The 144179-nt window shown below is 36.6% G+C and overlaps 1 protein-coding gene and 1 long non-coding RNA gene across 10 annotated transcripts; both read left to right on the top strand.

The window, feature by feature from the left end:
- The first annotated feature begins 24701 nt into the window (after nucleotides 1–24701).
- Nucleotides 24702–40747, top strand: LOC113614214 (uncharacterized). 4 transcript variants are annotated; one of them, XR_003430523.1, is made up of 4 exons: nucleotides 24702–25056; nucleotides 27225–27405; nucleotides 39772–39874; nucleotides 40547–40747. It is a non-coding gene; the product is annotated as an uncharacterized LOC113614214 (long non-coding RNA). The 4 variants fall into 4 exon arrangements; XR_003430521.1 differs by having other exon boundaries at nucleotides 24702–26028; XR_003430522.1 differs by having other exon boundaries at nucleotides 24702–27405; nucleotides 39777–39874.
- A 66-nt stretch (nucleotides 40748–40813) lies between these two features.
- LOC113614213 (charged multivesicular body protein 1b-2-like) lies at nucleotides 40814–94117 on the top strand. 6 transcript variants are annotated; one of them, XM_027095586.1, is made up of 8 exons: nucleotides 40814–40863; nucleotides 42045–42241; nucleotides 47228–47371; nucleotides 47758–47826; nucleotides 47913–48020; nucleotides 51256–51299; nucleotides 92881–93009; nucleotides 93319–94117. In XM_027095586.1, exons 2-8 carry the CDS (start codon nucleotides 42221–42223, stop codon nucleotides 93320–93322), a joined length of 519 nt encoding a protein of 172 aa, XP_026951387.1. In that variant the 5' UTR covers nucleotides 40814–40863; nucleotides 42045–42220; the 3' UTR covers nucleotides 93323–94117. The 6 variants fall into 6 exon arrangements, with proteins under 6 accessions (XP_026951387.1, XP_026951386.1, XP_026951390.1 ...); XM_027095585.1 differs by having other exon boundaries at nucleotides 92881–93018; XM_027095589.1 differs by lacking the exon at nucleotides 93319–94117 and adding an exon at nucleotides 83357–83426 and having other exon boundaries at nucleotides 92881–92996.
- The last annotated feature ends 50062 nt before the right edge of the window (nucleotides 94118–144179 follow it).

Raw genomic sequence — 144179 nt, 5'->3', positions numbered from 1 at the left:
AGAAACGTGGTGTCTGGGAGGGATAAATCAGGAGTTTGGGATTAACATACACACACTACTATATATAAGATAGATAACCAACAAGCACTTACTGTATAGCACAGGGGACTCTAATACTCTGTAATACCTATATGGTAAAATAATCTGGAAAAGAATGAATACATTTGTACATGTATAGTTGAATCACTATGCTGTACACCTGAAAGTAACACAACATTGTAAATCAACTATACTCCAATAAAATTTTTTAAAAAGTTAAACAAGAATCTTAAAGACCCATGTTTTCCTTCACATTGCCAATGGTTTAATACTTTTTAACACCTCCAAAATTCCTGATCATAATTACCTGGCTTTTATTAAATAACAGCTGAAGCAAAATGAAAATCTTACTGCATAACTAAACTGGTTCACATAGCAATATATGTTTATCCATATGTTATCCATCTTGAGACAGGTTTGGAATTTTCATTCAATCTTACCTTTTTGTATTTACCTTTACCTAGAAATGCTGTCATTCTTTTTTCTGATAATGAAGATAATATATGAGGGTACTGACACTGATTAACTGCATATTAAGGATTGTCTAAGGCATTTGGCTGATTCATGTTTTACTTCATAATCCCATAACAAATGCTGTGGGAATTTCCTGAATGAAAGGAAGAGAAAAGGAGCTCTTGGACCAAAAATAGCTGTATTATTATTTTTAGTCTTTTAAGGTAGAGGTTCTAAGAAGGACAGGCTCAGTTGACAAAGAGCTAGTTAGATGTAGAAAACTGGCACAAGAGAGCTAAAGTGAGGGAATCAAGAAGGCCAAGGGCAAAACTCTTGGAATGCTGAAAGTCCACTACTAGGAAGGGAGTAGAAGAGAACAAAAATGTTTACTTTAAAAATATGATTGACCTTTTTGACTGCTGTAGACACATGCTCAAAGGTGTATTTATACTATATGACATGAAATATTTAAAACATCTGACACAAGTCAGCTTACATACATGGTCACATAACATTATAAATTTAAATCTTTTTGGATAATTTGTATTTAATTCCACGACAAAGACATACTGAATAAAATGATCTTCAAAAATATTTTTTTTTTATCCTGAGAAGACAAAATATAAAATGAAGAAATAACTCCACAGATGTACTAAAGATTCAGAGAAACTATACGTCATCAATTGGCCAGGAGATAATTAAAAAGCATACAGAAGACCCATTTCCCATTGAAAGCACTACAAACACATTAAGAATACATACAGAATCAACTGTATATTGATTCTGTATGTATTCTTACTGTATTCTGTATGTATTCGAAAGCACTACAAAGTAAGAATACATATAGTTGATTCTCATTATTTGCAGTAATTATGTTACATAAAGTCACCACAAACACTTAATTAGCAAATAATGAACCATTATTCCTAGGGAAAATAAAGGATTAGATTTCTGCAAGCCTCTGGTCACAACATTTTGCTCAACCAATTAATACATAACCTTGTTTGCATGTTTTTCTGTCTTACCAAACCTTTATATATGTATGTGTATATATATACACATACATATATGGTTGATTAATTAGTATTGACTCACAGCCAACAGCACCATAACTCTTGCCTGAATGAAGCTTATTTAACAAATGTATTCTCTCTATAACGTATATCAGTTTTCTTGTGCTTAGAAACATGAGACGACACTTTAGCACTACACTTGGGGGCATTTTAAACAACAAAATCTCAAAAAAATGTGGCACTAAATAGATGATGAAAAGAACACTTGAGAGCTGAAATAAGGCCTTATTTGACCTCATCCAGAAACCTGCATTTCGGGCAAATCAAACTTTTCACTGCTTTATTCATGTCAGCAATGTATGAAAACAAACAAACAAACAAAACACTGCAAGCATTGATTTGAGGTTGCAAATAGATTTTAACGAGTAGGCGAATCTTCAAATATGGAATCCATTGAATAAGGAAGATCTACTATACCTGGAAGTCATCACTCTATTTCACTAAGGACATGTGGGGTCATATGCTATACCTAAACCTGGGATCTCAGGATAGTAGCGGGTTTACGAAAAAAATTCTGGCTTAGGACCTATACCCAGTTAATTAGTCCACATAAGTAATGCCTAGTGTCATATTTAAGGCCTTCTACAGAGGGCACACACTATAAATACAGCCACTTACCAATAACTTCATCAATTAAAAAATAGCAGACAAGACTGAATTTTTTTCATTTTTCAATTATTACAGAAATCAACACTGTAATTAAAAGTAGATAGGGCTTCCCTGGTGCTGCAGTGGGTGAGAGTCCGCCTGCCGATGCAGGGGGCACGGGTTTGTTCCCTGGTCCGGGAAGATCCCACATGCCGCAGAGCGGCTGGGCCCGTGAGCCATGGCCACTGAGCCTGCGCGTCCGGAGCCTGTGCTCCGCAACGGAAGAGGCCACAACAGTGAGAGGCCCGCGTACCGAAAAAAAAAAAAGAAAAAAAAAAAAAAGAAAAAGGTAGATAACTTGATTTTGTAAAACGAAATAAATTTTTGATTATATATAGCATGCCCTGACAACTCATTGTACTTATGTCAGAGCCAAGGGAAAAGAATAGGAGAACCAAACTATTTCTTTTTTGCTCATTCATTTAGCTAATACCATTCAGTTATATACCATGCCATAAGATTTTATTTTCAAATTATATTATTCTATAAAAACTATATATGAAGACCCACACGGTTAAAATATAAGGCAATCTATTCCAGCCAGGAAATGGATTTCTTAAACTTAGACCACATATTCTCTTTAAAATAAAGGAAACAAAGGCAGCATATCTGAGACCCATTTTGCTAGAGAGAACTGAAATTCAGTATTCTTAGTCATTTCTATGAAACTCTGTTGTAGAAAACACTTTCTTTCATTACTTTGCTTATGCCATTAGTTTTCTCCTTCACTTTTAGGAGCACAATAACATATTATTTTTTTCCCTTTTTGGAAACAAACTTTTAATTTTTTTTATAAGAAAAGGGGTTATGTAACATAATATCATGGTGAGTGGAAGGGGAGTTAGGTAAAAAAAAAAAAGTTCAGTTGTTCATTCCTTTGTAACATCCAAGTAAAAAAATATGTATAAAAATACAAAATACAACTACGGGCTCTTTAATAACAAGCACCCATTCCAAATATACGTTCAATCTAAAATTTGGAACTTGCCCTTTTTGCTGTTTGGGTAGTTCTTTTTTTTCCATTAAGCCCTGTATAGTTGTCTCATTCACTTCTATTAATTGAAAAAAAAGTCATTCATATATTGTTATATAATTCTATGTATAGCATTCCTGTTCTTTTCCCTAAACCTACTGCCACACAGCTTGTCCAAACCAACAGGCTATATTTGAGACAGTGCTTGTAATAAAAACTTTGGTTGTGCAAATGGTTTTGCTTTTTTTTAATTTTTATTTTTCTCTTAAACCCTTACTTATCTCCTCTCTCATTTGTGAAGGAAATGAACTTTGTGTTAAGTGCAATACCACTCCCACTTCCCATTTCCACATACTACCCTCTTTCAATGCTCCACTCCTATCCTACTCCTAAGGAGATACCAAGGTGTAATTTCCCACCCAGGCCTGCCCTTTCTGGACACCATTACATCTTCCAGACCTTTTTCCTTTCTGTACTGAAACTTACCTGTGCTTTATCGCCTCTAGATTTTGAAGCACTTAGCCCTTAACAAACTAATTCATGCTAAATAGTTGCTGGCTATAATGTGTTATTCTCTTTAGGGAATATTAAAACAGGATTACATAAGAATCACTGATATTGAAAATTTCTGGTGTATGAGTGGATGGTGATAAGATTTACTTTAACAACAACCTTCCAATCATACTATGTCTCATATAGGCAATATGTTATAGGAAAAACTAAAAGGACTAGATTAGAAGGGAGGATATCTATATTTTAATATTGATTCTAATATTGTGTGTGGGACTTGGCAGTCACCTCACCACTTTGCACCTCAGTTTTCTCCTCTGTAAAATGAAAGGGTTGGACTAGATCACTACAAGCCTTAGAATCTCTAACTTTATATAATTCTATTCTACATCTACAGAAGGTTAGCTATACCAAAGACACTGCATAAAACTACTTTGCTTAATTTGGATCTACTAAAATTTTCAAAATTTTTTCAATATGTAGGATTATCAATGGTTCTTCTAATGTACATATCTTTGTCTCAAATATCCAGAGAAGTTGAGCTACTGCTCTGTAACCTTTCTGAACACAAACTATCAAATGTCACACACCGTTCTCCCATGTCATGAGCAAACAACAATCTGCAATCTTCCTAGGTAACTTCCAAAGACCAAGAAATTGTGTTGAACTTTATTCTGTACTTAAAGGAAAACAATCATGATTTACTAAAACCTGTTTTCTAGTTCTAGTTTATACCAAATCTAAAATTAATTTTGTTTACACCAAAATTCTGCTTTAAATCACATACAGTTAACCAGTCTGAACAGGAACCAATGCTATCAATTTCTAAAATGAATGATTCAAACAATCAAAATATTCTCCAAATATATCTGAACGAAAATGGTATTTCTTTTGGTTCAAATGCCTAAATTGGGTTCACCTTCACTCTTCTATTAGAATTGTGTGGTAGTTGATATCCCATCTAATAAGATGGTATTAGTTTAAAATTTATTCAAGAGAACAAATGAAAAGAATACACCTTTCAATACTAACAACCTCAGTTTTATTCACAACTTGCAAATTGTCTCATTATTCACATGCCACTGAGTTCTTTAGTAATAATGAGACCTTACTGTGGCATCATTGTTTTTGTGTTATATTAAGTGCAAAGTGATAAAAATGTTGATGTAACTATACATAATACAGTAAAATATCTAATGATTTATGTTTGCTTACGTGTAAAATAGTGCAATGATGCCATAAATGTCAACTGATAAACAAGGGACAACTGATTTCTCAGCCTCACTCATCTGGTTCTGAAACCTGTAAAACTATTTTAATATCATACAGCGCTGAACTATACTTTAAAGATTGCCATCTTTAACCTCTACTACTTAGGACAGAGTTAACTGGGGAAGTGGTACTAAGATATTATCCTTGCTATGCTTCTTTGATTGGTAGTGTTTTCAGTCAGTGAATATATGCCATGGAATAAACAAGAAATATAGTACCTAATCATATAAAAACTAGAGTTTTATAGTGTCCCAGTTAGGATTTAAGGTGGAGTTATTGACTAAACCAGCACAGGCATACCCCTGAAGTGGAAATAGGTATTAATCCTTACCCCTGTATCTTCAATATTGTCATTCTACCAATCTGGAATTACTTTCCTTTTCCCCTTGGCCTATCCTAATCTTTTAAGTTTAATGTCTTCCATAAAACCTTGAGCATTCTAATCAACAATGATCTCTTCTATACCAGTCCTGCAAAGTTAACACTTAATGTTATCTAATTGTTTAATATATGCTGGTTTGATTCCTACAACTGAGTTGTAACTTCCTTGAGGACAGGATTCATGTCTTACATTTCTTTTTCATACAGAGTGTGAGGAAATAGAAGGTATCAATAAATGTGTGATAACTGATTAATTAGATTCAACAAAGATATCCCCTATTATGCCATTAGTACAAAGACATTATGGGGAGAACCTATCTACAAAGAAAAATTCTCCAAAAGTAATTAAAACCATGGGTCTGGGCTTCCCTGGTGGCGCAGTGGTTGAGAGTCCGCCTGCCGATGCAGGAGACACGGGTTTGTGCCCCGGTCCAGGAAGATCCCACATGCCGCAGAGCCACTGGGCCCGTGAGCCATGGCCACTGAGCCTGCGCGTCCGGAGCCTGTGCTCCGCAATGGCAGAGGCCACAGCAGTGAGAGGCCCGCGTACCTCAAAAAAAACAAAACAAACAAAAAAACAAAACAAAACAAAAAACATAGGTCTGCTTCATGAAGAAAAGGAAACTGTTGGTTGCAATAAAATTGGTGTGTTCTCTCTGGTAACTGACTATACTGCTGAACTGAATGAATAAGCATTTTCAGAACTCTAATGGAAAACTGATGAATTTATAAAAGTGATAACAAAAGATCAAGATAAAAAAATTAATTACATGGGACTGAGTGAACTGATGAGGATGATTATAATTTTTGTGACTTTCTGTTTGAATAATAAAAAAAAAATTGGTGTGCTCTCTGTGAAGTTTCTGATCGCAACTTTTCCTATGATTACAAGCTTGAAGATAGTTCTTTGTCTATTCCATTTTATAGAGGGCCAGTATTTAAAAGTTCTTACTATATTTCTTTCTATCACTAAAATGCTTCATATATAGTTAAAAAATAATAATAAAACAGGACTTGCTTGCTGTAACACTTAATAACATGGTATTTTGACATGGTCTTCTTTTTAGCAATTCATAATGAAAATTGTCTTGTGTTGTCAGGGAGGACACACTTCTCTTGAAAGGTATTCTAACCAGAAGGGCACTTTACTTTTTCTAATTTATTTATTTATTTATTTATTTTTGGCTGTGTTGGGTCTTCGTTGTTGTGTGGGGGCTTTCTCTAGTTGCCATAGCAGGGGCTACTCTCTGTTGTGGTGCATGGGCTTCTCATTGTGGTGGCTTCCGTTGTTGCGGAGCACAGGCTCTAGGCACGTGGGCTTCAGTAGTTGTGGTACGCGGGCTCAATAGTTGTGGCTCGTGGGCTCTAGAGCACAGGCTCAGTAATTGTGGCACAAGGGCTTAGTTGCTTCGCGGCATGTGGGACCTTCCCGGACCAGGGCTCAAACCCGTGTCCCCTGCATTGGCAGGCAGATTCTTAACCACTGTGCCACCCAGGAAATCCTAGAAGGGCACTTTAATATATGATATTTAATAACTGCAAAATTGCAGGATCATCAATTAAGTTGTAATTATATCATTCGTAAAATCAGGAACAATCTTGCTAGCACCACAATTGATAATTTTTTTTATCACTATCAGCCCAAAGACATCTAAGGTTCATAAGAGAGTATTTTCCACTGCTAATTCTGTGGGATGTTGATTCAAGCTCAGTTTCTGACTGGTATCAAAAGTATCTAATATGTTAAGATCTAAAGAATCTGATATTTGTATTAAACAGGGAGTTCTCAACTTTAGATATACTATTCACTTAAGGAGGAACATGATTTTAACAGACATTTTTGGCTATTGAAAATAGCGTAAGAGTTTCTCTTTTCTTTTCAGCCATTAATCTGTTCTAAATTTCTTACTCCTCAAACATTTGCATATCTCTTTCAATAAAAGATATGTAGGGTGAGCGGGCACCACTGAGAAACTGTGAGGGCGCAGAAGTGGCTGACATGTGGTGGCTTGAGGACCAGAAGACGAGGGCCAAAAAAGAGCCTGAAACTGCTTCTGACAGAGGAACCAAGATGGTGGAGTAGAAGGACATGCTCTCACTCCCTCCTGTGAGAACACCAGAATCACAACTAGCTGCTGGACAATCATCGACAGGAAGACACTGGAACCCACCAAAAAAGATACCCCACATCCAAAGACAAAGGAGAAGCCACAGTAGGAGGGGTGCAATCACAGTAAAATCAAATCCCTTAACTGCTGGGTGTGTGACTCACAGACTGGAGAACACCAATACCACAGAAGTCCACCCACTGGAGTGAAGGTTCTGAGCCCCACGTCAGGCTTCCCAACCTGGGGGTCCAACAACGGGAGGAGGAATTCCTAGAGAAACAGACTTTGAAGCCTAGTGGGAGTTGATTGCAGGACTTCTACAGGACTGGGGGAAACAGAGACTCTACTCCTTGAGGGCACACACAAAGTAGTGTGTGCATTGGAACACAGGGGAAGGAGCAGTGACCCCAGGGGAGACTAAACCAGACCTACCTGCTAGTGTTGGAGAATCTCCTGCAGAGGCGGGGGGTGTCTGTGGCTCACCGTGGGGAAAGAGACACTGGCAGCAGAAGTTCTGGGAAGTTCTCCTTGGCGTGAGCCCTCCCAGAGTCTGTCATTATCCCCACCAAAGAGCCTAGGTAGGCTCCAGTGTTGGGTTGCCTCAGGCCAAACAACCAACAGGGAGGGAACCCAGCCACACCCATTAACAGTCAAGCAGATTAAAGTTTTACTGAGCTCTGCCAACCAGAGCAACAGTCAGCTCTACCCACCACCAGTCCCTCCCATCAAGAAACTTACATAGGCCTCTTAGATAGCCTCATCCACCAGAGGGCAGACAGCAGAATCAAGAAGAACTACAATCCTGCAGCCTGTGGAACAAACCACATTCACAGAAAGATAGACAAGATGAAAAGGCAGAGGGCTATGTACCAGATGAAGGAACAAGATAAAACCCCAGAAAAACAACTAAATGAAGTGGAGATAGGCAACCTTCCAGAAAAAGAATTCATAATAATGATAGTGAAGGTGATCCAGGACCTCAGAAAATGAATGGAGGCAAAGATCGAGAAGATGCAAGAAATGTTTAACAAAGACCTAGAAGAATTAAAGAACAAACAAACAGAGATGAACAATACAATAACTGAAAGGAAAACTACACTAGAGGGAATCAATAGCAGAATAACTGAGGCAGAAGAACAGATAAGTGACCTGGAAGACAGAATGGTGGAATTCACCGCTGTGGAACAGATTAAAGAAAAAAGAATGAAAAGAAATGAAGACAGCCTAAAAGACCTCTGGGACAACATTAAACACAACAACATTCGCATTATAGGGGTCCCAGAAGGAGAAGCGAGAGAGAAAGGACCAGAGGAAATATTTGAAGAGATTATAGTCGAAAACTTCCCTAACATGGGAAAGGAAATAGCCATCCAAGTCCCGGAAGTGCAGCGAGTCCCATACAGGATAAACCTAAGGAGAAACACGCCGAGACACATAGTAATCACAGTGGCAAAAATGAAAGACAAAGAAAAATTACTGAAAGCAACAAGGGAAAAATGACAAATAATATACAAGGGAACTCCCATAAGGTTAACAGCTGATTTTTCAGCAGAAACTCTACAAGCCAGAAGGGAGTGGCATGATATACTTAAAGTGATGAAAGGGAAGAACCTACAACCAAAATTACTCTACACAGCAAGGATTTCATTCAGATTTGATAGAGAAATCAAAAGCTTTACAGACAAGCAAAAGGTAAGAGAACTCAGCACCACCAAACCAGCTCTACAACAAATGCTAAAGGAACTTCTCTAAGTGGGAAACACAAGAGAAGAAAAGGACCTACAAAAACTAACCCAAAAAATTAAGAAAATGGTCATAGGAACATACATATTGATAATTACCTTAAACGTGAATGGATTAAATGCTCCAACCAAAAGACACAGGCTTGCTGAATGGATACAAAAACAAGGCCCATATATATGCTGTCTACAAGAGACCCACTTCAGACCTAGGGACACATACAGACTGAAAGTGAGGGGATGGAAAAAGATATTCTATGCAAATGGAAATCAAAAGACAGCTGGAGTAGCTATACTCGTATCAGATGAAATAGACTTTAAAATAAAGAATGTTACAAGAGACAAGGAAGGACACTACATAATGATCAAGGGATCAATCCAAGAAGAAGATAGAACAATTATAAATATATATGCACCCAACATAGGAACACCTCAATACATGAGGCAACTGCTAACAGCTCTAAAAGAGGAAATCAACAGTAACACAAAAATAGTGGGGGACTTTAGCACCTCACTTACACCAATGAACAGATCATCCAAAATGAAAATAAATAAGGAACAGAAGCTTTAAATGACACAATAGACCAGATAGATTTAATTGACATTTATAGGACATTCCATCCAGGAACAGCAGATTACATTTTCTTCTCAAATGCACATGGAACTTTCTCCAGGATAGATCACATCTTTGGCCACAAATCAAGCCTCAGTAAATTTAAGAAAATTGAAATCATATCAAGCATCTTTTCTGACCACAATGCTATGAGATTAGAAATGAATTACAGGGAAAAAAACGTAAAAAATACAAACACGTGGAGGCTAACCAATACGTTACTAAACAACCAAGAGATCACTGAGGAAATCAAAGAGGAAATCAAAAAATACTTAGAGACAAATGACAATGAAAACACGACGATCCAAATCCTATGGGATGCAGCAAAAGCAGTTCTAAGAGGGAAGTTTATAGCTATACAAGCCTACCTCAAGAAACAAGAAATATCTCAAGTAAAAAATCTAACCTTACAGCTAAATGAACTAGAGAAAGAAGAACAAACAAAACCCAAATTTAGCAGAAGGAAAGAAATCATAAAGATAAGAGCAGGAATAAATGAAACAGAAACAAAGGAAACAATAGCAAAGATCAGTAAAACTAAAAGCTGGTTCTTTGAGAAGATAAACAAAATTGATAAACCATTAGCCAGACTCATCAAGAAAAAGACAGAGAGGACTCAAATCAATAAAATTAGAAATGAAAAAGGAGAAGTTACAACAGACACTGCAGAAATACAAAGCATCCTAAGAGACTACTGCAAGCAACTCTATGCCAATAAAATGGACAGCCTGGAAGAAATGGACAAATTCTTAGAAAGATATAACCTTCTAAGGCTGAACCAGGAAGAAATAGAAAATATGAACAGACCTATCACAAGTAATGAAATTGAAACTGTGATTAAAAATCTTTCAACAAACAAAAGTCCAGGACCAGAAGGCTTCACAGGTGAATTCTATCAAACATTTAGAGAAGAGCTAACACCCATCCTTCTCAAACTCTTCCAAAAAATTGCAGAGCAAAGAACACTCCTAAACTCATTCTATGAGGCCACCATCACCCTGATACCAAAACAAGACAATGATACTACAAAAAAAGGAAATTACAGACCAATAACATTGATGAATATAGATGCAAAAATCCTCAACAAAATACTAGCAAAAACTGAATCCAACAACACATTAAAAGGATCATACACCATGATCAAGTGGGATTTATCCCAGGGATGCAAGGATTCTTTAATATATGCAAATTAATCAATTTGATACACCATATTAAAAAAATTGAAGAATAAAAACCATATGACCATCTCAATAGATGCAGGAAAAGCTTTTGACAAAATTCAACACCCATTTATGATAAAAACTCTCCAGAAAGTGGGCATAGAGGGAACCTACCTCAACATAATAAAGGCCATATACGACAAACCCACAGCAAACATCATTCTCAATGGTGAAAAACTGAAAGCATTTCCTCTAAGATCAGGAACAAGACAAGGATGTCCACTCTCACCACTATTATTCAAGATAGCCTTGGAAGTCCTAGCCATGCCAATCAGAGAAGAAAAGGAAATAAAAAGTATACAAATTGGAAAAGAAGTAAAACTGTTACTGTTTGCAGATGACATGATACTATACGTAGAGAATCCTAAAAATGCCACCAGAAAACTACTAGAGCTAATCAATGTATTTGGTAAAGTTGCAGGATACAAAATTAATACATAGAAATCTCTTGCATTCCTATACACTAATGATGAAAAATCTGAAAGAGAAATTAAGGAAACACTCCCATTTACCATTGCAGCAAAATGAATAAAATACCTAGGAATAAACCTAGCTAGGGAGACAAAAGACCTGTATGCAGAAAACTATAAGACACTGATGAAAGAAATTAAAGATGATACCAAGAGATAGAGAGATATACCATGTTCTTGGATTGGAATAATCAATACTGTGAAAATGACTATACTACCCAAGCAACGTACAGATTCAATGCAATTCCTATCAAATTACCAATCACATTTTTTACGGAACTAGGAAAAATAATCTTAAAATTTGTATGGAGACACAAAAGACGCCGGATAGCCAAAGCAGTCTTGAGGGAAATAAACTGAGCTGGAGGAATCAGACTCCCTGACTTCAGACTACACTACAAAGCTACAGTAATCATGCCAATATGGTACTGGCACAAAAACAGAAACATAGATCAATGGAACAAGGTAGAAAGCCCAGAGATAAACCCACGCACCTATGGTCAACTAATGTATGCTAAAGGAGGCAAAGATATACAATGGAGAAAAGAAAGTCTCTTCAATAAGTGGTGCTGGGAAAACTGGACAGCTACATGTAAAAGAATGAAATTAGAACACTCTCTAACACCATACACAAAAATAAACTCAAAATGGATTTGAGTCCTAAATGTAAGACCAGACACTATAAAACTCTTAGAGGAAAACATAGGAAGAACACTCTTTGACATAAATCACAGCAAGATCTTTTTTGATCCACCTCCTAGTGTACTGGAAATAAAAACAAAAATAAACAAATGGGACATAATGAAACTTAAAAGCTTTTGCATAGCAAAGGAAACCATAAACAAGACGAAAAGACAACCATCAGAGTGGCAGGAATATTTGCAAAAAAATCAACAAAGTATTAATCTCCAAAATATATAAAGAGCTCATGCAGCTCAATATTAAAGAAACAAACAACCCAGTCCAAAAACGGGCAGAAGCCCTAAATAGACATTTCTCCAAAAAAGATATACAGATGGCCAAGAAGCACATGAAAAGCTGCTCAATATCACTAATTATTAGAGAAATGCAAGTCAAAACTACAATGAGGTATCACCTCACACCAGTTAGAATGGGCATCATCAGAAAATCTACAAACAACAAATGCTGGAGAGGGTGTGGAGAAAAGGGAACCCTCTTGCACTGTTGGTGGGAATGTGAATTGGTTCAGCCACTATGGAGAACAGTATGGAGGTTCCTTAAAAAACTAAAAATATAATTACCATATGACCCAGCAACCCCACTACTGGGCATATACCCAGAGAAAACCATAATTCAAAATGATACATGCCCCCCCACTGTTCATTGCAGCACTATTTACAATAGCCACGTCATGGAAACAACCTAAATGCCCATCGACAGACGAATGGATAAAGAAGTTGTGGTACATATATTCAATGGAATATTACTCAGTCATAAGGAGGAATTAAATTGAGTCATTTTTTGAGATATGGATGGATCTAGAGACTGTCATACAGAGTGAAGTAAGTCAGAAAGAGAAAAACAAATATCATATATTAACGCATGTATGTGGAACCTAGAAAAATGGTATAGATGATCCGGTTTGCAGGGCAGAAGTTGAGACACAGATATAGAGAACAAACTTATGGACACCAAGCGGGAAAACCGCAGGGGGTGGGGTGGGGATGGTGGTGTGCTGAATTGGGTGATTGGGACTGACATGTATACACTGATATGTATAAAATTGATGACTAATAAGAACCTGCTGTCTAAAAAATAATAAGAAAGAAAGAAAGAAAGAAAGAAAATGTAACTGGATATGAAGACAGCTCTCTGAATGAAACGAATAATTCTATTTTTAAAAGTAATAATAAAACTTCATCAACATTAAAAGTGTACCAAGTTTCAAATATATGCAAGTAAATCAGTTGGTTCCAGGGGTCAAAATCATATAAGGAATAAAATAACCTGGTCCTAAAGAAGATTATAAATTAATAGATGAGGTAAGGCATACATAAAAGAAGATAATAACAATTTATGTAAGTAACCAAAGTTGTTTACCAGTGTAATTACCACAGTGATTGTATCATTCTGAATATATGATACCAAATTTTAAGGGGCATCTTTTTAGAAGTTGCTGGGCTTCTAGGACACGTATACACTCATGCACCTGGCATAAGACTATTAACTAAATCTTCATCTTAACTGCAATGCATCCTATGAATTCCAGTAGACCTCTTTGGATCTAAAGTATAGAAATCTAGGATGAGCTTGAGATTCCTTGGTCAAGCATAATTTTTAAATTAACCAAAAGAGTTGTACTGAGGATGAATATGAGAATTAGTAAAAAAAAGTAAAAAAAATTAGTAATTTTTTTTAAAAATTAGTAAAATTACTAATTTTTAAAAAAATTAGTAAAAAAAACCCAAAAAAACAAAATTAGAGAAAGGTTAATAACAAAGGAGAGAGGAACACTAATAGAGTAATACAACTTCAAACAAAAGAAATGTAGAAGAATAATATATTGGAGCATAGGCTTGTCAAATGTATATCTATAATCTTTTTTCTTTTATCCAAAGCTGAACAACTATTTATGCAAATCATACTTTATTTATTAATATAATTATCAAAGGGAATTTTCAAGATGATCCTTTCTACCCTGTTCATAAGTGCACCTTAAATGATGGGTTATCTGAAGGCTGAAATAAAGAATGAAAGGCATAATTCACACCAAACTGATAAATGGTTTTTATCAAGTTATATAACCCCTCTTTTTTCCTCTAATTTATAAATTTGTTTCTCTTTAAACTTTATCTCTTACCTCCAAATAGTGAACTTCAGTTAGATAGATGTGAAATATTGGATGATTTCTTTTTGACAAAGAATTAAATCTGAAAAACAGAAATAGAAGGTTATTACTTTTTCTGTCTGGATAATTGCCTAGTTCTGATTAAGCTTCAGCTTAGGACCTGACTTAAAAATAAATTCTTATTTTTCTTTACATTCTTATCAGAATTTGTCTTTTAACTGGTTGCCTCTTTTATTCTAGTTTTATCATGGATCAAGTGATACATAAGTATATTTCCCTCTATATGTTCACATGCCTTACCCAATACCCATCTTAGGAAAGTACTATATACATGGAAGTGTTAAGTTTTAGTATACCTCAGCTACAACTGACTAACAATTGTCTTTAAAACCGTGAGGTTCAGAGATGATGGAAGTATATGACAAACCTTCTAGACCAGAGCTATGCAAATCAAATAGGCACTTAACCTGATATATTTATCCTTTGTAGACTTTTGCCTGATACATTCATCTTGTCCTATAGATAGTCTTTCCTTCTGACTGAATAAGAGCATAATAAAAGCCATTCTGGATCAGACTCAGAGTCCATCCAGCTCAGTATTCTGCTACTGATAATGTCAGCTGTGCAGTGCTGAGCACACAGGAGGCAATCTATTTCATTGAATGGTTCTTGAAATAAGCAGGCATGTCTGGCTTCTAAGGCACCAGTTCCCAAATAAAAGCCAGCTCTTCCACAAAATGCATGCAAATTTAACTCCTTTTTGAATCTTCATTTCTCAGTACATAAAACCTTTTAACATATAAAATAGTACTTCTTTTATTTTAAAATAGCTATTTCTATCCTATGTCCCAGTAATTCCACTTCCAGTATATACCTTAGAGAACTCTTGCAAATGTGTACAGTGAGACACAGTGAGTCACAGCAGCATTGCCTATAATTGAAAGAAAAATGAAAGCAGTCTATTAATGTCCATCAAGAGGGGAATAGATAAATAAAATGTGGCATATTAATATGATGGGTTATTATATATATAAATGTAGATACATCAACACAGATAGATCTCAAAAACAATGCTGAGTAAAAAGTATGGAACCTGGGGGCTTCCCTGGTGTCGCAGTGGTTGAGAGTCCGCCTGCTGATGCAGGGGTCACGGGTTCGTGCCCCGGTCCAGGAAGATCCCACATGCTGTGGAGCAGCTAGGCCCATGAGCCATGGCCGCTGGGCCTGCGCGTGCGGAGCCTGTGCTCCGCAACGGGAGAGGCCACAACAGTGAGAGGCCCGTGTACCGCAAAAAAAAAAGTATGGAACCTGGACATATACTATATGTAATATTTATGTAAATTTTAAAAACATATACAAAATATTGTATATTATACATGAATGTATATTTATGCATGTAAAAGGATACACAATACCTCATAAAATAGTTGTCTTCAAGAGGGAGTATAAAGTATAAGATTAGTAAGTGTGGTAAAGGGAGAATTCAACTTCATCTATATTGTTTATTTTATTTTAAAAAGGACTTGAAAGAATTGTGACAAAATCTTGACTGCTGTACATTCTTGGAGGAGGTGGAAACACAGGTGTTTACTATATTATTCTTTATATTTTTTAATTAAAAAATTTCTCATAAAAATAAAATTTCTAAAACTATAAAAAGAATCATTTAATATTAGAAGCATGTTTACTGTTATTTAACTTATTAAAAATAAAAAACAATGACTACTTCCTTCTAACATTGAGTTGGATGAGTCATAGAAAGATCACCTCTTCTTAGTTGCTCAAGATTCTAGAAGCAAATTCATATTCACTCTACCCATACACTCTATGATTGTACACACTGACTCAATCAACATTTACCCATTGTTTCTATACAGAAGAATATTAAAAAGTATATTCTGATCAAAGCCCCTCTGGCACTTGTAACTGTCTTTCTCTAGCCCTTCTCTTGACATTAATTCTTTCTCAAGGAATGGTTAACATAAATGCCTAAATTTTTCCAAGCACCAAAGGCATGCTTTTAAATCAGTCAGTATGGTTTTCTCTTTTGTTTCAGATACTTTCCTTGATGATGTTTACTCTTTGTTGGGGGGGGGGTTGTTTTGTTTTGTTTTTGTTTTCTGGTTTTTGTTTGTTTTTTGGCTAGAGAGGACATTACTTAGTTACTATGTCTAACTGTCTGAGAGCCTCTATTCTAACTATTCCAACATTCAAGATAATCTCACAATAAACCTAGGAAATAAATACTATTATCCCTGTTTTTGCAACTGAGGAAATTGACACATAAAGAGGTTAAATAACTTGTCCAAGATAAGCAGCTATTCAGTATAAGATCCAGAAAGTCAAACCCAGCTCTGAATGATTCCAAATGCCTTGCTCTTTCCGCTGCCTCCAAAGTGAAAAATTTTGCAATGATTTAAAAATCCTTTCCTGGGTATAAATTTTACTAATTATAGTAAAATGGTTTGAAACTTAGAGATGTTATGTTGCTTTGATCTTGCTATGGTTATTCCTGAAAAAGAGTAAGCGTAAAGATGTTTTTGTTGCTGTCATTGTGTGTCTATCAGTTTAATATAAAGGCAGTACTAGATCATTCTAGAGCTAGAGCAGTGGTTCTTAACTGGAGGTGATTTTTATTCTCTAGAGGATATTTGGCAATCTCTGGAGACATTTTTGGTTGTCACAGGTTGAGGGGCAGGGGCTTACTGGCATCTAAGGGGTAGAGGCCAGGGATACTACTAAACATCCTACAACATGTAGGACAGCCCCTAAAACCAAATAATTGACCAGACCAAAATGTTTATAGTGCTGGTTGAGAAACCTTGATCTAGAGGTAAGAACAGTGGACCACACTATAGCTGATTTTGAAGAAAATAAAATTCAAAAATCAAAGAATATAAGTACTAAAATATAGAGGACTTGAAAAATGTACAAAGCATGCTAACTCTGTTTTAAACAATCACTAGATAAATTTCTAAAACCAGGGGAAGGACTTTGACAGAATTTTGACTTGAGATTCCAAAATTGATCTGGGATGAAAAGTAGTAAGAAAGTAATACTAAATAAAAGTAGTATCTGGAGCTAAGTGTATAGGTTCTGTGGCCAGTAAAATGGGGTACAGGAGTAGAGGATAGTCTTTTAAGAGAGCTAGTATTTTGTTTGTTTGCTTTTTACCTTGCATTCACCTGCTCTTCTGATAAAAGTCTCTTATTTTTGCTTTCTCTTCTTTTAAGAGTTTTTTTCAAACAGCTCCTGGATGGTAAAATAATAGAGATAAGGAAAAGCTTTATTAAAAATGAGTTTCTAAGCTTTTCTTCTAAAATCAGGAACAAGACAAGGATGCCCACTCTCTCCCCTTCTAGTTAACATAGTACTGGAAGTCCTAGTCATAGCAATCAGAAAAGAAAAAGAAATGAAAGGCATCCAAAATGGAAGGGAATAAGTAAAACTGTCACTATTTGCAGATGACATAATACTATATATAGAAAACCCTAAAATCTCCACCAAGAAACTACTAGAACTAATAAGTGAATTCAGTAAAGTTGCAGGATACAAGATTATTATACAGAAATCTGTTGCTTTTGTATACACTAATAATGAACTATCAGAAAGAGGAAGCAAGAAAACAATCCCATTTAAAATTGCATCAAAAAGAAAAAAAAACCTAGGAATAAACTTAACCAAGGAGGTGAAAGACCTACACTCTAAACACTATAAGACATTGAAGGAACTTGAAGATGATACAAAGAAATGGAAAGATATCCTGTGTTCATGGACTGGAAGAATTATTATTATTAAAAGGTCCATACTACCCAAAGCAATTTACAGATTTAAGGCAAGTCCTTTCAAAATACCCATGACATTTTTTCACAGAATTAGAACAGATAATCCTAAAATTCATATAGAACCACAAAGGACCCTGAATAGCCAAAGCAATCTTGAGAAAAAAGCACAAAACTGGAAGTATTACGCCCCTGAATTCATTCTATACAACAAATCTACAGTAGTCAAAACAGCATGGTACTGGCACGAAAGCAAACACATAGATCAATGGAACAAAACAGACAGCCCAGAAATAAACCCAGGCACTTTTGGTCAATTATTTACAACAAAGGAGGCAAGAATATACAATGGAGAAAAGACAGTCTCTTCAATAAGTGGTGCTGGGAGAAGTGGACAGCTATATGTAAAACAATGAAATTAGAAAATTTTCTCAAACCATATAAAAGTAAACTCAAAATGGATTTAAGACCTAAACGTAAGACCAGAAACCATAAAATTCCTAGAAGAAAACATAGGCAGTACACTCTTTGACATAATTCTTGGGAATATTTTTTTGGATCTGTCACCTAAGGAAAGGGACACAAAAGCAAAAATAAACAAATGGGACCTAATTAAACTTAAAGTCTATTGCACAGCAAAGGAAACCATCAAGAAAATGAAATGACAGCTTACTGAATGGGAGAAAATATTTGCAATTGATATGTCTGATAAAGGATTTATATCCAAAATATATAAACAGCTCATACAACTCAACATCAAAAAATAATTAAAAATAGGCAGAAGAGCTAAATAGACATTTTTCCCAAAAAACTCATACAGATGTCCAATAGGCACAAGAAAAGATATTCAACAACTCTAATCATCAGGGAAATGCAAATCAAAAAAAACAATGAAATATCACCTCACACCTGTCAGAATGACTGTCATCAAAAAGATAACAAATAACAAACGTTTGAGAGGATGTGGAGAAAAGAGAACATTAATACACTGTTGATGGGAATGTAAATTGCTTATAGCCACTATGGAAAACAGTATGGATGCTCCTCAAACAACTAAAAATAGAACTACCATATGATCCAGCAATTCCACTCCAGAGTAAATATTTGAAGAAAAGGAAAACAGTAATTCAAAAAGGTATATGTACACCAATGTTCACAGCAGCATTATTTACAATAGCCATGATATGGAAGCAACCTAAGTGTCCATCAACAAATGGATGAAGAAGATATATATATATATATATATATATATATATATATATATATATATGCAGTGGAATCTTCAAAACATAAAAAGACTCACAGATACACAGAACAAAGTAGTGGTTAACACTGGGTAGAGGGATGGAGGAAGGGGATTAAGAGGTACAAACTACTATGCATGAAATAAATAAGCTACAAGGGTGTAATGTATAGAACAGGGAATATAGCCAATATTTTATAGTAACATTAATGGAGTATAATATATAAAATGTTGAATCACTTATGTTGTATTTCTGAAACTAATATAAATCAACTATACTTCAATTAAAAAAGAAAAATAAAAAGTTAATTTCTCTGTGAACAGTTACACCTATATTAAAGAATTTCTGAATCATTCAACTCTCAAAACTATTTTGGAATCATCTTAAGTGGAAAGATCTCTAATAACAGCAAATGCTTTGTTCTTTCTCACAATATCACCCTTTAAGAATCAACTCACTGATTATTCAAGTTTAAAAAGATTTCCTGGCAAAGAGAAATTTTAGTGTTGAGTGCTCTGTTACAATAAAAGTTTCTATAGAAATGTTCTTTCTGATAACTATACATTGCAATCACCAAATATTACCATTTCTTATTAAAATAACAATGAAATAATAGAAATTATCACATATAGAAATGGTAAATATGTGGAGGGATTTTTCCTAATTACCCAAGACTATTTTTTCATTATTTTTCTGTTCACTTAAACCTTACATTCAGATTCTCATCTTGTCTCCTTTTGCTCATCTCTCACTTCCTAATTATAAACTGGATAATTTTTCAGGTCACCTATGGCAGCCACTCAAACCAATTCCTCTTGTCTTTAAACTTCTATTTCCACCTCGTCTTCTATTTGCCTCAGCTAAAAGAGCTTTACCTCGTCTATAGCTCTAATCTCTTTCACCTGCCACTTAAAGAGTGCTAGACCATGAAATTTTGAAAGTCAAATAAAACACAGGAGAACAATGAAACCAGCAAGGTGTTCTTTGTCTGCCTAGGAAAATAGTTTTTCCATTATGAACAGGAAAGACCCTCGTTTATACCTTGCTAGGATTTCCAAGAAACTGAATACTCTGCTTATAGAAATTATAAAGACTGCCAGCCAGCTGGAATAATTCTTCATTTTACTCTTATGCTAAATGGGTACTTGAGCTATAGAAAGCAAGGAGAAGTGGTCTTATTCATGATTCTTCCTTGCCAATCTGCTACGTACATTCAGAAGTACTGGATTAGGAATCAAAGGGTCCTGAATTGAATACAGACTCCATTTGCTCAAAACTTGCTCAGGCTGGAGCTTCCCTAGTGGCGCAGTGGTTGGGGGTCCGCCTGCCGATGCGGAAGACGCGGGTTCGTGCCCCGGTTCGGGGAATTCCCGCGTGCCACGGAGCGGCTGAGCCTACGCGTCCGGAGCCTGCGCGTCCGGAACCTGTGTTCCGCGGCGGGAAAGGCCGCAGCGGTGAGAGGCCCGCGTACAGGAAAAAACAAACAAACAAACAATTGCTTAGGCAAATCATATAATCTCTCTGAGCTTTGTTTTTCTTTTTTTTTTTTAATTGGTAAAAAGGATAATAATGCCTGACAGTTTGCCTCCGGTTACTTTAAGTATCAAACGAAATGATGTATAAGAAGCACTTTGTAAACCATGAAGTTCCATCCAAATTGAGTTATTTTAGGCAGAATAATAAGATTTATATTTCTCTATATTAGAATTTTCATTTCCAGTACACAAACAGACGCAAAATATAGACTTCTGAGCCCTGCTACAAACTTATTCTATCAGAATCTATAGAGGTGAGGCCCAACCATCTGTATTTTTAACAAGAACACTAAAGTTTGAGAGGTACTATATAATGCACCATTCTCTTTTCTGATGTATTCCTTTCTTTCTACTTCAAGGAAAGTTTAACTGTCATGTACCATTTAATTTTCTAATCATCTTGAAATTGTTTGCTAAAATATAACAAAAACGTTGTTGAGTTGTCACAAAACAACCTAAATTAAATTTTAAAAATTAAGTAATTTAGATTTCAACTGCAATTGTTTTATAAATGTTTTTAACTTTAAAAAGGAAAGCTTGTTCTTTGTAATACAATGGATTGCAAAATATTTAGAGAACTAAGAATGAAGAATCATGAAAATAACTCAATTTCCTGGGAGAATTATAATTACCACATTAGCTTCATTCATGCTGAAGTTTAACACATTCAATAGCTGCTGAGTTAAGACACTATATTGGTTCTTTACATCTCAATTATCCCAGTAAAAATTCAAGATCTCTTAAAACACACCTAAGTTTCAATAGGTGAATTTTACCATATCTGAGTTTATCAATATGTGACTTATTTTGTTTCAGTTAAACCTTCTTATTTAGAGTTAACTAAGTCCCAAAAGAACAGTTTGGGAGGTCCTATACCTATCATCTTTATCACTATAGCCCTGTTCTAAGAGTGAAAGAAGAAAAAGGTAGTTGCCTATCTAGGTTAGACAGGGTAGGTGGTATTACTAAATCTGGTAGAGTGGAAGAAACAAAGCCAATATCTAAGATAACCCAAAACAACAGGAAATATGACTAAATGCAATGAACAATGAATGAATAATTGTGCCTAGGGTGAGAGAGTAAAATTATATTTTAAAGACTACATCTGGCTTTAAAAACACTAACCTTAATCATCACTATGATAAACTAAACATTTCCATATTTCATACTAACATGTTTAGGAGACTAAAATAAGTTATTGATCTTAGTGTTTAATCAGAGTATGTATTAATATAACACCAATATATTCTTAGAGGCTATATTAATGTGGAAACAACCCAAATAACCACCATCAGGAGAATAGATGAATAAATTATGATATATTCATACAGTAGAATACTCTATTTCAGTGAAAATGAATGAACTATGGTTACATGTAGCAACACAAATAAGGAACATTATGATGAGTTACAAAAGCAAGTCAAAGAAGAAAGAAAAAGTTATGATTTCATTTACACAAAGTTCAAAAACATGCAACACTAAAGAACATATTGTTTAGGGATGCAAATACTATTGGTAAAACTATTAAAAAAACAGAGAAAATATATATAAATTTGAGACAGTAGTTGCCTCGAAAGAGGGAAGGAAAGGAATGTGATTAGGAAAGGAGTACATAAGGGAATTTATAGGGAATGGTAATTTTCTTTTCTCATAATGGGTGATAAGTCACAGGAGGTTGTTGTATTGCTTTTGTTTATTCTGTACTCATGTTTTACAAATATTGTTTTATAGGCATTCAATGTTTAATAAAACAATTAAAATTTGATGTATTTCCTTTCTCTGTAATATATTTGCTCTGTCATAAAACAAGTTTATGATTTTAACAGATTTCAATTCTTTGCTTTCAACAGCAGCAGTTACAACTGAATATGCATATACATTCAATAGTTCTATTACTGTGCCTAAGATCAAAAGAATTATTAAATCTAACTTTAAGAAATAAGATGTCCAAGGAATAATATGAGGGCAATTTTTGGAGTAAAAATTAGTTTAGAACTCATAAAAATAAAAACAACTTCTTAATCTTCTAAGTGGTTAGTAAATCAAAGATATAGGCTATGTATTTTTTTTTTTTACTTTAGATGGACAGCAATAACAAATTCCTAACTGGACAAATCTCTTCAGATTTTAACTTTACTAAAAACCTGATCCCAACCTAAGAAGTTCTACAATTTGCAAAAATACTTTAAAAACACTTTTTAAAAAAGGCTTATTCTTTTAAAAAAGAATATAACTAAAATACATAAAACTTGGAAATGCTTAAGCTTTAGTGGATTGTTCTGTCAACATGTGGATTTATTGAAAGAGCTGTGTTAACACATATTAAAAACCTAGGGACGAACTTTTTAAAACACTTTTTTTTTAACTTTTTACCAAAAAAAGAATTCTCAAACTGTGAAATACAGTTAGTTGTTTACCTAGTATGGAAAGTGATGAAACAATAATGAAATCTGTCAACTTTTGTCTGTCTCCATAAAAGTAAATCTTGCATCCCAAATATATACATATGGAGAGATATAAATAAAAATCTTTATACAGTTTCATCTATGGATGTGGTTTACAGATTGTTCTTCCCCAGAACTATACTCAAAAAGGTTTTTCCAGCATTAAGGGTTTTATAATTCGATAAGTCTGAAGCCTACCAATAGTCAACACAAAAGAGTGAAACACTAGCTTTTTGAACCATTTTAGTTTTCAACAGGAAATGATCCTAAAGGTAAAAAGAGGCTTAGCCAATTATTTACTCATTCTTTTCCCCATATATTTAAATATTAACGATAAGAAAAATTTAAACGCCAAGCTTATAAAATTCCTCCATAAGGGGATAATTATTCTAGCTATTTTTCCCCCCAAAGTAGTATCTCTGAGCTCTTTCTTGGAATGTCTAAGAGTTTTGAATTGAAATGCAGCGACACCAACGCCAAAGATTCCCTTCCTTCCCATAAATCTAGAGATTCAGCGTCTAATTAATTACCTTTGGATATATTAATAACTCACATATAAATGCTAACCGCTATTTAGCATTTCTATTAACCTCCAGTCCATTAAAGATTTGGTAGTAATTTTCATATTTTACACCATCTATTATAAAATAATAATAAACTATTTATTACGAATATATATTTCACAGCAACTTCACCTCTTAAACCTAGGCTTAACTTTTTTCGTCCTCCCCATCTAACCAAAAACTTTAGGATCATATCCTTTTTAACACTTTAATTGAACCTCACAACTCAAAACTACCAACCCCGCTAATCCCTTATTTCATACGATTATAACTTTTTTTTAAAGTACTTTAAAAGCCCTATACCTTTTTCCTTCATCCGTAAGACAAGCTCTGAGAACAAAAGTGAGGGGTCAAGGATAGTGTGAAATCTGAGGGAAGAGGTGGGGCAGAAGGTTAAAGAGAGTTTGGAGTAGGACAAAAGAAAGAACTAGAAAAGTAAGCTGGGTGACGAAAACCGTTAGGCGCTGGTTAGGCTTGGGTGCAGCTAAGGACACGAAGGGGAGGGGCTTAACCTCTTGCGCTCTAACCCCCAACGCACGGAAGCGACTGCCACACACCCTATCCGCCTCTCAGAGCAGCAGCCATTTTGGCTTTGCCCCAGCTCCGCCCCTCGGACGCGGACGGCTCCATGCCCCCCACGCGCACCCCACCCCCGCCTTCTTCGCGCAGAAACAGGAAGTGGGATTGCGGACCTAGGAGCCAGGCCGGCAGCAGCTCAGGACTAGAGTCGCGCTCCGAACGCACTGCAGTCAAATCCTTGCCGCTGCCCCTGGCTGTCGCCTCCCAAGAAAAGTCGTGGGACCATGTTGAATATGGAGAGTATCCTTTCCTTTCTTAAAAGTTGCTGCTAGGGCTTAAAGAGGTGGGAGAGAGGAGGGCCTGGGGCCCTGGAAGGTGCCTGGTGGTGACCTTTTAGGTCTAGTTGAGGAGGGGTGAGGGTTCTGACTCCGATTGGTAGGCTTTGGCAGCTTATTTTGTTTTGTTTGTTGTTGTTTTCCTGGTAGCCGCAAGCATCCTGAATCAGGGGACGTGGGGCTGCTTTGAGAAGATTACTGAACACGAACCCTCCCTTGTTGAAGGCTACTGTCACCTGTTCTTTCAGGGAATTTATCCATTTCTGAAAAATCGAAGGAGAGTGGTGTGGAAGCAGGCGACAGTTTGCCAGAGGTTTGGGGCAGAGGTATAGGTTTTGAATGGGTAACGAGGGCAAATAGTTTTTGTGGAACTTCTTCCTTTTTCTGGATGGAGGTGACTGGTAATGAGTTCTTAATACCAGCCCTCCGAACTAAGTTGATTGCTTGCTTGTTAATAATCTGATTTAGCACGTGAGGAAACTCATAGTTTCCTAAAGCCACAAAAATCCATCAGTTGCACCTGTGTTACCACTTAAGCAATGTGTTCAAGGTTAGGAACCAAGCTGTGTGAAGCTCTGAATTGAAGAAGGATGAGGTGGTTTTTTGCAAGTGAAATACCATCACAGAATTTTCATGTCGCTGTCCTTCTTCCAGAAATTGGCATTACAGAAATAGAGTACTTTGATATCTTGCTATTGAATGAAACTTGGCAAAATAACAAAATTGGGTCATAGAAATTCTCTGATAGCTCATATTGAAACTATTTTCATTCATTAATTTGTAAGTCTGAAATATAGAAAGACATTTGGTGAGAGTATTAAATTATGTAAACTGTACTGAGAATATTGGTAACATATTTGGTGCTGAACTTGCCAAGATAAACCAAGAATAAAATGTGAACCTTTGTGGAGGTGCAGAAATAGGTCATTTCATGAACACAGTAGATGACTAAAAGGCCCAGTTTAAAGGATATAATTTATAGAAGTGTAGTTGTGTTAGATGATTTTTATTAAAGCACCATCATAAAAGAGCACTGGATTATGAGTCAGAAGATCAATTTCCAATCCCAGTTCTGCCTTTTAAGAAACATGTGAGTTAGAACAACTCATATAGCCTCTGTTATGCAATGTTTACTCATCTGTAAACATACTAACTGACCTGTCAGCCTTATAAAGCTCTTGTGAAGGTAAAATGAAATGTAAGGGCTTACTAAATTACGAAGTTTTGAACATGTTAAGTATTAAGAAGTGGAGTACAATTTGCTATCTTTTTCGCCAGATCTTTTGGAAGGGTTTGAGGTAATAGCTCTAAAACTGCTTTTATTTCCTACTTTAATAATGCAAATTACTTTTGCTCACCTAAAAACCTACTCTATGTGATTTCCAATAATAAGATAGTTACTAATTTTCTTTCACTGAAAAGTGTGTATGCCTGACTATAATTAAAATTAATGGTACTATTATCAGTAGTTTAATACATAACAAAAATGAACTGTAACTACTCTTAAGTCCATCAAAGGAAGTGAGGACTTCATTCATACCGTCTGGCAGTGGTTAGTTCTCTTGGTCCTTTTTTTAGAATCCAGACCTTTTCCTTTGAGTATAGAGGAAGAAAATGACATATGGGCTCAGACCTGTCTTTCATAAATAAATAACTTGAACTGAAACTTGAGTAACATTTATTTGTCACCTATTTGAAATGCAGAAATCTCATTGTTACAGTATGTAAGAAGAATAAATGTGCTAACACAATTGAATTAGCATGGTAATTGTGACTTCTGTCCTTGGGCAGATAGATACACTGAAGTTATGTTGGATTAGATCCAATATCATTTTAAACAACTTGATGGAATAGCCAAATTTATTTATTTTTTAAAATTTTTATTACAGTATGTTTGCTTTACAATATCATGTTAGTTTATGCTGTATGGCAATGTGCCTTTTCCTGGGGAAAATATTTGTCGCTGACATCTCTTTCTCTAGGGGATTCTAACCTGAAAAAGGTTGAGAAGCAACGAAGTAGATAATAGGTACTGTAGACATAAGAGTAAAGAAAGGGATGTTGTGAACTGGACTGGTATCATTGTCTCCTTTTGTAGTCACCTAGACAGATGAGACTGTGTTATAGGCAAAAATTGCCAGCTACCTTAAAAATGCTCTCCATTGTGAATGGCTTTACATCCTAAAGCAGAATTACAGATCAGAGTCTCTGAGGCTTTGCTAGTGTTGACAAATGTATTGTGATTTTTTAACCAAGATATTAATAATAGTTCAAATTTTGTTTTTTAAATATCACCTGACAGTAGTCTTGTATGTCCTGGCTTGCTAGTAGAATGTTGTCTTACAAGAAGTATTTTATGTAAGGAATGCTTATCGTTCATCATTTGATGCTATTTGAGGATCAGTTCTGAGCAATTCACTATGAAAGTTAAAATGCAAAAAGAGAAATAAGAGTTGAGCTGGCTTTGAATTCCTTCTTGTTCTTCTATTCACAGTTAATTACCCATCTCTAGGCTTCAGTTTTCACATCTGTACAGTGAGGGAAGTTGACAAGCGATCTCTAAGGTTTCTTTCAATTCTGAAGATCTCCCTGAGTTTCTGTGTTCCCAAACTCTACCTCCCAGACATACACAAGGGATGATGAAGATGCTGGGAGCTGAAAAAGAGGAAAGTTGGGTATATAATGCCACTTTTTCTCATCAAATGTATGAATAACCATCTATGGTATGGCACCACTGCTTTATTCTGGAGCAGGCAGGTGCTAGTAGAACATTCTTATTCCTTCCTCTTACCTCCTTTGTTTTCAACCTTTACTTCTATGTAAAGGATTGTAAAATCCTACTGTTGGCACTTGGAATCAAATAGCTTTCTGCCCTACTATGTTGGGATAACTTACTTTCCCTTGGAGTTGCTCCACCGACTTCAGAGAGGTAGGCAGGACGTAAGAGTTCTACTATGAATTTCTGCTAGTAAACTGACTATAACCGTTTTTCTTGAGGAAGCAGATTGAAATCTTAGAGCAAGGTTTCCTTCTGTATGCATATTAAATATGTGGAACCCTAATGATTGTTATTTAAATTTTAAAGCAATAATCTATTAAGGCATAGGTGATTTCTCCCCTTTGCCTGTCAGCAGTGTGATTGCTATTAAATGAAATCACACAGAATGTTTTTTTTTTTCCTTTTTAAATTTATTTATTTTTGGCTGTGTTGGGTCTTCGTTGCTGCGTGTGGGCTTTCCCTAGTTGTGGAGAGAGGGGGCTACTCTTTGTTACGGTGCGCGGGCTTCTCATTGCAGTAGCTTCTCGTTGCAGAGCACGGGCTCTAGGCGTGTGGGCTTCAGTAGCTGTGATGTGTGGGCTCAGTAGTTGTGGCTCGCGGGCTCTAGAGCGCAGTCTCAGTAGTTGTGGTGCTCCGCAGCATGTGGGATATTCCTAGACCAGGGCTCAAACCCGTGTCCCGTGCATTGGCAGGCAGATTCGTAACCACTGCACCACCAGGGAAGCCCAACATAGAATGTTTTAAAGACACATTGGGATTTTTTTATTCCCTGACTAGCTGTATTGCCCAGTTAAGATAGGTGACTTATCTAAATCATGAGGTGGTAATGACAATTTATTGAACATCTACTATGTACCAAACTTTGTGCTGGGGATTTTATATATCATCTCAAAACCTCAAAACAACCCTGGAAGACGGGTGGTAGTGTCCTCATTTTATAGAACAGGCAATTAAAGCTAAGAAAACTACAGAGCTTGTAAGTGTAAAGGATATGAGCTCGGCTCCAAAGTCTCTGGTGTGTTCACGTTTCCATAGTGCCTCCAGAACTTACAGTGCACTTCAGTTATATTTGATCAAGTCCTAGGGTTATGCAGAGCTACTCTTTCTATATATTGACATTCCATTTGAGATTTTTGCTTTAAAAAGAGTTTGGAAAACCATGAATCAACACAATCACTTTAGGGAGGACCTAGCTTAGATTTTCTCGAAGGCAAGTCTATTCATAGATATATTTCCTATTAAGAGGTACACCTGGGCTTCCCTGGTGGCACAGTGGTTGAGAGTCCGCCTGCCGATGCAGGGGACACGGGTTCATGCCCCGGTCCGGGAAGATCCCACATGCCGCAGAGCGGCTGGGCCCGTGAGCCATGGCCGCTGAGCCTGCGCGTGCGGAGCCTGTGCTCCGCAACGGGAGAGGCCACAGCAGTGAGAGGCCCGCGTTCTGCAAAAAAAAAAAAAAAAGAAAGAGGTACACCTGTATGATGTAATGTTTTAAATTTTAATTTTATAGAGTTAGAAGGTAGGGAATACTACTTTCTGAAAATTTGAAATAATTGTTCAGATGATTCATTGATTTTACTTATTTATCAATCCCAAGGGCTAAGTGAGTTAGTGTTTTCCTTTTGCATGGATTTTGGCAGGAGGAGGGAAATCTACTGCCATTAATGGAGATCTTTGAGACCAGTTTTTCAGAGTCAGTGTTTATGTTAGCAAAAAAGCAAGCATGGTGGTGTATAATAAACCTCATAGTGGTTAAGAGGAAGATGGTAGGGAGGGGAGGAAGAAGGTACACTGGGCAAAGGAGCTGTATGTGAAGACACAGAGTCAGGTAACTGGTGGAGGCCATCATCACTGAAGCACAAGTTGCTGGAGCCTGGGATTACCCAAGATCTAGTTTAGGGCCTTATGCATTATTCTATACATGTTAATATGTATTACTGTTCAGCCTTCTAAACCTTCAATCCATCAAAAATAAAGTATTTCAGTCATTGTCTTTTCAGTTGGCAAAGAAAAATAAATACTGTCTTAATAGCAACCACTTTGCCAAATTGAGTTTATGATTAGTCAGTGAAGGAGATTATTCTGCCAGTTTTATTTTTTCCAAATAGAAAAATACTCCAAGGATTTACAGCTAACTAAAATATCTAAAATATTTCATAGTATATCAACTCTGGTTCATAGTTCAATTTAGTGGTTGAATCAACGCCATTATTTTCCACATTAGCAATAGAGGATATTCACTTATTGTAGTGTATACAGAAGGTGATTATTTGAATAGCAGGCACCTGAATTTAAGAATCGCCTACCCTGGTTGTAGAAGGTACCCGAGAGTTAGAGGCAAGGTTTTAGACGGAGGAGTGTTTTGATTTCTGGCCTAGGACAAAAGATACATCATCAGAAAAACACTGGTTTTACAGGTTGCCTGGGATACATAGACACATATGAATATATTTGGCAGGGGTGGTAGTCTAAGATATGTAGTCCACCTCTATGGAATCATGTGCTTTACACTACATTTATGAGTCAAAATGGGAAAAATAAGAAGAGACCATGTAAAAAGTATTTTCCAAAACCAAATATCTTCAATTTTAAAAGCCGTCCTTTATTGTGAGACTCTCCTTCCTACATTTTTGGTGCTGCTCTATTCTTTCTGTTAATTATACCAGTCCAAGGATTTTTAAAAAAGTCTGGGATCTGCTATGACATTGGTTTTCTCACTCTTAGCCACAGAGCCCTTTTTTTTTCCTGAATGGAATCATGTAGAATCCTAATATACTACAGAAATAAACATCATTGTATTAGTGTAAACTTATTCATAAGCTTATATGTGTAATTGAGTCCTCTTGCCCAACATCAGTGATGCTTTTTCCCCAGTATATCAGGTACCATTGCAAAACATTTTTTCTACTATTCATTTACTTAAAACTATTGAGTACTTCTGTTAATCACTGTACTAAGCTGATGGTATAAGGATAATTAGGGTTCATCCATATTCTCAGGGTGTCCATAGTCTAGTTAAAGAAGTAGACATGTAAACAAAGAATTATAATGAAATACAGAAAAGTACATCATATATAAAGTAACATGGGAATACAGAGTAAGTAGCTACTGACACTGTAAATTTCAAATTAGTGTTTCCACAGAGTATACTTAAAATTTAGGACCAGAATGTTTGAAGACAGCCTTGGAGAAGAGCTATTTTATATTAAATTTATATCAAGCACAAACAGGTTCAGTGTATCCAAGTTATAATACTACTACACATTCCTAACAGTGTTGTCCATATACCAGTATTATTTAATACATGCTTTTGGGTTTTTTTCTTTTAATTTTCAAGCAACCCTCTTTTTTAAATTGCAAGGATACCATCTCATGGAATAGGACTATAGACTCTTAATCTAACCTTTTATTTGAAATGAATTTTTTACAAAAATCATGTAACTTTAATCCTCATCTCCCCAAGAGCAAGTACAAAAAAGAATAAAAGACCAGTTACCTGCCACTGGGCTTAAGAAATAAAACATTACCAACTCATCTCTTATTTCCCCACCAAAGGCAACCACTGTCTAAAAGTTCATATTTATCATTTCCATGCATTTGTTTATATTTGACCACATACGTATACATTCTTAGGATATAATTAATGCCTTGCATATTTTCCAATTTTATGTGTGTGGTATAATGTTTTCTTTTTTATTCAAGATGGTTCTTCAGATTCATTCATTATGTCATTTTCACTTTCACCTCTATGTAGTTTTTTTTTTAACATCTGTACCTTTTTTTTTTAAACATCTTTATTGGAGTATAATTGCTTTATTGTAGAAATATCATACAATTTATCCATTCTATTTAGTGATGAACATTTAGGTTGTTTCCATGGTTTTCTGTCATTATAAACAATACTGCTATGATCACTTGTACATATTTGCTGTGTCAGCTGGGGACAGTTTCTCTATGGTATATACCTAGGAGTGGGATTGCTGGGTTGGAGGCTATGGGTATTTTCAAGTAATGATTTTTTGATGATTTCCATTGTAATCTATATACCTTTTATTTTTCTTATCATGCTTGGTAGGACTCCAGAACAATGCTTAATTTAAAAAAATATGTGTGTGTGTGTATGTATGTGTGTATGTATATATATATATATATATATATATATATATATATATATCATGATCACTTTCTTGTTACAGTCATCTCTGGGTATCTGCAGGGGATTGGTTCCAACACCCCCCTCCCCTCACAGATACCCAGATCTGCAGATATGCAGATCTCTTAGTTGGGCCTCTATTTGCAGATGCAAACCCATGGATACAGAGGGATGACTGTACTGATTTTAAAAGGAATTCTAATTATTCACTGTTAAGGATGATGATTGCTCGAGGTTTTGTTTTTGTTTTCATGTGAAATTTTTTTTAACATCTTTATCGGAGCATAATTGCTTTACAGTGGTGTGTTAGTTTCCACTTTATAACAAAGTGAATCAGTTATACATATACATATGTTCCCATATCTCTTCCCTCTTGCGTCTCCATCCCTCCCACCCTCCCTATCCCACCCCTCAAGGTGGTCACAAACCACCTAGCTGATCTCCCTGTGCTATGCGGCTGCTTCCCACTAGCTATCTATTTTACGTTTGGTAGTGTATATATGTCCATGCCACTCTCTCACTTTGTCACAGCTTACCCTTCCCCCTCCCCATATCCTCAAGTCCATGCTCTAGTAGGTCTGTGTCTTTATTCCCGTCTTACCCCTAGGTTCTTCATGACATTTTTTTTTCTTAGATTCTATATATATATATGTGTTAGCATACGGTATTTGTTTTTCTCTTTCTGACTTACTTCACTCTGTATGACAGACTCTAGGTCCATCCACCTCACCACAAATAACTCAATTTCGTTTCTTTTTATGGCTAAGTAATATTCCATTGTGTATGTGCCACATCTTTATCCATTCATTTGTTGATGGACACTTAGGTTGCTTCCATGTCCTGGCTATTGTAAATAGAGCTGCAATGAACATTTTGGTACATGACTCTGTTTGAATTATGGTTTGCTCAGCGTATATGCCCAGTAGTGGGATTGCTGGGTCGTATGGTAGTTCTATTTGTAGTTTTTTAAGGAACCTCCATAGTGTTCTCCATAGTGGCTGTATCAATTTACATTCCCACCAACAGTGCAAGAGTGTTCCCTTTTCTCCACAGCCTCTCCAGCATTTATTGTTTGTAGATTTTTTGATGATGGCCATTCTGACCAGTGTGAGATGATATCTCATTGTAGTTTTGATTTGCATTTCTCTAATGATTAATGATGTTGAGCATTCTTTCATGTGTTTGTTGGCAATCTGTATATCTTCTTTGGAGAAATGTCTGTTTAGGTCTTCTGCCCATTTTTGGATTGGGTTGTTTGTTTTTTTGATATTGAGCTACATGAGCTGCTTGTAAAGTTTGAAGATTAATCCTTTGTCAGTTGCTTCATTTGCAAATATTTTCTCCCATTCTGAAGGTTGTCTTTTGGTCTTGTTTATGGTTTCCTTTGCTGTGCAAAAGCTCTTAACTTTCATTAGGTCCCATTTGTTTATTTTTGTTTTTATTTCCATTTCTCTAGGAGGTGGGTCAAAAAGTATCTTGCTGTGATTTATGTCATAGAGTGTTCTGCCTATGTTTTCCTCTAAGAGTTTGATAGTGTCTGGCCTTACATTTAGGTCTTTAATCCATTTTGAGTTTATTTTTATGTATGGAGTTAGGGAGTGTTCTAAGTTCATTATTCTTTTACATATAGCTGTCCTGTTTTCCCAGCACCACTTATTGAAGAGGCTGTCTTTTCTCCTTTGTATATTCTTGCCTCCTTTATCAAAGATAAGGTGACCATATGTGTGTGGGTTAATCTCTGGGCTTTCTATCCTGTTCCATTGATCTATATTTCTGTTTTTGTGCCAGTACCATACTGTCTTGATTACTGTAGCTTTGTAGTATAGTCAGAAATCCAGGAGCCTGATTCCTCTGACTCTGTTTTTCTTTCTCAAGATTGCTTTGGCTATTCAGGTTCTTTTGTGTTTCCATATGAATTGTAAGATATTTTATTCTAATTCTGTGAAGAATGCCATAAGTAGTTTGATAGGTATTGCATTGAATCTGTAGATTGCTTTGTGTAGTATAGTCATTTTCAAAATATTGATTCTTCCAATCCAAGAACATGGTATATGTCTCCATCTGTTTATGTCATCTTTGATTACTTTCATCAGTGCTTTATAGTTTTCTGAGTACCAGTCTTTCACCTCCTTAGGCAGGTTTGTTCCTAGGTATTTTATTCTTTTTGTTACAGTGATAAATGGGAGTGTTTCCTTAATTTCTCTATGTGTTTTTTTCATTGTTGGTGTATAGGAATGCCAGAGACTTCTGTGCATTAATTTTGTATCCTGCAATCTTACCAAATGCATTCATTAGATCTAGTAGTTTTCTGGTGACATCTTTAGGATTTTCTATGCATATTATCATGTCATTGGCAAACAGTGACAGTTGTACTTCTTCTTTTCCAATTTGTATTCCTTTTATTTCTTTTTCTTCTCTGATTGCTGTGCCAGGACTTCCAAAACTATGAATAAGAGTGGTGAGAGTGGACATCTTTGTCTTTTTCCTGATCTTAGTGGAAATGCTTTCAATTTTTCACCATTGTGTTTGATGCTTGCTGTGGGTTTGTCATATATGGCCTTTATTATGTTGAGGTATGTTCCCTCTATGCCCATTTTCTGGAGAATTTCTATCATGAATGGGTGTTGAATTTTGTCAAAAGCTGTTTTGCATCTATTGAGAAGATCCTATGGTTTTTTTCCCTTAATTTATCAATGTGGTGTATCACATTGTTTGATTTGTATATATTGAAGAATCCTTGCATCCCTGGGTTAAATCCCACTTGATCATGGTTTTTGATCCTTTTTATGTGCTGTTTGATTCTGTTTGCTAGTGTTATGTTGAGGATTTTTGCATCTATATTCATCAGTGATATTGGTCTATAATTTTCTTTTTTTGTGGTATCTTTTTCTGCTTTGGTATCAGGGTGACGGGGGCTTTGTAGAATGAATTTGGGAGTGTTTCTCCCTCTGCAGTTTTTTGGAAGAGTTTGAGAAGGATCGGTGTTAGCTCTTCTCTAAATGTTTGATAGAATTCACCTGTGAAGCCATCTGGTCCTGGACTTTTGTTTGTTGGAAGATTTTTAATTACGGTTTCAATTTCATTACTTGTGATAGGTCTGTTTATATTATCTAATTCTTCCTTGTTCAGTCTTGGAAAATTGTACCTTTCCAAGAATGTGTCTATTTCTTCATGGTTGTCCATTTTACTGGCATATAGTTGTTTGTAGTAGTCTCTTATAATCCTTTGTATTTCTGCAGTGTCAGTTGTGATTTCTCCTTTTTCATTTCTAATTTTATTGATTTGCCTCCCCTCCCTTTTTTTCTTGATCAGTCTGGCTAAGGGTTTACCAATTTTGTTTATCTTCTCAAAGAACCAGCTTTTAGTTTCATTGATCTTTGCTATTGTTTTCTTCATTATTATTTCATTTATTTTTGCTCTGTTCTTTATGATTTCTTTCCTTCTACTGTTTTTGGGTTTTCTTTGTTCTTCTTTCTCTAGTTGCTTTTAGTGTAGGGCTAGATTGTTTATTTGAGATTTTTCTTGTTTCTTGAGGTGAGATTGAATTGCTATAAACTTTCCTCCTAGAAATGCTTTTACTGCATCCCATAGGTTTTGGGTCATTGTGTTTTCATTGTCAATTTTTTCTATGAATTTTTAAAATTTCTTCTTTGATTTCTTCAGTGACCTCTTGGTTATTTAGTAGTGCACTGTTTAGCCTCCTTGTATTTGTTTTTTACAATTTTTTTCCTGTAATTGATTTCCAATCTTATAGCGTTGTGGTCAAAAAACATGCTTGATACGATTTCAATTTTCTTAAATTTTTTGAGGATTGATTTGTGACCCAAGATGTGATCTATCCTGGAGAATGTTTCGTGTGCACTTGAGAAGAAAGTGTATTCTGCCACTTTGGGGTGGAATGTTCTATAAATATCAATAAGATCTATCTTGTCTATTGTGTCATTTAAAGCTTGAGTTTCCTTATTTATTTTCTGTTTGGATGATCTGTCCATTGTTAAAGTCCTCTACTGTTATTGTGTTACTGTCGATTTCTCCTTTCATGGTTGTTAGCATTTGCCTTATGTATTGAGGTGCTCCTGTGTTGGGTGCATAAACATTTATAATTGTTTTGTCTTCTTCTTGGATTGTTCCTTTGATCATTATGTACTGTCCCTCCTTATCTTTTGTAACAGTCTTTATTTTAAAGTCTATTTTATCTGATATGAGTATTGCTACTCCAGCTTTCTTTTGATTTCCATTTGCATGGAATATCTTTTTCCATCCCTTCACTTTCAGTCTGTATATGTCCCTAGGTCTGAAATGGGTCTGTTGTAGACAACATATATATGGGTCTTGTTTTTGTATCCATTCAGCCAGTCTGTGTCTTTTGGCTGGGGCATTTAATCCATTTACAGTCAAGGTTATTATCGATATGTATGTTCCTATGACCACTTTCTTAATTGTTTTGGGTTTGTTTTTGTGAGTCTTTTTCTTCTCTTGTGTTTCCTGCTTCAAGAAGTTTCTTTAGCATTTGTTGTAAAGCTGGTTTGGTGGTGCTGAATTCTCTTAGCTTTTGCTGTCTGAAAAGCTTTTGAATTCTTTATTGAATCTGAATGAGATCCTTGCTGGGTAGAGTAATCTTGGTTGTAGGTTTTTCTCTTTCATCACTTTAAGTATATCCTGCCACCCCTTCTGGCCTGCAGTTTCCTCTGAAAAATCAGCTGATAACCTTATGGGGATTCCTTTATATGTTATTTTTTGTTTTTCCCTTGCTGCTTTTAATATTTTTTCTTTGAATTTAATTTTTGTTAATATGATTAATATGCGTCTTGGTGTGTTTTTCCTTGGGTTCATCCTGTATGGGACATCCTGTATGGGACTTGGGTGACTATTTCCTTTCCCATGTTAGGAACGTTTTCAACTATAATCTCCTCAAATATTTTCTCAGACCTTTTCTTTTTCTCTTTGTCTTCTGGGACCCCTATAATTCAAATGTTGTTGCATTTAGTGTTGTCCCAGAGATGTCTGAGCTTGTTCTGGATTCTTTTCATTCTTTTTTCTTTATTCTGCTCCTCAGCAGTTATTTCCACCATTTTGTCTTCCAGCTCACTTATTCATCCTTCTGCTTCAGTTATTCTGTTATTGATTCCTTCTAGTGTATTTTTCATTTCAGTTATTGTGTTGTTCATCTATGTTTGTTCTTTAGTTCTTCTAGATCTTTGTTAAACATTTCTTGTATTTTCTCAATCTGTACTTCCATTCTGTTACTGAGATTCTGGATGATTTTTACTATCATTACTCTGAATTCTTTTTCAGGTAGATTGCCCATTTCCTCTTCATTTATTTGGTCTTGTAGATTTTTACCTTGCTTCTTCATCTGTGGCATATTTTTTGCCATCTTATTTTTTTTTTTGAGTGAAATTGTGCTGCTATTTTACTGGTTGTTTGGCCTGAGGCTCCCAACACTGGAGTTTGTAGGCTACTGGGTAGACCTGAGATGGGTCTTGGTGCTGAGATGGGGAGCTCTGTGCGACCTCACTCCTGTGAATATTCCCTGGGGTCTGAAGTTCTCTGTTAGTCCAGTGTTTCAGACTTGGAGCTCCCTCCGCAGTAGCTTCTGCCTAACCCCAGGCTTGCGAACCAAGATCCTGCAAACTGGTTCACTCTGGGGTTCCTCCTGTCTCCTTGGGCATTAGAATATACCACCAGCGGCCGGCAGGCTCCCTAGTTGTGGGGGGACGCTAACTCCACATCTTCCCACACCACCATCTTGACTCTGCCTCTCTGGATTGATTTTTATATGTTCTGCTTGCGATTGTTTTTTTGTTTGATTTTTTTGTTTATTTGTGCTTCTTGAGTCTAAAGATTTTATTCTCATCAGTTATGGAAGACTCTCAAGTATTATCTCTTTGAATGTAACATTTTGCACATTGTCTTTATTATATCTTTGTGGTATTGCAGATATTAGACCTTTTTATTCTGTTTTCTTTATTTCTTGTCCTCTCTTTCATATTAACCTTATTTTTTCACTCTAATCTTAATTCAGATCTATAGTCAGTTTGCTAATTTTTTTTTTTTGCTGTATGTGGGCCTCTCCAGTTTGCTAATTTTCTCCTCAGCTTTGTCTAATTTTCTTTTATCTAGTTTGCTCCACCCCCAGCTGTGAGCCAAGGCCCATAATGACAGTTAACCTTGTCATCTCATCTTCCTTTGCCAGCTGATAAGACTTCTTTCTGTGACACCCTTATGCTAATGTTGTAGCCTTCAAGGTTCTAGGTTTATTCAGAAAATTAAGTTCCAGCGTCTCATCTCATGGGCTCCATAGGGGACTTTGTCTTCAAGGGCTTCAGTGCTTACCTACTACTAATATTTACTTCTTCCTCCTTGTTTCTGTCTCCTGAGGATTTTCCTTCCATTTTTACAATCTAAGCTCTGTATTTAAAAGGGCATTTGTTGTAGTTTATCCAGTATTTCAAGGTGTTATTATAAATGTGTAGGCCTCCATATTAATGGAAGTGGTTCATGTCTTTTTAGGATGAAGGGGGAAAAGCTTTATGGTATTAAATGGACTTTAGTAATGGATCTCCTATTAATATTTTTGGCTAATATTTTATATCATGATCATTCTTAACCATTAATATTAAATTAGAGTTGGCTATAGTAGGTAGTCAGTCCTCAGTATCTGCAGTTTGTAGTAAATTTCAGGTTTAAGGGAAACTGAAATCATTCTTTAAAAACAACAATGAATATATAAATTATATGAATTCATCTAAAATAGTTGGCTTCTTATTTCAACTTTTAACAATAGTGACTTTTTCTACAGAGACAGCAATTCTATTTGGGAGATGATTTGAAAAATAAAAAAATCATTACCTTTTTCTTTATTTCCATCTATCTCAGTGATTCAGGTTCTCTGCAGGGTTCGATTTTGCCCCCCTCCCCAGGTAGCATTTGACAATGTCTGGAGAAAGTTTTGGTTATTGTAATTTGTAAAACAGAGGGGTTGCTAGTGTCATCTAGTGGGTAAAGCCAGGAATGCTTATAAACTTCATAGAATACATAAGACATCCCCCACAACAAAGTATTATCTAGCCCAAAATATCAGTAGTGCTTAGGTTAAAAAACCCTATTTATAAAAGGAGCTATAATTTTCTCAGTTACCTAGCTGAAATTGATAAATCTTACTTAAAAATGTAACATATATGATACATTAAAACTACCCAGAAATTCATACACATATACTTATTTTCTTAACAATTCTAGTTATATCTGTTGTTGATGAAAAATACTCATGGTAGCAAGTCATCCCTCTCATTATCCCTAAATATAAGGTGTTAAATTAAAACCATGAAGCCTTTGAGAGATGAACAAGGTTAATTTATGGTTTAGCTTTGGTAAATAATCGAATAATGCTTATTTTCTGATAGTGATATAATCAAACTAACAGTTAGCTCTTTATATAGTGTATGTGTGCCTTTCAAAAAAATGAACCCTGCATCCTTTATAAATGTCCCAAAGAAATATAGAATCAGGGTTTAAAAAAAAAGGATTTTACCTTTTTCTAAAGGGCAGAAAACACATAGAATCATTCTTAATAGTGATTTAATCATGATATAAAGCAGTTGGTTTTGAAATAATCCACATTGCTTTGTCAGATTCATGTGCATTACTTCATATTTGTTTTTGCTTGTGTCATGAAAATGAAAGATTTGTGATATTGCTTATTTGGGTCTTATTCCCATTATATTTTTGTCGTTTTTAATTAAAAATGTTTAATCTTAAAATAGTTTTAGACTTAAAGAGAAATTGCAGAAATGTACAGAGATTTCTTTTATTCCCTTTACCAAGCTTCTCCTAATGTTAACACCTTACATAAACATAATCATAAACCGAAGGAAATCCACATCACTACAATATTAACTAAACTACAGATCTTATTTGGATTTCACCAGTTTTTCCCCTAATGTCCTTTTTCTGTTTCAGAATCCAATCACACATTGCATTTAGTTGGCATGGCTCCTTCGTCTTCTCCATTCTATAACAGTTCTTCAGTCTTTCTTTGCTTTACATGAACTTGACGCTTGACAAGAACACTGGTCAGTTATATCTTACATAGAATGTCTCTCTCAGTATAGGATTCCCTGACGGTTTCTCTGGAGTAAATTGAGGTTATGTTTTTGACAACACCACCGTATAAGTATGCTGTACTCTTCCCAGTTCATCATTTCAGAAGGTAAATGGTGTTGAAATGTTTTATTACTGGTGATATTATCTTTGGTAAGGTGGTATCTGCCAGGTTTCTCTACTATAAAGTTGCTCTTTTTCCCTTTGTAATTAATCTTTCTTGCCATTACTTTAATTTTTAAAATTTTTATTTTATATTGGAGTATGGTTGATTTACAATGTTGTGTTAGTTTCAGGTATACAGCCAAGTGATTTAGTTAAACATATACATATATTATTTTTCAGATTCTTTTCCCATATAGGTTATTACAGAGTATTGAGTAGATTTCCCTGTGCTATACAGTAGGTCCTTGTTGATTATCTGTTTTATATATAGTAGTGTGTATGTTAATCCCAAACTCCTAATTTATCCCTCCCCCCACCTTTCCCCTTGATAACCATCAGTTTGCTTTAATAGAAATAATTAAGTTTCTTAAAATTATTAAGTTTTATTTATTTCTTTTTCTTACTTATTTTCTTCTAAAATTATTTCTTAAAATAATTAACTTAATTTTAACAGAAAACAAATGTGGAAGAGATAAAAATTGTTCTGTTTCCTCAAATACTTTGTGAATATTTGGTTCAAATAGCATAATCTTATAAGTTTTATAATTTTAACATCTTGTTTTCAGTTAGGTTGGGAAATGACTTTTTTTTTTTAAACCTTAACATATAATTTCAGAACACCTATTTAACTTGAAGTTTGCTGCAAAGGAACTTAATAGGAATGCCAAGAAATGTGATAAAGAAGAAAAGGCTGAAAAGGCCAAGATTAAAAAGGTAAGTAATTTTTTTGTGTGTGTGTGGTATGCGGACCTCTCACTGTTGTGGCCTCTCCCGTTGCAGAGCACAGGCTCCAGACACGCGGGCTCAGTGGCCATGGCTCCTGGGCCCAGCTGCTCCACAGTATGTGGGATCTTCCCAGACCGGGGCACGAACCCATGTCCCCTGCATCAACAGGCAGACTCTCAACCACTGCGCCACCAGGGAAGCCCCAAGGTAAGTAATTTTTAATCTTTTTACTTTTTTTTAAACTCATGAAATGAGCACAGTTATATGATGGAAGAGTGGTTGTTTTAGTTTATTTTACATTGAAGAAGGATTACTGGCTTTAGCATTTTAAGCCAAATATCTATCAAGTAAATTATTTATTATCTGACATAATTAATAATGGCTTTTTTGTTTATTTCTACTTATGTGTGCAAGTATGGCTCATAGCACAGAGTATAACTGTGCTGTTACCTAACTGTTCTGTTGCCCAGATCTAATGACTGTCCTTTGGTTTGTAGCCAGAACCACTGTTACTGAGAAGTATAAAGCCTGTATGTCAGAATAATATTTCACATTTTTTGGCTCATTTGAATTTCTTTAGTCTCTAAAGTTTTGGTTTTTTTTTTTGCGGTACGTGGGCCTCTCACTGTTGCGGCCTTCTCCCGTTGCGGAGCACAGGCTCCAGACGCGCAGGCTCAGTGGCCATGGCTCACGGGCCCAGCCGCTCTGCGGCATGTGGGATCTTGCTGGACCAGGGCACGAACCCGTGTCCCCTGCATCAGCAGGTGGACTGTCAACCACTACGCCACCAGGGAAGCCCAAGTTTTTTTATTTTTTTAACATCTTTATTGGAGTATGATTGCTTTACAATCATGTGTCAGTTTCTGCTGTATAATAAAGTGAATCAGCTATGTGTATACATATATCCCCATATCCTCTCCCTCTTGCATCTCCTTCCCACCCTCCCTATCCCACCCCTCTAGGTGGTCGCAGAGCACCCAGCTGATCTCCCTGTGCTATGCGGCTGCTTCCCACTAGCTGTTTTACATTTGATGGTGTATATATGTCAGTGCTACTCTCTCACTTCGTTGCAGCTTACCCTTCCCCTCCCCGTGTGCTCAAGTCCATTCTCTACATCTGCGTCTTTATTCTTGTCCTGCCCCTAGGTTCATTAGAACCATTTTTTTAAAGATTCCATATATATATATGTGTTAGCATACAGTATTTGATTTTCTCTTTCTGACTGACTTCATTCTGTATGACAGACTCTAGGTCCATCCCCCTCACTACAAATAACTCAATTTCATTTCTTTTTATGGCTGAGTAATATTCCATTGAATATAAGTTTTATATATACATAGTACATAGAATTAATGTATATTGTGACTTGTGCATTGTGTATTTTCTAGGATTCACAGGACTCAGCATATAGTTGGACTCATGGCTATGACATATTACACTAAAGGATACAAAGGGAAAACACATGGGGCGATGTCTGGAGGAATCCAGGCTTAAGCTTCCAAGAGTTCTCAGTGGAAACACACAGGAGAAGCTTAATTCCTGCAGCAACAAATTGTGACAACATATGTTAAATGTTGTCTACCAAGTAAGTTCTCCTGTGACTGGGAGTCCAAGGCTTTTATTGGTAGTCACGCAGGGATCCTCTGCCTAGCACACACCAAAATTCCAGTCTCCCAGAAAGAAATCCATTGTTTGGCATAAACCACATTGTTTGTATAAAGAGTTTAGGCACAGTGAGCCACTCTTAACTGTTCTGGGAAAGATGGAAACCTTCCCCAAATCCAAGTTCCTAGATGCTAGTTACACGCCAAACTTGCAAATAGACGTTTCGAAGGACAGCAGACTCAGGCTTGCTGTGTTAACTCTTTTCTGCACACGTGTATTTTTATATCTATCTTTAATATTTTATTAACTTACTCTGATCTTTGGTAATAGCGTATATCCTACCCTTAAATTGAGCCACTTTGGGTATTTTATGCTCTTAATAGAGAAAACTTTATGGGAAGAAAACTTTCAGAAAAGGAGAAAGAAATAGGCTGAGTTAGAAGAAAAAATACTTAAAATTGATGTATTAGCATCATCCTTTTCTAAAAGTATAAGCCCAACTATTTCAAGGAAAGAGAAAGCATAAAAAAGATTTTGGTCTTACATTTTTGTATATTGAGGAAATTAGAAATAACCTAAAAATAATTTTTGAATTTTCAAATCTCAGGCAAGCACAGCAGTATTAAAACATGCATATTCCCAACAAACAAAGTCCAGGCCCAGATAGTTTTACCGGTGAATTATACCAGACATTTAAAGAATTAAAGTACACCTTTGAACAACACAGGTTTGAACTTCACAGGTCCACTTGTGCACATATTTTTTTCAACCAAGATGTACTATAGTACTACACTATTCATGGTCGGTTGAATCCACAGATGCAGAACTGTAGATACAGAAGGCCAACTGTAAAGTTATACATGGATTTTTGACTGAGTGGGGTTTGGCACCCCTAGCCCCATGTTGTTCAAGGGTCAACTGTAATACCAATCAACCTCAAATTCACTCATCCAAAAAATTAAAGAGGAGGGGACACATCCAAACTCACTCTATGAGGCCAGCATTACCCTGATACCAAAACCAGACAAGGAAACTACAAGAAAAGAACATTATAGGCCAATAGCCCTGATGAACATAGATGTAAAAATCCTCAACAAAATAGTAGCAAACCAAATTCAACAATGCATTAAAAGGGTCATACACCATGATTAAATGGAATTTATTCCAGGGATGTGGGGATGGTTCACCATCCACAAGTCAATCAGGGTGATATACCACATTAACAAAATGAAGGATAAAAATCATATAATCATCTCAATAGATGCAGAAAAGGCATGTGACAAAATTCAACATTCATTCATGATAACAGCTCTCAACAAAGTGGATGTAGGGGGAATGTACCTCAACATAATGAAAGCCATAGATGACAAGCCCACAGTTAGCATCATACCCAAGGAAAAAAAGCTAAAAGGTTTTCCTCTAAGATCAAGATAAGGATGCCGACTTTTACCACTTCTGTTCCACATACTGCTGGAAGTCCTAGCCAGAGCAATTAGGCAAGAAAAAGAAATAAAAGACATCCAAATCAGAAAGGAAGAAGTAAAACTGTCTCTATTAGCAGATAACATGTATTACATATAAAAAACCCATGGCATTATATATAGAAGAATCCACCAAAAAAAAAATGAGAATAAACAGATGCAATAAAGTTGCAGGATACAAAATCAATATACAAAAATCAGTTGTGTTTCTATAACTAATAATGAACTATCAGAGAAGTTAAGAAAACAATCTTATTTACAATTTCATTAAAAATAAAATACCTAGGGAAACTTAACCAAGGACCTGAAAGACTACACTGAAAACTATAAGACATTGATGAAAGAAATTGAAGAAGATGCAAATAAATGGAAAGATATTCCATTCTCATGGGTTGGAACAATTAATATTGTTAGAATGTCCATACTGCTCAAAGCAATCTACAAATTCAGTTCAATCCCTATGAAGATGCCAATGGCAGTTTTCATAGAAATAGAACAAACAGTCCTAAAATTTATATGGAACCACAAAAGACTCTGAATATCCAAGGCCATCTTGAGAAAGAACAAGGCTCAAACATCATGCTTCCTGATTTCAAACTATATTACCAAGCTGTGGTAAATGAGACAGCATGATATTGACATAAAAACAGACACGTAGATCAATGAAACAGAATAGAGAAATCAGAAATAAACCCACACATTTATGGTAATTTATTTGCAACAAAGGACCCAAGAATATACAATGGGGAAAGGACAGTCTCTTCAGTAAATAGTGTTGGGAAAGCTGGACAGCTACATGCAAAAGAATAAAACTGGACCACTGTCTTACAACATATACAGCAGTTATCTCAAAATGGATTAAAGACTTGAACTTTAAACGTGAAGTCATAAAACTCTAGAAGAAAACGTAGATGGTAAACTCCTTGATACTGGTCTTGGCAGTGATTTTTTGGAATCGACACCAAAAGCAGAGGCAACAAAAGCAAAATTAAAGACGTGGGACTTCATCCAACAAAAAAGCTTCTGCGCAGCAAAGGAAGCCATGAAAAAATTTAAAAGGCAACTTACTGAGTGGGAGAAAATATTTGAAAACCATACAGCTGATAAGGCGTTTATATCTGAAATATGTAAAGAATTTATACAAGTCAAAAGCAAAATACCAAACAATCTGATTTAAAAATGTGTAGAGGATCTGAATATACATTTTTCATAAAAAGACATACCAATTTGCCAACAGGTACATGAAAATGTTCTCAATATCACGCATCATCAGGGAAATGCAAATCAAAACACAATAAGACATCACTTCACACCTGTTAGAATGACTGTCATCAAAAAGACAAAAAGTGGCTTCCCTGGTGGCGCAGTGGTTGAGAGTCCGCCTGCCAATGCAGGGGACACGGGTTCATGCCCCGGTCCAGGAAGATCCTACATGCCGCAGAGCGGCTAGGCCTGTGAGCCATGGCTGCTGGGCCTGCACGTCCGGAGCCTGTGCTCTGCAACGTGAGAGGCCACAACAGTGAGAGGCCTGCGTACCACACACACACACACACACACACAAAAGACAAAAAGCAAAAAGTGTTGGAGAGGTTGTGGAGCAAAGGGAACCCTTGTGCACTATTGGTGGGATTATAAATTGGTGCAGCCACTATGGAAAACAGTATGGATGTTCCTTGAAAAGTGAAAATTACAACCTACCAAATGGTCCAGCAATTCCACTTCTGGGTATTTATCTGAAGGAAACAAAAACACTAACTCAGAAAGATATATACACCCCCATGTTCATTGCAGCATTATTTACAGTAGCCAAGACATGCGGGGCTTCCCTGGTGGTGCAGTGCTTAAGAATCCACTGGCCAATGCAGGGGGCATGGATTCAAGCCCTGGTCCAGGAAAGATCCCACATGCTACAGAGCAACTAGGCCAATGTGCCACAAGTACCGAGCCTGTGCTGTAGAGCCCATGAGCCACAACTACTGAGCACACATGCCACAACTGCTGAAGCCTGCGCGCCTAGAGCCCGTGCTCTGCAACAAGACAAGCCACCACAATGAGGAGCCCGCACACTGTGATGAAGACCCAATGCAGCCAAAAATAAATAAAATAAATTAATTTTTTAAGAAAGACATGAAAACAACCTAAGTGTCCATCAATGGATGAATGGAAAAAGAAAATTTGGAATATATATATATATATATATAAAGTTGAATATTATTCACCCATAAACAAGGAAATCCTGCCATTTGCAACAACATGGATGGACCTTGAGCATATTATGCTAAGTGAAATAAGTCAGAGAGAGAAAGGCAGATGCCATGTGATCTAACTTATGTGGAATCTTAAAAAAAAAAACTCATGGATAAAGAGAATAGATTTGTGGTTGCCAGAGGAAGGAGGTGGGGGGTGGGTGTGTGTGAAATGGGTGAAGATGGCTGAAAGGTACAAACTATCAGTTATAAAATAAGTCCTGGGAATATAATGTACAGCGTGATGACTACAGTTAATAATACTTTATTATATATTTGAAAGTTGCTAAGAAATCTTAAAAGTTCTCATCACAAGAAAAAAAATTGTAGCTATATGTAGTTATGGATGTTAACTAGGGAAAAAAACTTGGAAAGTGTTTGAGGTTGCATATACTAATGTATTTATCACATTGGTGTTTATATTATTGAAGAATTGGAAACAAACTAAATACCCAGCAAACAGGGATCTTAACTGATCCATGTGCTCTAATTTCACACTTATGTACCCTATCGATTTTGCTATACTGGGGTACCATCTGAGCTATTTAACATTTTTCTTTAAATTGACTTTTAACTTCATACCTTGCCATAGCTATTACAGTATAGCAGAAAGCATGGATCTGTGCTAGTCATATCCATTTCAGATATACATTTAAATAAATGCATGATTAAAATGAAGATACTTATGTCTGTGTAACATCTAAAATAATTTTATGTACTATCAGTAGTGTTTTTACCGCACACGAGGAAAGCCCTGATTAATGGTACATCCATACAACACAGCCTTTTTTTTTTTAAACACAGTCTTTAGAGTGATGATGTAGTTATATATTTATTGACTTAAAAAATTTTTAATTAGGTGAGAAAACAGTATGCTCTGATGTACAGTACTCTTGTAATTTATATTGTAATATTTCAATAAATAGGTTTATGTACTTGGAATACTTTATACTGAAATATTAATAGTGGTAATGGCTGAGTGATTATGGGAAAAATTTTAAACTTTATATTCTAATTTCTTAAAATGTTAATGAGTATATATCTTTTAGTCATAAATAAAAAATTAAAGGACTATAAATTCTCCTTTTATTTCCTAAAAATACTAATTGTAAAAGCTCTTAAATATTAAAAATATGTTAGTTGGGCATTGTTTTCCTCTTTCTAAAATATCTACTTTTGCTCCCTATATTTATTTTTGGTGTTTGTCTTCACTGTTTACTTTTGCTGTGTTTAAAACAGGCCATTCAGAAAGGCAATACAGAAGTTGCAAGACATGCTGAAAATGCAATCCGCCAGAAGAACCAAACAATTAATTTCTTGAGAATGAGTGCTAGGGTTGATGCTGTGGCAGCCAGAGTTCAAACTGCAGTTACAATGGGCAAGGTAAGCCTTAATATCTGTAAATAATAGGGACTCTTGATTTAAGTTATTGGAGGTATTAAGAATTGTCAGAAATCTAAATCTACTGCAAAGTGTTACAAAGGTACTCGCCTTCCTGGGCAGGAGAAAGATAGTCAAAATGCTTACTGAGGAAACCGATTTTGGCAGTGGCTTTTCAGCTAAGGTCTAATTAGTTGTCTTCCAATGAATAGTCAAAGATAAAAGATAGTCGATGCCTAAACCAGAAATACATAGTGTACTTTTACTGTTAAGGAAACGGTAGATAAATTTTATAAGATGATCTACAAGTAATATAAGAAACTACATAAATTTTGAGGTTGTTTATATTATAGGATTCTCAGTCTTTTCTTTTTTTATACTCCCAATAGGTAACCAAGTCCATGGCAAATGTAGTTAAGTCTATGGATGTTACATTGAGGAGTATGAACCTTGAAAAGGTAAAAAAGATAAATAAATATATTGATGTTCAGATAATATCTTTTCAGAGTAAGTTTTTTTCTTATGACCATATTTCTTTTTGCAGATTTCTGCCCTGATGGACAAATTTGAACAGCAGTTTGAAACACTGGATGTTCAAACGCAACAAATGGAAGACACAATGAGTAGTACTACAACCCTAACAACACCACAAGTAAGAATAGTTTCTCTACTTACACTAACTTTTAAAAATTACCCAACTTCAAAATATAATGGCTTTGTGAACCTAAATCATCTCTAGAATGTGAAGTAAACATGGTGTATCCCCAAAATGCAAGTAGGAAGTTATGCTCTGACCCTGGATTCCTAAGGACATGTTAGAAGATGACATTTCCTATCTTGTTTTGAAGTTCTAAGAATTATTATAGGTCACATGTCTAGAGAGTATGGAACTTGGTTCTGCCCTGCTGCCAGTGGTCCTTATTGATAAAAGCATTGAACTAGGGACTCACTGAGGCCAGTGGGTATTAGGTAATATCCTAACCCCAGTTAAGTCATCTCATTGCAGATAGTCTGCTTCCTGCCTACTCTTTAGGTATGTTATTAGGCACAGATCACAGATGAACAAATAGTAAATTACAAGATCAATTATTTTTCAGAAAACTAGGATGTTTTCTAGGATGTTGTTGCATCTGCAACTTAGAGATGTGCTACAGAGAAAATTAAATTTGAAACTAGTTTGGATGTCATGTGAGCCAGAAATAAAGATTTTGTGAAACTTGAATATTAAAATAGAAGATTTATATCATTACCGATCTTCTTTTTGATCCCAGCACCTATCACATAGTTCATCAAATAAACAAAAAACTTGTTATCACTACATAAGATGATAATATGGATAATTTACAAAACAGGTTAGGAGAAAAATCAATAGCCATCCATCAGAATTTTACTGAAGGTGATGCCTTTCACTAAGAGGTAAATAATAAGAGAACAAGCTTATATTCATGTTTTAGAGTTAAGAAGAAAGTATTCATGTATATGTCTTATAGAGAGCATATATTTAGTCATTACTTTCATACCTCCTCCAGAGCCTTGCTTCCCCAAAGTGTGGTGCAAAAATCAGGAACATCTGTATCATCTGGGAGCTTATTAGGAATGCAGAAATTCAGACCCTATCCACAGATATATTGAATTGGAATCATTTTAATAAGATTTACAGGTGATATTTATGCCCTGATTTTGAGAAGCACTGTCCTAGAGTTTCTGATTCTTATTCAGGTACCTTAGGTGGTTTCCAGGTGATTTTATGGTCAAGATTAGGAAAACACAAGGGGACTGGAAAAATGACTTGAAGTCAGGACACTTGGATTTCTAATCCCTACTCTGCCACTAATTAAGTTTGGGACCTTAAGATATTCACTACCTTGGGCCTCAGTATTCATAGCTGTAAAATGTAGGGTTGGATTTGATGATATCTAAATGCCTTTTAGCTCTGAAAAATCTTGAGATTCATTCACCTAACATTTGCTAAGCACCTTCTCCTGTTTCAGGTATTGTGCTAGGTGCTGGGGATATTCAAGTATATACAAAACATTTTTCATAAAGAGTCAACCAAAATTTACAACAGAAATGGGCATGCTTAGATGCCCAAATTCTCATACCTTGCTAATGAGTAATTAGAATTTAAATTAGCATATTCACTTTGGAAAAGCAATGCGGTAATATCTACAGTCCATTCTTAACATAGCAGCCAGAGCAATCCTGATAAAACAAGTCAGATCATGTCATTCTTCTGCTCAGAACCCTTCAGTGGCTCTGCATGTCTCTCAAAATAAAAGCCTAATTCTTTATGGTGGCCTATAGTGCCCTCTAGGATCTACCTCATCCTGCTTCTCTGACCTTATCTCCTATTATTGCTCATCACTGTACTAAGATATTGGCTTCCTTGTTATTTCTCAAACACACCATGTACATTTCTTCCTCAAAGCCATTCACTTGCAGGTTCCTCTGCCTGAATCTTCTTCATCTGTCTTGCACTCATCCTCATTGCCCACTCCCCCACCTCCTTCAGTTCTTTGTTCAAATGTCATTTTCTCAGTGAGGTCTTTTAAGATCATCCTACTTAGAAGTACACCAGTGGCACATCCACCGAGCGCTGTACTCCCTATCTACCATCCCTGCTTTATTTTTCTTCATTGTACATATCACCTTCTAATAAACCACATAATTTAAAAAGTTTTTATTTGCCCCTCCCTTTCATGTGCACACACTAGAATGTAAGCTTAATGAAGGCAGGGATATTTTTAATTATTTTTGTTTACTGATGTATCCCTAACGCTTAAAATGATATCTGGCATAGGGTAGGTGCTCAGTTAATATTTGTTGAATAAATCAGAGTATATGAAAATGCATGTGACCTATAACCTAGTACTTCTATTTTTAAATTTATACACAAAAGACCTACATGTATATAAACATACTTCTACATAAGAATGTTCATTGCACTATTGTCTATAATCAGGAGAAATTAGGGGAAAATGTCTAAATGTCCAGAAATAAAATGGATAAATACAGTTGAGAGTATTTTATATTACAGTACTATACAGGAGTGAAAGTTAATGAACTAGAGCTCTAGATCTCAATATAATTAGATCTTATAAGGTTGAATTAAAAAAACAAGTTGCGGAATAGTATACTTAGTATAATGCCATTTACGTAAATTTTAAAAACAAATAATGGTATTTTAGATATGAAGTAAAAACAACACAATCTAAATGCACAGAAGTATTTGATCTATTATTTTCTGAACTTTTTTATATTTTGAAGGTGAATGAAAGACAAGAGAGACTAAGGCCCAACAACATTATTAGAGGTTTGTTTAAAATTTGGCACCTTGTGGTAGAGCTGTAACTATGTCTTAGAGCTCCTACCTGTATGTTCAAAATATTTTAAATAAGTTAAAAACAAGTTTTTTTTAATTAATTGGACTCTATTCCCTGAGAACTCCTGTACTGTTGTAAATATCTCAATACTTATATTTTATTCATCTCTAGATACTTTAAAAAGTAATCCTTAATATCAAATTTGCATCAACTAGCAGAAAGGACAGTTATGATTAATCTAAAATTTAAGTCTGTTACATTTTAAATACCAGCAAAGTTGGTTCGCTCCATTAGAGAGCTACATTACTCAGATTCAAATTATATGTGAATATCACTGTGAATATTTTTCACATAACCTCATAGTTTAAGGCTTTATAATTTAACATTATTCATAAATAAATCATTTTATGAGATAATTCAGCTCCCTCTGGTGGTAAAAATTTTTTTTAAAACTTTCTTTTAAAAACTGTAAATCAGTTCCCCCTTTTTAAAGCTAGGTCAGAAACAAAAACTACCCAAAAAGCAAATACCATTCAAATACAAATTCTCATTTTTTTATTCTAGAACCAGGTGGATATGCTGCTTCAAGAAATGGCAGATGAAGCTGGGTAAGAAATTATTGAGATGCTTTTGAAATAATCTTGATTTAATATCTACAAGTCCTACAATTATGTAATGTGGATAAAAATATCACCAATGGTCAGAGTTAGGTTTTTGACTCTAGGATTTAGTGCTTCAAGGATCTTTAGAACATCCAGCTCTTTGTCATGCTCATAAAAATATGACTTTGTTCCAATCATCTTAGTATTTTCTTAAAAATCTCTGGAGATAGATTTGGTTAGTGTGTGATAAGAAATGAAGGAAGGTGACTGAGGGAGGCAGGAGTGTTTAAAAAGTTTCCTCTGTACCGTCTGTGTTCAGCATATATCAAATGTTTAATTGTTTTTAATAGGATCTTCCAAAAGAATTCTACTATGATCAGGCCATTAAGTTTTTTTTTTTTTTAATTTTTTTTTAACATCTTTATTGGGGTATAATTGCTTTACAATGGTGTGTTAGTTTCTGCTTTATAACAAAGCGAATCAGTCATACATAAACATATGTTCCCATATGTCTTCCCTCTTGCGTCTCCCTCCCTCCCACCCTCCCTATCCTACCCCCAAGGCTGTCACAACGCACCGAGCCAATATCCCTGTGCCATGCAGCTGCTTCCCACTAGCTATCTACCTTACTACGTTTGTTAGTGTGTATATGCCCATGACTCTCTCTCGCCCTGTCACAGCTCACCCTTCCCCCTCCCCATAACCTCAAGTCCGTTCTCTAGGAGGTCTGCGTCTTTATTCCAGCTTTACCCCTAGGTTCTTCATGACATCTTTTCTCTTAAATTCCATATATATGTGTTAGCATACGGTATTTGTCTTTTTCTTTCTGACTTACTTCACTCTGTATGACAGACTCTAGGTCTATCCACCTCATTACAAATAGCTCAATTTCGTTTCTTTTTATGGCTGAGTAATATTCCATTGTATATATGTGCCACATCTTCTTTATCCATTCATCCGATGATGGGCATTTAGGTTGTTTCCATCTCCGGGCTATTGTAAATAGAGCTGCAATGAACATTTTGGTACATGAATCTTTTTGAATTATAGATTTCTCAGCATATATGCCCAGTAGTGGGATTGCTGGGTCATATGGTAGTTCTATTTGTAGTTTTTTAAGGAACCTCCATACTGTTCTCCATAGTGGCTGAACCAATTCACATTCCCACCAGCAGTGCAAGAGTGTTCCCTTTTCTCCACACCCTCTCCAGCATTTATTGTTTCTAGATTTTTTGATGATGGCCATTCTGACTGGTGTGAGATGATATCTCATTGTAGTTTTGATTTGCATTTCTCTAATGATTAATGATGTTGAGCATTCTTTCATGTGTTTGTTGGCAGTCTGTATATCTTCTTTGGAGAAATGTCTGTTTAGGTCTCCTGCCCATTTTTGGATTGGGTTGTTTGTTTTCTTGTTATTGAGTTGCATGAGCTGCTTGTAAATTTTGGAGATTAATCCTTTGTCGGTTGCTTCATTTGCAAATATTTTCTCCCATTCTGAGGGTTGTCTTTTGGTCTTGTTTATGGTTTCCTTTGCTGTGCAAAAGCTTTGAAGTTTCATTAGGTCCCATTTGTTTATTTTTGTTTTTATTTCCATTACTCTAGGAGGTGGGTCAGAAAGGATCTTGCTGTGATTTATGTCATAGAGTGTTCTGCCTATGTTTTCCTCTAAGAGTTTCATAGTTTCTGGCCTTACATTTAGGTCTTTAATCCATTTTGAGCTTATTTTTGTGTATGGTGTTAGGGAGTGATCTAATCTCATACTTTTACATGTACCTGTCCAGTTTTCCCAGCACCACTTATTGAAGAGGCTGTCCTTTCTCCACTGTACATTACTGCCACCTTTATCAAAGATAAGGTGTCCATATGTGCATGGGTTTATCTCTGGGCTTTCTATCCTGTTCCATTGATCTATCTTTCTGTTTTTGTGCCAGTACCATACCGTCTTGATAACTGTAGCTTTGTAGTATAGTCTGAAGTCAGGGAGCCTGATTCCTCCAGTTCCTTCTTTCGTTCTCAAGATTGCTTTGGCTATTTGGGGTCTTTTGTGTTTCCATACAAATTGCAAAATTTTTTGTTCTAGTTCTGTGAAAAATGCCAGTGGTAGTTTGATAGGGATTGCATTGAATCTATAGATTGCTTTGGGTAGTAGAGTCATTTTCACAATGTTGATTCTTCCAATCCAAGAACATGGTATATCTCTCCATCTATTTGTATCATCTTTAATTTCTATCATCAGTGTCTTATAATTTTCTGCATACAGGTCTTTTGTCTCCTTAGGTAGGTTTATTCCTAGATATTTTATTCTTTTTGTTGCAGTGGTAAATGGGAGTGTTTTCTTGATTTCACTTTCAGATTTCTCATAATTAGTATATAGGAATGCCAGAGATTTCTGTGCATTAATTTTGTATCCTGCCACTTTACCAAATTCATTGATTAGCTCTAGTAGTTTTCTGGTAGCATCTTTAGGGTTCTCTATGTATAGGATCATGTCATCTGCAAACAGTGACAGCTTTACTTCTTCTTTTCCAATTTGGATTCCTTTTATTTCCTTTTCTTCTCTGATGGCTGTGGCTAAAACTTCCAAAACTATGTTGAATAAGAGTGGTGAGAGTGGGCAACCTTGTCTTGTTCCTGATCTTAGTGGAAATGCTTTCAGTTTTTCACCATTGAGGATGATGTTTGCTGTGGGCTTGTCATATATGGCCTTTATTATGTTGAGGAAAGTTCCCTCTATGCCTACTTTCTGCAGAGTTTTTATCATAAATGGGTGTTGAATTTTGTCAAAAGCTTTCTCTGCATCTAGTGAGATGATCATACGGTTTTTCTCCTTCAATTTGTTAATATGGTTTATCACATTGATAGATTTGCGTATATTGAAGAATCCTTGCATTCCTGGAATAAACCCCACTTGATCATGGTGTATGATCCTTTTAATGTGCTGTTGGATTCCGTTTGCTAGTATTTTGTTGAGGATTTTTGCATCTATGTTCATCAGTGATATTGGCCTGTAGTTTTCTTTCTTTGTGACATCCTTGTCTGGTTTTGGTATCAAGGTGATGGTGGCTTCGTAGAAGGAGTTTGGGAGTGTTCCTCCCTCTGCTATATTTTGGAAGAGTTTGAGAAGGATAGGTGTTAGCTCTTCTCTAAATGTTTGATAGAATTCGCCTGTGAAGCCATCTGGTCCTGGGCTTTTCTTTGTTGGAAGATTTTTAATCACAGTTTCAATTTGAGTGCTTGTGATTGGTGTGTTCATATTTTCTATTTCTTCCTGATTCAGTCTTGGCAGGTTGTGCATTTCTAAGAATTTGTCCATTTCTTCCAGATTGTCCATTTTATTGGCATAGAGTTGCTTGTAGTAATCTCTCATGATCTCTTTTATTTCTGCAGTGTCAGTTGTTACCTCTTCTTTTTGATTTCTAATTCTATTGATTTGAGTCTTCTCCCTTTTTTTCTTGATGAGTCTGGCTAGTGGTTTATCTATTTTGTTTATCTGCTCAAAGAACCAGCTTTTAGTTTTATTGATCTTTGCTATTGTTTCCTTCATTTCTTTTTCATTTATTTCTGATCTGATTTTTATGATTTCTTTCCTTCTGCTAGCTTTGGGGTTTTTTTTGTTCTTCTTTCTCTAATTGCTTGAGGTGCAAGGTTAGGTTGTTTATTCGAGATGTTTCCTGCTTCTTAAGGTGGGCTTGTATTGCTATAAACTTCCCCCTTAGAACTGCTTTTGCTGCATCCCACAGGTTTTGGGTCGTTGTGTCTCCATTGTCATTTGTTTCTAGGTATTTTTTGATTTCCTCTTTGATTTCTTCAGTGATCACTTCATTATTAAGTAGTGTATTGTTTAGCCTCCATGTGTTTGTATTTTTTACAGATCTTTTCCTGTAATTGATATCTAGTCTCATGGCGTTGTGGTCGGAAAAGATACTTGATACAATTTTAATTTTCTTCAATTTACCAAGGCTTGATTTGTGACCTAAGATATGATCTATCCTGGAGAATGTTCCATGAGCACTTGAGAAAAATGTGTATTCTGTTGTTTTTGGGTGGAGTGTCCTATAAATATCAATTAAGTCCATCTTGTTTAATGTATCATTTAAAGCTTGTGTTTCCTTATTTATTTTCATTTTGGATGATCTGTCCATGGGTGAAAGTGGGGTGTTTAAGTCCCCTACTATGAATGTGTTACTGTCGATTTCCCCTTTTATGGCTGTTAGTATTTGCCTTATGTATTGAGGTGCTCCTATGTTGGGTGCATAAATATTTACAATTGTTATATCTTCTTCTTGGATCGATCCCTTGATCATTATGTAGTGTCCTTCTTTGTCTCTTTTAATAGTCCTTATTTTAAAGTCTATTTTATCTGATATGAGAATTGCTACTCCAGCTTTCTTTTGGTTTCCATTTGCATGGAATATCTTTTTCCATCCCCTTACTTTCAGTCTGTATGTGTCTCTAGGTCTGAAGTGGGTCTTTTGTAGACAGCATATATAAGGGTCTTGTTTTTGTATCCATTCAGCCAATCTGTGTCTTTTGATGGGAGCATTTAGTCCATTTACATTTAAGGTAATTATCGATATGTATGTTCCTATTCCCATTTTCTAAATTGTTTTGGGTTCGTTATTATAGGTCTTTTCCTTCTCTTGTGTTTCTTGCCTAGAGAAGATCCTTTAGCATTTGTTGTAAAGCTGGTTTGGTGGTGCTGAACTCTCTCAGCTTTTGCTTGTCTGTAAAGGTTTTAATTTCTCCATCAAATCTGAATGAGATCCTTGCTGGCTAGAGTAGTCTTGGCTGCAGGTTTTTCTCCTTCATCACTTTCAGTATGTCCTGCCACTCCCTTCTGGCTTGTAGGGTTTCTGCTGAGAGATCAGCTGTTTACCTTATGGGGATTCCCTTATGTGTTATTTGTTGTTTTTCCCTTGCTGCTTTTAATATGCTTTCTTTGTATTTAATTTTTGACAGTTTGATTAATATGTGTCTTGGCGTATTTCTCCTTGGATTTATCCTGTATGGGAGACTCTGTGCTTCCTGGACTTGATTAACTATTTCCTATCCCATATTAGGGAAGTTTTCATCTATAATCTCTTCAAATATTTTCTCAGTCCCTTTCTTTTTCTCTTCTTCTTCTGGAACCCCTATAATTCGAATGTTGGTGCGTTTAATGTTGTCCCAGAGGTCTCTGAGACTGTCCTCAGTTCTTTTCATTCTTTTTTCTTTATTCTGCTCTGCAGTAGTTATTTCCACTATTTTATCTTCCAGGTCACTTATCCGTTCTTCTGCCTCAGTTATTCTGCTATTGATCCCATCTAGAGTACTTTTAATTTCATTTATTGTGTTGTTCATCGTTGCTTGTTTCATCTTTAGTTCTTCTAGGTCCTTGGTAACTGATTCTTGCATTTTGTCCATTCTATTGTCCATTCTATCTCCAAGATTTCGGATCAACCTTACTATCATTATTCTGAATTCTTTTTCAGGTAGATTGCCTATTTCCTCTTCATTTGTTAGGTCTGGTGCATTTTTATCTTGCTCCTTTATCTGCTGTGTGTTTTTCTGTCTTCTCATTTTGCTTATCTTACTGTGTTTGGGGTCTCCTTTTTGCAGGCTGCAGGTTCGTAGTTCCTCCTGTTTTTGATGTCTGTCTCCAGTGCCTAAGGTTGGTTCAGTGGGTTGTGTAGGCTTCCTGGTGGAGGAGACTAGTGCCTGTGTTGTGGTGGATGAGGCTGGATCTTGTCTCTCTAGTGGGCAGGTTCACGTCTGGTGGTGTGTTTTGGGGTGTTTGTGGCTTTATTATGATTTTAGGCAGCCTCTCTGCTAATGGGTGGGGTTGTGTTGCTGTTTTGCTAGTTGTTTGGCATAGGTTTTCCAGCACTGTGGCTTGCTGGTCATTGAATGAAGCTGGGTGCTGGTGTTAAGATGGAGGTCTCTGGGAGATTTTCGCCGTTTGATATTATGTGGAGCTGGGAGGTCTCTTGTTGACCAGTGTCCTGAAGTTGGCTCTCCTACCTCAGAGGCAGAGCCCTGCCTCCTGGCTGGAGCACCAAGAGCTTTTCATCCACATGGCTCAGGATAAAAGGGAGAAAAAGTAGAGGGAATTAGTAGAAGTATGAGGAAAGAAAGAAGGAAAGGAGGGTAGGAAGGAAGGAAGAAAGAAAGAAAGAAGCAAAGAAGGAAAGAAGGCAAGAAGGAAAGAAGGGAGGGAGGGAGGGAGGAAGGAAGGAAGGAGGGAAAGAAGGAAAAAAGACAGACAGAAAGAAGATACAGTAAAAATAAAATAAAGTATAATAAAGTTATTGAATTAAAAAATTTTTATTTAGAAAAAAAAAGGGACGGATAGAACCTTAGGACAAATGTTGGAAGCAAAGCTATTCAGACAAAATCTTACACAGAAGCATACACATACACCCTCACTAAAAGAGGTAAAGGGGGAAAAATCCTAAATCTTGCTGTCAGAGACCACCTCCTCAATTTGGGATGATTCGTTGTCTAAAGGAGGGAAGGAAGGAAGGAAAGAAAGAAAGAAAGAAAGAAAGAAAGAAAGAAAGAAAGAAAGAACGAAGGTAAAGTATAATAACGTTATTAAAATTAATTATTAAGAAAAAAAAACATGGACGGATAGAACTCTAGGACAAATGGTGGAAGCAAGACTATACAGACAAGATCTCACACAGAAGCATACACATACACATTCACAAAAAGAGGAAAAGGGAAAAAATCATAGATCTTGCTCCTAAAATCCACTTCCTTAATTTGGGATGATTGGTTGTCTATTCAGGTATTCCACAGATGCAGGGTATATCAAGTTGATTGTGGAGCTTTAATTCGCTGCTTCTGAGGCTGCTGGGAGAGATTTCCCTTTCTCTTCTTTGTTCTCCCAGCTCCCAGGGCTCAGCTTTGGATTTGGCCCTGCCACTGCGTGTAGGTCGCTGGAGGGTGTCTGTTTTTTGCTCAGACAGGATGGGGTTAAAAGAGCCGCTGATTCGGGGGCTCTGGCGCACTCAGGCCGGTGGGGAGGGAGGGGCACGGAGTGCGGGGCGGGCCTGCGGTGGCAAAGGCCGGCGTGACTTTGCACCAGCCTGAGGCGCGCTGTGCGTTCTCCCGGGGAAGTTGTCCCTGGATCCCGGGAACCTGGCAGTGGCGGGCTGCACAGGCTCCGCGGAAGAGGGGTGTGGAGAGTGACCTGTGCTCGCACACAGGCCCCTTGGTGGCGGCAGCAGCAGCCTTAATGTCTCCCGCCCGCCTCTGGGGTCCGCGCTTTCAGCCGCGGCTCGCGCCCGTCTCTGGATTCCATGCTTTCAGCCGCGACTCGCGCCCGTCTCTGGGGTCCGCGCTTTCAGCCGCGGCTCGTGCCCGTCTCTGGGGTTCACGCTTTTAGCCGCGGCTCGCGCCCGTCTCTGGAGTTCCTTTAAGCAGCGTTCTTAAACCCCTCTCCTCACGCCCCAGGAAACAAAGAGGGAAGGAAAGTCTCCTGCCTCTTCGGCAGGTGCAAACTTTTCCCCGGACTCCTTCCCGGCTAGCTGTGGTGCACTAACCCCTTCAGGCTATGTTCAAGCCGCCAACCCCAGTCCTCTCCCTGCGCTCCGTCCAAAATGGAAACCCGAGCCTCAGAGCCTCAGCTCGCAGCCCCGCCCGCCCCGGCGAGTGAGCAGACAAGCCTCTCGGGATGGTGAGTGCCGGTCAGCACAGATCCTCTGTGCGGGAATCTCCCCGCTTTGCCCTCCGCACCCGTTGCTGTGCACTTCTCCGCGGCTTCGAAGCTCCCCCCTCTGCCTCCCGCAGTCTCCGCCCACGAAGGGGCTTCCTAGTGTGTGGAAACTTTTCCTCCTTCACAGCTCCCTCCCACTGGTGCAGGTGCCGTCCCTATTCTTTTGTCTCTGTTTTTTCTTTTTTTCTTTTGCCCTACCCAGGTACTTGGGGAGTTTCTTGCCTTTTGGGAGGTCTGAGGTCTTCTGCTAGCGTTCAGTAGGTGTTCTGTAGGAGTTGTTCCACGTGTAGATGTATTTCTGGTGTATCTGTGGGGAGGAAGGTGATCTCCGCGTCTTACTCTTCCGCCATCTTCCGCCTTTCCCAGGCCATTAAGTCTTAAGCCAAGTTTGAGTCCTGCAAACTGAGCAATATGTGCAAAACATCCAAGGAGTTCAAAAGATGGCAGCATTTTATTGTTGTAGATGGTTATTTGTTGTTTAAAAAAGTAAATAATTAACACCCTTTCTGGCCCAACTATTAGAAATAGGGTATCTGTTAGGCTATTTATTTTAGGCTCTTCATGTTTGAGGGGAATGACTTGACTCTAATATTATCAGTGCTACAGAAGTCATGTTATATCAGTATTCTCTGGTATTTTACTTAGTTCAAGAGAACATTATAGTAAAGAATTAAAAATATTTTTTCAAAGATAAAGATTAAAACTGGGTGATACTAAAGTTTTATGCTTTATCTTCAAAGGTAGAGTAATAGGTTGAAATAAGGTTCTTAAAGACACCTGGAAAATAGAGTTGATTAATATTATTCTAGTGTTGAAACTAATGCTTAATTAGAAAGAACTTAATTAGTTACCAGCTCTTTAGTTCACTGTTGTATCTTTCATTAGTGGGTTAAAACCTAGGTTAATAAATCAGGTTTGCAATATTTGAGAACAGGGCCAGAGGGTAGGTGGTACACTATTTTGCTTTGTTAGTATCTAATATAGCCCATATCCAACAAGGAGTTAGTAAGAAGGATGATTTTTAAGTATTACAGGAGAGACTAAGGCATGTGTAAAAAGACTCCATTTTATTAATATGAGGCTAAAAACTTGTTTCTCTTTGTACCAAAGACGAAATAAGAAGATTGGGCTTGAAAATAGAGCAAGGGAGGTCTTTCAAAACGAATATTGCCGTATCACAGCCTTACTGACTCTCAGTGGAAATCAAGTTCAGTAGACAACTTTTTTATAAGATTTAGAATAGGATTTCTCAAACTTGACACTGTTGACATTTTGGGCTAATAATCCTAGGGGCTGTCCTATGTATGTAGGATGTTTAGTAGTGTCCCTGGCATCTACCCACAAGTAATATCACCCCTCCCCCCAGGTGTGACAGCCAAAAATGCCTCCATACAATGACAAATGTTCCTTGAGTGTAGGGAGCCAAAATCGAGTGATTACTTCTGTCAATAATGGGTGGTGACTGGAGCAGTAGAAATAGGTAGAACCATTGATGTCGAAATACCCATACTTATAGATGTTTAAGTATAGCAAAATTTTAGTATACTATATCTTTACCTTTTAAATAACAATCTGTCTCTAGAATCTCCTAATGATGAAGTTACTGTATTCACTGTAGTGTTTTCAAACTGGAGTTGGCATACACTCGTCTAGAGACAGGCAGAAAGAGTAGTTTGTATCCTCAGGAGTATTTATAATGGAGATTAAAATCGTGGCCTTGGAAGGAGACAAACCTGGATTTGAATCCTATCTGTCACTAGAGTGATCTTGGGCAAGTGTACTTAACTTTTCTAAACTTCAGTTATATGGGTAGATGCAAGTAATGATTTCTAGCAAGGGTAGCTCAGGATCTAAACACTGAACTTGAAGTTAGCTCAAATGTTAGATATGGATATTGATCCTGAGGCTACATATGTCTAACCTGTTTTATCTTTTTTTGGCACATTAATTTTCTTTACAGTAGAAGACATATAGTAATCTCCAGTAAATTCAGTACATTGGATAACCATTGTTTTGGTCTTTCTTTTTGTTCAGATGACCAGATCATTATCCTATATTTTATTCACTTTTCTATCATAAGATTATCATCCACATGGGTTGCCACTAGGACTCAACAAAAACTCTTTAAAATTCCTAAGGTGGATATTCAGAATATGTATTATTATTATTATTTTTTTTTGCTGTACGCGGGCCTCTCACTGTTGTGGCCTCTCCCGTTGCGGAGCACAGGCTCCGGACGCACAGGCTCAGCGGCCATGGCTCATGGGCCCAGCCGCTCTGTGGCATATGGGATCTTCCCAGACCGGGGCACGAACCCGTGTCCCCTGCATCAGCAGGTGGACTCTCAACCACTGCACCACCAGGGAAGCCCAGAATTTGTATTTTTGAATTAATTAATTTATTTATTTTTGGCTGCATTGGGTCTTTGTGCTGTGCACGGGCTTTCTCTAGTTGCGGCGTTGGGGGGGCTACTCTTCATTGTGATGCGAGGGCTTCTCATTGTGGTGGCTTCTCTTGTTGCAGAGCACCGGCTCTGGGTGCGTGGGCTCTAGAGCGCAGGCTCAGTAGTTGTGGCACAGGGGCTTAGTTGCTCCACTGCATGTGGGATATTCCAGGACCAGGGATCGAACCCATGTCCCCTGTACTAGCAGGCGGATTCTTAACCACTGCACCACCAGGAAAGTCCCCAGAATATTTTTAAGTTCTATTTGCATCTATAAAATTGAACCAGTATTATGTTTATTTAAGTTAAGGTAAAATGCTAGGTAGAATATTCAAATTTGCAATAAGCATGTTTTTGTAATTTATAATAACAATTATAAGCTTGTTATAATTAGATAAGGAGAAAAATGCTTATATTAACATTCATTTATGTTAATTATTTTAAAATTGTAGCCTTGATCTCAGTATGGAACTACCACAAGGTCAAACAGGTTGTTTTGGCACAGGTGTTACTTCCATGGAACAGGTAGAAGTTGGATTTTATCTTGATTTGTATGAACTTGATGAATGAATTAAATATATGTGTATTTATATGTATATATAAGCAAATATATTCTCCTTTTATCTATTATAAAGAGTATTTTTCTACTATAATATGACATCATCGTAAATAAGCAAGATGTAATTAGCCTTTAACTCCTTAATGATGGACATTGCATGCATATTTCATTTAACAATTGAATTTGTTCCCCTTCATAGCCTTCTGCTCTATTAAGTTCTCCATTTATTTTGAAATGTTTAAAAAAAGTAAATTCTTAATATTTTTGTGTGAATTTTTGAGACAAGATTTTAAATCTTATTTGAATATGAGCTATTTAAAATATTAGTGATTTATATTTGTCACAGCCCTGTGACTTTTAATTTTTGCTTTCTCCAGGATGAACTATCACAGAGACTTGCTCGTCTACGTGATCAAGTGTAATTTAAAGAACTGGCGCTTTTGTTTACTTCACTGGCTTCTGAAATATTTTCTGTGTATGTATAGATAAGTTTCACTCCAATTACAATAAGAATGCCATACATTACAGAATGCTTAACACTATTTGTATATAATGCTTTCTTTTACCTTGCTGTACTTTCCAGTACTTTAATTCCAGAGAGTTTCCACCTTGACAGATTTTACAGTTTTGTATATTATGTTGAAAAGTGCAAGAGACGGGTTTTTGTAGGTGTCTTAGACTGAGCTAGCATTAACTTGTTGTATATGAAATATCTTCCTCAAAAATTACATTAAAAAATCTAGGACCAAAGTACTACAGAATAAAGTACTTTATACAGAATAAAGTATAGAATAAAAGTTTTGGTTTCTTTTTAACTCAAGGTAGTTTTAAATCTCTGTCTACATTCACATGTGATGCATAAAAATAAAAACAGGGAAAATATGTTTACTTAATATGTTTACATAACCAAAAACACCTCATTTAGCGTCATACAATGGACAGTGCTACTTTTTGTGTTTTATGTTTGTTTTTGCTATTCAAGCAGAAATTCAGTTGACTTTTAATATGTATTCATCAACTTTTAAATTTAGATTACTATGAGAATCTTTACCTAGTAATTTAATGACTATTAATTGAATTCCTTAAATAAAAAATTTTTTCATTGATAAAAAATCTGCAAAATTAAATCAAAGAAATTAAGGTTTGCTCATTAAATATTTTTCTCTTTGGTAAATATCACTGTTAAGACTCACCAAGAAATTCAACATTTCATACTTTTAAATGAAAGTGAAACACATTTTTAATGATTACCCAATTTGCACTCAACCCTTGTTAGGTTGTATTTTAAAAGGAGATTAATTTGCATGGCCTTAACATCATTTACATTTCTCACAGAATTGTTGATTGGTTTTCAAAAATCTTGGCCTGTGTTTTTAAACCAACCAACAAAAAATAACAAAACAAAATTGAACCAACTCAAGTTACAATTATTGTTGATCCTTGAACAACGTAGAGGTTATGGGTTTCAAGCCCCCTTTGCAGTTGAAAATCTGCGTATAACTTTATAGCTGGCCCTCTGTATCTGTGGTTCCACATTCGCAGATTCAACAAAACACAGGTTGTGTAGTACTGTAGTGTTTATTGGAAAAAATCTGTGTATAAGTGGACCCACACAATTCAAACCTGTGTTGTTCAGGGGTCAACTGTACTATAAGTCCTGGTTAAATGTGTTCATTCTTTTATCTTAAACAACTCTCATAACTGGAAGAAATAAAGTGGAAAATAAATAAATTGGAATAAAATGTTTTGCCCAGCTATGCAAATAACTTCCAGCCTAATGGAGGTCAGGAGCATAACATACAGGGTGGGCAGAAAACTCATAAGATTGTAAAGAAGACTAGACTCTTGAAGGCCAGGATTCTTGGGGGAAAGTATTTAATGACCAGCTGTACTACTTGCCATCTCCCCAGGAATATCTATATTTTACCCAACTAAGATGAACAAATTAACATGTGCCTGCACTTCTCTGATGTAGCAGTCTCAAATGTGGAGAAGTGACCAAGTTAGATTTTAGAAAGTGTACTACTAATCTAGGTTAAGTAGGTAAAGTGTTTTTCCTTACTTAATGTATGATTGATCCATGAAAGAATGCCAATATTTCATGAAATTCTATTAAGAGCACCTCTGTTTAGGCATTCTTCGTTCAAAGTGCAATTATTGGAGGCTCTTTTTCTTTTAATTTTTAAATTTAATTTAATTTATTTTTTTATACAGCAGGTTCTTACTAGTTATCCATTTTATACATATTAGTATATATATGTCAATACCAATCTCCCAATTCATCACACTGCCACCCCCACCCCCCCCGCCGCTTTCCCCCCTTGGTGTCCATACATTTGTTCTCTACATCTGTGTCTCTATTTCTACCCTGCAAACCGGTTCATCTGTACCATTTTTCTAGGTTCCACATATATGCATTAATATATGATATTTGTTTTTCTCTTTATGACTTACTTCACTCTGTATGACAGTCTCTAGATCCATCCATGTCTCTACAAATGACCCAATTTTGTTCCTTTTTATGGCTGAGTAATATTCCATTGTATATATGTACCACATCTTCTTTATCCATTCGTCTGTTGATGGGCATTTAGGTTGCTTCCATGACCTGGCTATTGTAAATAGTGCTTCAATGAACATTGGGGTGCATGTGTCTTTTTGAATTATGGTTTCCTCTGGGTATATGCCCAGTAGTGGGATTGCTGGGTCATATGGTAATTATATTTTTAATTTTTTAAGGAACCTCCATACTGTTCTCCATAGTGGCTGTATCAATTTACATTCCCACCAACAGTGGAAGAGGGTTCCCTTTTCTCCACACCCTCTCCAGCATTTGTTGTTTGTAGATTTTCTGAAGATGCCCATTCTAACTGGTGTGAAGTGATACCTCACTGTAGTTTTGATTTGCATTTCTCTAATAATTAGTGATGTTGAGCAGCTTTTCATGTGCTTCTTGGCCATCTGTATGTCTTCTTTGGAGAAATGTCTATTTAGGTCTTCTGCCCAGTTTTGGATTGGGTTGTTTGTTTTTTTAATATTGAGCTGGATGAGCTGTTTATATATTTTGGAGATTAATCCTTTTTCCATCGATTCGTTTTTTGCTAAGTACTCACTATTCATATGTAATGTTTCCTATTGTAAAAGAGAGCATGTATAAATGAAGATTATTTTCACTGGTTAATGAAATGAGAAATTACTTTTTTGCTATGTTTGGGTTAAACCTATTTAACTTTCTTGGTAATTCATAATTTGACTATATGATGTGACTTCAATGTGGTAATATTCCATTTTGTTTATCATTGATGCTTTGTCTTTTCTACTTAAAGGGTAAGTTTATTACATTTGGAACATCCCAGAGAAGCATGGAAGAGATTATTACAGACTAAAATATCTGTGAAATAGAGTTTTCTTATTTTCCATTGGTGGGAAGTAAATAACTGTTAGTAAATAACTGTTCCAAGAGAGTCTTAAATTGGCTCTAGTGTAGACTGTAGAGGAAAAAGCCCCAGATCTGATCTACAGTGATTGATTTTTTTTTCTTTTTTGACTTTAATGCAAATTGTTAAATTGCAAATATGGCTTACTTACATCTAGAAATATAAATGACTCTGATCTAAAGATAACTGCTCATAGTTTTATTTAACAACCAAATCAGATTTGTCTTTTAAAACTATTGTTCTCTGATAGACACAAAGTTTTGCTTTTGGATTCATTTATTATCTTATAATAAATTTTTCTTTCTTACAATTTGTTCTTAGACCAACAGCCCCACAAACTGTGAACTCTTTCTTACCTTGTTAGTACAAGTTATATTTCTACTTTGATAAGTGATTCAATCATTGAAAAGTAACACATCAAACTATACTATCATGAAAAGTAGACATCACAGCACCTTTCATTTACCTTCAGTTTTAGTTCCCTATCAATCTACTTTTCTCCAGATTTTTTTCTCCAGATTTTTTCTAAGTATTTGATTATATCATTTGGTAAAATGTATAAGGTTAAAAGCTCAGAAACATTTTGCTGCACCTTCACCCTTTAGACGATGTGGCTATTATTTAAAGCAATCTTAAAAAGGACCCCTGACAAAAATTATATCCCTGCTCCTATATGCCTCAATGCCAAAACTTTTCCACTTTCTTATGTAAGCATTGTGGGCTGGATTATTTTAACTGCTAATTTATTACCAGTCATTGCTACAAAGAAACAAATAGGAGATAGAACAGGTAAATTATGATGAGAGATGAGTTTGCTTTACAATTTAGAAAGTTATGGGAAAGGACATCTGGATGGACTATCTGAAGAGAGTCTTAAGGGTACTAGTTATCTATAAAGAAAATAAGAAAATGATTGATAGGTTGCCAAAGACAAACCTAGCCTAGTTTTCGGTGGATTTGCTCAAGTTAGTAAATAACTGTTAGTAAATAACTGTTCCAAGAGAGTCTTAAATTGGCTCTAGTGTAGACTGTAGAGGAAAAAACCCCAGATCTGATCTACAGTGATTGATTTGGATTTCTAGCTCTAGCTCTGATACTGACTTCTAACTTAGATAATTCTCTTACCCCCATCTGGGCCTTATATTCCCTTTCTACAAATCTTTTTAGAGTACATTGGTTGCATAAACTGAAGTGAGTTGCTGTAGTACAGTACATTACCTCCATTCTTTTCTGTTTTCTACTATTCACCCAAAAGATTGCTAAATGCAGTATTAAGATGTTATGAGTCTTAGAGTCTTTTGTCTCAGGAGAGCTAGAGAACATCTATTCCACCCCGTAACTCATTTTACAGAAGAGGAGACCAGAGAGGTTCAGATCTACCACATTTGTTGGGCATCTACTATGTGTTAGGAATGGTTCTGGGTACTTTGATATATTGTGGTTTATTTAATCCTCAAAATCCTGTGAGCAGTTGGATGATTGTTATCCCAATTTTTAGAGAACAGGAAAATAGGCTGATAGTTGAAGTAGATGGTGAAGAGTCATACAGCAACTGAGAAACAGAGCTTGGATTTTATTACTGATATGTCTGACTTCAAATTCACTGCTCATGGCACTGTACTATACTGGATTCTAACTGGAATTACAAGAGAAGTCTTGTTATACCTCATCCACATTCTATTCCCAATATATAATTTTCTGATTTTATTGCTGAGACAGTGAAAGCAACTAATCAAATTCTTGACTAGAGGGTAGTTCATCCTGAGACAAATAGGTGTTCTAGGTGAAGATTGGTTCTTTCTTCTCCTATTTCTTTCTTCTCCAGTTTGAGCTATCAGAAAAATATGATTTTATATTTCAGTTTGGAAATCATAGCCGTTTTTCCATAAGTTAACAAATGGAATCAATTTGTTGCAAAGTTAACTAAGTTGTATTCATAATCAAGCTTTTCATCTTCCACACTGGGAAATGCTCCCAAGCAAAAATATATATTGGTCAAAGTCATTTGACTAAAATTACAAGAATAAAATGTATCCAGCCTACTACCTACTGATGATACTGTCTATATTCTTGTCAGTATACTACTTCTCTACTGTACTAGCAGGTACAAAGTTCTTGAAAGTGCCTCACTACAAATAAATGACGGTTGTGCCTGTGGTGCTTAATAATTTATATATTAACCACTAACTCATGAGTTATTTCATCTGCCAGACAGGTAAAAGCCTTCCAGCCTTCAGTTAGAAAAGTCCAAATAGAATGTTAAAGGAAAATTTATGCCTAGTAAAATAACTTATTCTGTTTAATGTTTGTTCTCTAACCTAGGGAAGGAAAAAATGTCTTCATTCAATGTCTTGCTTGGTCATTAAAATAAAATTGGGTCCCATGTTCCAAGTGAAGGTTCATAAAATGATGCTGTGTCCATTTCTTAGAAATCTTACTCAAACTTGATCATGCCAGAGCTTGATATGTTTAGCTTTTGCTTTATCAAAATGACATGAAATCATTGGCAGGAAAAAGATTAAAACTTTTGGAAAACATCGCACAGTGATTTTATGTTACTTCTATAAAGGGATTTGGGTTTGAAGTAACAATTATATGGAATCTTGATAATTTCTTATTTAGATTCAATCAAACAAAGTCTAAGAGCCATTCTGGGGTTAAATGAAAGATGATGGAAGATACTTTTCCAGGTAATGAGAAGAAAAGAAAGATTTCCAATTACCAAAATCTATAGAGATTTCCCAGCTCATTATGCATTTTTGAGGCCCTCCAGGTGGAATTGCCTATTTACAGAAGAAAGAAAATCGAAAGCTAAATTCATTATTCCCATTCATGTTACACCCATTGTAAGCTTCATAAAGAAGAGGCATTACTTAGCTCGGGTGAATATAGCAACACCATTCCACTTGTAAAGGACTTGAAATTGTCTTGCTTTTTAAAATATTTTTATTGGAGTATAATTGCTTTACAATTGTGTGTTAGTTTCTGCTTTATAACAAAGTGAATCAGCTATACATATACATATATCCCCATATCTACTCCCTCTTGCTTCCTTTTTTATTTTTTTATTTTTTTTTGCGGTACGCGGGCCTCTCATTGTTGTGACCTCTCCCATTGCGGAGCACAGGCTCCGGACGCGCAGGCTCAGTGGCCATGGCTCACAGGCCCAGCCGCTCCGCAGCATGTGGGATCTTCCCGGACCGGGGCACGAACCCTTGTCCCCTGCATCGGCAGGTGGACTCTCAACCACTGCGCCACCAGGGAAGCCCAACCTCCTGCTTCCTTTTAACTGACCGAGAAGACCTGGACCCTGTGGAAAAACCTTCCTGTTGCTATAAATCTCCAAGTAGAACTATATCTGAGACACCCCAATTCTTCTGACGTGTGTGAGATTAGAGAGTGAGAAAGAGGTTCAAAATGGCAACACTCATTGAAGTAGGAAATTTTCACATTAAATAACTATTTTTTCAGCACTTACTATGCACAAGGCCCAAACTTGTCTTTACTTATACTGCCCAGTTTCGATGATTCAAAACATTTAGAGGTTTTTTTTTTTTGAGGGGAGGGAAATGATAACCAACATATATTAAGTACCGGGTATATAACTATTACTGTTTTACCTGTTACTTCATTTAATCCCCTCAACAACCTCATGAAGTGAATATAATCCCATTTTACAAATAACAAAAATTCAGGTCTTGTCCAAAGTAATGATGTTAGTAATTTAACACTTTTTGAATATCTGCTGTATGCCAAGCACTATTCTAAATGCTCCTAACTCTTTTAATTGTCACTTCCATTTTACAGGTGAAGAAATTAGTAAGTGGGAGGGCTGAAATTCACACCAAAATATTTAAGTTCTTTTAGTTTGCAAGGAACGTAGATAAGCTTAGATCATATCTGCTAAAGAGGATTTATTATAAAAATATGTAGAGAAATACAGAGGTCAGTACACCATTTTGATAACCATACAACCAGGCCTCACAGGTAACTGGAACCTTTACATATTCAAGATACAACAGTAGCTCTAGCAGTCTAATAAGAGAGATGGATTATCAATACCTCTACTAAAAGTTCCCCTCAGAAACTATTATGTTTCTCCTGCCCCTAACGTTACAGCATTTGGTGATCACCATTATCAGCTTACTCTGCCTGTTTCTATGGCTTCAATCAGCACCCATAATTGCCATAACCAATCTTTTCCTGTTTTCCATGTCCCTAATCCTCCTTTCTCACTACCAAATTCAAGAGGGGATCTGATGGACTCAGCCAGTTACCATCTCTCTAGGCCCCCTACTGGGCAAAGTTTTCATGCCAATTGACAAGCCCTTTATATGCTGCTAAATGGGATGGTCACCAAAGGATAAGGAAACCCTCAGAAGGATACAGTGAGAATGGGAAACACCTTAAATGCCCTGTCCTGTACATTGACCCTTAAGCCCATATATGCTTATACCATGTCACTTATTTTTTATTATGGTGTACTAACATTTTTATGTCACTAGGTCCTTACACCTTTTCCATTATCTTGATAGTGGAGTACTCAAATCTCAGGTCAAGCCCAGAAGGCATAAATTTGTCTCGTTTCCTGGCTTTCCTTTTAACACCCATCACCCTACTTTCAGCACCCTCCCTCTCATCATGTGTCAGAGACCATTGCTTTCCTAAGAAGGAATTAACATGTTGAGCACTTACTATGTACCAGGCATGTCACAAATATCTCATAATTCTCACAACAGTCCCATAAAGTGAGATGTTAATCCCCATATTACAACAGACTGGGCCTGAAGCTCAGACAGGTAAAGTAACTTAGTCGGAGTCTCAGAGCTAGGGTGAGAGAGCCCAGATTTAATCCCACATCTGAATCCAAAGCCCATTGTGTTTACACTCTACCAAACTGTCTCTGAAAAGGAGGAATCAGCCAAACTCACTCATGGAGACTTTGGGAACTCTCCTGCAAGAGAATTTGGATTTTAGGTAATAATAACATCTACCATTTTAAAAAATATTTTCCATGTGCCAAGCACTTAATAATATTATCTCTATAATCATCACAACAACCCTTAGAGGAAGATACCATTCTTTACCCGTTTTTAAGATGAGGAAACTGAACTTTAGAGAAATTAAGCAACTTACCTAGGATGAAGAGTTAGTAAATAGCTGAGTCCCAATTGGAAACTTGGCTCTTAATCACTGCTTTCCATTTTAAGGCCTTAGGAAGAGGGCAATGCTTAACACAAGCACTGCTTAACACAAGCGCTGCCAGTAGAATCTGGGGCATGATTGCAAGGCTTACAAGAAGATATTTTTCAGTGGGAGGTTATAATGCATCTATTTATAAGGCTATCCCTGTCTGAAGCATCCCTATTCTTGCTTATGTGGAGATAAAAATTTTAGAAACAGGTCCTCTGTTACCCACTTGACCAACCTCATTCCCTAAATTAAGCCCCAGTGCAACAATGGAACTACTCTTGATGCCCACCTTATGCAGAGATGATCGTCTCTTCTTTGCAGCCCTTTGCTTTTTCACCTGGAACAAGTTGTGCTGGATAATCATGGAAGCTGAGTCTGACCAGCTAGGAGTCACTACTTTTCTGAGGATGTCAGGCTTTAGGGCCTTTGAGGTTGAACACACAGTTTCATTGTGTTAAGCCTCTGCATGAACAGTCTCTACTCATTTAATTCAGTACTGGGACATGGTGGCCGAGGGCTGGGACGCTCTCCTGTAAATTAGCTTCTTCTTTTACCCAGTGGATGATTCAAAGAGAAGTGATCCTGGATTATTTCAGGACCTTGGAATATTTGCTATTGATTGAGCAATCATTTCATACTTACTGCCTGGAGCTTTGAGCCAGTGTGGACCACTGTTTCACTGTCCTGGAGTGTCTTTAGAACTTGTGAATCTTCCACTGAAAGCAGCTCACTGGGAGGGGGCAGTAGTGAGCTGCTCAGGGTTCTCCATGTAGATTCCTTCCAGAGTACAGACCTCTACAAAGGGTCACTGTTTCTTCTCTGGCCCTCGGGCTACCCCTGCTGGACAGGAGAGGAGGCTACGGTGGCAGCCTTCTTCATCTTGGGCTTCTTTCCTCCCTATGAATACCCAGAAAACCATGCTATCTATGAATGTCTGGGCCTCCTCCTCATGGAACAGATGGGGACATTGAGACCTAGAGAAGGACATGCCTGGAAAATATGCTATATCCACATCAAATCAGTGGGCTTTCTTGGCTCTAGGATATGAGGAATGATAATTTTTTTAAATTAATTTGCATCAATAAAAGCACTTTTAAATTAATTCAGTATAACTTTTCTAGAGTGAAAAATTTACTAACATTCAACCTATTGTTTTCTGGCCCCTCCAAATTAGTTGATATCTTATTTGTTAAAACTCATATGGCAAGGATTTATTATTATTTTTTTCAGCATCATAATCATTATTCAAAAACTTTAATTTCTCTAACACCTACTAATTTACAGGATGCTTTCACATGTGCCATGAAAGATTCGTTTTCACAACCCTAAAAGAAGAAAGCAGGGCAGGATATTATTAACTTTGTTTCATAGAAGAGTATCTGGAAGCAAAGATATTGAGTGATCTCTCCATGTCAAACCCACCAACCTGTGGTCCTAAGCTTCTAGGATTCTCCCCCACTTTCTTTTCTCTTTAGAGAATATTGGCCCCTATTGCCCAAATACCATCTAGCAAGCAAATTATCTTACCTGTTCCCAAGGATGGAGAGAATATGTGAGAAAAGTTTCAAAGTCCCCCACCCCCACCATGTCACACACATATTGAAAACAAAACAGGGACGTCCCTGGCAGTCCAGTGGTTAAGATGTCACCTTCCAATGCAGGGGATGTGAGTTCGATCCCTGGTTGGGGAGCTAAAATCCCACATACCTTGCACCCAAAAAACCAAAATATAAAACAGAAGCAATATTGTAACAAATTCAATGAAGACTTTAAAAATGGTCCACATCAAAAAAAAAACTTTAAGAAAAACAAATCAAACAAACAAAACTCTGCCATCAGTCACAATGCCTCGCTTTCCACTATTTGATGCATTCCTTTGAGCTGCTTCTTTTCATACAAATTCCTTGAAATAAATATCCCATTAAGCAGTATCAGCCATTCACATACTCATATTGAATATCTGTATCTAAATTCAGCATAGCCAGATATTAGAGAAATAGAAATTAAGTCAAAAATAGACATTGACTTGGGTGAGGTTTAACATGGATAATGCCCACTGCTCAGAAATAGAGTGTTGGAGAATTAGGAAGCCAGGACTGGTTAGTCACTAGAAGGAGAGGTGGGAAGAGTATGCTGAAGATAAGCTTTGCCAAATTCCCCATTGATCTCAGAGTGTGTCATCTCTCACAGAAATGAGGACCTCAGTAGCCGTCAAGACTGGGGCACAAATTTGCCATCTTTGGTCTATTTGTCATAATCTCCCCAGTCATACTGGAAAACATAATTTCTCTGACACTTTTCCGTGGGAAATAGTCATATCCCAACCATCTTGATGTGTTTTACAAGCCTTAACATACTTTCAGACATGAATTTAATCCTTCTATAAATGTGTGCCATTTTAACAGCACGGTTTCCAAATTAAAGGGGAATGTGAAGGGATGGAAAGGGCAGCTCTCATTAAATAGTGCTAGAAAGAAAAAACAATTTCCAAAGCTTCCTCTACTCTGTTACAAAAATCCCATTGAGAGCAGCCTCTGATCTGTCCATTGCTTTGGAAAACAGCAGAGAAGCTGACAAGGACTCACCTTAAAATTATGGAATCTAGAAAAATGGTACAGATGAACCTGTTTGCAAGGCAGAAATAGACACAGACGTAGAGAACAAACATATGGACACCAAGGGGGGAAAGGGGGCGTGGAATGAATTGGGAGATTGGGATTGACATACATACACTAATATGTATAAAATATATAACTAATGATAATGTGCTGTATAGCACAGGGAACTCTACTCAATGCTCTGTGGTGACCTAAATGGGAAGGAAATCCAAAAAAGAGGGGATATATGTATATATATAGCTGATTCACTTCACTGTACAGCAGAAAGTAACACAACACTGTAAAACTATACCCCAAAGTAAAAAAAAAAATGTTAAAATTTTAAAAATGAAATGGAATAGTCAGCTTCCTACAAGGATGTCTCCTGCCCCAGAATATGTCCCTACTGTCAACTGAAGTATCTTAAATTCCACCATAATAATATCCTTGGGGTGTATTAAAGCATCAATACTCTTTTGAAGGGGAAACTTAAACTGTTAAAGCTCAAACAGTGGTTCTAAAAGTGCAATACTCAAACCAGCAGCAGCAGCATCTCCTGGGAATTTGTTACAAAAACAAATTATTGGTCCCACCCTAGACCTAAAGAATGGGTGGGGAGAGGCAATCTGTGTTTTAACAAGCCTACAGGTGATTCTGATGCATGCTAAAGTTTGAGAACCATTTCCTTAGTAGGATTTAGTTTATCAGATAGTTTTTATCCTGCATAGTAGCTTATTATTATAGCTGTTTTTCTTTTTATAGTCGTAAACGTGCCAGATAGTGACCCATTACAAGGCATATCTCATTTAATTCTCAGAATAAACCCAGAAAGTATTATTTTTTCCTCTATTTTTAAGATGAAGAAACTATGTCAGTGAGATTAAGTTATTAGCCCAAGCTACTAAATGATGGAGTCTGTAGTATATCTCAGGTCTTCTAACTCTAGATCTGTAATTTTCAATCATGGATCTACATTAGTATCATTTGGGAGCTTATAGAAATCCCAGAGTCAAAGTCAAACTCCAGACCAGTTACTTCAGAATTCCTGGAAGTTGGACACTTGGGTAATTTTTAAAAGCTTTCGATGATTTCAATGTGCAGCCAAGACTCAACATTTGTTCTGAACACTGACTACACATTAGAATCACCTGGAAAGCTTAAAAATTGAAACTAAATTTCACCAATTTAATGTAATGTTTAAAGAGTCCCACCTAGGAGTTCCCTGGTGGGACAGTTGTTAAGAATCCGCCAGCCAATGCAGGCGACACGGGTTCGAGCCCTGGTCTGGGAAGATCCCACATGCTGCAGAGCAACTAAGCTCGTGTGCCACAACTACTGAAGCCCGCGTGCCTAGAGCCCATGCTCCGCAACAAGAGAAGCCACCACAATGAGAAGCCTATGCACTGCAACGAAAAGTAGCCCCCTCTCTCCTCAACTAGAGAAAGCCCACATGTAGCAACAAAGACCCAATGCAGCCAATAAATAAATAAATAATAAATGAATTTAAAAATAAATAAGGAGTCCCACCTAGCCAATGAGGATTGAGACCCCATGTTGTAGAAACTGTTTTACCACCTCCTTGAGCTTTAGAGAGTAGGGCCTATGAAAATGAGTCTTGATTGGTGCTGGGGGCCTATTGTGGAGGGAGATGTCAGGAAGCAACAAAGAAAAACTGTATTCACAATTTTACCAAGAGTTGGCTTGCCCAAAGTAGGTTTATAACCCACCCACCCCTTCCCTAATACTGGGTGTTTCTTCTTCAATCCTTATCTCCTATTCCCAAAGGGAAGACTCCATTTGTGCTCTTATGAGAGAGACAATCAATATATGACATAATTTTTAAGCACAAGGCTCTGAAACCAGACTGGCACTTGCTACAAGGTGACCATGGGCAAATCACTGAAGCTCTTTGTGCCTCAATGTCTTTATCTGTACTGTAAAATGTGAATAATTGTATTACCTACCATAAAGGTCTACAAAGGGTCATTGAGACGACTAAGGGAGGTGATCCATGTAACATGCTTAACACATTGACAAAGTGTTATCTAACCTCTGTGCCTCAGTTTCTTCATGTGTCAACTGAAGGTGAACATACCCATAAAAACAAAAATAAACAAATGGGACTTAATTAAACTTAAAAGATTTTGCACAGCAAAGGAAACCATAAACAAGACAAAAATACAACCCTCAGAATGGGAGAAAATATTTACAAAGGAAACAGAAGACAAAGGATTAATCTCCAAAATATACAAACAGCTCATGGAGCTCAATGTCAAAAAATCAATCCAATTGAAACACGGGCAGAAGACCTAAATAGACATTTCACCAAGGAAGACATACAGATGGCCAAGAGGCACATGAAAATATGCTCAACATCACTAATTATTAGAGAAATGCATATCAAAACTACAATGAGGTATCACCTCACACCAGTCAGAATGGCCATCATCAAAAAAAATCTAGAAACAATAAATGCTGGAAAGGGTGTGGTGAAAAGGGAACCCTCCTCTGCTGTTGGTGGGAATGTAAATTGATACAACCACCATGGAAAACACTATGGAGGTTCCTTACAAAACTAAAAATAGAACTACCATATGACCCAGCAATCCTACTACTAGGAATATACCCTGAGAAAACCATAATTCAAAAAGAGATATGTACCAAAATGTTCATTGCAGCACTATTTACAACAGCCAGGACATGGAAGCAACCTAAGTGTCCATCAACAGATGAATGGATAAAGAAGATGTGGCACATAGATACAATGGAATATTACTCAGCCATAGAAAGAAACGAAATTGAGTTATTTGTAGTGAGGTGGATGGACAAAGAGTCTGTCATACAAAGTGAAGTAAGTCAGAAAGAGAAAAACAAATACTGTATTCTAATGCATATACATGGAATCTAAACAAAACAAAACAAAACATGGTACGGATGAACCAAGTTGCAAGGCAGGAATAAAGTTGTAGACATAGAGAATGGACTTGTGGACACAGGGAGGGGAAGGGTAAGCTGGGACGAAGTGAGAGACTGGCATTGACATATATACACTACTAAATGTAAAATAGATAGCTAGTGGGAAGCATCTGCATAGCACAGGGAGATCAGCTTGGTGCTTTGTGACCATCTAGAGGGGTGGGATAGGGATGGTGGGAGGGAGGCTCAAGAGGGAGGGGATATAGGGACATATGTATGCATATAGCTGATTCACTTTGGTGTACAACAGAAACTAACACAGTATTGTGAAGCAATTATACTCCAATAAAGATCTATTAAAAATATGTATGGCATGATATGGTCTCAACTCCCTAACACACTAAATAGAAAACTTGCATACTCAGATCAGGACTTATCTCCCTTCTCTTACCTAGCTTACAGATGAGACATGATCGTTTTTGTTTCTTGTCAGGTTAGACTATAGTTTAAAAATTTCACTGTTTGGAGGTTACAGGTGGTTTGAAGGGAGGGTGGTGTGTCAAGTCCTAAGGTTAAGGCTGGTCTTATGCCAGATAGGCCAGAGGAATTGGCTGAAAATGCAGGATTATGTGTGGTCACTTAAAGGTAACAGTTGATGCAAGGATCAAATGCGCCCTTGTACCTGGCCATCCTTCAGAGAGTACAGGCTGTGTTTTTAAATATAATTCTGTGAAATGTGACATTCTTATGAGGGAGAACTCCAGATCTGAAGGACGGAAGGGTTTATAAGTTCTTTAAAGTGTTATATGTGTATGTTTTGAATGTAATCATTTGTTCTGAAGAAATAAAAGTGTGTCCCCCCCTAAAAAAAATAGTAACAGTTATGAGAATTTATCTCCCTGAATTTTAAGGTATGGTGCCTGAAATCCCACAATTTTCTTTTTATTATCACTATCCCATTTCATACATGAGATTGCATGTGTGAAAGCACCTAGTACCTATCCAACAATAATTTGAAAATAGCAAAACATCTAATCCAGCAGCATCTCCACTCTCCTTCCCTGCCACACACACTAAAAGATATAAGTAAACAATTAATTAATTAAAAAGTCAGTCTATATAAATATTTCCTTTAAAAATCATCATGAGAAACCTTAATTTGCCCTCCAACAGTGTTACACATTAGTTCCAGTCTGTTAGAAAGGGCTGAGACGAATTGCTATGACCTGGAAGTTGATAAAATCTATGAGAGTTACACTAACTTTCTTTCAAGAATTTAACAAATAGAGTCACTCTGGACATCCCAAAAGGTCTGGCCTCTCATCTTCTGCAGGCATACTCAATATCCATGGTGAAATTTTAATGTCCTATCAGATTTCTATTGATTCAGGCAGCAGGTGCTTAGTTTATTAAGGCCCAAAGAAAGGCTAAATTATTCAATAAGGAAGAAGGGGGTGTGGAGTGCCACTAGAAATCCCATTTCAAAGTTACAGCAATTTCATTTATAGCCCCTAGATCATATGTGTGCCCTATAATTTTTCAGAGTTTAAATTCCAAACAACAGTTCTAAATGTTTTTTGCAAAAGAGAACCACTTGGTAGGAATAAGATAACTATATACCCGCATTTTGATAGCACAGAATCAGTGGTATGCTGAAGCTGGCTGGGATAGGCTCATGAGAGCTTATTGTTACATTTTTAGAAAATTTGTGAGCAAGTAGCTTGAAATTGGCCATGATGGGAAACATACACCAAGACAAATCAGGACTTTTTCATTTTTTTTGTCTTCAGAGAGTCGGTTGTTAAAATTGATTTGCTTCTACTACTGCATGGGATCAAAATGGCCACTTTTCTTACTGATACGTACAAGCAAACATTGTGAAAACAGCAATTTTTCTGTTTTCCCTCACAGCAAAGCTTGTATGATATTAACAACAGTTAGAAACTTTTCAGCCATTATTTCTTCAAATATTTTTCTGCCTCCACTCTTTTGGGTACTTCAAATACACATATATTGGGACTCTCTTGAAGTTGTTCCAGAGCTTACTGATGTTCTTTTCACATTTTCAAATTCTAATTTCTGTTTGTTTCATTTTGAAGAGTTTGTATTGCATTGTCTTCAAGTCCACTAACTTTTTCTTCTGAGATGTGAAATTTTGCAATTTGCTGCTAATCACAGCCAGTGAATTTTAAATCTCAAGCATTGTAGTTTTCTTCTTTAGAAGTTTAACTTGGATCTTTTTTTATATCATTCATGTCTCTACTCAGCTTTTTAAACATATGAAATATAGTTACAATAACTATTTTAACATCCTTTTCTGCTAATTCTAACATGTACGTCAGTTCTGAATCACTTTTGTTTAATTAATGTTTCTCACTTATGGCACGCATTTTCTTGCTTCTTCTCATGCCTGGTTGTTTTTGATTGGATATCAAATGTGAATATTACCTTTTTCAATGCTGGATATTTTTGTATTCTTATAAATATTCTTGAACTTTACTCTGGGCTACCATTAAGAAGAGTTTTGGTCATTCCAGGTCTTCATTGTAAGATTTTTTAGGCAGGACAAGAATAGCATTTAGTTTGGAATATAGACTCAAGACATTATTCCTCACCACTGAGGCAAATGCCTTCTGAGTGCCTATTTACCTATAAATTATAGGTTTTCCAATATCACTGGTAGTAATATGCACTAATTCTAGCCCTGTGTGAGCACTCTTCTTTGTAATCCTACCAGATAATTATTTCTCCAGTAGTTTACTTACATGCATTCACTGATGAGTACTCTGCTAAATATCCTCTGCAACTCTTCAGGGTTCTTTCTCTGTAGCTCTTTCCTCTCTGGTACTTTGTTTTGTGAACTCTAGCCAACTTGATCTCCCTGGACTTTCAGCTCCATTTCCTTAACACAGGGAATTTTCTCTGCTTCTGTTCCCTCTCCTTGTTCTGTGGCCTGGAAAGTCTCTCAAAATAATAACCTGGGGCAATCATAGGGCTTATGTCATTTGTTTTTCATCTCTCAGATATCACTGCCCTTTTTTTGCCTGATATCCAGTATCTTAAAAACTGTTATTTTATATAGTTTGTCTATCTTTCTTGGTTGTTTCAGGCAGGAGAGTAAATCTGGCCCCTGTTATTCTATTTGGACTAGAAGTGGAAGTTGAGGGAATCAAATGTGAGCTGATATCCAAGATAGATGCTTTAAGATATTTCCCTTTATAGTTATGCAGTATGTAGTCTTCAGTGTGTATATGGACTTGAAGGCCACTTAGGATGAGACTGATTGCAGGAGACCAAGGATATTGGCTATGATGCCTTCCACATTTATGAGAGAGGGTGTGGTTTACAATGTGTCAGTATTAGTTTTCTTTATAATCATCCATTCCTTCTTTTTATAGTCACACATATTGATTTTCCTTTGGGGAAACATCACTTTCTCACTCTCAGTCTGTGTGTCAGCCCAGTATGGCTGACATCACTCATCACTCTGTAGCAAGTAGGGTTGTCACATGACCCAGATCTGAGAAATCAAAATCACTGCTCTCTAAACTATAGATATTTGGTTTAGGAAGGGTAAGTTTGTCTAAGACTTAACTCCAGAACATTTGCTGGAACTATTGGAAAGAGACCATTTCTTTCCACTGGACTTGTAGCTGGTTAGATGTAGGAATAGATCTGCTAAGGGCTACCCACCCCATACCCCTGTGCTACCCAGATATACATACAGAGAAAGAAAAATAGAGACCAACTCCTTGTGACATTTTTGAGTCCCTGAGTATTCCTAGAGTTTTCAGTTACAAATAAATTTCTTTCATTGCTAAAACCAGTTTTAGTTGAATTTCTATCAATTGCAAATAGAAATTTTTGACACATACATAAGTGATCATTGTCAGCAGGGGCTCATAGGGAGATAAGTGATTTAACAAATAATTAAAATACAAAGTACAAAATGTTCATCCTTAAGAGTACAAATAGCATGATTTCAGAGAAGGGATAAATTACAATAAAAATATAGAACTGTCATTTATTGTGTAATTATACTGTGTTGTATATATGTTATCTCATTTAATTCCCATAAGATCCTGATCAAGTAGGTATTTATTTATTCTTATTTAACTGAAGAAACTGAATCTCAGAGACATTAGGTAACTCTCCAGAAATCAGGCAGCTTGAAAATGGCAGAGGCAAAGGTGTAAACTTTCTGTCTCCCTTCAGTGTTTTTAACACTTCATTATATTGCAGTTGTGGCTTTGAAGAATCTGAGAAGCTGAGAGGGCTTTGTGAAGAAAATGGACCTCGCAGAATGGGTGCTGGAGGAAAGGGAGGGTGTTTCAAGTAACAAGAGAGCAAGAGCAAAGGGACTGAACAGGTTTGAGAATGGCTGGCTCTCTGGGGAAGAAGTAGGAAATGATCAAGAAACCTGCCTGGTGCTCTTGAACTTCCTGATGGCATCTAATCCTGACACTCCTTGGCTGTTGAATTTTCTGTTCATCTATTCTTTACATCCTAGTCGCTCCCCAGGATCTTTGTTTTGTAATCATTTTATCCTGGTTTTGTTTTGATTGTCATCCAGTCAGAGGCATAGGCAAGCCTGAACGTGAGGTAGGGCCCACACCATTGATTGGTGAATGAGCTAACACACAAAACAGATGCCACCTTTTACTAACTTCTTTACATGCCTCATACGCTTGCTTTTAGTTGGCATCCTTCAATATATTTTTATCATATTTCTAATAACTGTCACATCAACATTTACTTTAAAGAATCTGTTTCTAAGAACACCAAGTTATTTAACTAAGAGACACTCTCATAGTTCTTTCTATAATAGGCACTGATCATTTTCCAAATATTAGCTTATTTAATTTTCATAATGACCTTATGAGATAAAGATATGCTATTATTCCCATTTTGTAGGCAAGGAAACTGAAACACAGAGATATTAAGTAATTTGCTCAACAATAAACAGCTAAAGTGTGGAGCTGGAATTTGTACCATCTTGGCTCCACAATCCACATATTTAACCACTACATTGCAGGAGGTAATAGAGATGACTACTCTCATAAAGACACATGCATCCAGGCTATGATTTTATGTCTCCTTTTTGTCTTGTAGTCATTCCTAGAGATCTTTCTGAGACCCTCCCAAGATGACTAGGCCCTAAAGATGTGTCTGATTGGCAGTCCCTCCCCACCATAATCCCATCTCTCCTAGCCTTTGGGGTAGAATCCAGATATTATTGACTCTTGAAGACTTTGAGGATTTTAGGAGGTATAATTAATGCTTAGATATTTTTCCTACCCATTTTCCCCTCTTGTCGGTTACATTTATAGTATGTCTGAGGCATCCTCTTTTGGCTCTAGTTAATGCGTTGTGCAAACACAGGGGAATCTGCTGGCATTATTTGGGCTCCTACCTACCCTATCTAAGGATAGGATTTCAATTGTGCATCTCCTCAAACAATGGATAAAAACATGAAAGTGGTTTAAAAGGCAATGGTGTACTTTGGAGTTGAAGCAGTCAGTCTTTGTAGCTGATCCAAGAAAGAATCTTCATTCTTCATTTTTTCCATATTGTCTTAAATTGTTCTGTTTCAGTGAAGTCTTAATACCAATGTGGTTAACTTTAAAATTATTTTTCAAAGTCCAGAGTGCTAACCACAAGATGGTAAATTTAGTGATATGTGATTGTATCTACAATTAAAAATAAACATTTTAAAAATAAAAGCGAATAATAAATAAAATTAAGGTTTCAGCAATAATGGCTTTGAAACAGGAGGGAAGGAGTCAGGGCACAACCTTTGAAAGAATGACATAGCCCCAGGACATGACATAAACTGATTAGAACCAAATGGATCCAAGATGGTGGACAGATCAACTTTTTCCACTAGACCTTGAGCCTCAGTATGTGCTCACATCAACAAGCTAAATGACACACCCACAGGCGCCATGATAGTTCCAAGACCAATCATAAGGATCAAAAAGTGGGCAGTGACCCAATTCCTGGAAATCCCCACCCCTTCCTAAAATAGCTGGAATACTCCTCCCACTCATTAGCCTATGAAATTGCCCACTCCTATAAAAACTGACAACCCCATACCCTTGTACCTTTTCTCACCTTCTGAGATGGCCCACACTCTGTCTGTGGAATGTGTTTCTCTCTAAATAAATCCACTTCTTACCTATCACTTTGTCTCTCACTGAATTCTTTCTGTGATGAGATATCAAGAATCTGAGCTTCATTAAGTCCTGAAACCAAGTGTGTGATATCAGTTGGCGGACTGTGGATTTCAACCAGGTTTGTGTCCTGGCCACATGGGTTCAAGTCCCAATCTGAGGTGCACGGTTTCAGCTTTATCTGATATCTTCACTTCACCAGCAGTTGCTCATTTCTGTGCTACAGAATCTCACTTGAGCTTATGGGGAAGGGAAAGGAAGAAAAAGGAAAAGGGAAAGAGAAACAGATGTCCAAGACATGATACTATGAGGAGCATTTTAAATGAGGGTAAATTGAGACAAACTGAAACTTCTTAGATTCACACAATCCTTACAACAATATTACCTCCTCCCCCAATCTAATCATGTTACTCCTTCCTTCTATTAAGTTCATTTTAAAAATCACTCTTCCTATAATTAGCAACATTTGAATATGGATTGTACATAGGGTACATCTATGTTAACTGTCCTGAATTTGATAATTGTACTATTTTCTATAAGATATTGTATTTGTTCTTTGGAAATACACACTGAAATAGAGGTGAAGAGTCATGATTTTTGCAACTTACTCTCAAATTGTACAGTAAGAAAAGAAAAAGGAGAGAAGTAAATTAAAAAAAATTTTTACCTGAAAGAAAAAAAATAGTCCATCTTCTTTTTTCAACTGAACCAGCTGGCTGTAGCAACAGCTCACATTTCCTTGCCTCAGGGCCATACAGCTGGAAACTGACAGCGCTGGGAGAAAAACCTATGGCTTCTGCTTCTAATTCTATTGTTTAAAAGTGGGTGTAATGGCATGTAATTTTAAGAAATTTCTTTTGACTTGTGACCTATGGAAAACAAATCCTAAAACTGATATAAAATGATGTTGGTATCTTTTTCTTTAAACTCAAATTTTCTTGACAAAATAATTCAGATGAAGGCTTTGCTAAATATCTCAAGAAAATGAAGCAAATATAGTTTTCTCCTGAAGCTAATTCACAATACATCTTACTACTCTCTAGTGTAAGTGTGATACCAGATGCTGTCAGACACAAACTATCAAGCTATGGTGTGTCTGCTTCAGGAAACTCAGTGAGTCACAACTTATTTGTTTAATCTTTTTTTTTTCCTTTTAAGAGTCATTATTACATTCACCCTTATGTAGAAGGCACAGACTATTGTTTGAACAACATCCAATAAGGAAGCATTAAAAATCTCAGACAGGGATAGATAGAGTATAATATTTAACTTGGGAATATTTTCCAAATACGATATTATTTGAAAATCCAATTGGACACATTACAAATGTATATCACCTTAGTTCTTTGTAGAGCACCATGGGAATCAGGAAAAGCTACAGATTTATGAAATGTTTTTGGCAGCAAACAGAAAGCATGAAATATGTTGATCAATGTTCAGACACACACTGTTTAGTCCACAATTCAGTAATAATGTGGTGTTCATTAAACTGTTTTCAGAGTTTGCTTTTGCTTTAAATAGGAATTTACCCTTTCCCCCCTTTGATCATATTAATGTATGGCTCTCAGTTGCATAAATTGAACCATTTTCCATTAGGCTGGTAAAAAAAAGGAAACAGAAAAAGAGAAAGAAGGAGAAAAAGAAACAACTTGGAAGAGTTCTTCCATTATTCTTGGGCCTCCCTGGGTAGCCAAGAACTGGATGGTCCAGAAACTTCAAGACAGCTAGTAACAATATTGAACTTTGACGACTGTCACACTTATGGTGTGTTAATTGAATTCCTTTTGAAAGTGAGCAGCAAACTTGGTAGGTTACCTCCTAAATGGAACTGAAGAATGGGCTCCTGCAAATCAATTATCATCTCAGTGTTGGTGTGTGGGAACACTTCTTGCAGGTCTGTGAAGAGAGTCATCAGGATGGACTGACAACAACAAATGGCAGCTGGAGGGACTACTCAGAGAGCCTAGGGTGATTAACCTCTGCTACTTCACATGAAAGCCAAACAAGAGGCAAACAGGGGCTGAAAGAATCAGACAGTAAATCACAGACCTGGATTATGCAGCACTGCTATCAGATGTTTCCAAATGTTTGATTAATGTTGAGTAGTAGGTTAAAGTGAGGCATAGTGAAGTAGACAGACAGTCATGAAACCCCTCTAGCAGGGACTTGTGAAGGCCAACATCTGCTTGCTTGAATTCCATTGATGCATTACAGTGAGGGAAAGAAAATGACCTTAGTATAGCATATGTTCTCTCTACCCCTCCCTTTGGATAATCGATCATTTGAAAATTATCTCTTTGGCTGGTTATTTCCTATGTGAATTACTTATCACCACCACTTGACCTCACCTCCAAAAATTTTCTTTTAAAAGAAAGGAAGAAAAACATTGTGCTATGACCTCTGTCTCATTGCAATATGATTCCACGTGCCAAAAAGGAAAGCCATGTAACAAGACCCAGATGCTATTAGTAGGAAAATTGAACACCCTTTATAAAGTCTAGATAATATTTAAGGAATTTTAAATTGCGCTTTAAATGACAAAAGTCAGGAAACTCAAGGTTTGGGCTGATTTTCTTCTTCCTCTGATGTTTGGAGAGTAAAAAGAACAAAGGAAAGAAAATGAAAACAGTTGAAAGAGAAAAAGAAAAGCACCAAGACAAAGGAAAACCTTTATTTCTTAGTCATTTTCTGCTACTCAATTTTATCTACTGAAAGTCATGGGCCATTTTCTTCCTGGATAGTCTTCCTGTTTCCACACTGCCAAGAGATACTTTTGTATGCATGGTGTGCTTGCTATCTCACAAGGACTTGAAACTGATCAAGAAATGGATAACAATCAGTTAAACCATATTTGTGATTGCACATTATATTGAACATAAAAAAGAAAGTTACTGGCAAAATTAGATCTCACATTTTTCCTTGAAATACAAAAGACAAAATGATTTTGTTAAGAAAACAAAAAGGAAAAGCCACTGGCACAAGATCGAAAAGTACATGAGAGGCAAAACCAGCAAGCAAAGGAACTAAACTTTGAGTTTCATTCTAAAGTCCAGGTCCTCTAGAGCTAATTTGAGTGAGAGGAAGAAGCACTAGCCAGGAGACTTTGGTCTCATCTTCTCTGTTGCTCACTAAATATGTGACCTTGGGTAAGTCACTAAACCTTTTGCGAAGGGCCTCACTTTCTTTATATGTAAAGTGAGGATGATAATATATTTGTCTATCTCAATTGTGTAGGCCCCCAAGATATTTACACTTTGTTGAAAACTTAAAGGCATATAAATGTTAGGGTTATGCTTATGACTATTATTATTTTTTAACCATACTTAAATAGCTGATAAAGCTCCTTTTGTAGGGGCAGGATGCTAGGGGCTTGCCCTGCATTGGAGCCAACAGAAGCTAGACTAAAATAGCTAACGTTATTTAAGCACTTGCCATGTGCCAAGACCTGCACTAAGCCTTTATGTGCATCAAGTCACTTAATGCCCATAACTTTCTAAAGTAGAAATAGTTATCCACATTTGACAGATAAGGAAACAGGCTCAGTGATTTGCCCAAGGTCATACAGCTAAGACGTGAAAAAGCTGGGATTTTAATCAAGGGCCTGCTGCCCCAAACTTGCTGCTTCCAAAGTGAGATGGAGAACCAGGTTAAATCAGGTTCTCTGAATGGGGTGCACTATATCAAAACTGGCCTAAAGAAAATGGTTCCCCTTTGGGGATTCCTGATTTTAAGCATTTCTATCAGTATTAATGAATGTGATAAACTGAGGTGCTATTCCTTCCAAGAGTCTAGAGAGGGCAATGCCTAACCCATAGAATAAAGTAATAACAGTTGTTTTAAAGACCTTGTAGTATTAAAGTGGAGGAATTTTGTGGCAGGGCTTCCTTCAAATCATACCTTTTGATAATTGCCTCCTTTTTCTACATTTACAAATGTTCTTAATTCTTCAGAACATCGATAACAATGCTTCCTTAACTTTCTAGGGTGCAGCAACCACACCAGGGTTTGAATTCTGCTCTTTCACTACCTGTGAAGCCTTCGAAAAATATTTAACTTTCTTGAGCTTAGACCTTCCCTTCTGCAAAACAGAAAAAATAATTATTACCTCATAGTGTTTTTCTGAGAATTAAATGAGACAATGTAAGTCAAAGTGCCTGCTTCATAGTATTTCTCCAAAAATAAAAATAATAACAACAATTAAATAGTTATATAGTATTTACTATGTTGCAAATATTGTTATAAGCACTTATTTATATTAACTTATATAATCATAATGACCCTCTGAAATAGGTACTATTATTATCTTCATTTTATAGATGAAGAAACTGAAGCAAAGAGGGGTTGACTTGCCTCAGGTCATATAACTATAAAGTGGCAAATCCAGGATTCAAACAGAGTGGCTCTCTGATTGTTGCCTGCCTGTCAGAATTTTCAAAAGAAGACAATTCCATAAAAGAAAAGAAACAAAAGTTTTGAATAATGAAAGCACAGCTAGATTGTTTATGACTTCTGAAGGTGAATATTTTTGAAAGAGCAGTGGAAAAATTTGGGAGAATTTGTTTAAAAATGAGCAACAACAATAAAATTAATGATAGCTAACACTTATTCAGCCTTTACTACATACTAGGTCCTATATTACCTCTCAGTAATCCTGACCTATAAGTATTCAATAAGCATTGATAAGTATTAATATTTTCTATTATGATTATGGAGCTCACAATCTAGTAGAAGGAATACAACATGTACACAGATAATTAGAATACAAAATAGAAAGTTCAAAGTGACAAGAAACATTAAGATAAATTGATGTGAGAATTCAGAAACAAGAGAGGGCACTTCTAGGGTGGCAACATATATGCCACTGATAATCAAAGAAGGTTTAAAAGAGATAGTAATTTACAAGAGGCAACTTGAAAAGAAGGTAAAGGTTGCAAAATGTGGAACAGGAAGGCAAATCACAGTCTGATAGAAGGTACAAAGACAGTGAAATGCATGGTCTGTTTTGTGAATGACAGGTAATTCAATTTTTTGTGTGTGAAGCGGGGGCTGTAGAAGTTGAACTCAGCAAATTAGGGTGCGGTCAGAATTGAGGAATGAGAGACTTGAATGTCAAGCCAATGATTTTGAACCTCATTCTGTGGGAAGTGGGGAGTCCTTGCAGACATATAAAAATGTTTTTTGGCATGAATAGAGAGCTCAACTTCAGGAAAACTAACCTATCAACAAATGTAGAATGGATTACAGAGGAAGGAAATAAAGGCAAGGGATCTAGTTAGGCAGCTATTGCAATAGCCAGTTGACACTGACACACACACACACACACACACACACAGAGGCTTTGTTTCTGTGTCAAGTGACGAATTCAACAAATATTTGTTCAAAATATACTCACAAAATTCTTACCGTGAGCCAGACATTTGGTAAGTTGAGCAGAGTCCCTCTCTGAAGGGGCTTAGTAAATTACAATTTAATAATTATAGCTTTAAAGTTTCTTAGAAGCACATTTTCTGAAAAAGTAAGACTTGATAACAGTTCACTTTTTTCAAGAAACAATTTTAACTATGCAATCAAAAAGGAAAATAATAACCTCATAGAGATTGACTATAATCAAGCATGCAAATATTCATGAATACACAGCCACAACCTGTACTTATATCTTACAACCAGTAGATGGCGATTACAAGCTTTAATCCAGATAAAAACAAGTGGTTTTCAACTCAAAGGATAGAAGAAAATAAGTGAAAGAGGACAGAGGAGAGAAGAGCAAACAAGGGGAGAATGAGAGGAGCTTGAAGGGAAAAGAAAGGTTGGAGGGAAGGAGTGGGAAATGGCAGGGTGATAGAAGGTATGCTTGCAGTTCAAATGTCTCTCTGAGATATACTTAGTTCAGAGTTCTCTTTCCAGAAGTTAAATTTGCAGCTAGCCCTGCTGGTGGGAAAGAAATTTGTATTGGCTTCCAGGCAGATATTGAAGAAGAGAATTTTCTTATTCCATAATCCCTCCAACTGATTTTAGTAAAGAGAGGGCCTCGGATGCCTTTTGACCCCATGGAGCAAGAAATGTTCTTGAAAAACCTCATAACTATTCTGCTCCCTGGGTGTCTCTTTCTTTCTAGTTAAGCTGAAAATCCTAGCACAGGAAGAGAAAAGTTGGAACAGACAAGTTCCCAATATATTACTGGGAGCATTTACTAAAGTCAAAACAAAGAGGAAAATTCTAGTCAAGTTGACCTTTTGAGATTCAGATGGAGACCATTCCCAAAGGAAGAATTAGGCATGAAAATGCTCAAAATTGGATGTTGGCTGTGGTTCAGCAATGGTTTGGGGGAATTACAGGACTAAAGATGAATAAGGAAATAAAGGAGAAGGTATAGGAGCTTCTTGTCTCTTTCTTTGAGAATATAAATCCATTTTACTTCCTCTTAGTGCAGACTATCTTGAGCAAACATTAGATCTATCTTCCTGGATAGACATGGGAAGATCAGGAGTTCAGAGAGGTTACGGGCAATTTTCTGTAGGTCAGAAGTCAGGCATGGGTCTCACCAGGCTAAAGTCAATTGCTTTTTCCCTACTGAGAGCTCTAGGGGAGGTTCCATTTCCTTGCCTTCTCCGGTTTCTAGAGGCCACCTGCATTCTTTGGCTCAGGGCCCCTTCCTCCCATTTTCAAAGCCAGCAATATTGCAGTTTTATGACCGTTATTCCTCAGTCACATCTCCTGCTGACCACAGCCCAGGAAGGTCCTCCTGATTTTAAGAATGCATGTGATTAGATTGTACCCACTCAGATAATCCAGGATAATTGCATAATTTCAAGGTCAAAACCCTTAATCATATCTGAAACAACAAAATCCATTTTGTCATGTAAGGTAACATATTCATAGGTTCCAGGGATTAGAGGAGAGAGGGACAGGGAAGGAGGTAGGGAAGAAGGAAGAGTGAGAGCCAGGAGACAGAGAAAGAGAGAGAGAGAGAGAACCAAGTTCACATAATAAATGAACACTTTTTGTCTAGGAATATTCAACAGAACTGCTTAGAAATGGGTATAGTGCATCAGTCAGTTGATCAGACAGGTACTTTGAATGTCTCAGATATTAAAAGAGGCTTTATTTTTGGTGGTATGAATTTGACAGTGACAGAGAAATGTTAAAAGTAAATTTAAAAAAAGAAGATATTTGTCTTTCTTGGTCTGACTTTTTCAATGAGCATAATACCCTCAAAGTCCATCCATATTGTCACAAATGGCAAGATTTCATCTTTTCTTAGAGCTGAATAGGATTCCATTATACATACCATATCTTCTTTATCCATTCATCTGTTGATAAGCACTTAGGTTGTTTCCATATCTTGACTATTGTAAATAGTGCCACGATGAACATAGGGATGCATATATCTTTTCAAATTTAGTGTTTTTGTATTCTTTGGATAAATACCCAGAAGTGGAATAGCTGGATCACACAACAGTTTTACTCAATTTTTTGGAGGAATTTCCATACTATTCTACAGTATGGAATTGGCTACACCAATTAACATTCTCACCAACAGTGTATGAGGGTTCTCTTTTCTCCACATACTCACAAACACTTGTTATTTCTTGCTTTTTGATAATAGCCATTCTAACAGGTGTGATATGATATCTCATTATGGTTTTGATTTGCATTTCCCTAATAATTAGTGATGTTGAACATCTTTTTATGTGCCTGATGGCTACCTGTATGTCTTCTTTAGAAAAATGTCTATTCAGCTCCTCTGCCCATTTCTTAATCGGATTGTTTGTTTTAGGTTGTTGTTGTTGAATTGTATGAGTTCTTTATATATTTGTATATTAAACCCTTAACAGATATATGATTTGCAAATATCTTCTCCCATTCAGTAGGTTTTTTTGTTCATGGTTTCCTTTGCTGTGCAGAGGCCTTTTGGTTTGATATAGTCCTATTTGTTTATTTTTGATTTTGTTTACTTTGCCTGAGGAGACATATCCAGAAAGATATTGCTAAGACTGATGTCAAAGAGTGTAATGCCTATGTTTCCTTCTAGAAGTTTTATGGTTTCAGGCCTTATATTCAAATCTTTAATCCATTTTGAGTTGATTTTTGTGTGTGGTGTGAGATAGTGGTCTAGTTTCTTCTCTTTTTTTTTTTTTTTTTGCATGTATCTGTCCAGTTTTCCCAACACCATTGATTGAAGAGAGTAAGCTTTCTCCATTGTATGATCTTTGCTTCTTTGTCATAAATTAATTGTCCATATATGTGTGGGCTTATTTCTGGGCTCTCAATTTTTTTCTTTTGATTTATGTATCTGTTTTTCTGCAAATACCATGCTGTTTTGATTACTATAGCTGTGTATTATAGTTTGAAATCAGGCAATATTATACCTTCAGACTTGTTCTTTTTCTCTCAGGATTGCTTTGGCTTTTTGGGGAATTTTTGTTCTATTTCTTTGAAAAATGTCGTTGGGATTTTGATAGGGATTGCATTGAATATGTAGATTGTTTTAGGTAATATGGACATTTTAACAATGTTTAACCTTTCAATCCATGAGCAAAGAATATCTTTCCATTTATCTGTATCTTCTTCAGTTTCTTTCAACCATGTCTTTAATAAGTCATATGGAGAAAGACAAATACCATATGTTTTTACTCATATGTGGAATATAAAAAAAATGAGCAAACCAAACCAAACAAAAATAAACATGTAGATACAGAGAACAGAGTAGTGGTTGCTAGAGGGGAAGGGGTGGGGGTGAGGGTGAAATAGGTAAAGGTGTCAACTGTGTGATGATGGTTGGAAACTAAATTTTTGGTGATAAGCATGCTGCACTGTATACAGAAGTAGAAATATAATGTGGTACACGTGAAACTTATATAATGTTATAAACCAACATTACCTCAATTTAAAAAAATGAAATAAATAAATAAATAAATGGTACAGTAGTCCTGCTTCATGCCATACTAGATGGCATGATGATGATGATGATAACAACAATTATTTTTACCAATAACTTGCTAAGTCTGAAGCATTATTCTAAACATTTTACATGAAAAATCTTATTTAGTCTTCCAAATAACCTCAAATCCATTTTACAGATAAGGAAAAGGAGACATAGAGAACTTAAGTCATTTGCACACTTATAATTAGTAGAATAAAGAACCCATCCATCAGTAGTCTATTTTATACATAGTATCAATAATATATACATGTGTAAATACCAGTCTCCCAATTCCTCCCACCCCACGCCTTTCCCCCTTGGTATCCATACATTTGTTCTTTACGTCTGTGTCTCTATTTCTGCTTTGCAAGTAAGATCATCTATATCATTTTTCTAGATTCCACATAAATGCCTTATAATATGATATTTGCTGTTCTCTTTCTGACTTACTTCACTCTGTATGACATTCTCTATGTCCATCCACGTCTCTGCAAATGACCCAATTTCATTCCTTTTTATGGCTGAGTAATATTCCATTGCATATATGTACCACATCTTCTTTATCCATTCCTCTGTTGATGGACATTTAGGCTGCTTCCATGTCCTGGCTATTGTAAATATTGATGTTATGAACATTGGGGTGCATGTGTTTTTTTAGAATTATTGTTTTCTCTGGGTATATCCCCAGTAGTGGGATTGCTGGGTCATATGGTAGTTCTATTTTTAGTTTTTTTAAAGAACTTCCATACTGTTCTCCATAGTGGCTGTATCAATTTACATTCCCACCAAAAGTGTATGAGGGTTCCCTTTTCTCCACACCCTCTCCAGCATTTATTGTTTGTAGATTTTTTGATGGCGGCCATTCTGACTGGTGTGAGGTGATACCTCATTGTAGTTTTAATTTGCATTTCTCTAATAATTAGTGATGTTGAGCACCTTTTCATGTGTTTGTTGGCCATCTGTACTGATGGGAACATACTGTATAGCTCAGGGAACTCTACCTAATGCACTGTGGTAACCTAAATGTGAGGGAAGTCCAAAAGGGAGAGGATATCTGTATATGTATGGTTGATTCATTTTGTTGTGCAGTGGGGACTAACACAACACTGTAAAGCAACTATACTCCAATAAAAATTAATTTTATAAAAAGATATTAAAAAAAAAGAACCCATCCAGCTGGCTGTGGAGCTCAAGCTTTTAACCATTATACTCTACTGCTTCTACAGTTTAGCCTTTCATGAAGAACTTAAGAAAGTTATATAAATAGTTTCTAAACGCCAACTAAACATGCATAGCCCCTGGTTGTTGAGGGATAGCATTTCTTCTGTTTGACTTTGAAAGAAGAAATTATCTCAAAGCTTATCAGTACTACCCTTTTTCAGGGATTGATAACTTGAAATGGTGTCAAAGTTTCCTTTATATTCAGTGGTCCATGTCTCCATTGCTACTTTGTCAGCTCTTGCCTGCAAGGGATGATGGGAGGTAGGAAGACACTGCAAAACAGTTCTCTCCAGTACTGTTATTTTTGCCAGTTTTATTTGAATGAGTTTTCACATCTACTCTAGGGCTTAGAAAACAAATGATGTGTTTGCAGGCACAAAGAGGAATGTATAATACCTAATATTCATTTTTGATTCATTTTAGAGATAAGTTTGAGGAGAAAGGAAATGGAATATACAATGTCTATCCTCAAGAGAGTAAAGATAAATTGTTTAGATCTTCACTTGATAAACTCTTCCTGGACACCTTGGCCTGCAATTCTCAGAGTATGAGGTGAATGGGGTAAGGCCTTATTGGAACCAGACCTGGCTTCCCACAGATATTGGTGAAGGAGAAATGATATAGAAAATATTTCTAGTCAAGTATTTTTCCTCCATCAAGATAGAATTATTTCTTAAAATTATTATTTTTGAAATGATTGATATTATTTATTAAATAATTATATATTATTTGTTAAAAGTAACCATTGGCTAATCATTTTTAAAAGGCAATATGCAATTAGTATGATAATATTCTCTTTTGTATAGATCTTTACAGTAGGCAGATATTTTCTTTTTTTTTTTCCTTTGATTTGCATAACAGGTAAAGAAGACAGCAAGGAATTCTACAAACAAAGAAGATTTTCAACAATTGCCTAATCTCCCTTAGTCATTAGTTGCAGAACAAGAAGTTTAATCCAGGTTATCCAAATCCCAGTCCAGTGCTTGTCCCCAGTTGTCTTCAGAGAAGCACATCCAAAAGACAGGTGGTGAAAAAAGACAAAGGAGTGTTGGAGAGACAGTAGATAACAAATTAGGTTTAGTGTTTGTAATAGCTATATTTATTAAACAAAAACAAAACAGGAGAAAACCCTAACCTACCCTCTGCCACCAAGAGGTTGATGCCTCCAGTTGGCTGTCTATGTGCTGTCTTGTACAGATATAGGGAAAAATGGCTAGAAGGGTCTCAGACAAGGAGATGGTTGACAGGATGGAATGACTGTCAGAGCATGCACTGGAGGCCAAGGTCAGTTCATATAGAAACTATAATTAAAATGCTAACAATAGTTGGTATTTACTGAAGGTCTTCTGTGTGTTCTTTTCTTACGTATATACTCTCTAAAACTCAACCCAAGGTAAATCCTATACTTATCCATAGTGTATGGACATAAAATTTAAGTCCCAGAAAGGTAAGAGAATTGCTTAAGCTCACATAGGTAGTAAGTTAAAGAGCTGGGGTTCCAGACCCAGATGTAATTGGTTTTATGGGTAGCATATTATTTTTTATTTCTATATTGAATATATGAATATTTTTTAGTTCTATATTGAATATATGAATATTCCTTGGAAAAATTAATATATTTTCATATAAGAATAAACTACTTTCTCAGTCTCTGTCTTAATCCCTTCTTCTTTTTTGGTTTGTATCTTACTAAACCTTTTTCTATGCATTTACATATGCTATAGAAAGTATATCATGTAATGTGTGTGATTGTATGATACCATACTGAATATATTGTTCTGCAGTTACTTTTTATTCAGTTATGTATATATTCTCTCTATCTATCTCTATCTAATCTATCATCTATCTATATTAATCATTCCATATCATTAGTCTTTTTAGCTGATAAACTGTAGTCCATTATATAGATAAATCATGATATTTTTCAGCCGATACTTTCTTAATGGACATTTAAGCTGTTCCAACGTTTTCATTATTGCCAATAATGCTGAACATCCTTGCATATGTCTCCCTGTGCATAGGTACAAAAGTTTATTTGTTGTAGTAACCATATGTCTTTGTGCAGACACATTATAATTGTTGACAAACACTGCCTAATTGCACTCTCAAGTGATGGTCACAATTTATACTTCACCTGCAGTGTTTGAGAGTGCTTATTTCTACATTCTCTGTTTTTGCCAACTTACTTGGTGAAAAAAATTGTGTTAAACTGTGTTTTCCTGCTTACTAATGAGGTTGAACTTTATTTCATATAGGCATTAATAATTTGGTTTTCCTCATCTTTTAAATATCTATGTATACATTTTGCATTTTATGATTGGAATATTTATCTTATTATTGATCTGTAGGAGTACCTTATATATTCTAGATACTAATGCTTTCTCTGATATTTATGTTGCAAATATTTTCCCCAATATTATCACTTGTATTTTAAATTAAGAATGGTATCTTAGACTTCGCTGGTGGCACAGTGGTTGGGAATCCGCCTGCCAGTGCAGGAGACACGGGTTCAAGCCTTGGTCCAGGAGGATCCCACATGCCACAGAGCAGCTAAGCCTGTGTGCCACAGCTGCTGAGCCTGTGCTCTAGAGCCCGCGTGCCACAACTACTGAAGCCCGCGAGCCTGGAGCCTGTGCTCTGCAACGAGAGAGGCCACCACATTGAGAGGCCTGTGCACTGCAGCGAGGAATAATCTCCACTCGCCACAGCTAGAGGAAGCCCGCACGCAGCAACAAAGACTCAATGCAGCCAAACATAAATAAATAAATATTTAAAAAAATGAATGGTATCTTTTTGTCATACAGAATTTTTTAATAATGGCTTAGTCAAATTTATTGATGCTTTTCTTTTTGTTTCTTTTGCTTTTTATTTTGAAATAATTATAGGCTCACAGGAGGTTGCAAAATAATAGAGTTTCTTATACCTTTCACCCAGTTTGCAATAATGATGACATCTTAAAGAGCTGTAGTTCAATATCAAAACCAAGAAACTGACATTGGTACAATGCTATTAACTATATTGCAGATCTTATTCTGTTTTCACTATTTTTACATGTATTAATTTGTGTTTATGGGTGTATTTCTATGCTATCTTAATCTTATGTGTAGATTCTCGTAACCACCACTGCAACCACCATGCACAACTATTCAATGACCAGAAAGATCTTCCATGTGCTATCCCTTTATAGTTATACCCTCCTCTTCTCTGCCATCCCTAAACTATGATAGCCACTAATCTGTTCTCTACCTCTATAATTTTGTCATTTTGGAATTACTTATAAATGGAAGCATATAGTATGAAACCTTTTGAAACTTACTTTTATCACTAAATGTAATATCTTTGAGATTCATCCAGGTTTTTGCATGTATCAATAGTTTTCTCCTTTTTGTTGCTGCATAGTATTCCATAGTATGGATACAAGAGTTTGTTTAAACATTAACCTTCTAAGTAACATCTGGGATATTTCCAGGTGAGGCTATTACAAATAAAGCATTCATGAATATTTGTGTACAGGTTTTTGGTGTAAAGAGAAGTTTTAATTTCGCTGGGCTAAATGACTAAGAGTTCAAGTTGTTGGGCCATATGGTAAGTGTATGTTTAACTTTATAGGAAACTATCATACTCTTCCAGAGCAGTTGTACTATTTCACATTCCTACCAACAATATATGAGTAATCCAGTTCCTCTGAATTCTCACCTGCATTTTGTATTGTTCCTGTTTTTTTTTTTTTAATTTTAGGCATTTTGATGGGTGGGTACTGATATCTCATTGTAGTATTAATTTGCATCCCTCTAATGGCTAAGGATATTGAACATCTTTTAATGTGCTTATTTGCCACAAGTATCCTCTTTGGTGAAATGTATGTCTATTCATGTGTTTTGCTTATTTTCTAGTGATATAGTCAACCTTATTAATGTTTCTCTTTATACTTTTACTTTTTAATCTTTCTTCTTTAGAAAAAGCACTTCTTAAGCTCCAAATCATATATATTCATTTAATGCTTTTGTAATCTTTTTTTAACATCTTTATTGGAGTATAATTGCTTTACAATATTGTGTTAGTTTCTGCTGCATAACAAAGTGAATCAGCTATATGTATACATATATCCCCAGAGCCCCTCCCTCTTGCATCTCATTTATGATAAAAACTCTCCAGAAAGTAGGCATAGAGAGAACTTACCTCAACATAATAAAGGCCATATATGACAAATTTACAGCCAACTTCATTTTCAATGGTGAAAAACTGAAACCATTTCCTCTAAAACCAGGAACAAGACAAGTATGCCCACTCTCACCACTATTATTCAACATAGTTTTGGAAGTTTTAGCCACAGCAATCAGAGAAGAAAAAGAAATAAAAGGAATCCAAATCGGAAAAGAAGAAGTAAAGCTGTCACTGTTTGCAGATGACATGATACTATATATAAAGAATCCTAAAGATTTTACCAGAAAACTACTAGAGCTAATCAATGAATTTGGTAAAGTAGCAGGATACAAAATTAATGTAATCTTTTTTTAAATTGAAGTATACTTGATTTACAATATTGCATTAGTTTCAGGTATACAGCACAGTGATTCAGGATTTTTTTGCAGATTATATTCCATTATAGGTTATTACAAGATATTGAATATAATTCCTGTGGTATACAGTAAATCCTCATTGCCTATTTTATGTATAGTAGTTTGTATCTATTAATCCCATACTTCTAATTTGTCCCTGCCCCCCTACCTCTCTCTTTTGGTAGTCATAAGTTTGTTTTCTATGTGAGTCCTTTTTTATTTTGGGGACTCTATTCCAGAACTAACTTTTGTGAGTTCTGTGAGGTACGGTTTTAATGTTATTTTTTTCCCCAAAGCAACAGCAATTGAACAACTGAATAATACATTTGTTTACCACTGTTGGAAATACTATTTATATCACATTCATGATTCATATATATCATATACTAATTGCTAAACATATACTATATGTTAATTGTATGTAATCATGTACTAATTATGTCATATACTTACTATATAATCTGTTTCTATACTCTAATTCTACTGAGCTATTTATTTAATCTTTAACCAATACCACACTGTTTTATTTTATATAGTCCTATCATATGTCATAATATCTGATAGAATGGGTTCTACTCCTTATGTATCTTTTTTTTCCAAACATGAATTGGCTACTGTACATTTAATCCAACATAAAAATTTTAAAATCATTTCCATGAAAAAAATCTTATTGAGGTTTCCATTGACATAGCACTGAACTTATAGGTTATATGGGGGGATAAATGATTATATATTTACAATATTTATTCACTCCTCCATTAGCATTATAAAACTCTCAGTTGACTCAAATCTCCTTTTATGTCATTGCCTGTCATTTTTCTACATAGCACATTACCTCTGCAGGGATGGAAGATGAAATTTGAAGGACAGCAGCAGGATTGGAGCCTTACTAGGTGTCACAACTTGGCATGTGGTGGTCTTAGCTGTAGGATAAAAATAGGAGGTTTCAAGAGTATGGGCATGGACAGAGGAAGACTGATAGTGTGGTTCCTTAGTGTCAGAGCCCCATGTACAAACCATGGGAGATGCTTAGGGGGCACCTATAGCTACCAAGGCAAACACAGAGCTCTAATATTAGAAGAAGATGCAAGACTGGGTGGCAAAGCTGGCATCACAAACTTAACACAACCTGAGAAGAGTTTGGATAAAAGTCACTTGTAGTAATTAAGAACCCACAGAAACTGAATTAGGCCTCAGTTTTTATAGTATTTTTTAAAATATTGCTAATTTCTATTAGGCATTGAAATACAGACAGAATTTCTCCACCTCCTACTTTTACCCCAACCCCAGTGAGTTTACCTGATAATATTTTCTTCTAGCTAATGTATTGGCTGAGTGCACTTTGACTGAGAGAAAATGTGGTTTTGATCCTGTTAGGGAGAGTAATTTAGGATTAAATACTTGCATCAGAGAAACTTCTTATGTATTGTCCAGGGAGGGTACATTTATAGGAACTAAACTCCAAACCAGAAGAATAGTCTAAAAGTCTTATTCCAATTCCTGGCTCTGCCACTTACTAACCATATATCCGTGGGCAAGTTACTCAACCTCTCCGAGAGTGTTTCCTCATCAGGTAAACGTGGATAGTAACAGTACCTACACCACCAGCCTGTTCTGAAGAATTAAATGAGACTGTGTACATAAAACACCTGCTAAAGGGCCTGTCATGTGGTAAGCACTTAAGGCTCCAGGTTATCACTCAACCTGTTACAGGGAAAGACCATTTAAAATAATAAGGTAAAAAAAAAGCACAAGGAAACTTCAGATAAATATCTGAGAAAAACATATGACCATGAAAACAATGGTGACTTAGATGCCTCTGAGAGGGCAATGCCTTAGCAGCTGTGATTTCATCAGTGTGGGGTGAAGGCAGGTTGTGCAAGCTAGGAAGTTGGCCTGGCAGATAGCCTAAGTCAATGGCCAGGGAGCCTGTTTCTATTGCTATTTTCCAAGGCTTCCTTAAAAGTGATAACTGACCTGAATTTTAAAATAGAAAAAAGAGTGAGAGCTCGCCTAGGAACTAGTTGTAGGTGAAAGTGAGAAATGTGGTTCTCATTTACTCAAATAATTGCTTCCAGATGAGTCACCCATTAAAAGAAGTCAAAGAAAGAATCTAAAGAAAACAGATGAGCAGCAGTGCAGGCTGCTAGGTGTAGCCAATGCAGTTCCTGGGATAATAAACTGAAATTCTGCAAGCAGGGGTACAGGGCAATGACTATTCTCTGCCTTAAGAATGGATATACAAAATAATTTATTTCAGCAAGCAATTTCTAAAGCAACTGAATGGCTTTGAACACAGTGTTTTCCAACATGTTTGTAAACTTTAAAATTACATTTAGGGTTTCCCTCGTGGTGCAGTGGTTGAGAATCCACCTGCTAATGCAGGAGACACGGGTTTGAGCCCTGGTCCAGGAAGATCCCACATGCCACAGAGCAACTAAGCCCGTGCACCACAGCTACTGAGCCTGTGTTCTAGAGCCCGTGAGCCACAACTACTGAGTCCACATGCCACAACTACTGAAGCCCGTGCACCTAGAGCCCATGCTCCACAACAAGAGAAGCCACCGCAATGAGAAGCCTGCACACCGCAACGAAGAGTAGACCCCACTCACCGCAGCTAGAGAAAGCCTGTGCACATCAACAAAGACACAACACAACCAAAAATAAATAAATAAATTTATAAAAAAAGAAAATAAATTACATTTAACCTCTTGAACCCACTTAAAATTAAAGAAAAAGAATTTCATGCTTTCATTATGCAGGATAGTTATGATAAAAATAAACATCTTAAAATCTGTATATCAAATATAGTTTTAGTTAATCTAAAAGAAAACAATTATAGTTTATGTAAGGATACCTTTTCCCTTTAAAGTTAATACATATAGGTAAACATAAATTAGTTAAGTAAAAGTATGATTTGGGAACAAATAGATTCAAAAGTAGTACATCTTTGGCTTGAGAATTGAATATATATATAAACGACTAACATCTCATCTTGTAATATTCTCATCTTGTACTTTTTTCTCACTCTTCCTTTAATAATAGAATCATGCCTTCAAATATATCATATTATTTGTGGAGACAGTGTTATTGGATAATTTATTTGTGAAATTAACAGCAATGAACATATAACAATATTTCTTGCATACTGAATATTTATATTTTCCACGATAGCATGGGCTCTTTAGCTTTTGCAACTCATAAAAATTTTAATGTCTAATAAATTTAGATTGAGTTGAATAATAATTGATAAATGTAGCCAAATATCAGAGGTTTATAATTACTGATTTTATGGATTTTTTTAAATCAACTGATTTATTAACACAATTTTGATGCTTATTTTATGAAGAATGAGGTTAAGAAATTTTAGGTTACGATTTGCAAATAATGTGGATGGCCTTGATTCCCATGAAGGAAAAACCAAATTAAGTATAATTTTTACTTTGTTTTCTATCTCTTACATTGGTTTTTGAGGTATTAGAGATATCTTGCTATGTTGTATAAGAATATCAGATGAGTGCAACTTATTTCTCTATATCTTTATATCTGATGAATAGCGTCTTGAAGCTAAGTGATTAAAATTTTCAAATTTGTTGTTTTATGCTTTTCATTAAATTGATATATGTCAGTATCAGTGTTCCTAGTGTCTCTTATTTTAACCCATAATTAATTATGGACATAAAATCCCTTTGACAATTTAAAAATGTATAAAGGTCAAAACCAACACAGCAGGTAGCAGTGTTTAGCTATAATACATAGACTGATTGATTGAGACCTGAGCTTGCTCATTTGGTCTCCTCTAACCAACATGTATGCTCTCTTTATATATAATAATATATGTTCAAGTGATTTAATTTTAAAGGGTAAACATATTTAAATAATTATTCTATTTTATTTTAAATTTAAAATGAATTGATGTCATCACTACTCAGAAGTACATTCACATGTCCCTAGAAGTTTGTGAACACTTCTATTCTAAATACTATTCTAAAGAAAGGAAAAAGTCAGCAATGTTGAATGGGTGTCACTGCCCCCAAATATATGCAAATGAAAATTTCCCAACATTAAAACTCTATACCATGAGTGATTATGATCATTCATATACCTGGCCTCAAACTAAACATCTTATCCCATCAAAACACAGATTTTATTCATCCAGTAACTTCTGCAGATTAGCTTACAATAGTTTCTATATCCTATAATCAAGATCACACTATTTAGCTTCACTTTTAAGAAGCTCCTTAATCTAGCCTCCTCCTAACCATTTAACTTTATCTTCCTCTTCTCCCCAAAATTTCCTTCCACTCCAGCAAGTCCTCCCTGTCTCAATGCCTTTGATAACACTACTTCCTTTGGCCATTAGATTGAACCATATAAAATTTCTGTTTTATGTCTAAAGTCATTAAATAGTAGTAATTTCAGATGGCTCAACTTAGAATGTTTTTCAATCCCCTTTTCTTAGTTTAAACCCTACCTACCCTTCAGGATCCAGTTTATGTTCTGTCTCCATCAAGAAGCCTTCTTACATTACTTCAGTTTATACAGACTTTTCTCTTCCTTGAATTCTTAACATATTCAGATTACACAGTGTTACACATATATGTTCAAATACGTATACTTATGTATGTTGCATAAGTATACCTCGTCTTTGCACGAATATGTAATAGTATGTGCCATCGAATTACCAGTACATAAAGTACTATAAAACCTACTGCAAGCCACTTGGGTTTATATTAGCTTGCACATTGTCTTCCCATAAAAACGAGTCTAAGAACATTTTAGGAGACCTAACACTTTTGCCTTAATTTAAAAGGAAAGTGTTCCACCAGCAGGGAATAAGCCAGAGATCACAAAGTCAAATACCTTCAGGAGCCCAAACAGTTAATATAATGTGTAAAAGATGGGCACAAGGTTAACTAGTTGTTGGTAGAGGAGAGGAAGGAGTATGTGGTAAACAGGAAAAGGTATGCATTACAGTAGAAGAAATGACATTCAATTCAGATTTTCTAAAACATGGGGCAGAAAAAAGTCCAGTGATCCAATTCTATCTCTTGGCTTTGATATTCTGGAGCAGCAGGCATCTGTGAGCCCAGATTCCCCTGGGGATCCATGAAAGTAACAAAGAAAGAGAACACTCTTTTCCCAGGGCCAAAGGTCACCTCATTATTTCCTTTGTCATAGTTCCCTACTCTCTGATTCTCTCTATCTTAGCTTCGGACTTGCCTGGTTACTTTGGTCTTATCTAACCTCCCTGGACTCTATTCTGTTTTATTCGCTGACAACCCCCTCAGTATCTAGCACTGTCTGTGGCCATTTCAAATTTGTCTGCTTCTCTGATATCAATATTCTACTTTTCTGACCCTACTTGCCAGCCTCTGTCATCTTCATCCCACTCTTAACTCTCCACAGTTTCTACTTTGGGAGAAATGTTTAATCTGACTCTTGAATGAATTTTCGTTTTCCAAATATTTCCAGAAAGCTAGGGTAGATTTGGAGTCCCTTAATTTAGAAGGATTTTAGGAAGAATTCAAAGAATCCAGCTGGATTCACTAACTAATATTAAGGGATTCCAGAGCTTCAGTATGGCCTGAAGACTTTGTCAACATAAATTCAAATTTCGGTAAACATAAGAATAAATAACTTGGCTATTGCTGTCCAATAAAACATTCCATGAATTTCAAAATAGTAACTATAGGTCACATTTGGCTATTAAACACTAGCAATGTGGTTAGTGACTGGGGAACAGAATTTTTATTTTTATTTAATTTTAATTAAAAGCTCACTGGGCCTAGAGTTAGAGAAACCAGGTCTACCATTACCATTTATGATTTTGATCAACCTAATCTGGGGGTCAGATTGTTTATCTGGAAACTAATAATGATAAGAATCCTTGCCCTGCTACTTATAGGGATATTTTGAGGAGAATATGGTATAATTTTGAAGAAAGCAAATTGTAAACTCTCAAGTGTTCTACTCATGCATGGGATGAAGATGATATAGGTGACTATTCTTTGCTAAAACTTACTGAAGGGGAGACCTTCAAGATGGTTGAGGAGTAAGACATGGAGATCACCTTCCTACCTACAAATACATCCGAAATACATCTACATGTGGAAAAACACCTACAGAACACCTACTGAATGCTAGTAGAAGACCTCAGATTTCCCAAAAGGCAAGGAACACCCCATGTACCTGGATAGGCCAAAAAAAAAAAAAGAGACAAAGGAATAGGGATAAGACCTGTACCTCTGGGAGGGAGATGTGAAGGAGGAAACGTTTCCACACACTAGGAAGCCACTTGACTGGAAGAGACGGGGGCTGGCAACAAACACATGAAAGAATGCTCAACATCATTAATCATTAGAGAAATGCAAATCAAAACTACAATGAAGTATCACCTCACACCATTCAGAATGGCCATCACCAAAAAATCTACAAACAATAAATGCTGGAGAGGGTGTGGAGAAAAAGGAACACTCTTGCATTCTTGGTTGGAATATAAATTGATGCAGTCATTATGGAGAACTGTATGGAGGTTCCTTAAAAAACTAAAAATATAACCACCATACAACTCAGCATTTACACTACTGGGCATATACCCTGAGATAACCACAATTCAAAAAGAGTCATGTACCACGATGTTCACTGTATCTCTATTTACAATAACCAGGACATGGAAAAAAACCTAAATGTCCATCGACAGGTGAATGGATAAAGAAGATTTAGCACATATATACAATGGAATATTACTCATCCATAAAAAGAAGTGAAATTTAATCATTTTTAGTGAGTTGTACAGACCGAGAGACCATCATACCGAGTGAAATAAGTAAGAAAGTGCAGCTCCTCTAGAAAGATGGTGGAAGAGTAAGACGAGGAGATCAACTTCCTCCCCACAGGTACATCAGAAATACATCTACACATGGAACCGCTCCTATAGAACACCCACTGAACACTGGCAGAAGACCTCAGATCTCCCAAAAGGCAAGAAACTCCCCATGTACCTGGGTAGGGCAAAAGAAAAAAGAATAAACAGAGACAGAAAAATAGGGATGGGACCTTCACCAGTGGGAGGTAGCTGTGAAGGAGGAAAGATTTCCACACACTAGGAAGACCCTTCCTGTGCAGAAGCTGTGGGTGGCAGAGGGGGCAAGCTTTGGAGCCCTGGAAGAGAGCACAGCAAAAGCAGTGTGGAGGGCAAAGCGGAGAGATTCCCTCACAGGGGATCGGTGTCGAACAGCACTCATCAGCCCGAGAGACTTGTTTTCTCACCTGCTGGGGCAGGCAGGGGCTGGGAGCTGAGGCTCAGGCTTTGGTCCAATTGCAGGGAGAGGACTAGTGGCGTAAACACAGCCTGGAGGGGTTAGTTCACCACGGCCAGCTAGGAGGGAGTCCAGGAAAATGTCTGCACCTGCCGAAGAGGCAAGAGACTTTTTCTTCCCTCTTTATTTCCTGGTGAGTGAGGAGAGGGGATTAAGAACACTGCTTAAAGGAGCTCCAGTGACAGGCGAGGGCCGCAACTCACAACACAGTCCCTGGAGACAGGCATGAGATGCTAAGGCTGCTGCCACTACCAACAAGAAGACTTTGTGCAAGCACAAGTCACCATCCACACCTATCATCCCGGGAGCCTGTGCAGCCTGCCACTGCCAAGGTCCTGTGACCTAGGGACAACTTCTCTGGGAGAACACCCGGCACGCCTCAGGCTGCTGCAATGTCACGCCGGCCTCTACCACCGCTGGCTCACACTGCATCCGTACCCCTCCCTCCCCCCAGCCTGAGTGAGCCAGAGCCCCTGAATCTGCTGCTCCTTTAACCCCGTCCTGTCTGAGCAAAGAAGCAGATGCCCTCAGATGACCTAAACACAGAGTCGGAGCCAAATCCAAAGCTGAACACCGAGAGCTCTGCAAACAGAGAAGAGAAAGGGAAACCTGTCCCAGCAGCCACAGGAGCAGCGGATTAAATCTCCACAATCAACGTGATGTACCCTGAATCTGTGGAATACCTGAATAGACAACAAATCATGTCAAATTGAGGAGGTGGAATTTGAGAGCAAGTTATATTATTTTTTCCCCTTTTCCTCTTTTTGTGATTGTGTATGTGTGTGCTTTGGTGTGATATTTTGTCTGTAGAGCTTTGCTTTCACCATTTGTCCTAGGATTCTGCCCTCCATTTTTTTTACTTTTCAAAAAATTTTTTTTCTTAACAATTATTTTTTTATTTTAATAACTTTATTTTATCCTCTTCCTTTCTTTCTTTCTTTCTTTCTTTCTTTCTTTCTTTCTTTCTTTCTTTCTTTCTTTCTTTCTTTCTACATTTTCTCCCTTTTATTCTGAGCCGTGTGGATGAAAGGCTCTTGGTGCTCCAGCCAGGAGTCAGTGTTTTGCCTCTGAGGTGGAAGAGCCAACTTCAGGACACTGGTCCACAACAGACCTCCCAGCTCCATGTAATATCAAATGGTAAAAATCTCCCAGAAATCTCCATCTCAACACCAAAACCGAGTTTCACTCAACGACCAGCAAGCTACAGTGCTGGACACGCTATGCCAAACAGCTAGCAAGACAGGAGCACAACCCCACCCAATAGCAGAGAGGCTGCCTAAAATCATAATAAGGCCACAGACACCCCACAACACACAACCAGACATGGACCTGCCCACCAGAAGGACAAGATCCAGCCTCATGCACCAGAACACAGGCACTAGTCCCCTCAACCAGGAAGCCTACAAAACCCACTGAATCAAATTAAGCCACTAGGGACAGACACCAAAAACAACGGGAACTATGAACATGAAGTTTGCAAAAAGGAGACCCCAAACACAATAAGATAAGCAGAATGAGAAGACAGAAAAACACACAGCAGATGAAGGAGCAAGGTAAGCTACCAACAGAACTAACAAATGAAGAAGAAATAGGCAGTCTACCTAAAAAAGAATACAGAATATTGATAGTAAAGATGAACCAAAGTCTTGGAAACAGAATAGAGAAAATGCAAGAAACACTAAACAAGGACCGAACAAAACTAAAGAGGAAACAAGCAACAATGAATGACACAATAAATGGAACTAAAAATACTCTAGAAGGGATCAATAGCAGAATAACTGAGGCAGAAGAATGGATAAGTGACCTGGAAGATAAAATATTGGAAATAATTGCTGTAGCACAGAATAAAAAAATAAAATAAAAAGAACTGAGGACAGTCTCAGAGACCTCTGGGACAACATTAAATGCACCAACATTCAAATTATAGGGGTCCCAGAAAAAGAAGAGAAAAAAAAAAGGACTGAGAAAATATTTGAAGAGGTTATAGTTGAAAACTTCCCTAATATGAGAAAAGAAATAGTTAATCAAATCCAGGAAGCACAGGGAGTCCCATACAGGATAAATCCAAGGAGAAACAAGCCAAGAAACATATTAATCAAACTATCAAAAATTAAATAAAAGAAAACATATTAAGAGCAGCAAGGAAAAACAACAAATAACACACAAGGGAATCCCCATAATGTTAACATCTGATCCTTCAGCAGAAACTCGGCAAGCCAGTGGGAGTGGCAGGACATATTTAAAATGATGAAGGAGAAAAACCTACAACCAAGACTACTCTATCCAGCAAGGATCTCATTCAGATTTGATGGAGAAGTTAAAACCTTTACAGACTAGGAAAAGTTGAGAGAGTTCAGCACCACCAAACGAGCTTTACAACAAATACTAAAGGAACTTCTCTAGGCAAGAAACACAGAGAAGGAAAAGATCTACAATAACAAACCCAAAACAATTAAGAAAATGGAAATAGGAACATACATTTTGATAATTACCTTAAGTGTAAATGGATTAAATGCTCCCACCAAAAGACACAGACAGGATGAATGGATACAAAAACAAGACACATATATATGCTGTCTACAAGAGACCCACTTCAGACATAGGGACATGTACAGACTGAAAGTGAGGGGATGGAAACAAATATTCCATGCAAATGGAAATCAAAAGAAAGCTGGAGTAGCAATTCTCATATCAGACAAAATAGATTTTAAAATAAAGACTATTACAAGAGAAAAAGAAGGATACTACATAATGATCAAGGGATCGATCCAAGAAGATATAACAATTATAAGTATTTACGCACCCAACATAGGAGCACCTCAATACATAAGGCAAATACTAACAGCCATAAAAGGGGAAATTGACAGTAACACATTCACAGTAGGGGATTTAAACACCCCACTTCCACCAATGGACAGATCATCCAAAATGAAAATAAATAAGGAAACACAAGCTTTAAATGATACATTAAACAAGATGGACTTAATTGATATTTATAGGACATTCATAGAGAAACAACAGGATACATATTCTTCTCAAGTGTTCATGAAACATTCTCCAGGATAGATAATATCTTGGGTCACTAATCAAGCCTTAGTAAATTTAAGAAAATTGAAGTTGTATCAAATATCTTTTCCAACAAGAATGTTATAAGACTAGATATCAATTACAGGAAAAGATTTGTAAAAAATACAAACACATGGAGGCTAAAAAATACACTACTTAATAATGACTTGATCACTAAAGAAATCAAAGAGGAAATAAAAAAATACCTAGAAACAAATGACAATGGAGACACAATGACCCAAAACTTATGGGATGCAGCAAATGCAGTTCTAAGAGGGAAGTTTAGAGCAATACAAGCCCACCTTAAGAAGCAGGAAACATCTCGAATAAACAACCTAACCTTGCACCTCAAGCAATTAGAGAAAGAAGAACAAAAATCCCTCAAAGTTTGCAGAAGGAAAGAAATAATAAAGATCAGATCCGAAATAAATGAAAAAGAAATGAAGGAAACGATAGCAAATTTCAATAAAACTAAAACCTGGTTCTTCGAGAAGATACTCAAAACTGATTAAGCATTAGGCAGACTCTTCAGGAAAAAAAGGGAGAAGACTCAAATCAATAGAATTAGAAATCAAAAAGGAGAAGTAACAACTGACACTGTAGAAATAAAAATGATCATGAGAGATTACAAGCAACTCTATGCCAAAAAAATGGACAACCTGGAAGAAATGGACAAATTCTTAGAAATGCACAACCTGTCAAGACTGAACCAGGTAGAAATAGAAAATATGAACAGACCAATCACAAACACTGAAATTGAGAATGGGATTAAAAATCTTCCAACAAACAAAAGTCGTGGACCACATGGCTTCTCAGGTGAATTCTTTCAAACATTTAGAGAAGAGCTAACAACTATCCTTCTCAAAATCTTCCAAAATATTGCAGAAGGAGGAACACTCACAAACTCATTCTACGAGGCCACCATCACCCTAATACCAAAACCAGAGAAAGATGTCACAAACACTAAGATCAGGAAAAAGACAAGTTTTCCCACTCTCACCACTATTATTAATCATAGTTTTGGAAGTCTTACCCACAGCAATCAGAGAAGAAAAAGAAATAAAAGGAATACAAATCGGAAAACAAGATGTAAAGCTGTCACTGTTTGCAGATGACATGATACTATACATAGAGAATCCCAAAGTTGCTACCAGAAAACTATGAGTGCTAATCAATGAATTTGGTAAAGTAGCAGGATACAAAATTAATGCACAGAAATCTCTGGCATTCCTATACAATAATGATGAAAAATCTGAAACTGATATCAAGAAAATATTCCCATTTACCAATGCAACAAAAAGAATAAAATATCTAGGAATAAACCTACCTAAGGAGACAAAAGACCTGTATGCAGAAAATAATAAGACACTGATGAAAGAAATTATAATGATACAAATAGATGGAGAGATATACCATGTTCTTGGATTGGAAGAATAAACATTGTGAAAATGACTCTACTACGCAAAGCAATCTACACATTCAATGCAATCCCTATCAAAATACCACTGGCATTTTTCACAGAACTAGAACAAAAAAATTCACAATTTGTATGGAAACACAAAAGACCCCACATAGCCAAAGCACTCTTGAGAATGAAAAATGGTGCTGGAGGAATTAGGCTCCCTGACATCAGACTATACTACAAAGCTGCATTAATCAAGTCAGTATGGTACTGGCACAGAAACAGAAAGGTAGATCAATGGAATAGGATAGAAAGCCCAGAGATAAACCCATGCACATATGGTCACCTTATCTTTGATAAAGGAGACAGGAATGTACAGTGGAGAAAGGATAGCCTCTTCAAAAAGTGGTGCTGGGATAACTGGACAGGTACACGTAAAAGTATGAGATTAGATCACTCCTTAACACCATACACAAAAATAAGCTCAAAATGGATTAAAGGCCTAAATGTAAGGCCAGAAACTATAAAAGTCTTAGAGGAAAACATAGGCAGAACACTCTATGATATAAATCACAGCAAGATCCTTTTTGACCCACCTCCTAGAGAAATGGAAATAAAAACAAAAGTAGACAAATTGGACCTAATGAAACTTCAAAGATTTTGCACAGCAAAGGAAACCATAAACAAGACCAAAAGACAACCCTCAGAATGGGAGAAAATATTTGCAAATGAAGCAACGGACAAGGGATTAATCTCCAAAATTTATAAGCAGCTCATGCAGCTCAATAATAAAAAAACAAACAACCCAATCCAAAAATGGGTAGAAGACCCAAATAGACAATTCTCCATAGAAGTTATACATTCTGCCAAGGAACACATGAAAGAATGCTCAACATAATTAATCATTAGAGAAATTCAAATAAAAACTACAATGAGATATCATCTCAAACCAGTCAGAATGGCCATCATCAAAAATCTAGAAACAATAAATGCTGGAGAGGGTGTGGAGGAAAGGGAAAACTCTTGCACTGCTGGTGGGAATGTGAATTGGTTCAGCCACTATGGAGAACAGTATGGAGGTTCCTTAATAAACTACAAATAGAACTACCATATGACCCAGCAATCCCACTACTGGGCATATACCCTGAGAAAACCATAATTCAAAAAGAGTCATATACCAAAATGTTCATTGCAGCTCTATTTACAATAGCCCAGAGATGGAAACAACTTAAGTGTCCATCATTGGATGAATGGATAAAGAAGATGTGGCACATATATACAATGGGATATTACTCAGCCATAAAAAGAAACGAAATTGAGCTGTTTGTAATGAGGTGGATAGACCTAGAATCTGTCATACAGAGTGAAGTAAGTCAGAAAGAGAAAGAGAAATACCGTATGATAACACATATATATGGAATTTAAGAAAAAAAATGTCATGAAGAACCTAGGGGTAATACAGGAATAAACACACAGACCTACTAGAGAATGGACTTGAGGATACTGGGAGGGGGAAGTGTAAGCTGTGACAAAGCAAGAGAGAGGCATGGACATATATACACTACCAAACATAAAATAGATAGCTAGCGGGAAGCAGCCGCATAGCACAGGGAGAACAGCTCGGTGCTTTGTGACCACCTATAGGGGTGGGATAGGGAGGGTGGGAGGGAGGGAGACACAAGAGGGAAGAGATATATTAACATATATATATGTATAGCTGATTCACTTTGTTATAAAGCAGAAACTAACACACCATTGTAAAGCAATTATACTCCAATAAAGATGTTAAAAAAAAACAAAGGAAAGTGAAAAACAAATACCGTATACCATCACATATATATCGAATCTAAACAAAAAATAGTTCTGAAGAACCTATGAGCAGGACAGAAATAAAGATGCAGATGTAGAGAATGGATTTGAGGATATGGGGAGGGGGAAGTGTAAGCTGGGACGAAGTGAGAGAATGACATGGACATATATACACTACCAAATGTAAAATAGATAGCTATTGGGAAGCAGCTGCATAGCACAGGAAGATCAGCTCAGTGCTTTGTGACCACCTAGAGTGGTGGGATTGTGAGGGTATGAGGGACACACAAGAGAAAGGAGATATGGTGATGTGTGTATGTGTATTTCTGATTAACATTGTTGTAAAGCAGAAACTTACACACCATTGTGAAGCAATTATACTCCAATAAAGATGTTAAAAAAAACCAAAATCTTACTGAAGAGTTATATGCCTAGTTTCCCTGCCTTCATTCTTCCCACATTTTCTAATCTACTTGTCACATTTATGTCCTAAGTAATCTTTCTGTAGTAAAACTCTGATATTACTCTCCTGCTTGAAAATCTTCAATGGCTCCTTATTAACTACAGAATTACACGTAAATACCTGAGCCTTGCTTTGAAGACTTCCCAAAAGATCTGTCATCACCTTGTTTTCAATATTACCTTCATTTATTCTCCCCTTTATGTACCTGTCAAGGGGAAACCAGTACTAGTTTTAAACAGGGGAAATGAGAGAAAGAATCAGATTTGCATTTTTTGAAATGCCACTGTATTTGCAGTGAGAAGAAGAAATTTGAAGCAGGAAATACTAAAGGCCGAGATGTTATTCAGTTATTCATTCAATCAATATTAATTGAATACCTACTATGAACTTGGCTCAGTGCTATGTACCAGAGAAACACCAGACACCAGACTAGACAGATCCTGACCCTAATAGAATTTATATTCTACTATGGGAGGGGAAGAAAGACATTAAATAAATGTAATAAACTAGGACATTTGTCAATATGTTAGAAGTAGATAAGAGATATTGAAAAATGAACACAAATAAAGCAGTGCAAGGGAGGTTAAGAGTGTTGGGAATAGGATGTAAGGGGAAAATTGCGGTTTTAAATATGTTGGTCAGAATAGTCCTCATTGAAAAGATGGCATTTGAGCAAAAACTTGAAAGAGACAAGAGAATTAACCTTATAACTATTTGGGGAAGAAATATTCATGGTAAGGGTTGCGGGATACTTAAAGCAAAAAAAACTAAGACATGAGTGGCCTGATATAGTCAAGAAAAAACAAAGAAGCCTGCATATCTGAAAGATAATTGTCAAGGAGGAATCCAGTAAGAGAGGAGGTAAAGGAAACCAGAAATTGTAAATAAGAAGGTTAATATAACAAAAACTATAGATGCACATTTTCTCTCTTTCGCTCACAGCTTCTTTAAAGCACAAAATTTTATAAAGTAATTTTATTAATGTATGGTTGGATTTGTAATATATATAGATGTAATATGTATACATATAAATGACAAATATGAGGGGAAAGGGCTATATAGAAGTAACATTTCTACATCTAACTGGAATTAAGTTAGTATAAAGCTGAAGTAGATTTTGATAAGTTAAGATGTACATGGTAAGGTATAGAACAGCTACTAAGAAAATAACTTAAAAAATAGTGAAAATAAACATGAAAGGAATCAAAATGTTAACTAGAAAATATACACTTAATACAAAAGAAAGAAGTAAAGGAGGAATAAAAAAAAGACATGAACCATATAGAAAAAAAGAAATGGCAGATGTAAATACAACTAAATCAATAATAACATTAAATGTAAATGTGTTAAACAATATAATTAAAAGGCAGAGATTTTCAGACTGGATAAAAAATAAATTCCAACTGTAGGCTGCCTACAAGGGATTCATATTAGATTCAAAGATTCAAATATGTTGAACGTAAAAATATGGAAAATTGTAGATCTTGAAAGCAACAATATAAGAAAGCTGAAGAGTCTAAACAAATACCAGACAAATTTGACTTTGAAACAAAAATGTTCCTGGAGATTAAGAGGGACATTTATGATAAAATTATCAATCCATGAGAAAGACATATATAATTAAAAACACATATGCACCCAATAACAGAACTCCAAAATATTTGAAGCAAAAACTGACAGAAATAAAAGGAGAAATAGACAACTCAACAATAATAGCTAGAAATGTCAGTACCCAATTTTCCATAATAGATAGAATGAGTAGGCAAAAAATCAATAAGGAAATAGAAGGCTTAAAGAACACTGTAAACCAATTCAAACTAAAAATATCTATGGAACACTTCATCCAACAACAATAAAATATACACTCTCCTAAGTGCACATTGTACATTATCCAGGATAGACTATAGACTAGGCCATAAAACAAACCACAATAAATTTAACAGGGTTGAAACCATACAATGTATGTTCTCTGACCACAAAAGAATGAAATTAAAAATCACCAGAAAGAAAATTGGGGGAAAAAATTCTCTAAAACAAGCAATGAGTTAAAGAAGAAGTCAGAGGGCAATTAGAAAATATTATAAGTATAAACAAGCACAACATAATGAAATAAAATATGGTTAAAATGGTACTTAACAGGAAATTTGTAGCTGTAAACAACCATATTTGAAAAAAGTTCTTAAGTCAATTAACCTAGCTTTCCACCTTAAGACACTGGAAAAAGAATGGCAAAGTAAATGTAAATAAAACATAATGAACTTATTTACAAAACAGAAATAGAGTCACAGATGTAGAAAACAAACTTATAGTTACTGGGGGGAAAGGCAGGGGGGTAAATTGGGAGATTGGGATTAACATATACACACCACAATGTGTAACATAGATAACTAATAAGGACCTACTGTATACCACAGGAAACTCTACTCAATACTTTGTAATGACCTATATGGAAAATAATCTAAAAAAGAGTGGATATAGGATATATGTATAACTGATTCACTTTGCTGTACACCTGAAACTAACACAACATTGTAAATCAACTATACTCCAATTAAAAATTAAAAAGAAATAAAGTCTAAAAAGGAAAATAAATGCCTTTGTTAATATATTGCAACTCTCTTAGTACAACCTATATATGGTGAAGAATAAAAGAGTAGAAATCATAAAAAAACATAATGAAAGAAATCAACGTAAATAGAAATTAGTGAAAAGGAAAATAGGAAGACTATAGAGAAAACCAATAAAACTGAAGTTGGTTCTTGGAAAAGATAGACAAAATTGAAAAACCTTTAGCTAGTTTGAATAAGAAACAATGAAAGAAGATTGAAATTTACTATAATTAGGAATGACAGGATATTACTACCAAACTTACAGAAATAAAAAAAAAGGATTATAAGGGGAATAGTATAAAAGTTGTATCCTAATGAATTAGATACCTTAGATGAATTTGACAAATACGTAGGAAAACCAAAACTACCAAAACAGACTCAAGAAGAAACAGAAAATCTGCATAGATCTACAATGAAAGATTGAATTAATAATTTTAAAAAGACTACCTACAAAGAAAAGCCCAAGGTCAGATTATTTCGTTGGTGGATTCTACCAGATATTTCAAGGAGAAATAAATCTAATACCTTAAAAACTCTTCAAAAACTAGACTAGGAAACCCTTCCCAACTTTTTCTGTGAGGCCAGTTTGTTCTGATAACAAAGCCAAAGACTTTACAAGAAAACTACAAACCAATATCTCTTATGAATATAGGCCAAAAAATCCTCAATAAAATATTAACAGACTGAATCCAGAAGTATGTAAAAAGGATTAGACACAATGACCGATTGGGGTTTATTTTAATACCAAGAATGCAAGGTTGGTTTAACATCAAATATCAGTTAATGTAATGCAGCATTATCAACAGGCTAAAAGACAAAGATCACATGATATTTCAATCAAAAGAAAAAAAGAGTTTGATAGAATCCAAAGTCCCTGCATGTTAAAAATACTCATAAAACTGGAAAAAATGGGAACTTCCTTATCCTGATAAAGGGCATCTACCAAAACACCACAGATAACATCATACTTAATGGTGAAAGACAGAATGTTTTCCCCTTAAATCAGGAGGAAGACAAAGCTGTCCACTTTCACCATTTATATTCAACATGTACTAGGGATTCTAGCCCAGGAAATTAAGCAAGGAAATGAAATAGAAGTTGTCCAGATTGTAAAGGAAGAAGTCTATTCACAGATGACATAATTTTATATGTACAGGAAATACAAAGAAATAAACTAAAATACAATTAAACCTATAAACAAGTTATGCAAGGTTGCAGAATACAAGATCAATACACAAAAATTAACTGTATTTCCAAACGTTGAAATGAACAATCTAATAATTAAATTAACAAAATAATTCCACTTACAATAGCATCAAAAATAAACTACTTATGATAATTTAGCAAAGAAGTGAAAAACACACTCTAAAAACCATAAAACATTGTTGAAAAACACATAGAAGCAGAAAGTATTAATAGAATGGTGGTTGCCAGCAGTTGGAGAGAGGGGGAAATAGAGAGTTGCTGTTCAATGGGTTCAACATTTCAGTTATGCAAGATGAATAAATTCTAGAGATCTGCTGAACAACATTGTGCCTATAGTTAACAATAGTATACTGTACACTTAAAATTTGTTAAAAGGGTAGATATCATGTTAAGTGTCTTTACCATAATAAAAAAGTTGAAAGAAATTAAAGAAAATCTAAGTAAATGAAAATATATACCATGATTATGGATTAGAAGACAATATTGTTAACATGGCAATACTACTCAAATTGATCTACAGATTCTGCACAATCCTGATCAAAATACCAACTGACTTCTTTGCAAGAGTTGACAAGCTGATGCTAAAATTCATATGAAAATTCAAATGATGTAGAATGACCAAAGAATTTTGGAAAAAAAATGTTAATGGAGTTGAACTTAACCAATTTCAAAATTTATTACAAGCCTATAGCAATCAAGATAGTGTAATACCAGCATAAATATCTATATATAGAGAGACAGATATACCAACAGATCATAACTGATAATCCAGAAATAGATTCTCAGGTTTACATAAAATAGACTTTAGTCAAAGGTACCAAAATAATTCAATGAGGGAAAAAATTGTTTTATCTATAACTAGTGTTGGTACAACTGGATATCCATATGTAAAGGAATGAATTTGGAGCCTTTACCTAGCACCATAAACAAAGATTAAATCAATATAGGTCAAAGAACTTAATGTTAGAGCTATCACTATAAAACTTTTAGAAGAAAAGCTGTGGCACAATTTTGCAAAGTTGGATTATTTCTGAAAATATAAGCAAAATTGACAAAACTTGAATGAAATTGAAGAAGAAACAGAGAGAAGATACCCCAAAAGCTCAATTACTTTTGTTTTTATTTCTATTGCCTTGGGAGACTAACCTAAAAAACATTGGTATGGAGTGCTGCATGGTGGTGGCAGTGGGGAGAGAAATAGAGGCCATGGGTGTGCTGCCAGTGCTGCTGCAGAAGCTGCTAGTACTGTGGGACAGCTGTGCCTTTGCATTTGAACCCATCACCTGTGTGGGATTTTCCATCACCATCCAGCCACTCATCCAGGCCTGGTACCAAGCAGGGACCTCAGTGCTAAAATAGAAATCCTTTAAGGGGAGGAGACAAAATGGCAGGGTAGGAGGAAGTGAGCTCATCCCTTCTTATGGAAACACCAAGTTCACAACTAACTGCTGAACAACCACCAACAAAAAAATGCTGGGAGCTACTGAAAAAGGTACATCCAAAGACAAAGACAAAGACATCCAAAGACAAAGAAGGAACCACAACAAGAAGGTAAGAGGGGCACAATCATGATAAAATCAAATCCCATACACACCAGGTGAGGGATGCATGAACTGGAAAATAATTATATCACAGAAGTTGTCCCACAAGATTGAAACTTCTGGGTCCCACATCAGACTCCTCAGCCTAGGGGTCTAGCAAGAGGAAAAAGAGCCCCAGATAATCTGGCTTTGAAGGTGAGTGGGGTTAGATTGTGGAATTCAACAGGATTGGGGTATTGAAACTCCACTCTTGGAGGGCACACACAGGGTCCTGTGCACACCAGGGTCCTGTGCACACCAGGACCCAGGGAAAAAGTGGTGACCTCATAAGAGACTGGGCCAGACTTACCTGATAGAATTTGATGTCCTTCTGCACAGGTGGGGAGTGGCTGTGACTCACTATGGAGACAAGGACACTGGCAGTGGCAGTTTTAGGGAGTACTCATTTACGTGAGCCCTCTTGGAGGCCACCATTCTTTTACAAAGACCTGGCCCCACCAAAGAGCCTGTAGGCTCCAGTGCTGGGACACCTCAGGCTAAACAACAAACATGGCAGGAACACAGTCACACCCATCAGCAGAAAGGCTGCTTAAATTAGTAAACAGTTGCCTGATAAACACACCCCCCAACACAGCCCTGCCCACCAGAAGGACAAGACCCAGCTCCACCCACCTGTGGGCAGGTATCATTCCCTCCCACAGGGAAGCTTGCATGAGCATCATAAACAGACTTATCCACCAGGGGGCAGAAAGAAGAAGCAAGAAGAACTACAACCCTGAATTATGTGGAATGGAAACCAAAATCACAGAAAGCTGGACAAAATGAGATGGCAGAGGAATAAGTCCCAGCTGAAGGAACAAGATAAAACCTGGAATAACAGCTAAGTGAAGTGGAGATAGGCAATCTACCTGAAAAAGAATTCACAGTAATGATAGTAAAGATGATCCAAGAACTTGGAAAAGGAATGGAGGCACAGATCAAGAAGATATTAGAAATGTTTAACAAAGACCTAGAAGAACTAAAGAACAAAAAAACAGAGATGACCAATACAGTAACTGAAAGAAAAAATACACTACAAAGAATCAATAGCAAAATCACTGAGGGAGAAGAAGAGATAAGTGACCTGGAAGGCAGAATGGTGGATATCACTTCCATGGAACTGAATAAATTTTAAAAAAATGGAAAGAAATGAGGACAGTCTTAGAGACTTCTGGCACAACATTGAATGCACCAATATTTACTTTATAGGGGTCCCAAAAGGAGAAGAGAAAAAGAGAAGACATGAGAAAATATTTGAAGAGATAATAGATGAAAATTTCTCTAACATGGGAAAGCAAACAGTCACCCAAGTACAGGAAATGCAGAGTCCCATACAGGATAAATGCAAGGAGGAATACACTGAGATGCTTAGTGATCAAATTGACAAAAATTAAAGACAAAGAAAAAATATTAAAAACAACGTGGGAAAAGAAACAAATAATGTACAAGGAAACTCCAATAAGGTTATCAACTGTTTTCTCAGAAGAAACACTTCAGGCCAGAAGGGGTTGGCATGATACACTTAAAGTGATGAAAGGGAAAACCCTACAACCAAGGATACTCTACCCAGCAAGACAGTCATTCAGATTGACAGAGAAATCAAAAGCTTTACAGACAGGCAAAAGCCAAGAGAATTCAGAACCACTGGACCAGATTTGCAACAAATGCTAAAGGATCTTCTCTAGGTGAAAAAGAAAAGGCCACTACTAGAAACAAGAACATAATGAATGGAAAAGCTTACCAGTAAAGGCAAACATATGGTAAAGGTAGGAAATCATCTGCATGCAAATGTGACATCAAAACCAACAATTGTGAAAAGAGAAGAGCACAAATGCAAGATATTGGAAATGCATTTGAAATTAAAAGACCAGTAACTTAAAACAATCTTGTGTATATACAGACTGCTAGATCAAAACCTCATGGTAACTGCAAACCAAGAATCTATGATAGATACATACACACAAATGAAAAAGGAATCCAAATACAAAACTCGTGTTAGTCATCAAATCCCAAGAGAAGAGAACAAAAGAGGAAGGGAAGAAAAAAGACTACGAAAATAAATCCAAAACAATTTAACAAAATGTCAATAAGAACATTCATGTCAGTAATTACCTTAAACATAAACAAAATAAATGCTCTGACCAAAATACATAGACTGGCTGAATGGATGCAAAAACAAGACCTGTATATATGTTATCTACAAGAGACCCACTTCAACCTAGGGACACATACAGACTGAAAGTGAGGGGATGGAAAAATATATTCCTTGCAAATGGAAATGTTAAAAAAGCTGGAGTAGCAATACGCATAGCAGACAAAATAGAATTTAAAATAAAGAATATTATAAGGGACAAAGAAGAATAGTACATAATGGTCAAGGGTTCAATCCAAGAAGAAGATATAACAATTGTAAATATATATGAACCTGACATAGGAGTACTGCATTATATAAGGCAAATGCTAACAGTGGCAAAGGGAGAAATCAACAGCAACACAGTAATAGTGGGGGATTTTAACACCCCATTTTCATCAATGGGCAGATCATCCATACAGAAAATTAATAAGGAAACACAGGCCTTAAAGGACATATTAGACCAGATGGACTTAATGGTTATTTTTAGAGCATTCCAACCAAACAGCAAAATACATAATCTTTTCAAGTGGAAAAGAATGGAACATTCTCCATAATTGGTCACATGGACCACAAAGCAAGCCTTGGTAAATTTAAGAAAATTGAAATCATATCAAGCACCATTTCTGACAACAGCACTATGAGATTTAAAAACAACTACAAGAAAAAAACTGTAAAAGCAACAAACAAGTGGAGGCTAAACAATATGCTACTAAACAACTGATTGATCACTGAATAAATCAAAGAGGAGATCAAAAATACCTGCAGACAAATGAAAACAAAAGCATGATGATCCAAAACCTATGGGATGCAGCAAAAGCAGTTTCAAGAGGGAAGTTTATAGCAATACAATCCTACCTTAGGAAACAAGAAAAATCTCAAGTAAACAACCTGACCTTACACCTAAAGCAACTAAAAAAAAAAATAGCAAACAAAACCCAAAGTTAGCAGAAGGAAATAAATAAAGATCAGAGCAGAAATAAATGAAATAGATTTGAAAAAAACAATAGCAAAGATCAATGAAACTAAAAGCTGCTTCTTTGAAAAGATAAACAAAATTGATAAACCTTTAGCAGGACTCATCAAGTAAAAGAGGGAAAGGGCTCAAATCAATAAAATTAGAAATGAAAAAGGAGAAGTTACAAAAACATCACAGAAATACAAAAGATCATGAGTCTATTATAAGAAACTATACATCAATGAAATGGAGAATCTGGAATAAATTGACAAATTCTTAGAAAAGTACATCTCCAAATATTTAACCAGGAAGAAATAGCAAATATGAATAGACCAATCACAAGTACTGAAATTGAACCTGTGATTTAATAACTCTCAACAAACAAAAGTCAAGGACCAGATGGCCTCACAGGCGAATTCTATCAAACATTTAAAGAAGAGTTAACACCTATACTTCTGAAACTATTCCAAAAAATTTCAGTGGAAGTAGCACTCCCAAACTCATTCTATAAGGCATGATCACCCTGATACCAAAACCAGACAAATATATCAGTAAAAAAGAAAATTACAGGCTAATATCACTGATGAACATAGATGCAAAAATCCTCAACAAAATACTAGCAAACAGAATCCAACAACACATTAAAAGTATCATAAATCACAATCAAGTGGGATTTATCCCAGGGATGCAAGGATTTTTCAATATTAGCAAATCAATCAGTGTGATACACCACATCAACCAATTGAAGTAAAAACCCATATGATCATCTCTATAGATGCAGGAAAAGTTTTTGAAAAAAAGTAACATCGAAAAAAAAAAAAAAAAAAAAAAAAAAAGTAACATCGATTTATGATAAAAACTCTCCAGAAAGTGGGCATAGAGGGAACATACCTCAACATAATAAAGGCCATATATGACAAACCTACAGCTAAAGTCAAACTCAACAGTGAAAAGCTGAAAGCATTCCCTCTAAGATCAGGAACAAGATAAGAATGTGCACTCTTGCCACTTTTATTCAGCATAGCTTTGGGAGTCCTAGCTATGGCAATCACAGAAGAAAAAGAAATAAAGGTAATCCAAATTGGAAAAGAAGAAGTGAAACTGTCACTGTTGTTGTCTTTAGTTTGGTAGTGTTATGTTGAGGATTTTTTGTGTCTATGTTCATTGGTGATATTGGCTTTTAATTTCCTTTTTTTGTGGTGTCTTTGTCTGATTTTGTTATCAGGGTGATGGTGGGCTTATAGAATGAGTTTGAGAGTGTTCCTTCATCTGCAATTTTTTGGAAGACTTTCAGAAGGGTAGGTGTTAACTCTTTAAATATTTGATATAATTCGCCTGTGAAGTCATCTGGTACTGGACATTTGGTTTTCTGGATTTTTTTTTTTTTTCGGTACACGGGCCTCTCACTGTTGTGGCCTCTCCTGTTGCAGAGCACAGGCTCCGGACGCACAGGCTCAGTGGCCATGGATCACAGGCCCAGCCGCTCCACGGCATGTGGGATCTTCCCAGACCGGGGCATGAACCCACATCTCCTGCATTGGCAGGCAGACTCTCAACCACTGCGCCACCAGGGAAGCCCTGGAAAATTTTTTATCACAGTTTCAATTTCACTACTTGTGATTGGTCTGCTCATATTCTCTATTTTTTCCTGGTTCAGTCCTGGAAGCTTGTAGCTTTCTAATGATTTGTTCAGTTATTCTAGTGTGTCCATTTTATTTGTGTTTAGTTGCTTGTAGTAGTCTCTTATGGTCCTTTGAATTTATGTGGTGTCCATTGTAACTTCTCCTGTTTCATTTCTAATTTTATTGATTTGAGTCTTCTCCCTTTTTTCCTTGATGTGTCTGGCTAAATATTTCTCAATTTTGTTTATCTTCTCATAGAACAAGCTTTTAGTTTCATTGACTTTTGCTATTGTTTTCTTCATCTCTATTTCATTTATTTCTGCTCTGATCTTTATGATTTCTTTCCTTTTACTAAGTTTGGGTTTTGTTTGTTCTTCTTTCTCTAGCTGCTTTAGGTGTAAGGTTAGTTTTTTTTTTAAAGATTTTTCTTGTTTCTTCAGTTCATAATATATTGCTATAAACTTCCCACTTAGAAGTGCTTTTGATGCATTCCATAAGTTTTGGGTCATCGTGGTTTTGTTGTCATTTTTCTCTAGGTATTTTTAAATTTTCTCTTTGATTTTTTCAGTGAACAATTGGTTACTTAATTATATATGGTTTAGCCTCTATGTATATATGTTTTTTACACTTTTTCCTGTAATTGATTTCTAATCTCATATCATAGTGGTCAGAAGAGACGCTTGATATGATTTCAATTTTCTTAAATTTACTGAGGCTTGATTTGTGACCCAAGATGTGATCTCTCCTGGAGATTGTTCTATATGAACTTGAGAAGATTTATTCTGCTGGTTTCAGATGGAGTGTCTTATAGATATCAATTAAGTCTATCTGGTTTAATGTGTCATTTAAGGCTTGTGTTTCCTTATTAATTTTCTGTCTGGATGATCTGTCCATTGGTGTAAGTGGGATGTTAAAGTCCCCCACTATTATTGTGTTAATCATCAATTTCCCCTTTTATGGCTGTTAGCATTTGCCTTACATATTGATGTACTCATATGTTGGGTGCATATATATTTACAATTATTATATCTTCTTCTTTGATTGATCCCTTGATCATTATGTAGTGTCCTTTCCTGTCTCTTGTAACAGTTCTTATTTTAAATTCTATTATGTCTGATATGAGTATTTCTACTCCAACTTTTTAAATTTCCATTTGCATTTAATATTTTTTTCATCCACTCAGTTTCAGTCTGTATGTGTCCCTAGGTCTAAAGTGGGTCTCTTGTTGACAGCATATATATGGGTCTTATTTTTGTATCCATTCAGCAAATCTCTGTCCTTTTGTTGGAACATTTAATCCATTTACATTTAAGATAATTATCCATACACATCTTCCTATTGCCATTTTTTTTAACTGTTTTCTGTTTCTGTCTGTAGGTCTTTTTTCTTCCCTTGCTCTTTTGCTCTCTTCTCTTTTGTTTCCCACCTAGAGAAGTTAATTTAGCATCTGTTGTAAAGCTGGTGTGGTGTGCTGAATTCTCTTAGCTTGTCTGTAGATCTTCTGATTTCTCCCATGAATCTGAATGAGAGCCTGCTGGGTAGGGTATTCTTGGTTATAGGGTTTTTCCTTTGATCACTTTAAATATAACATGACACTCCCTTCTGGCCTGCAGAGTTTCTGCTGAAAAATCACCTGATAACCTTATGTGGATTCCCTTGTATGTTATTTACTGCTTTCCTTTGTTGCTTTTAATATTTTTTTATTTGCATTTAATTTTTGTTAATTTGATTAATGTGTCTTGGTATGTTCCTCCTTGGATTTATCCTATACGGGACTCCCTGTGCTTCCTGTACTTAGATGACTATTTCTTTTCCTTTTTTAGGAAAGTTTTTGACTATGACCTCTTCAAATATTTTCTCTGGCCCTTTCTCTTTTTCTTCTTCTTCTGGCAACCTTATAATTCAAATGTTCGTTCATTTAATGTTGTCCCAGATGTCTCTAAGACTGCCCTCATTTCTTTTCATTCTTCTTTATTCTGTTCTGTGGCAATGATTTCCATGATTCTGTCTTCCAGCTCACTTACCCGTTCTTCTGCCTCAGTTATTCTCCTATTGATTCCTTCTAGTATATTATTCATTTCAATATTATATTGTTGATCTCTGTTTGTTCTTTAGTTCTTCTAGGTTTTTGTTTAACATTTCTTGTTTCTTCTCAATCTGTGCTTGCATTCTTTTTCAGAGATCTTGGATCATCTACTATCATTATTCTTAATTCTTTTTCAGGTAGATTGCCCATGTTGTTCTTGTAGATTTTTATTTACTCTTTTGTTTGCAAAATATTTATTTGTCTTATCATTTTGGCAAACTTACTGTGTGATCTCCTTTTTGCAGGTGGCAGGATCATAGTTCCTCTTGCTTCTGGTGTCTGCCTCCTGGTGCATGAAGTTTGTCCAGAGGTGTGGGCTCTTATCCCCTTTATATGGGGTTTGACTGGTGTTGTGGTGATCAGAACCTGCCCTGGATATTGAGTGGGGTCTCCCCTTTGTTCTGTGGTTGTCACGGCCCTGTCAGAGGCAGTGTCTGCTCCATATCTGTTGGAGTAAAGTTCCCCAAATCTGTTTCTTAGCTGTGTTTCTGATCTGCTGTGAGAGGTAGATGGATTGAATCACTCCCACTTGCAAAGAGCCACTGAGTATTCCTCCTCTGGAGCTGTTCACCTGTGAATTTTCTCTGCTGTGTCCCTTTCTGCCATTGTGTTGGATCACAAAGTACAGTGTTGTTTGCACTGCTCTCAATCCCACCTTAAAGGTGGGTATGACAGCAATTGGCCCTGGTGACTCTCACGTGTAGTTTTCATCAGGCCGCCAGTACAGATCCACTGAGATCAGGTCCCAGGACTCCTGTAGTCGTGCACCTGGACCTTCTATGGGAGCTATGAAGGCAGCTCAGACTCTGTCCTATCCCAACCCCCATGTGTACATGTCCACAAAGCCCACAGCTGCTAAAGCTGGGCCCATCCAAGCTGCAGAAACACTTGTCTTTTCAGATGTTTTGCAGTGCTCAATTTAGGATGCAATCAGTGGAGGTGTAATGCTGTGATTTCACGCAGCCGTGTGGAGAGATTTTGTCTCTTCTTCCTTAGTTGCACGGTCCCTGTGGCTCAGCTGTGGTTTTAGCTCCACCTCTTCATGTGTTCCTCCCACCGGAGCCTGCTCTAGAATTTGCCAGAGCACAGGAGCCCATCAGGAAGGAAGGAGCCGATGCGGTGATTAGGGCAAGCTTGTCACCCAGGGTGGTGGGTGTGGGCAGAAGTGACTTTGGCAAGTCCGCACAAGTCAGCTCTGGCATGAGCCCTCCTTAGTGCCTGTGGCGGCAGGGACTGCTGTGTGAAGAGAGTCTGCAATGGTGGCCCTGCCCTTTGCACGTTATTCAACAATGGCACTTTGCTTCTGTGATGGGCTGGGCTGCCTCCACAAGAATTCCTGTTTGTGGAACCCCTCACTCCCATCCCCTCAGGCTGTTTCCTCACAACTAATAGCATTTTCCTCACAGGGTCTGCTCTCCAAACCCCAGTTCCAGCACCCAGGCCCATGCACACTGGCAGACTTCCGTCTCAGGCTGGGGTGTGCAGGGCTGTGGCATGTACTATTGTGTAGGTCTCACTCTGTTCTGCCTGCCACTGACTGGTTTCTGGGCCCTTTGTCAAGCCCCTGAAGCTCTCCCTTCTGTCCCAGCTGATCTTCCCACCAGTGAGAAGTCCTCCCCAGATGCGGGAACCTCTCCTCACTTTCAGCTCCCCACCAAGGGTGCAGGTCCCATCCTTCTTCTTTTCCTCTTTCTTTTCCCTTCTTTCGTTCATCCTACCCAGTTATATGAGGACCTTTATTGTCCTTTTAGGTGTCCGAGGTCCTCTGCTAGTATTCAGCAGGTGCTCTGTGAGAATTGTTCCATTTGTAGATGTATTCTTGATGCGTTTGTAGGGAGAAATGAACTGCATGTCCTCCTACTCCTCTGACTTCTTGGAAACTCCTGTCACTGTTCGTTGATGACATGATACTCTACATAGAAAATCATAAAAATGCTACCAGAAAACTGCTAGCACTCATCAATGAATTTGGTAAAGTTGCAGGATACAAAATAAATACACAGAAATCTGTTACATTTATATACACTAACAATGAAATATCAGCCCAAGAAATTTAAGAGGCAATCCCATTTACCATTGCTTAAAAAAGAATAAAATACCTAGGAATAAACCCACCTAAGTGGGCAAAAGGCGTATACTCTGAAAACTATGATGCTGATGAAAGAAACTGAAGATGACACTAACAGATGGAGAGATATACCATGTTCCTGGACTGGAAGAATTGACATTGTCAAAATGACTGTACTACCCAAGGCAATCTAGACATTCAGTGCAATCTTTATCAAATCACAAGTGGCATTTTTCACAGAACTAGAACAAAAAAGTTCTTAAAATTTGAATGGAGACCCAAAAGACCCCAAATAGCCAAAGCAACCTTGAGAAAGAAAAATGGAGCTGAAGGAATCAGGCTCCCTGACTTCAGACTACTACAAAGCTACAGTAATCAAAACAGTATGTTACTGGCACAAAACCAGAAAGATAGATCAATGGAACAGGATACAAAGCCTGGAAATAAACCCATGCCCCTATGGTCAATTAATCTATTTATGACAAATGAGGCAAGACTATACAATGGAGAAAAGACAGTGTCTTCAATAAATGGTGCTGGGAAAACTGGACAGTTACATGTAAAAAAATGAAATTAGAACATTCTTTAACCTTGAGAAATGGAATAATGCCTGCCATATCCATAAACAAAGGATGTCATAGTCATCAGCAAGTACAGCCACTACCAACAGTGAGCTTGTGAGCCCTGAGGAAACTCAGGATCTGAAAACACAGCATACTGGCCTCAGATAGCTCAGGTGCATATCAATATTATGATTTCAGTAAGACCAGACTCTTGCATGTTCCCATATATAGATAAGGGCTAAATTCCTTAACAAGATTTCTAGTTTTCTTTAGTCAACAATAATGTTTTGACTTTCAGACTACCTGCCCTTTGTTTCAAAACTCCTACATATTCTGGCTCCCCCTTCACTTCCTTGGAGCAGTTCTTTCATGGTTACATGAGATGCTGCCTCTTGGGCTTGAAGTCTTAAAATTTTCCAACAAATAAAACATAACTCTCAACTTTTAAGTTGTGCATCTAATTTTTTAGTCATAGTTATGGTGACTAGGAAGGGACCCAGAGCAGACTCCTCTCCCTTGCATGAACTTTGTGAGGATCAGGAGCCTTGGTACCAGCAGAGGCCTCTTGTGCCTATCTGCCTTCTTGGGGAATCCAGAAGAATTTGGGTGAATCTCTCTTGATTCTAGGATCTCCCATTATTGGTTGATGATCATAAGTTTTATTTGGTGGGGGAATTGGTTATCCTTGAAACCTAGTTTCAAGAAGAGGTCCTTGAATTATCCTCAAAGGGCTGGGAAGATTTTGTTCAGTTAAACACTGAATAAAATTGGACTGGGTAATTAGGGGGAAGACTGGTCTGTCATTTTTCCTTGAATTGGCTACCTCAATAGAGTTTGTTAAAATAAAAAACTGAAATCTTATGAGAGCTTCTGAGCTCCCAAGAAGGGACTCTCTCTTCCTGGTTGGAAACAGCTTTCTCAGGCAACTGAGAAACTTGCAGGAGTGGTGGAGGCAAGACCTCTTGCTGCACATCAGCTATCCCTATAGGGAAATCATTCATTTAATTAACAACCTGCTCAACTGGGGACATAAATAAGAACTGGCAATTCTGAGATCTTAGCACCCGTGGTAGTCTTATAAGCCACTGGTAGAACCCAGGGCTTAAACAACTTTGGGACAAAGCCTAGAGAAGTTAAGCTCTCAAGCAGCACATTGGCCCACCACAGGATTATCACTAGCAATTTTTATTTTGATAAATCGACTTTAAAATGGGAAATAAAAGAAAGAGGGATGACAGGTTGCTAGCCTCCAACTAATACCCCAGCCAAGTTTATGTATGTACAAAACTTACAAGTACTTAATTAATTTGGAATTAAAGGAAATCTCTCCCTAAAAATAAAGGGGCTTTTTTTTTTATTGCATAAGCAGTTAAGTTTAAAAAGCTGGCTTGATAATAATATATTTTCAGAATTCTGATTTTAAACAAAGGCCTTCTAAGGGGAACTTGCATTTCTCTTTCCCTGTCTTTAAGATGTAAATGTTCTACCTGATCATCTTAGGATGTACTCTGTGTGTGTGCATGTGTGTTTTGAAAACTTGCCCTCTACCATACTATTTTTGAGAGTAGGCAAACAAAGGATCCTTTTAACTTGGAGAAACTTCTAAATTGGTGGATTTCTAGAGTGCTCTCATTATAAACAGCTGTTTTATTGGTACCTATAAAAACAAAAATCAAATTATAGGTGGAAAAGAGAAACATATCTAATGGCTTACCTAAGAACTTCTTTACTTTAAAACTAAGAAAAAAACGGTTTGGGAAGATTTAATTGTGGTCTTTGCTTCCCCTCAATGGGTCTTCAGATACTAATAGAAACATTAGAATAATTAATATTAACCAGTGCTGACTTAAAAAAAATACACAGTGTGAGAGTTATGAGTTCAGTTTTATTTGGGGCAAAATGAGGGCTATAGCCAGGAGACAACATTTCAGATAGCTCAGAGAAACTGCTCCAAAGAGGTAGGAGGGAAGGTCAGTATATATGTGATTTTGTGAAGGGGGAGTACATGCAATCAGGCACATATTTTTTGCAGAAGGTCTCATGAGGGTTACTGCTAGTCACAAGGAGCAGACGTCACCATGAAGGAACTTAGGGCTTTTCTAGATATGAGGAGATGTAAGAATTGGGCTCATAAAATCAGCTCCTGAATATATCTAACTATCTGAAGACATTTTCTGCCAGTTTTTCTCAGAGCACAAAGTGCCTCGTTCCTGATCTCCACCCTGAATTCCTTTCATGGCATGTTGAAGGTCAGCAGCTGTAGCAGCACCTGATCAAATTCTTGTAGTTGTAGATTGCAAGTGCCCATGGTAAGTGCCAATTTGTAGTTGATACCAAAAATAAAATAAAATAAAATAAACCTGTGAGGAAAGTCTACTTTTTCCAACAAGGTAGAAATTTTAAAAAATGACTCATCTCAAATGAATAAATCTTCAGATGTTTGTTTAAAATGAGATAAATAAAATAGATATTTCTGTGATTAAAACACAAAGTTTTGATGTTAGAGTACCTAAGCTTCAATGGCCCAAAAAGGACCCCTGCTGGTCCTCAACATTAAAAGCCAAACAAATCCACTCTGTTTTCCCCAGTTTAATATATATTATTAATATATATTAACTGGGAGGGGGAAGGGTAAGCTGGGATGAAGTGAGAAAGTAGCATTGACATATATACACTACCAAATGTAAAATAGATAGCTAGTGGAAAGCAGCTTCAAAGCACAGGGAGATCAGTTTGGTGCTTTGTGACCACCTAGAGGGGTGGGATGGGAGGGTGGGAGGGAGGTGCAAGAGGGAGGGGATATGGGGATATATGTATACATATAGCTGATTCACTTTGTTATACAGCAGCAATTAACACAACATGGTAAAGAAACTATATTCCAATAAAGATGTTAAAAAATTCAGTTAAGACCTTATTATGTCTGTTGCAAGGAAAATAATTTGATATCATGAAAGTTTAAAGTAAATGCAAATAAGATAAGAGCTTTTGGGTAAACTCTTTAAAATTAATTGTTTTAGAAATGTCTACTTAAAATGATTTCTCCAGATACTTGGTAACTTAGAGTCTAGAACTGTGCTAATTTAAGTGATGGAAGTTTATTGAATAGTTGGATCATTCCCATTAAAATAAGATACTGAGACATTACTGAACAGAGAAATTTAGAACTATTAATGAATATGTTTAGTTCCACCTTGAGGTGATTGGTGCCACCCTGAGCTGTTCTCTATATGAAAACAAATTTTTGTTTTAGAAATTATCACTGGTGGGCTTCCCTGGTGGCGCAGTGGTTAAGAATTTGCCTGCCAGTGCAGGGGACACGGGTTCGAGCCCTGGTCCCGGAAGATCCCACATGCTGCAGAGCAACTAAGTCTGTGCGCCACAACTACTAAGCCCGTGCACCACAACTACTGAAGCCTGTGCGCCTAGAGCCCGTGCCCCGCAACAAGAGCAGCAACCACGATGAGAAGCCCGCGCACTGCAACAAAGACCCAACGCAGCCAAAAAAAATAAATTAATTAATAAATTATTTTTTTTAAAAAAAAGAAATTATCACTGGTAATTATGTTCATTAGCATTCAATCCACAGAATGCTAATGTAAAAGATGGTTCATAATTGCTTACTTAGTTTTCACTAGAAAATAAGGTGTTTAAGAGTTGAGGATTCCAATTTAAACATGTGATTAAAGCTAATAGAAATAATATGGAAACATTTCAGTATACAGTAAGAAAGTAGAATGTGTATTTTCAGGAAACAAGGTATGAGGAATGGAATTACATTTTATTGAGGGAAAAGAAAAAAGTATGACAGAGCTGGTTGGTGTTTTTGGATGGAAAATTAAGGGACAGGCTGATATGGATACAGAAAGTGATGAAAGGTTGTGGAAAGGAACCCTGATAAAAAAAGTTTTATTCTTGCTTAGGATTAACTAAATTTAGATTGAAGTTAATTAAGTGACTGAATTTTGTTCTTAAGCTAGTACAAGACTGGAATTTGATTGCTCTCTCTGTTAGAGTACACCTTTTTAATAACAGATTGTGTGAGTTTCTGTGCCTTTAAGTGATCTGTATCTGTTTTTTTTTAATATTTTTGTAACATTGGTTAAATAAGTATTGTTTCACAGTGACCTATGATCCTATTGTGTTTTAAAACCTTTTTGATATTTTTAACAAGCTTTCCAAATATAAAACTAACTAAAGTTCTATTAGCTTCCAGCTGACTCTGGGATGCATCAAAGGAATCCTGAGACCTCTCAGAAAGGAATGCTAAACTAATTAGGTTTATTTGTTATGTTAAGTTACTTGAGAAACATTTTCAAGTGATTGGAGATGAACTTTAGGTTATATGTATGGATAAATATCATTAATGTAGATATTCCAAAATTTATATGGAATTCCTAACATCTGATATGCCCTAATATAAAGTTTTCACTCATAGTTCTAGTTATTATCCTAAATCTTGTCACAGAAAATCCAAGTTTCTTGCTAATTGCATTGTACTCAAATCTTTAATCATGCTATTTTAAGTTTTGTCCATTAGAGACTATTATTATTTTACACTGATGCTTTCACAAAATGAAGGTCTTCAAGGAGACTCATATAAAGGACTTTTCTAACAAATAAAAATTTCTGATAACCTTTGGATAATACCACTGAACTGGGTAAGAATGACAAAACTCTAATGGAAAACCTGATGACTTCATCCAGATCAACAGGAATTAATTATATCGACTACATGAATTGATGAATATGATTTATAACTTTATGACTTTTTTGGAAAACATACTAGCTTTTTTTTAACATCTTTATTGGAGTATAATTGTTTATAATGACGTGTTAGTTTCTGCTTTACAACAAAATGAATCAGTTATATATATACATATGTTCCAACTTCTCTTCCCTCTTGCATCTCCCACCCTCCCACACTCCCTATCCCACCACTCAAGGCAGTCACAAAGCACCAAGCTTATCTCCCTGTGCTATGCGGCTGCTTCCCACTAGCTATCTACCATACGTTTGGTAGTGTATATATCTCCATGCCTCTCTCTCGCCTTGCCTTGTCACAGCTTACCCTTCCCCCTCCCCATATCCTCAAGTCCATTCTCAAGTAGGTCTGTGTCTTTATTCCTGTCTTAACTCTAGGTTCTTCATGACATCTTTTTTTTCTTAAATTCCATATATATGTGTTAGCATACGGTATTTCTCTTTCTCTTTCTGACTTACTTCACTCTGTATGACAGACTCTAGGTCTAACCACGTCATTACAAAGAGCTCAATTTCGTTTCTTTTTATGGCTGAGTAATATCCCATTGTACATATCTGCCACATCTTATTTATCCATTCATCCAATGATGGACACTTAGGTTGTTTCCATCTCCAGGCTATTGTAAATAGAGCTGCAACGAACATTTTGGTACAAGACGCTTTTTGAATTATGGTTTTCTAAGGGTATATGCCCAGTAGTGGGATTGCTGGGTTGTATGGTAGTTCTATTTGTAGTTTTCTAAGGAACCTCCATACTGTTCTCCACAGTGGCTGTATCAATTTACATTCCCAAAAACAGTGCAAGAGGGTTCACTTTTCTCCACACCCTCTCCAACATTCATTGTTTCTAGACGTTTTGATGATGGCCATTCTGACTGGTGTGAGATGATATCTCATTGTAGTTTTGATTTGCATTTCTCTAATGATTAGTGATGTTGAGCATTCTTTCATGTGTTTGTTGGGAGCCTGTATATCTTCTTTGGAGAAATGTCTATTTAGGCCTTCTGCCCATTTTTGGATCGGATTGTGTGCTTCTTTTTATTGAGCTGCATGAGCTGCTTATAAATTTTGCAGATTAATCCTTTGTCATTTGCTTCATTTGCAAATACTTTCTCCCATTCTGAGGGTTGTCTTTTGGTCTTGTTTGTGGTTTCCTTTGCTCTGCAAAAGCTTTGAAGTTTATTAGGTCCCATTTGTTTATTTTTGTTTCTATTTCCATTTCTCTAGGAGGTGGGTCAAAAAGGATCCTGCTGTGATTTATGTCATAGAGTGTTCTGCCTCTGTTTTCCTCTAACAGTTTGACAGTTTCTGGCCTTACATTTAGGTCTTTAATCCATTTTGAGCTTATTTTTGTGTATGGTGTTAGGGAGTTATCTAATCTCATACTTTTACATGTACCTGTCCAGTTATCCCAGCACCATTTATTGAAGAGGCTGTCTTTCTCCACTGTATATTCCTGCCACCTTTATCGAAGATAAGGTGACCATATGTGCATGGGATTATCTCTGGGCTTTCTATCCTGTTCCATTGATCTATCTTTCTATTTTTGTTCCAACACCATACTTTCTTGATTACTCTAGCTTTGTAGTATAGTCTGAAGTCAGGGAGCCTGATTCCTCCAGCTCCATTTTTCGTTCTCAAGATTTCTTTGGCTATTTGGTGTCTTTTGTGTTTCCATACAAATTGTGAATTTTGTTTTCTAGTTCTGTGAAAAATGCCAGTGGTAGTTTGTAGGGATTGCATTGAATCTGTAAATTGCTTTGGGTAGTAGAGTCATTTTCACAATGTTGATTCTTCCAATCCTAAAACATGGTGTATCTCTCCATCTATTTGTATCATCTTTAATTTCTTTCATCAGTGTTTTATAATTTTCTGCATACAGGTCTTTTGTCTTCTTATGTAGGTTTATTCCTAGATATTTTATTCTTTTTGTTGCAATGGTAAATGGGAGTGTTTTCTTGATTTCACTTTCAGATTTTTCATCATTAGTATATAGGAATGCCAGAGATTTCTGTGCATTAATTTTGTATCCTGCTACTTCACCAAATTCATTGATTAGCTCTAGTAGTTTTCTGGTAGCATCTTTAGGATTCTCTATGCATAGTATCATGTCATCTGCAAAGAGTGACAGCTCTACTTCTTCTTTTCCCATCTGGATTCGTTTTATTTCCTTTTATTCTCTGATTGCTGTAGCTAAAACTTCCAAAACTATGTTGAATAAGAGTGGTGAGAGTGGGCAACCTTGTCTTCTTCCTGATCTTAGTGGATGCTTTCAGTTTTTCACCATTGTGGACGATGTTGGCTGTGGACTGGTCATATATGGCCTTTATTATGTTGAGGAAACTTCCCTCTATGCCTACTTTCTGCAGGGTTTTTATCAAAAATGGGTGTTGAATTTTGTCGAAAGATTTCTCTGCATCTATTGAGGTGATCATATGTTTTTTCTCCTTCAGTTGTTAATATGATGTATCATGTTGATTGATTTGCGTATATTGAAGAATCCTTCCATTCCTGGAATAAACCCCACTTGGTCATGTTGAATGACCCGTTTAATATGCTACTGGATTCTGTTTTTAGTATTTTGTTGAGGATTTTTGCATCTATGTTCATCAGTGATATTGGCCTGTAGTTTTCTCTCTTTGTGACATCCTTGTCTGGTTTTGGTGTCAGGGTCATGGTGGCCTCGTAGAATGAGTTTGGGAGTGTTCCTCCCTCTGCTAATATTTTGGAAGAATTTGAGAAGGATAGGTGTTAGCTCTTCTCTAAATATTTGATAGAATTCGCCTGTGAAGCCATCTGGTCCTGGGCTTTTGTTTGTTGGAAGATTTTTAATCACAGTTTCAATTTCAGTGCTTGTGATTGGTTTGTTCATATTTTCTCTTTCTTCCCGATTCATTCTTGGCAGGTTGTGCATTTCTAAGAATTTGTCCAATTCTTCCAGGTTGTCCATTTTATTGGCATAGAGTTGCTTGTAGTAATCTCTCATGATCTCTTTTATTTCTACAGTGTCAGTTGTTACTTCTCCTTCTTCATTTCTAATTCTATTGATTTGAGTCTTCCCCCTTTTTTTCTTGATGAGTGTGGCTATTGGTTTATCTATTTTGTTTATCTTCTCAAAGAACAAGCTTTTAGTTTCATTGATCTTTGCTATCATTTCCTTAATTTCTTTTTCATTTATTTCTGATCTGATTTTTATGCTTTCTTTCCTTCTGCTAACTTTGGGGTCTTTTTGTTCTTCTTTCTCTAATTGCTTGAGGTGCAAGGTTAGGTTGTTTATTCGAGATGTTTCCTGTTTCTTAAGGTAGGATTATATTGCTATAAACTTCCCTCTTAGAACTGCTTTTGCTGCATCCCATAAATTTTGGGTCATCATGTCTCCATTGTCATTTGTTTATAGGTATTTTTTAAATTTCCTCTTTGATTTCTTCAGTGATCACTTCGTTATTAAGTAGTGTATTCTTTATCCTCCATGTGTTTTTATTTTTTACAGATCATTTCCTGTAATTGATATCTAGACTCATAGTGTTGTGGTCGGAGAAGATACTTGATACAATTTCAATTTTCTTAAAGTTCCCAAGGCTTGATTTGTGACCCAGGATATGATCTATCCTGGAGAATGTTCCATGAGCACTTGAGAAAAATGTGTATTCTGTTGTTTTTGGATGGAGTGTCCTATAAATATCAATTAAGTCCATCTTGTTTAATGTGCCATTTAAAGCTTGTGTGTCCTTATTTATTTTCATTTTGGATGATCTGTCCATTGGTGAAAATGGGGTGTTAAAGTCCCCTACTATGAATGTGTTACTGTTGAATTCCCCTTTTATGGCTGTTAGTATTTGTCTTATGTATTGAGGTGCTTCTTTGTTGGGTTCGTAAATATTTACAATTGTTTTATCTTCTTGGATCGATCCCTTGATCATTATGTAGTGTCCTTCTTTGTCTCTTGTAATAGTCTTTATTTTAAAGTCTATTTTGTCTGATATGAGAATTGCTACTCCGGCTTTCTTTTGGTTTCCATTTGCATGAAATATCTTTTTCCATCCCCTCACTTTCAGTCTGTATGTGTCTCTAGGTTTGAAGTGGGTCTCTTTTAGATAGCAAATATATGGGTCTTGTTTTTGTATCCATTCAGCCAATCTGTGTCTTTTGGTGGGAGCATTTAGTCCATTTACTTTTAAGGTAATTATCGATATGCATGTTCCTATTCCAATTTTCTAAATTGTTTTGGGTTCTATATTGTAGGTCTTTTCCTTCTCTTGTGTTTCTTGCCTAGAGAAGTTCCTTTAGCAGTTGTTGTACAGCTGGTTTGGTGGTGCTGAGCTCTCTCAGCTTTTGCTTGTCTCTAAAGGTTTTAATTTCTCCATCAAATCTGAATGAGATCGTTGCTGAGTAGAGTAATCTTGGTTGCAAATTTTTCTCCTTCATCACTTTAATTATGTCCTGCCAGTCCCTTCTGGCTTGCAGAGTTCCTGCTGAAAGATCAGCTCTTAACCTTATGGGGATTCCCTTGTGTGTTATTTGTTGTTTTTCCCTTGCTGCTTTTGATATGTTTTCTTTGTATTTATTTTTTGACAGTTTGATTAATATGTGTCTTGGCATGTTTCCTCTTGGATTTATCTTGTATGGAACTCTCTGTTCTTGCTGGACTTGATTAAGTATTTCCTTTCCCATATTAGTGAAGTTTTCAACTATAATGTCTTCAAATATTTTCTCAGTCCCTTTCTTTTTCTCTTCTTCTTCTGGAACCCCTATAATTCGAATGTTGGTGCGTTTAATGTTGTCCCAGAGGTCTCTGAGACTGTCCTCAGTCCTTCTCATTCTTTTTTGTTTATTCTGCTCTGCAGTAATTATTTCCACTATTTTATCTTCCAGGTCACTTATCCGTTTTTCTTCCTCAGTTTTTCTGCTATTGATCCCATCTAGAGTATTTTAAATTTCATTTATTGTATTGTTCATTGTTGTTTGTTTCATCTTTAGTTCTAGGTCCTTGTTAAATATTTCTTGCATTTTGTTTATTCTATTTCCAAGATTTTGGATCATGTTTACTATCATTATTCTGAATTCTTTTTCAGGTAGACTGCCTATTTCCTCTTCATTTGTTAGGTCTGGTGGGTTTTAATCTTGCTCCTTTATCTGCTGTGTGTTTTTCTGTCTTCTCATTTTGCTTATCTTACTGTGTTTGGGGTCTCCTTTTTGCAGGCTGCAGGTTTGTCATTCCCGTTGTTTTTGGTGCCTGTCCCCAGTGCCTAAGGTTGGTTCAATGGGTTGTTTAGGCGTCCTGGTGGGTGGGAGTAGTACCTGTGTTCTGGTGGATGAGGCTGAATCTTGTCTTTCTGTTGGGCAGGTCCACGTCTATTAGTGTGTTTTGGGGTTTCTGTGGACTTATTATGATTTTAGGCAGCCTCTCTGCTAATGGGTGGGGTTGTGTTCGTGTCTTGCTAGTTGTTTGGCATAGGATGCCCAGCACTGTAGCTTGCTGGTCATTGAGTGAAGCTGGGTGCTGGTGTTGAGATGTAGGTCTCTGAGAGATTTTCACCATTTGATATTATGTGGAGCTGGGAGGTCTCTTGTGGACCAGTGTCCTGAAGTTGGCTCTCTCACCTCTGAGGCACAGCACTGACTCCTGGCTGAAGCACCAAGAGCCTTTCATCCACATGGTGCGGAAAGAAGGGAGAAAAAGTAGAAAGAAAGAATTAGTAGAAGTAGAAAGAAAGAAAGAAAGAAGGGAGGGAGGGAGGGAGGGAGGAAGGAAGGAAGGAAGGAGGGAAGGAAGGAAAAAAAGAAAGAAAGAAGATAAAGTAAAATAAAATAAATTAAGATAAAATATAATAAAGTAATTAAAATAAAATAATAATTATGAAGAGAAACAAAAAGGATGGAGAGAACCCTAGGACAAATGGTGGAAGCACAGCTATACAGACAAAATCTCACACAGAAGCATACACATACACACTCAGAAAAAGAGGAAAAGGGGAAAAAATCATAAACCTTGTTCTCAAAGTCCACCTCTTCAATTTGGGATGATTTGTTGTCTAAAGGAGGGAAGGAAGGAAAGAAAGAAAGAAGATAAAGTAAAATAAAATAAAGTTATTAAAATAAAAAGTAATTATTAAGAAAAAAATTTTTAAGAAAAGTGGATGGATAGAACCCTCGGAGAAATGGTGGATGCAAACTATATAGACAAAATCTCACACAGAAGCATACAGATACACACTCACAAAAATAGGAAAAATGGAAAAAAATCATAAATCTTGCTCTCAAAGTCCACCTCCTCAATTTGGGTTGATTCGTTGTCTATTCATGTATTCCACAGATGCAGGGTACATCAAGTTGATTGTGGAGCTTTAATCCACTGCTTCTGAGGCTGCTGGGGGAGATTTCCCTTTCTCTTCTTTGTTCTCACAGCTCCCAGGGTCTCAGCTTTGGATTTGGTCCCGCCTCTGCGTGTAGGTTGCCGGAGGGCATCTGTTCTTCACTCAGACAGGACGGGCTTAGAGGAGCCGCTGATTCGGGGGCTCTGGCTCACTCAGGCCGGGGGGAGGGAGGGGCACGGAGTGCAGGGCGAGCCTGTGGTGGCAAAGGCCAGCATGACGTTGCAACAGCCTGGGGCGCACCGTGTGTTCTCCCGGGGGAGTTGTCCCTGGATCCCGGGACCTTGGCAGTGGCGGGCTGCACAGGTTCCCCAGATGGGGCGTGTGGATAGTGACCTGTGCTCGCACACAGGCTTCTTGATGGCAGTAGCAGCAAGCTTAACATCTCATGCCTGTCTCTGTGTTCCACGCTTTTAGCTGTGGCTCGCGCCCGTCTCTGGAGCTCCTTTAAGCAGCATTCTTAATCCCTTCTCCTCACGCACCAGGGAACAAAGAGGGAAGAAAGAATCTCTTGCCTCTTCGGCAGGTTCAGACTTTTCCCTGGACTCCCTCCAGACCAGCCGTGGTTCACTAACCCCCTGCAGGCTGTGTTCATGCTGCCAACTCCAGTCCTCTCCCTGTGCTATGACTGAACCCCGAACCTCAGCTCCCAGCCCTGCCCATCCCTTCGGGGGAGCAGACAAGCCTCTCGTGCTGGTGAGTGGCGTTCAGCACCGATCCTTTGTGCGGGAATCTCCCCACTTTGCCCCCTGCCACCCTGTTGCTGTGCTCTCCTCCATGGATCCAAATCTTTCCCCATCCACCTGCGAAGGGGCTTCCTAGTGTGTGGAAACCTTTCCTCCTTCACAGCTCCCTCCCACTGGTGCAGGTCCCATCCCTATCCTTTTGTCTCTGTTTATTCTTTTTTCTTTTTCCCTACCCAGGTATGTGGGGGGTTTCTTGCCTTTTGGGAGGTCTGAGGTCTTCTGCCAGCATTCAGTAGGTGTTCTGTAGGAGTTGTTCCACGTGTAGATGTATTTCTGGTGTATCTGTGGGGAGGAAGGTGATCTCCGCATCTTACTCTTCCACCATCTTCCTGGAAGCCCCCCAACATACTAGCTTTAATATTTGTTTTTCAAAACACCTGTTTTCTTATGCTATGTCCTAAAAAAAATTGATAAAGTATACCTTTTTTTAAAAAAATGAAACATTTATCTATTACTCTCCACCTAATCCTTCCAGAATTTGGCTTTTCCCGCTGGTTGTCCTGTGAATTTGATGGTTTATTACAACTGGATTACAACTAGTTATACTAATCATTGTTTTAATTTGTTCTTTGTTTCCAAATTGTTTATGATGTGTGTATCTCTGCTACACTATGACTTTGCGAATATTACTAGCTGCATTACATTTATCCTGTCTATTTTATGATTGTTGTCTCTTACAGTACCTAATGTGTGACCAGGCCTCCAACAAAGATGACAGATAAGCATCTTGAGGAAATTGATCACATTTACCACTCCACATAGAATAATCATAACAGTGTGATTCTATGTTCAGGAAGAACCAACAAGGGAAAATATCTCCTGGATCATAATAGACTAGTAAGACAAAGGATCCAGAGAATCTTTAATTATTAGTAGGGCCTAATCTGGAAATTAGCACATGGAGTGGCATATCAACAAGAATTTTTGCCTGATCTGGGATCAGACTCCCAACACCATCATGAACTGTCTCCTAAACATTGGTCGAATTTTGGACCAAGAGGAGGAACTGAGAAATGGAATATTGCCTGCCATATCAGAAAACAAAAGATGTCACAGTCGTTGGTGATTGCAGCCACTATCAATCGTGAGCTGGTGAGCCCCGAGGAAACTCAGGATGTGAAAAAACAGGATACTGGCCCCAGATAGCTGAAGTGCATATCAAAGGAATGATTTCAGTGAGCCCAAACTATTACATCTTCCCATACATAGGAAAAAGCTGAATTCCTTAACTTGAGATTTCTAGTATTCGTTGATTAAAAATTATATTTTGACTTTCAGACTATCTGCCCTTTGTTGCAAAACTCCTATATATCCTGGCTCCCCCCTCGCCTCCTTGGAGCAGTTCTTTCATGATTACTTGAGATGCTGCCTCCAGGGCTTCAAGTCCTAAAATTTTCTGCTGAGTAAAACATCTCTCAACTTTTAGATTGTGCATTTAATATTTTAGTCAACAACACCATACACAAAAATAAACTCAAAATGGATTAAAGACCTAAATTTGAGACCGGATACTATAAAAATCTTATAGGATGAGTACATCCCATTTGTTTATTTTTTATTTCTATTGCCCTGGGAGACTGACTTAAGAAAACATTGGTACAATTTATGTCAGAGAATGTTTTGCCTATGATCTCTTCTAGGAGTTTTATGGTGTCTTGTCTTATGTTTAAGTCTTTAATCCATTTTGTGTTTATTTTGGTGCATGGTGTGAGGGTGTGTTCTAACTTCATTACTTTATGTGCAGCTGTCCAACTTTTCCAGCACCACTTGCTGAAGAGACTGTCTTTTTCCCATTCTATATGCTTTCCTCCTTTGTTGAAGATTAATTGACCATAGGTGTCTGGGTTTATTTCTGGGCTCTCTATTCTGTTCCATTGATCCATATGCCTGTTTTTGTACCAATACCACACTGTTTTGATTACTGTAGCTTTGCTGTATTGTCTGAAGTCTGGGAGAGTTATGCCTCCTGCTTTGTTTTTGTTGTTTTCCCCTCAGGATTACTCTAGCAATTCTGGGTTTTTATGGTTACATATAAATTTTTGGATTATTTGGTCTAGTTCTGTGAAAAAATGCAATGGGTAATTTAATAGGGATCACATTAAATCTATAGATTGCTTCAGGTAGTATTGCCATTTTAAAATATTAATTCTTCCAATCCAAGAGCATGAGATATTTTTCCATTTCTTTAAATCATCTTCAATTTCCCTTATCAATGTTTTATAGTTCTCAGCATATAAGTCTTTCACCTCTTTGGTCAGGTTTATTCCTAGGTATTTTATTTAATTTTTTATTTTTTGGTGCGATTTTAAAAAGTATTGTTTTTTTACATTCTCTTTCTGATATTTCATTGTTAGTTTGAAGGAATGCAACCAAATTCTGAACGTTAATCTTGTAACCTGCTACTTTGCTGAATTCATTTATTAGATCTAGTAGTTTTTGAGTGGAGTCCTTAGGGATTTCTATATATAACATCATGTTATCTGCATATAGTGACAATTTTACCTCTTCCCTTCCAATTTGGATAATTTTTATTTCTTTTTCTTGTCTGATCGTTGAGGCTAGGACTTCCAATACTATGTTGAATAGAAGTGGTGAGAGTGGGCATACTTGTCTTCTTCCAGATTTTAGTGGGAAGGCTTTTAGCTTTTCACCATTGAGTATCATATTGTCTGTGGGTTTATCATAAATGGCTTTTATTATGTTGAGATATGTTTCTGCTATTCCCACTTTGATAAGATTTTTTTTATCATGAATGAATGTTGAATTTTGTCAAATGTTTTTTTCTGCATCTATTGAGATGATCATGTGTTTTTTGACTTTTCTTTTGTTAATGTGATGTGTTACATTGATTGATTTGCGTATATTGAACCATCATTGTGAATCAGGGATGAATCTCACTTGGTTGTGGTATATGCTCTTTTTAATGTGTTGTTGGATTTGGTTTGATAATATTTTGTTGAGAATATTTGCATCTATATTCGTCAAAGATATTGGCCTGTAATTTTCTTTTTCTGGTGGTGTCTTTGCCTGGTTTTGGTATCAGGGTGATGGTGGCTTCATAGAATGTCTTTGAGAGTGTTCCCTCCTCTTCAGTCTTTTGCAAGAGTTTGAGAAGAATCAGTATAAGTTCTTTGTATGACTGGTAGAATTTGCAGTGAAGCCATCTGGTCCTGGATTTTTTTTTTTGTAGGTACTTTTTTTTTTAAAGATTCTATTTCACTTCTAGTGATCAGTCTGTTCATAATATCTATTTCTTCTTGATTCAATTGTGGTGGTCTGTGTGTTTCTAGAAAGTTGTCGATTTCTTCTAGGTTGTCAAATTTGTTGGCATATAATTGTTTATAGTATTCTTGTATTTTTTTTTGTATTTTTGCAGTATCAGTTGAGATTTCTCCTTTTTCATTTATTATTTTGTTTATTTGGGTTCTCTCTCTTTTCTTCTTGGTGAGCCTGGCCAGAGATTTCTTAATTTTGTTTACCCTGTCAAAGAACCAACTCTTGGTTTTGTTGATTTTTTTCTATTGTTTTTTAAATTGTATTTTATTTATTTCCTCCATGATCTTTATTATTTCCTTCCTTTTGCTAACTCTAGGTTTTGTTTGTTCTTTTTCTAATTCTTTTAGTAGGTGGTAGGCTAGGTTATTTACTTAAGATTTTTCTTGTTTTTAATGAAGGCCTGTATCACTGTAAACTTCCCTCTAAGAACTCCCTCTGCTGTGTCCCATAGATTTTGGATGGTTGTGTTTTCATTGTCATTTGTCTCAAGGAACTTTTAAATTTCCTTTTTGATTTCCTTGTTCACCCATTGGTTTTTTAGTAGCATGTTATTTAGTCTCAATGTAATCATTTTTTTTTCTCTTTCTTTTCCTGTTGTTGATTTCTAGTTTCATGCCATTGTGGTCTGAGAAGATGCTTGAAATAATTTCTATACTTTTAAATTTGTTGAGGTGAGTTTTGTGCCCTGGGATGTGGTCAGTCCTAGAGAATGTTCCATGTGCACTTGAAAAGAATGTATATTCGGTTTTATTTTTTTTTGGATGTAGTGGCCTGAAAATATCAATTAAGTCTAACTGTTCTATTGTATAATTTAGGACCTCTGTTGCCTTATTGATGCTCTGTCTTGAAGATATATCCATTGACATGATTGGGATGTTAAAGTCTCCTACTATTATTGTATTCCTATTGATTTCTCCCTTTATGTCTGTTAGTATGTTTTTTGTATTTGGGTGCTCCTATAATAGATGCATATATATTGATGAGTGTAAAATCCTCTTTTTGTATTGATCCTTTTATTGTTATATAGTGTGCTTCATTACCTTTCTTTATAGCCTTTGCTTTAAAATCTATTTTGTATGATATGAGTATTGCAACAACCATGTTCTTTTCATTTCTTTTTGCATGAAATATCTTTTTCCATCCCCTCACTTTCAATCTTTGTGTGTCCTTTGCCCTAAGGTGGGTCTCTTGTAAGCAGCATATTGTAGGCTCTTGTTTTTTAATCCAGTCTGACACTCTATGTCTTTTGATTGGAACATTCAATCCATTGACATTTAAGGTAATTACTGATACATATGTATTTATTGCCATTTCAAACATTCTTTACCAGTTGATTCTTTGTTTCTTCTTTGATCCTTTCTTTTTCTTTTTGTGGTTTGATGATTTCCTTTTATTTTATGCTCATGTTTGCTTTGTTTAGGTTTTCATAAATAAACAAATGGGATGTAATCAATTTTACAAGCTTTTTCACAACAAAAGAAACCATAAACAAAAAGAAAGACAACCTACAGAATGGGAAAAAATATTTGCAAATGATGTGATAGACAAGGGCTTAATCTCCAAAATATACAAAGAGCTCATACCACTCAACAACAACAAAAAACAAATAACCCAGTTGAAAAAAAGGGCAGAAGACCTTAATAGACATTTCTCCAAAGAAGACATACAGATGGCCAGTAGGTAAATGAAAAGATGGTCAACGTTACTAATTATTAGAGAAAAGTAAATCAAAACTACAATTAGGTACCACCTCAAACCAGTTAGAATGGCCATCATTAAACAGTGTACAATAACAAATGTTGGAGAAGACATGGAGAATAGGAACCTTCCTACATTGTTGGTGGGAATGTAAGTTGGTACAGCCACTATGGAAAACAGTACAGAGGTTCCTCAGAAGACTAAAAATAGAATTAATATATGATCCAGCAGCCCACTACTGGGAATATACCCACACAAAACTATAATTTAGAAAGATACATGCACCCATATGTTCACAGCCGCACTTTTCACAATAGCCAAAACCTGGAAACAACCTAAATGTCCAGCAACAGATGAATGAATAGCACACGGTCAATATGGTGGAGTAGAGGGACCCAGAGTTTGCATATCCTCACAACTAAGGCACCTACCAGATGCTGGTGGGGGACCTCTGTCACCTAAGTGGATGGGAGGAATCAGAGCATGACCAGATAATACATAGGGTAGAAGGAGGGGATAAGAAAAATGGAGGCAGGAAATGACCAGCATCCCTGAGGGGTGGTTGGGGAAGTGGAGAGCTTCCTATACTCAGAGTGGCCCTCTCATTGTGTGGGGATTAGTGGGGACAGGGAGACACCTTCAGGAGATTGAGGGATTGGAGGGTAATGCGGCCAATGTCTCCCCCACCAGCTTGGGCCTTGGCAAGCCTGCTGGGGTTCCAGGTCTAAACCTACACCCTCTGGAGCTCTTTCCAGCCGAGCAGGTCCCTGGGGCATGGAGGGAGGTAGGAGGGTGGGAAAAGAGGAAGCAGGATGGGACCAGCGCCCCTGAGGAGAGGTGGGTGGAGAGGAGGTGTTCCCATGCTTGGAGGGGTCCACTCACCGTTAGGGCATGAGTGGGGACAGGGAGAGACCTTTGGGGGTTCAGTGTATCAGACGGGAATGCGGCCAGCATCTTCCCTGTTGCTCAGGACCCGGCAAGCCTGCTGAAGTCCTGGGTCTGAATCTCAACCCTCAGGGACCACTCTGGCTATCTGGGTCCTGAGCCTAAGCCCTCCCACAATCCCACCCTCTGCTACAAGGACTATTTCCAGCCACATGGGACTTGACCCTAAGCCCCTCCCCTCCCTGACACTGTGGACTTTCCGGCTTTTTTTTTTTGCTGTTGTCACTCTGTTTTGCTTTCTTGTTGCTGTTTCATTTTTTTAATATATATTTTTATAATTTTATTTTATCTTTTATTCTTTCTTATTGTTCTTCTCCATTTTGTTTGTTACCTTTTTTTAATGTTTTGTTTTTGCTGCACCATGTGGCTTGGGGGTCTTTGTTCCCAGGCCAGAGGTTGGTTCTGAGCTCCTGTTGTGGGAGCGCTGAATCCAAACTACTAGACTAATAAGGAATGTCAGACCTCAGGGAACATTAAT

This window comes from Aethalodelphis obliquidens, unplaced genomic scaffold (assembly GCF_003676395.1).
Source record: "Aethalodelphis obliquidens isolate GAN/ISIS:26980383/991018 unplaced genomic scaffold, ASM367639v1 scaffold92, whole genome shotgun sequence".
Lineage (NCBI taxonomy): Eukaryota > Metazoa > Chordata > Mammalia > Artiodactyla > Delphinidae > Aethalodelphis > Aethalodelphis obliquidens.
Note: the sequence above shows the minus strand (reverse complement) of the source record. Positions and strands in the feature narration are given on the sequence as shown.

Coding starts and splice junctions, on each gene's coding strand:
- LOC113614213 (XM_027095586.1), top strand. CDS start 42,221: ATGTTAAATGTTGTCTACCAA. Junction 42,242..47,227: donor TGTTAAATGTTGTCTACCAA/GTAAGTTCTCCT, acceptor TGTTTAAAACAG/GCCATTCAGAAAGGCAATAC. Junction 48,021..51,255: donor CAACCCTAACAACACCACAA/GTAAGAATAGTT, acceptor TTTTTATTCTAG/AACCAGGTGGATATGCTGCT.